Raw genomic sequence first — 121896 nt, forward strand, 5'->3', positions numbered from 1 at the left:
CCTTCACCTAGATTTGAAAATTTACACTTTGTATATTTGCTACATTTTTCTATAAAATATAATTTTTGCTGTACCATTTAAGAGTAAATTGTAAACATTATATCACTTTGTATCCTAGAAGTTAGAATAATACATTACCAAAATATAATCACAACTTAAAAATTAATTCTATACAACATTCTAATATTCAGTCCATATTTAATTTTCCCTAATATTCTCAAGAATATCTTTTAACAAGGATTCTCTCTCCAGGCTCATACATGTTAGTGGTTATGTCACTTTTAAACTGAACAGCACTCCCCCATCTTTGTTTCATGGTTCTGTGTTTTTGAAGAGTCCATCACAGTTGTCTTAGAATGTCTTGAGTTCTTGGTTTGTCAAATTTATTTCCTCATAATGTTGTTCATCTTGTTACACTGTTTCTAAATTGGAACTTAAGTAGAAGCTTGATTTGCCTCTTGTTAAACATTTTTAGCAAGAACACTTCACAGGTATTTGTGAATGCCAGATCTCTCATTATAAAACTATCTTATTTTTTTGCAATTAGTAAGTAATTGGGTAATAATTTGCACCTCCTCTTGGAAATGTATAATAATCTATATGTATAAAACAAGTAATAGATTAAACTAAAAGTCAAAATTTAAATTATAAGCCATTCAGAAAGGACTGGTACTGAAATGTCTGTATTTCAAAATTTGTGAGATGTAGCCAAACCTCTACTCAGTGTGAAATTAACATCCTTTGATGCATACAGGAAACTAAAATTAAGGGATGGGACTTTTTGTTATCTCCCACCTCAGCACCTATTCCAATGTCTTTCTCATATATTTATTAGGCACTTGATAAAACTTGAAAAAAATAAGCATTCAAGTGAAAAAGTTAAAAAATAACAAAATGAAACGAATGCTAACAGAAGGAAGTGGTTAATGCGATTTAAATTAGAAATTAATTTTAAAAAACACTCGTTGACTTACCCAATTTTTCCAAATTTGCTAAAAGGAAAGAAAAGAAAAATGACACAATAATAGCATCATGAATAACAATAGGGATATTATTAACACAGATACTGATGTTGTTCTTTGTGAGGAAATATTATGTAAATTTATTTCAATATATACAAAATTCCAGTTAATGAATTATTTTCTAGAAAGTGAACTTTATTGAAATTGATAAAACATAATCAAGCCTGAAGAGACCATTAATGACTGGGAAAGTTAAATTTAGCCAAAAAGCTCCTTTTTTTAAGCCAGCAGATAATCCTTAACAGAATTTTCCCAGTTCATGCTGCATGACTGATGTAATCCAAATGACAAAACTAGAGAATAGTTATTAAAAGGCAAAATCTAGATGAGTTCTAATTAAATAGAAAAGGCAAAAAGCTAAATAGAATATTTGTCAGCAAAATGATATAAAAGCATTATGCAGTAAATTCTCATTTATTTGAAATAAACCAGCATTGGAAATTTCTAATTATGTACATATCTAGCTTAAATGATTGAAAAAAGAGAATTGATCAAGTTCTTCTAGATTCATTCTCTTAGCCTTACTATCACTGATATTGTGCTGATTTCTCAAAACGAAAAAGTGCTCTCTCATTTTAACATTTTGAAGATGATGATACAATTTAACAGTCAGTGGCATCCTATAATTACTTTCAAGTAAATACCAACCAAGATTTTTATGTGTATGAAAAGCTTTCATTGGTATTTTCTGGTAAGATCAACAGTGTTCCAGTATCAAAACATTTTATATTTGATGGAATATATTGTATGTATATACACATGCCTATATACACTCTAGACATAAGGATTTAAATTTAATTCTTTATAAGAATTTCTTGAAAACAACTGTCAAAACAAAGGCACTTCAATGTTTTTGTTTAGATTTTAATAAATGGTGCTGGGACTATTATACATATAATACATACCACATATAGGCAGCTCCTGAAAAATCTAAATAACTTCTGGTGAATATCAGAGAATACCTGAAGTACTTGGCATTAGATCATCTAAGGAAACCAGATGATCTAAGACCAGAACACGAGAGAATATACACCACAATTTAAAAAGTAAGTGTGGCATAACGTGATCTATGTCTAGGGTTTGTCACAAGGAGCACGAGTGGAGACAGTGGCAACAGTGAGATTGTTTGCTGGGAGAAGTAATTTCACCTAGCATATCAATCACCCTTTCTTAAACTAGTTAGCAAGTACTATTGTTTGCCTCTGGGAGAATGTGAGAGGCTACTGATTGATATTATTCTGGAAAAAATAGGAGCATCCCTACACCTAGGACTAGCTGGCAAGGAATTTTGTACCACAACAGACCTCCTGCTAGCCTGTCTCTGTCTAAAAACAAATCAGAGTACAAATCAAGGCAGCACATCCTAGTCCTGCCCTGAAGCAGATTACATCAAAAGGATCCTCAAGTGTAAAACTGAGTATATGTCAGAATTACCAAACAAACATTTGATAAAAGTTGATTCTCATATAATAGAGAAACAAAGCTAACCAACTGGAAATACTACCAGTAGGATAAACAGAATAAGACTTTAAAGTATGAATAGCATCCTCAAAATGATGTGAACATATATACTATATCCCCAAAACAGAATCTACTAGAGATTACACAAGTTATTTAAATGTTTTTGTGAAAATAACTCAGTAGAGGGACTTCTGTTTCTAAAAAGATGGAATACATGTCCTTTTCCCTGTTCTTCCTGCTAAACTCTGGACATTATATATAAAACATACAAGATGACTCTCAAAGATGAAGAGAAGCTAGGGACCACAGAACCTAAGGAGCAACATGGGGTGAGTTCCACATGTTTCACTTATATCCCAAACTTGGAGCTAAAGAAGCTGGTAATTGTAATGCTATTGTGCAGAGACTGAAAAAAAGTCTCAAGAAAAACCTATTCTCTCCAACCAGAGAAACAGGAAAGGACAGCCTAACAAGACATGAAACTTTTAAACAACTGCTCTACTTCAGGCAAACACCACCAAAAAAATCTGTGGCCCTATCCCCACCACTGACACCAGGGGCCAAATGGAGACTCTAGCCCTCTGACCTTTATCAGGTTGTAAAACAGTATCCCCAATGTCCCCACCAGATTGTGTCAGAAAAAGTCGAGTATGAAGTCCAGCCTTTAATGGGCCCCTCCACTACCAGTACAATGTCAATGGTGCCTAAATGGGGAGTCTGACCTTCCATAACCAATGAAAATATTGTTCAGGAAATGAGAAATCAAGAACAGCCTCAGATGAAAATGATTTTTAACAACAGGCATACCCTCAAAGAATTACTTCCAGGATTTGTGGCCAACAAAACTACCCCCAAAGAATGCCTAAAGAAATACCTGTAAACAAAAATGAAACATTAAAGAATCATGAAAAACAAGGAAGGTAGAAAGAACACCATAAGAGCAAAACTGGGGGTACAATAGACTTTCCTTTTCTTTCCTTAATTATGTTTGACAGTTGAAACAAAAATCATAACACTGTCTAATGTGGTCTTCAAGAAATATTCAAGTCAATTAGAAATGAGAGAGAAGAAAGGAAAGTAAGGTTTCTACACTTACAGTGGATAAATGTTGAACCATTGTACTTCAGTATGTACAGTTGGCCCTCTATGTCTGTGGGTTACACATCCACAGTTGAAAATATTTGAAAAAAAATTCCAGAAAGTTCCAAAAAGCTAAACTTAAATTTGCCACAAGCTGGCAACTATTTACATAGCACTTATATTGTATTCCCAACTATTTACATAACATTTATATTTTATTAAGTATTATAAGTAGTCTAGAGATAATTTATAGTATACAAGCATGTGTGTAGGTTATATGCAAGTACTACACCATTTTATGTAAGTAGGGAATTGAGCATCTGTGGATTTTGGTATATGCAGTGGGTCCAGGCATTAATACACTGTACCAGGGGACAACTGTATATATTATGTCATGCCTAGATCAACTCTTAAAAATATATAAGACCCACAAATAATCTGAACAGAAAAACAGCAGAGTAGGAAACTACAGCAGTCCATCCAACCACAAAAGTAATTAATAGACTGGCAAAAACAGAATCAACTTTTTCAAAAATCTGGAAACTAATCAAAAGTGTACAGCATTCAGAGAACTGCTGAATCAAGAAAAAAACAAGTGTTATCATACTAAGTGAAGTAAGAAAGACAAATACCATATGATATCACTTATATGTGGAGTCTAAAATATAACACAAATAAACTTATCTATGAAACAGAAACAGACTCAAAGATATAGAGAAAAGACTTATGGTTGCCAAGGGGGTGGGGTGGGGGAGGGATGATTGAGAGTTTGGGATTAGCACATGCAAACTATTATATATAGAATGTATAAACAACAAGTTCCTACTGTATAGCACAGAGAACTATATTCAATATCCTGTAATAAACCATAATGGAAAAGAAAAAATAACCAAGTGAATCTCAGAACTTTGTGGTATTTTAATTTACCCTGGTCCCATGCCTCATTCCCCAGTTCAGCAGCAGTCTTGACTACAACAGCCCACACTCCCAATACTGCTACATAGAATCTATAGGAAAGGGGAAATCACAATAGGAAAGGCAAATATATATTAAGGATTGAAGATTACTTAAATAACCCAGTATGTAGATTAAAAATAAATTTTTAAAATTATAAAAGTGATAACTACAATAAACAGTAAAAGGATAAACATGAAGATATAAAAGAGGACATCAAAATAAAGTCTGCGAGGAGGGAAATATAAAAATATACATCTTTTAGAACATGATTTAACTTGAATGATTATCAGTTTAAAGCAAGTAGATGTAGTTATGGGTCAGCATACTTGAACTCCACGGTAACTACAAAGCAAAAACATACAATAGATTCACAAAATATAAAATAAAATAAAAAGAAAGGAACTCAAGCATATCACAAAAGAAAATCATCAGAAAAAAAAAAGGACTGCAAAAACAACTGCAAAACAAGGATTAAATGGCAATAAATATACACCTATCAATAATTACTTTAAACATCATTGGACTAAATGCTCCAATCAAAAGACATAGAGTGGCAGATTGGGGGAAAAAGAAGAAGAACCTGCAATATGCTGCCTACAAGACACTCACTTCAGGGCAAAAGACACACAGACTGAAAGTAAGGGGATGCATAAAGATATGTCATGCAAATAGAAAAGAAAAACGGGGTAGCAATACCCATATCAAACAAAACAAAGGCCATAAAGAAAGACAAAGGCATTACATAATGATATAGGGATAAATACAAGAGGAGGATATTACATTTGTTAACATGTACACACCCAAAACAGGAGCACCTAAATACATACAGCAAATACTAACAGACATAGAGGGAGAAATTGACAATGCAATAATATTAGGAGACTTTAACACCCCACCAACATCAATGGACGGATCATACAGATAGAAAATAAATAAGGCAAGAGAGATCCTAAATGACACAATAAACCAGTTGTACTTCATTGCTAACTACAGGACACTACATCCAAAACAAACAAAAACAAACAGAATACACATTCTTCTCAAGCACCCATGGAATGTTTTCTAGGATAGACCACATACTAGGTCACAAAAGCCTTAGCAAAGAAGAGGATAGAAATTATTTCAAGCATCTTTTCTGACCACAACGTTTGAAACTAGAAATCAACGACAGAAAGAAAACAGGAAAAGAAGGAAAACAGAGAGACTAAACAACATGCTACTTTAAAACCAATGGATCAATGATGAAATCAAAGAAATCAGAAAACTACTTGTGGCAAAAGAAAATGAAAACACATTACCAAATCTATGATGCACCAAAAACAGTTCTAGGAGGGAAGTTCATAATGATACAGGCCTTCCTCAAGAAGTAAGAAAAAAATCTAAAAAAAAAAAAAAAAACAACCTAGGGACTTCCCTAGTGGTCCAGTGGTAATGAATCTGCCTTACAGTGCAGGGGACACGGGTTCGATCCCTGGTCAGGGAACTAAGATCCCACATGCCGTGGGGCAACTAAGCTCGCACGCCACAACTACTGAGCTTGCATGCTTCAACTACAGAGGCTGCATGCTGCAAACTACAGAGCCCACGCACCCTGGAGCCTGCGCACCACAACTAGAGAGAGAAAACCCACATGCCACAACTAGAGTGAAGCCCGCACACTGCAACAAAAGATCCCACAGGCCTCGACAAAGATCCTACGTGCCTCAACTAAGACCCGACACAGCCAAAAATAAATAAAATAAATAATAAATAAATCTTCAAAAAAAAAAAAACCCAACCTAAACTACCACCTAAAACAATTAGAAAAAGAACAAACAATGCCCAAAGTCAGCAGAAGAAAGAAAGTAATAAAGATCAGAGAGGAAATAAATAAAATAGAGATTTTTAAAAAACAAGAGGGCTTCCCTGGTGGCACAGTGGTTAAGAATCTGCCTGCCAATGCAGGGGACACGGGTTCGAGCCCTGGTCTGGGAAGATCCCACATGCCGTGGAGCAACTAAGCCCGTGAGCCACAACTACTGAGCCTGTGCTCTAGAGCCCGTGAGCCACAACTACTGAGCCCATGTGCTATAACTACTGAAGCCCACGTGCCTAGAGCCTGTGCTCTGCAACAAGAGAAGCCACCGCAGTGAGAAGCCCACGCACCGCAACGAAGAGTAGCCCTCACTCGCCGCAACTAGAGGAAGCCTGCACACAGCAACTAAGACCCAATGCAGCCAAAAATAAATAAATAAAATAAATTTTTTAAAAAATAGAAAAGATCAATAAAACCAATAATGAGTTCTGTGAAAAGTTTTAAAAAATGGACAAACCTTTAGCCACACTCACCAAAAAGAAGAGAGACAGGATCCAAATAAAATAAGAAATGAAAGAGGAGAAATAACCAATACCACAGAAATACAAGAAATCATGAAAGAATACTATGAACAGTTATATGCCAACAAATTGGACAAGCTAGAAGAAAGGGACAAGTTTCTAGAAACAGCCTGCCAAGACTGAGTCAATAAGAAACAGATAATTTGAAGAAACTGATCACTAGAAGTGAGATAGAATCTGTAATTTTAAAAACTCCATACAAACAGAAGTCCAGGACTGGCCGACTTCACTGGGGAATTCTACGAAACATATAAAGAAAATTTAATACCTATCCTCAAACTATTCCAAAAAATTTAAGAGGAAGGAACACTCCCAAATTCATTTTTACAAGGCCACCATTACCCTGATACCAAAACCAGACAAAGACACTACAAAAAAAGAAATTACAGGTCAATATATTTGATGAATATAGATGCAAAAATCCTAAACGTATTAGCAAACCAAATCCAACAATACATAAAAAGGATCATACACTATGATCAAGTTGGATTTATTCCAGGGTCACAGGGATGGTTCAACATTAGCAAATCAATCAATATGATACACCACATTAACAAAAGGAAGAATAAAAATCACATGATCATCTCAATAGACACAGAAAATCCATTTGACAGCATTCAACATCCATTCATGATAAAAATTCCTATCAAAGTATGAGAGTGTACATGGAACATATCTCAGTAAAATGAAGGCCATTTATGACAAACCTACAATTAACATAATACTCAATGTGAAAAGCTGAAAGCCTTTCCTCTGAATATTCAGAAACAAGTAAAGGATACCTGCTCTTGCCACTTCTATTTAATACAGTGTTGGAAATCTTAGCCACTGCAATCAGATAAGAAAAAGAACTAAAATGTATCCAAATTGGAAAGGAACAGATAAAACTCACTATTTGCAAAAGACATGTTAACCTATATAGAAAACGCCAAAGTGCCCACCCCAAAAATATAAGAAGTAATAAATGAATTCAGCAAAGCTGCAGGATACAAGATTAATATACAGAAATCTATGGTGTTTATTTACACTAATGAAATATAAGAAAAAGTGGGAAAAAATCCCATTTAAAAGTGTCAAAAACAATAAAATAACTAGGAATAACCTTAACCAACGAGGTGAAAGACCAATACACTGAAAACTATAAAACACTGATGAAGGAATTTGAAGACGATCCAAAGAAATGGAAAGATACCACACAGTCTTGGAAGAATTAATATTGTTAAAATGGCCATACTTCCCAAAGCAATCTACAGATTCAATGCAGTCCCTATCAAAATACCCATGACATTTTTCACAGAATTAGGACAAATAATCCTAAAATTCAAATGGAACCACAAAAGACCCAGAATTGCCTAAGCAATCCTGAGAAAAAAGAACAAAGCTGGACGTGTCACCTTCCTTGACTTCAGACTATACTACAAAACTCCAGTAATAAAAACAGCATGATAAACTTCACTGCAGCACTATTTACAATAGCCAAGACATGGAAGCAACCTAAATGTCCATCAAGAGATGAATGGAGGGGGCATCCCTGGTGGCGCAGTGGTTAGGAATCCATCTGCCAATGCAGGGGACACGGGTCCAAGCCCTGGTCCAGGAAGATCCCACATGATGCGGAGCAACTAAGCCTGTGTGCCACAACTAATAAGCCTGTGCTCTAGAGCCCGTGAGCCACAACTACTGAGCCTGCATGCCACAACTACTGAAACCTGCGCACCGCACCTAGAGCCCGTGCTCTGCAACAAGAGAAGCCACCACAATGAGAAGCCTGCATAATGCAACAAAGAGTAGCCTCCGCTTGCCGCAGCTAGAGAAAGCCTGCGCACAGCAACGAAGACCCAATGCAGCCAAAAATAAATAAATTAAAAAAAGAGAGAGATGAATGGATAAAGAAGATATGGTATATATATACGATGGAATATTATTCAGCCATAAAGAATGAAATAATGCTGTTTGCTGCAACATGGATGGACCTCGAGATTATCATACTAAATAAAAGTAAGCCAGACAGAAAAAGTAAGCCAGACAGAAAAAGTCCAGACAGAAAAAGGCAAGTATCATATGCTATCACTTATATGTGGAATATTAAAAAAATGATGCAGGGACTTCCCTGGTGGTCCAGTGGTTAAGACTCCATGCTCCCAGTGAAGGGATTACAGGTTCAATTACTGCTCAGGGAACTAGACCCCGCATGCTGCAAATAAAAGATCCCACATGCTGCAATGAAGACCCTGCATGCAGCAACGAATATGCTGCACACCGCAACTAAGACCCAGGGCAGCCAATGAATAAATAGATAAATATTGTTTTAAAAAGATACAAATGAACTTATTTACAAAACAGAAGTAGACCCACAGATACAGAAAACAAACTTATGGTTACCGAAGGGGAAGTGGGGGAGAGATAAATTAGGAGTTTCGGATTAACATGTACACACTACTATATATAAAACAGATAACCAACACGGATCTACTGTATAGCACAGGGAACTATACCTAATATTTTGTAATAACCTATAAGGGAAAAGAATCTGAAAGATGTTATATGTATAACTGAATCACTTTGCTCTACACCTGGAACTAACAACATTGTAAATCAACTATTCGTCAGTAAAAAAAAGAGAAACAACAACAACAACAAAAAACCCAGCATGGTATTGGCACAAAAATAGTCATGCAGGTCAATGGAGCAGAAGAGAGTCCAGAAATAAACCTATGCATCTATGGTCAATTAATCTATGACAAAGGAGGCAAGAATATACAATGGAGAAAAGACATTCTCTTCAACCAGTGGTGCTGGGAAAACTGGACAGCTAAATGTAAGACAATGAGATTAGAACATTTACCTCACAACATATACAAAATAAACTCAAAATGGATCAAAAACCTAAATGTAAGACTGGAAACCATAAACTCCTAGAAGAGAACCTAGGTGAAACATGTTTTGACATAAATCGTCACAATATTTTCTTAGATCAGTCTCCCAAGGCAAAAGAAATAAAAGCAAAAATAAACAAATGGGACCTAGTTAAACTTAAAAGCTTTTGTACAGCAAAGGAAACTTTCAAAAAGACAAAAGGACAACCTACAGAGTGGGTGAAAATATTTGCAAGCAATTCAACCAACAAGGGGTTAATATTCCAAAATATACAAACAGCTCATATAAATCAATATGTAAAAACAAACAACCCAATCAAAACATGGGCAGAAGACCTAAATAGACATTTCTCCCAAGAAGACATACAGATGGCCAACAGGCACATGAAAAGATGCTCAACATCACTAATTCTTAGAGAAATGCCAATAAAAACAACAATGAGATATCACCTTACAATGGTCAGAATAGTTATCATCCAAAAGTCTACAAATAAATGCTGGAGAGAGTGTGGAGAGAAGGGAACCCTCCTACAGTGCTGGTTGGAATGTAAATTTGTACAGCTACTGTGGAGAACAGTATGGAGGTTCCTCAAAAAGCTAAAAATAGACTACCATCTGATCCAGCAATTCTATCCCTGTTATATATTTGGAAAAAACTAAAAACACTAATCAGAAAAGATACATGCACCCCAATGTTCATAGCAGCACTATTTACAACAGCCAAGCTATAGAAACAACCCAATTGCCCATCAACAGATGAATGGATAAAGAAGTTATGGTAGAAAACAAATGCTGGAGAGGGTGTGGAGAAAAGGGAACCCTCTTGCACTGTTGGTGGGAATGTAAATTGGTACAGCCACTATGGAGAACAGTATGGAGGTTCCTTAAAAAACTAAAAATAGAACTACCATATGACCCAGCAATCCCACTACTGGGCATATACCCTGAGAAAACCATAATTCAAAAACAGACATGTACCACAATGTTCATTGCAGCACTATTTACAATAGCCAGGACGTGGAAGCAACCTAAGTGTCCATCAACAGATGAATGGATAAAGAAGTTGCAGCGCATATATACAATGGAATATTAGTCAGTCATCCATAAAAAGAAACGAAACTGAGTTATCTGTAGTGAGGTGGATGGACCTAGAGCCTGTCATACAGAGTGAAGTAAGTCAGAAAGAGAAAAACAAATACCGTGTGCTAACACATATATAAGGAATCTAAAAAACAAAAATGGTTCTGATGAACTGAGGGGCACGACAGGAATAAAGACACAGACGTAGAGAATGGACTTGAGGACATGGGGAGGGGGAAGGGTAAGCTGGGATGAAGTAAGAGAGTAGCACTGATATATATACATTACCAAATGTACAATAGATAGCTAGTGGGAAGCAGCTGCATGGCACAGGGAGATTAGCTCGGTGCTTTGCCACCACCTAGAGGGGTGGGATAAGGAGGGTGGGAGGGAGACACAAGAGGGAGAGGATATGGGGATATACATATGCATATAGCGGATTCACTTTGTTATACAGCAGAAACTAACACAACACTGTAAAGCAATTATACTCCAATAAAGATGTTTAAAAAAAAAAGTTATGGTAGAGATTGGTTCAAGATGGTGGAGTAGAAGGACGTGTGCTCACTCCCTCTTGCAAGAGAGCTGGAATCACAACTAACTGCTGAACAGTTATCAACAGAAAAACACTGGAACTCACCAAAAAAGATACCCCACATCCAAAGACAAAGGAGAAGCCGCAATGAGATGGTACGAGGGGCGCAATCACAATAAAATCAAATCCCATAACTGCTGGGTGGGTAACTCACAAACTGGAGAACAATTATACCACGGAAGTCCACCCACTGGAGTGAAGGTTCTGAGCCCTACGGAGGGTTTCCCAACCTGGGGATCTGGAAATGGGAGGAGGAATCCCCAGAAATCAGACTCTGAAGGCCAGCGGAATTTGATGGCAGGACTTCGACAGGACTGGGGGAAACAGAGACTCCACTCTTGGAGGGCACACACAAAGTAGGACCCAGGGGGAAGGAGCAGTGACCCTATAGGAGACTGAACCAGACCTACGTGCTAGTGTTGGAAGGTCTCCTGCAGAGGCGGGGGGTAGCTGTGGCTCACCGCAGGGACAAGGACACTGGCAGCAGAAGTTCTGGGAAGTACTCATTGGCGGGAGCCCTCCCGGAGTGGAGTCCACACACCATTAGCCCCACCAAACAGCCTGTAGGTTCCAGTGCTGGATTGCCTCAGGCCAAACAACCAAAACGGAGGGAACTCAGCCCCACCCATCAGCAGAGAAGTGGCTTAAAGTTTTACTGAGCTCTGCCCACCAGAGCAACACCCAGGTCTACACACCAACAGTCCCTCCCATCAGGAAGCTTGCACAAGCCTCTTAGCCTCATCCACCAGAAGGCAGACAGGAGAAACAAGAAGAACTACAATCCTGCAGCCTGCAGAACGAAAACCATAATCACAGAAAGAAAGACAAAATGAAAAGGCAGAGGACTATGTCCCAGATGAAGGAACAAGATAAAACCCCAGAAAACAACTAAATGAAGTGGAGATAGGCAACCTTCCAGAAAAAAAATTCAGAATAATGATAGTGAAGATGATCCAGGAACTCAGAAAAAGAATGCAGGCAAAGATCGAGAAGATGTAAGAAATGTTTCACAAAGACCTAGAAGAATTAAAGAACAAACAAACAAAGATGAACAATACAATAAGTGAAATGAAAAATACACTAGAAGGAATCAATAGAATAACTGAGGCAGAAGAAAGGATAAGTGACCTGGAAGATAAAATAGTGGAAATAACTACTGCAGAGCAGAATAAAGAAAAAAGAATGAAAAGAATTGAGGACAGTCTTAGAGACCTCTGGGACAACATTAAACGCACCAACATTCGAATTATAGGGGTCCCAGAAGAAGAAGAGAAAAAGAAAGGGACTGAGAAAATATTTGAAGAGATTATAGTTGAAAACTTACCTAATATGGGAAAGGAAATAGTTAATAGGTCCAGGAAGCAGACAGAGAGTCCCATACAGGATAAATCCAAGGAGAAACACACCAAGACACATATTAATCAACTATCAAAAATTAAATACAAAGAAAAAATATTAAAAGCAGCACGGGAAAAACAACAAATAACACACAAGGGAATCCCCATAAGGTTCACAGCTGACCTTTCAGCAGAAACTCTGCAAGCCAGAAGGGAGTGGCAGGACATATTTAAAGTGATGAAGGAGAAAAACCTACAACCAAGATTACTCTACCCAGCAAGGATCTCATTCAGATTTGATGGAGAAATTAAAACCTTTACATACAAGCAGAAGCTAAGAGAATTCAGCACCACCAAACCAGCTTTACAACAAATGCTAAAGGAACTTCTCTAGGCAGGAAACACAAGAGAAGGAAAAGACCTACAATAACAAACCCAAAACAATTAAGAGAATGGTAATAGGAACATACATATCGATAATTACCTTAAATGTAAATGGATTAAACGCTCCAACCAAAAGACACAGACTTGCTGAATGGATACAAAAACAAGACCTGTATATATGCTGTCTACAAGAGACCCACTTCAGACCTAGAGACACATACAGACTGAAAGTGAGGGGATGGAAAAAGATATTCCATGCAAATGGAAATCAAAAGAAAGCTGGAGTAGCAATACTCATATCAGATAAAATAGACTTTAAAATAAAGAATGTTACAAAAGACAAGAAAGGACACTACATAATGATCAAGGGATCAATCCAAGAAGAAGATATAACAATTATAAATATATATGCATCCAACATAGGAGCACCTCAATACATAAGGCAAATGCTAACAGCTATAAAAGACAAAATCAACAGTAATACAATAATAGTGGGGGACTTTAACCCTCACTTACACCAATGGGCAGGTCATCCAGACAGAAAATTAATAAGGAAACACAAACTTTAAATGACACAACAGACCAGATAGATTTAGTTGATATTTATGGGACATTCTATCTGAAAACAGCAGATTACACTTTCTTCTCAAGTGCACATGGAACATTCTCCAGGATAAATCACATCTTGGGTCACAAATCAAGCCTCAGTAAATTTAAGAAAATTGAAATTGTATCAAGCATCTTTTCTGACCACAATGCTATGAGATTAGAAATAAATTACAGGGGAAAAAAAAGTAAAAACACAAACACATGCAGGCTAAACAATACGCTACTAAATATCCAAGAGATCACTGAAGAAATCAAAGAGGAAATTAAAAAATACCTAGAGACAAATGACAATGAAAACACGACGATCCAAAACCTATGGGATGCAGCAAAAGCAGTTCTAAGAGGAAAGTTTACAGCAATACAATCCTACCTCAAGAAACAAGAAACGTCTCAAATAAACAATCTAACCTTACACCTAAAGGAACTAGAGAAAGAAAAACAAACAAAACCCAAAGTTAGTCGAAGGAAAGAAATCATAAAGATCAGAGCAGAAATAAATGAAATAGAAACAAAACAATAGCAATATCAATAAAACTAAAAGCTGGTTCTTTGAGAAGATAAACAAAATTGATAAACCTTTAGCCAGACTCATCCAGAAAAAGAGGGAGAGGAGTCAAATCAACAAAATTAGAGGGCTTCCCTGGTGGCGCAGTGGTTGAGAATCTGCCTGCCAATGCAGGGGACACGGGTTCAAGCCCTGGTCTGGGAAGATCCCACATGCCGCGGAGCAACTAGGCCCGTGAGCCACAACTACTGAGCCTGCGCATCTGGAGCCTGTGCTCCGCAACAAGAGAGGCCACGATAGTGAGAGGCCTGCGCACCGCGATGAAGAGTGGCCCCCGCTTGCCGCAACTGGAGAAAGCCCTCGCACAGAAACGAAGACCCAACACAGCCATAAATAAATAAATAAATAATTTTAAAAAAATTAGAAATGAATAAGGGGAAGTTACAACGGACACCGCAGAAATACAAAGCATCCTAAGAGACTACTACAAGCAACTCTATGCCAATAAAATGGACAACCTGGGAGAAATGGACAAATTCTTAGAAAGGTATAACCTTCCAAGACTGAACCAGGAAGAAATAGAAAATATGAACAGACCAATCACAAGGAATGAAATTGAAACTGTGATTTTAAATCTTCCAACAAACAAAAGTCCAGGACCAGATGGCTTCACAGGTGAATTCTATAACACATTTAGAGAAGAGCTAACATCCATCCTTCTCAAACTCTTCCAAAAAAGTGCAGAGGAAGGAACACTCCCAAACTCATTCTATGAGGCTACCATCACCCTGATACCAAAACCAGACAAAGACACTACAAAAAAAGAAAATTACAGACCAATATCACTGATGAATATAGATGCAAAAATCCTCAACAAAATACTAGCAAACAGAATTCAACAACACATTAAAAGGATCGTACACCATGATCAAGTGGGATTTATCCCAGGGATGCAAGGATTCTTCAATATACACAAATCAATCAATGTGATACACCATATTAACAAACTGAAGAATAAAAACCATATGATCATCTCAATAGATGCAGAAAAAGCTTTTCACAAAATTCAACACACGTTTATGATAAAAACTCTCTAGAGGGACTTCACTGGTGGTGCAGTGGTTAAGAATCTGCCTGCCAATGAAGGGGACATGGGTTCGAGCCCCGGTCCGGGAAGATCCTACATGCCATGGAGCAACTAAGCTCATGCGCCACAACTACTGAGCCTGTGCTCTACAGCCCACAAGCCACAACTACTGAGCCTGAGTGCCACAACTACTGAAGCCTATGTGCTTAGAGCCTGTGCTCTGCAACAAGAGAAGCCACTGCAATGAGAAGCCCGCGAACCACAGCGAAGAGTAGCCCCTGCTTGCCGCAGCTAGAGAAAGCCCGCACGCAGCAATGAAGACCCAATGCAGCCATAAATAAATAAATAAATAAGCAAATAATTTAATTAATTAATTAATTTATTTATATATATAAAAAAAACTCTCCAGAAATTGGGCATAGAGGGAACCCACCTCAACATAATAAAGGCCATATACGACAAACCCACAGTAAACATCATTCTCTATGGTAAAAAACTGAAAGCATTTCCTCTAAGATCAGGAATAAGACAAGGATATCCACTCTCACCACTATTATTCAGCATAGTTTTGGAAGTCCTAGCCATAGCAATCAGAAAAGAAAATGAAATAAAAGGAATCCAAATCAGAAAAGAAGAAGTAAAACTGTCACTGTTTGCAGATGACATGATACTATACATAGAGAATCCTAAAGATGCCACCAGAAAACTACTAGAGGTAATCAATGAATTTAGTAAAGTTGCAGGATACAAAATTAATGCACAGAAATCGCCTGCATTCCTATACACTAACAATAAAAGATCAGAAAGAGAAGTTAAGGAAACAATCCCATTCACCATTGCAAGAAAAAGAATAAAATACCTAGGAATAAACCTACCTAAGGAGGTAAAAGACCTGTACTCAGAAAACTATAAGACACTGATGAAAGAAATCAGAGATGATACAAACAGATGGAGAGATATACCATGTTCTTGGATTGGAAGAATCAATATTGTGAAAATGACTATACTACCCAAAGCAATCTACAGATTCAATGCAATCCCTATCAAATTACCAATGGTATTTTTCACAGAACTACAACAAAAACATCTTAAAATTTGTATGGCGACACAAAAGACCCCAAACAGCCAAAGCAATCTTGAGAAAAAAAAAAAAATCCAAGCTGGAGGAATCAGGCTCCCCCACTTCAGACTATACTACAAAGCTACAATAATCAAGACAGTATGGTACTGGCACAAAAACAGAAATACAGATCAATGGAACAGGATAGAAATCCCAGAGATAAACCCACGTACCTATGGTCAACTAATCTATGACAAACGAGGCAATGATATACAATGGAGAAAAGACAGTCTCTTCCATAAGTGGTGCTGGGAAAACTGGACAGCTATGTGTAAAAGAATGAAATTAGAACACTCCCTACACCATACACACAAAGAAAACCTCAAAATGGATTAAAGACCTAAATGTAAGACCGGACACTATAAAACTCTTAGAGGAAAACATAGGAAGAACACTCTTTGATATAAATCACAGCAAGATCTGTTTTGACCCACCTCCTAGAATAATGGAAATAAAAAACAAAAATAAACAAATGGGACCTAATGAAACTTAAAAGCTTTTGCACAGCAAAGGAAACTATAAACAAGATGAAAAAACAACCCTCAGAAAGGGAGACAATATTTGCAAATGAATCAACGGATAAAGGATTAACCTCCAAAATATATAAACAGCTCATGCAGCTCAATATCAAAAAAACAACCCAGTCAAAAAATGGGCAGAAGACCTAAATAGACATTTCTCCAAAGAAGACATACAGATGGCCAACAAACACATGAAAAAATGCTCACCATCACCGATTATTAGAGAAGAGCAAATCAAAACTACAATGAGGTATCACCTCACACCGGTTTAGAATGGGCATCATCAGAAAATCTACAAACAATAAATGCTGGAGAGGGTGTGGAGAAAAGGCAACCCTCTTGCATTGTTGGTGGGAATGTAAATTGATACAGCCACTATGGAGAACAGTATAGAGGTTCCTTAAAAAACTAAAAATAGAACTACCATACGACCCAGCAATTGCACAACTGGGGATATATCCAGAGAAAACCATAATTCAAAAATGCACATGCACCCCAATATTTATTGCAGCACTATTTACGATACCCAGGACATGGAAACAACCAAGATGTCCATCAACAGAGGAATGGATAAAGAAGATGTGGTACATATATACAGCGGAATATTACTCAGCCATACAAAGGAATGAAATTGGGTCATTTGTAGAGATGTGGATGGACTTGGAGACTGTCATACAGAGTGAAGTAAGTCAGAAAGAGAAAAACAAATATTGTATATTAACACATATATGTGAAATCTAGAAAAATGGTACAGATGAACCGGTTTGCAAGGCAAAAATAGAGACACAGATGTAGAGAACAAATGTATGAACACCAAGGGGGAAGGGTTGGGGGGAGATGAATTGGGAGATTGGGATTGACATATATACACTAATATGTATAAAATAGGTAACTCATAAGAACCTACTCTATAGAAAAGTAAATAAAACAAAATTCAAAAATTCAAAAACAAAAAAAAAGAACCTGCTGTATAGCACAAGGAACTCCACTTCGCTGTACAGTAGAAACTAACACAACATTGTAAAACAACTATACCCTAATAAAAAAAAAGTTATGCTGTATATACACAATAGAATATTATTTAGCCATAAAAATGAATGAAATTCTGCCATTTGCAGCAACATGGATGGATCTAGGGAATATTATGCTTAGTGAAATAAGTCAGAGAGTGAAAGACAATTACTATATGATATCACTTATATGTGGAATCTAAAAAAAAAAAGACAAACTAAAGTATATGTAAAACAGAGACTGACTCACAGATAAAGCAAAAAAAACTAGAGGGTACCAAAGGGGAGAGGAAAGAGGGAGGGGCAAATTAGGAGTATGGGATTAAGAGATACAAACTACTATGTATAAAATAGATAAGCAATAAGGATATATTGTATAGCACAGGGGATTATAGCCATTATCTTGTAATAAACTTTAATGGAGTATAATCTGTAAAAATACTGCAGCACTATGCTGTACACCTGAAACGAGTATGATATTGTGAATGAATTATACAAATAAATAAATAATAAGGCATGATAAATAAAACAATAAATGAATCATATTACCTGGATCAATTTAATGAAAAACAAACTATTACTAATCATTATGAAATAGATAATTTGAATAGCCCTATATAACTATTAAGGAAATTGAATTCATAATTTAAAATCTCCCCCTGGGCTTCCCTGGTGGTGCAGTGGTTGAGAATCTGCCTGCCAATGCAGGGGACACGGGTTCGAGCCCTGGTCTGGGAAGATCCCACATGCTGCGGAGCAGCTGGGCCCATGAGCCACAATTACTGAGCCTGCGCGTCTGGAGCCTGTGCTCCGCAACAAGAGAGGCCGCGATAGTGAGAGGCCCGCGCACCGCGATGAAGAGTGGCCCCCGCTTGCCGCAACTAGAAAAAGCCCTCGCACAGAAACGAAGACCCAACACAGCCATAAATAAATAAATAAACAAACAAACAAATTAAGCAATGTGAATACCATAAAAAAAAAAATCTCCCCCAAAATACAATCTCTAGGCTCAGATAATTTTGGTAGAGAATTCTACCAAACTTTTTTTTCCCTTTCTTTTTAGCTTTCCACAGGATCAGTTGAACTGCCAAACATTTAAAGAACCAACTCCAATTCCAGACAATCTCTTCGAGAAGCATAGGATCACTTATGGAGCCAGTACGAACTTTATACGAAATGCCAGTATTCATTCTATGAAGCCAGTATTGACTTGACACCAAAACCAGACAGTCCAAAAAAGAAAACTACCAACAAATATTTCTCATGAATATAGCTGCAAACTCCTTAGCAAAATACTAATAGAATTTAGCAGCATATAAAGAATTACTATTAATCATGCCAAGTAGGGTTCATTCAATACATGCAAGGCTGGTTCAATATTTGAAAATCAATGTAATCTGCCATATTAACAGACTAGAAAATTACTTGATCATATCAATTGATGTAGAAAATGTATTTGACAAAATTCATAACCCATTCATGATTTAAAAAAAAAAACTTTCAGAAACTAGGAAAGATTGGGTAGCTTCTTCAACTTGATAAAGAGTATCTACAACAAATCTACAGTTATCATCATATGTAATGGTGAATGACTGAATGCTTTACCTGTAAGACTGGGAACAAGGCAAAGACGTTCACTCTCACCACTGCTACTCAACATAACTCTATAAGTTCTACGCAGTGAAATAAGGCACAATAGGGATTTAAACATTTACAGCTCAGAAAGGAGTGCCTAAAACTGTCCCTTTTTGCAGATGATGTGATGGTTTACGTAGAAAATCCCACGGAATCTACTACAGACGAACTTCTAGAAATAAGTGATTTTGGCAATGTCATAAGATACTAGATCAACTTGCAAAATCAGTTGTATTTCTGTTACTAGCAATGAACATGTGGAAACAAAAATACAATACCATTTACAACTGTGTCGAGAATTAAATACTTAGGTGCAAATCAAACAAAACAAGTACAGGACTTATAAGCAGATAAGTACAAAACACTGATAAGAAATTTAAGATCTAAATAAGGGCTTCCCTGGTGGCGCAGTGGTTGAGAATCTGCCTGCCGATGCAGGGGACACGGGTTCGAGCCCTGGTCTGGGAAGATCCCACATACCGCGGAGCGACTAGGCCCGTGAGCCACAATTGCTGAGCCTGCGCGTCTGGAGCCTGTGCTCCGCAACAAGGGAGGCCGCGATAGTGAGAGGCCCGTGCACCGCGACGAAGAGTGGCCCCCACTTGCCGCAACTACAGAAAGCCCTCGCACAGAAACGAAGACCCAACACAGCCATAAATAAATAAATAAAAATTAAAAAAAAGAAGACATACGATAAAACATAATTTAAAAAAAAAAATCTAAATAAATAGGTATTCCTTGTTAAGAGATTGGAAATTCAACATAGTAAAATGTCAGTTCTCCCCTAACTGATATACAGGTTTAATGCAATTCCTATCAAAATCTCAGCAAGATTTTTAATACAATATTCTAAAATTTATGTGGAGAGACAAACTGCAGTAGCTAATACAATTCTGAAAAAGAAGAATAAAGTGGTAAGACTCCCTCTACCTAGTTTTAAGGCTAATTACATAGCTATAGTACTCTACTGTATGATATTGGCAGGGGTTGGGTATAAAGTCAATGGAACAGAACAGAGGATAAAGAAATAGCCCTACACAAGTATGGAAAATGGATTTTTGACAAAGATGTAACTCAGTACAATGGAAGATGGATAGTCTTTTCAACAAATGGTGCTGGAGCAATTGAATATCCATAGGCAAAATAATCTACCTAAAAATTACACCACATACAAAATTTAGCTTACAACAGATAATAAATTGTAAAAGTATAAAACTTTTAGAAGATAAAACAGAAAATATTTCTGACCGAATTATTGGTGGTGACACATGACACCAAAAGCATGATCATGAAAGAAATATGGGATAAATTAGACTTTATCAAAATATAAAACTTTTGCTCTGCTAAAACCTTGTTAAGCAGATGAAAAGACAGGCTACAGACTGGAAGAAAATATTTGCATACCCAACCAGAAATCCAACAAATCCCAATAATCTAACAGAGAACTCATAAATAGAATATATAAAGCGCCCAAAACTCAGCAGTTAAAAACAACAACAACTACGTTATATTTAGAAAATGGGCAAAAGGCATGAAGAGATATTTCACCAAAGAGAATTTATGGATGGCAAATGAGTACATGAAATGATATTTGGTGTCACCAGCCATTAGCTAAAAGCAAAATTAAAACCACAATGAGAAACCACCACATGCCTATTAGAAAATCTAAAATTGAAAATAGCAACAATACTATAAATTCTGGCAAGGATGCTGAGAAACGGATCTCTTACATATTCCTGGTGGGAATGTAATATGGTATAGCCACTCTGGAAAAATAGTTTGGCAATTCTTTAAAAAATAAATGGCGGGGGTGGGGAGTAAATTAGGAGTTTGGGATTAACAAATACACACTATATGAAATAGACAAACAAGGACCTACTGTATAGCACAGGGAACTATATTCAGTATCTTGTACTAACCCATAGTGGAGAGGAATCTGAAAGAGAATATATATATATACACACACAAACTGAATCACTTTGGTGTACACCTGAAACTAACACAACATTGTAAATCAACTATACTTCATTTTAAAATACATATATATATAAACTTACCATATAACTCAGCAGTTGTACTCCTGGACATTTATCCCAGAGAAATGAAAGAATTTGCCCACATAGCATTGTGTGCCTGATTGTTCATAGCAGCTTTATCTGTAGTAGCCTAAAATGGAAACAACAAAAATGGTTCTCCATACCATGTAATACTACTTAGCATTAAAAAGGAATAAACTATTGATACATGTAACAATTTAGATAGATCTCAAGAACATTATGTTTAGTTCTGGAAGCCAATCTCAAAGGGTCATGTACTACACAATTCCATTTATATAACATCCTTGAAATGATGAAATTATAGAGATGTGAAACAGATTAATGGTTTCTAGGGGTTAGGGATGGTGGGGTGGGGTGGGGTGCAGGTGTGATTTATAAAGGGGTAGAGTGAGAAACATCCTTGTGGGGGTGGAATAGTTCTGTATGTTGATTGCAGTGGTGATTACATGAATCTATGGACATGATAAAATGACATAACTATATAAACACATTGTACCAATGTCTAATTCTGGGCTTTGATATTGTACTCTAATTATGTAAGCTGTAACCATTGGTAAAAACTGCGTGAAGTATAATCAGGACTATCTTTGCACTATCTTTGCAACTCCCTGTGTATCTATAATTATTTCAAAGTTTAAAAGTTAAAAAAAAAACTTTCAATAAATGGGCTGAAAAGCAGAATGCACACAGCTGAATTGTGAATTAGGAAGCCAGGAATTAAATTGCCAAACAGCCCAGAAAAAACCAAATGTAACAAAGAGATGCAATGTATGGAACAAAATGACATTAAAGATAGAAACTGATTTTCCACCAACCATTTAATATAAGTCCCAGAAGACAATAGAGCTAATTGAGGAGAGATAGTAGTAATCAATGAAAATTACCTCAAAATAAAGAAGGATGTAAGTCCTTAATTTGAGAGAGGCCTACCAAGTTAATAAAATTCTATTTAATAATTAATTCTGACATATTTTTCATTTTAACATCTATGAAACTGAAATGCATCTTTATATCAGAGACATGTCATAGTTTAATTCAATGTTTTCTTTCCTTTTCAATGGTACATAAAATAACTGCGGTCCTAAACGTGACATCTTTGAAAAAATTAAGTAAAAAATAAGTACCTACATCTAGGCACATTTTAGCAAAATTTCCAAAGAGAAATAAAAGGATAAAATACTGGAAGCTTCAAGAAAGATTTTTAAAGTTTACTTTCATAGGAATAAGAAATCAGTTTGGGACAGAAATCTGTTTGCAGCTGAACTTGGTCCTCTCCCTCTCAGACTGCAGTCAAGGTGTCAGCTGGGGCAGCAGTCACCTCAAGGCTCAAACTGGGAAGGATCTGCTTCAAAACTCACTCATATAGTTGCTGATAGAATTTGGAGTGTGCTTGGTTCCTCACTGGCTGTTGGCCAGAGATCATCCTTAGATCACAGCATGGAAACTTGCTTCATCAGAGAAAGCAAGAAAAACCAGAGTGTTGTGAGCAAGACAAAGTTACAGACTTTTATAACCTAATCTCAACAGTGAGATCCCATCACTTTTGCCATATTTTATTCATTAGAAGCAAGTCACTAAATCTAACCCACACTAAAGCAAAGGAGATTACAGAAGGATGTGAATACCAGGAAGCAGGGATCACTGGGAGCCATTTTAGAAGCATCCTATCTATTGTATCTTATTACTTGCTACTTCATCTCCCATCCCTCCCTAGACAATTTTCTCATTTCTGAGCCAGAGAATACTGTTATAGGTTAATCCAGAGTCACACATATATCACCTGAAATCAGTACATGCTCTTCAGATACAAAATGGACCCTACTATAGGTTTTCACCTCTCAGGAATTCCCAGCATGGATCTGTAAGCGGGCTCTAATCATTTCCTTGCCCACCCCTAAAGGCCTCACAAAGCCTGGGATTTCACCACAGTCTTTTTTTGTTTTGTTTTGTTTTAGAGAGTTCAGCTTTTTATTGAACATGTAACAAAAGAGGTTTAGTCAAAAAGATCAAAGCCCATGTCAACATCAGACTCCTCAAATTCTTCTTTCTTTGCTTCCACTTTCTTCTTCTCAGCTGGGGCAGAAGTGGTGGAGGGGGGAGGACGGCTGGTGCAGGATCAGCTGCTGGGGCAGGTCCCTGAGCCCTTATATTGCAGATGAGGCTCCCAATGCCAGAGCCTTTGCAAACAAGCCTGGCCAGAAAGGTTCAACATTTACACTGGCTGCTATAATTAGGGCATTGATCTTATCCTCCATGACGGTAACCTCATCATCGTGCAGGATGAAGGCCCAGTAGATGCAGGTGAGCTCTGAGATGGAGGCCATGGTGTGGGCGAGTGCTAAGCGGGGACTGCTGGGCGCAGTGCTAGCCTCAGGATGAAGTGAGGGCCTAAGCCTAAAGAAGCCTGCAGCTTCCTCAGAAGGACTGAGCACCTTAGCAGCAGCTGAGGCCAATCAACACTAAATCTTATTTTATCTACAGACATGGGTCTATGGAAAAGTTCAGAACTTTCCCATGTGCAAATGAAATCATTCTTTATCATCAAATTGCAGAACTGACAAGAGATGGTCAAGTATCTCTCTGAAGGGACTTTGTTTTTGCTTCACCTCTGGTCTAGACAGAAGACTGAGTACCTAGGAGATGCTGATTTCTCCAGTACACATATGAACAGTGGTTTGAGAAGACTGGGGCACAGAGGAGGGACCTGGAGTGCATTCCTCCAAGAATGGGAGGAACTGGGGAAGTTTCAGAATAAAAAATTAAAGTCTTCACATAACCTAAAAAATGACAGAATTTAACACTGAAAACCAACTTACATGACCCATGGGTTTAGAATTGCAAGAATTAGACAGTCTTCCTTGGAATTCATCTATTCAAGAATCCTAGAATCCAGGGAAGTCTAATCTGGGAGGAGGAAAAAAATGAGGCAATGAGACCAGATTTGCCATGGAGTTCACAAAATGTCAAGTTTTTTCTCCTCCACTGTTTTCTTCCAAACCACCCTCCCCCCATATATACATTGGGAAGATAAGGTGGAGTCTAGGGACCTCTATGCTTTCTGCAAACCCCAGGGAACCCTGATGTAAACAGACGGACTCCTAGCAGATGTTCTTCTGCATTAAAACAGAAGTGTGGGCACTTTAACAGGATTTCCACCAGTACTGCATTCTGGGATGCTGAGCTACACTTGTGACTAGGCTGTTCAAACTTGCTCTTCCAGGCCAGAGGAGGGGCCATATCATCCATATAGAACCTCCTTTAAGGTTTCTGGAACCTGGTTGATCTTCCACATCTGAAGTGAGAAAACTGCACAGACCATGCATTCTTCTAAGCCTACATTACAACTCTCAGATTCTCACGGCTCATCACTCTCATTTAGTATCCAGACTGGGAAGGATGAAATCATGCCCACTTATCCAGCCAAAAATGAATAAATTTTTGTCTTTTTTTCTCTTTAGTCCTAATCATCAGACCTTGCTATGAGATTAAGAACCATCAATTAGCAGGCTTTGTTGAAGGGCCAGGTGTCCACGAGCCACACACATTAATCTACACTAGGGAGACATCAAGAGTCTATTATTAAATGGTCCCATCCTTCTTCCCCTTGATTATTTAAATTGAAGTATAATACACATAAAGTATGTAAAAGACATTGATCTTAAGTATACAACTTGATTATTTTATGTGTACTGGAGGGTGACTACCACCCAGATTGAGATACAGAGTTTTTCTAACATACAAGTTTCAGTCATGCCCCTTCCCGGTCTATACCCCCTGGGTGACCAATATTCTGACTTCTATCGTAATTGTTTAGTTTTACCTACTTTTGAACTTCACATAAATGAAATCATACAGTACATACTCTTTTGTGACTGACTTCTTTCACTCAGCATAATACCTTTAAGACTCATCTATGTAAATGTACCAGTACTTTCTTTTTTCATATTGTTATGTAGTACAATTTTCTTAGGCATCCTGCTAGGGCATTTTGGTTGGTAACATTTTTGGGTTAAAATAAACAAAGCTGCTATTAACATCCTTACCCATATAATTTTGTGGATAAACGTAATCATTTCTCTTGAATATATACTTAGAAGTGGCATTGGGACTTCCCTGGTGGCACAGTGGTTAAGAATCTGCCTGCCAATGCAGGGGACACAGGTTCGATCCCTGGTCTGGGAAGATCCCACATGCTGCGGAGCAACTAAGCCCATGCGCCACAACTACTGAGCCTGCGTGCCACAACTACTGAAGCCCACGTTCCTAGAGCCTATGCTCTGCAACAAGAGAAGCCACCGCAATAAGAAGCCCGTGCACCACAATGAAGAATAGCCCCTGCTTGCCGCAACTAGAGAAAGCCGGCGCACAGCAATGAAGACCCAATGCAGCCAAAAATAAATAAATAAATTAATTAATTAAATGTATAAAAAAAGAAGTGGCATTGAGGGTCATAGGATAGTATATCTTTCTCTTGATTTCATAAAAAAGTTAAAGATACTCTTATAAGAGCTAGTGTATTTATGCTGAATGACTTTTCTTTACCCCTTCGTATTCCAAATACATATCTGAACAAATCTATGTTTTCTAAGTATAACTATGTTGGATTACTGGGTAGAAAAGTATGGCTAGAAGTTCCTGAGTAATGAATGTATTGATTAAGTCTCATTGCTGTTTTTCTTCATATCTTCCTGACCTTCTAGCCATAATGTTGCATCTAACATCAGTGTAATAAAAAATGTAAAAGACATAACATCAGTATAATAAAAAATGTAAAAGACATGTAGCTTGCTGCATGAATCCATTCATTTCCAGAGATTCCATGAATTCAAAATAATTTTCAGCTTGCTAGAATGTCTTCCATCTATATCTTCAGAGGTATATCATCTTAATTTAGTCTAGAGGCCTTTATCACCCCCTACTTTAGATTTATTCCTGTAAGGATTACATTTTTCTTGCTCAATTATAAAGATCTGAAGGATAGCAACTACACTTTTAATGCTAATCTTCAAACACTAGCCCAGGGCCTGCCATATTGTTAGCAATTACTAAATATCTGATAATCATTCAGAAATATAACTTCTAGGAAATTGTCATTGGGAAAGAGGTATAAAATGCACAGTGATACATGCACAAGGATGTGTATCAAAGAATGATGTACAATAAGCACAAGTTAGAAATGTAAATACCTAATAAAAGATTAAATAAATTATGATCACCAATAAGGTGATATATTATGCCATCAATAGTGATGGCATATTCCACAGATCTGTTAATTCATCATATTCCTGATGAAGTACTGAGATGGAAGGCATTAAAAAATGCATGACATTGAGAGGTGATATTCAATCATAATTTTTTTTAATGGGCTTTGTCAAACTTCTCAGATGTGAATCTCAGCTATCACAATAACTAACCATGTGCTCTTGGACAATTTAGTTTTGGGGGCCAATTTCATCATCTTAGTTTAAAATGGAGATAATAAATTAGGGCTAAGTAAAATACAATGAACAGGTTTTAAACACACACAATTGAAGACCCAGAGGGAGAAAAGGGGCAGAAGAATATTTGAAAAAATATTAGCTGAAAAATGTCCCAAACTAAATCCATTTACTGGATTTAGTAAAAACTCTGTTGAAAAACCAAAGAAAAAGGAAATTATAAAAAGAAAACTCTGTTGAAAAACCAAAGAAAAAGGAAATTATAAAAAGTAGTGAATGGGGCTTCCCTGGTGGTGCAGTGGCTAAGAATCCACCTGCCAATGCAGGGGACACGGGTTCAAGCCCTGATCCGGGAAGATCCCACATGCCATGGAGCAACTAAGCCCCTGCGCCACAACTACTGAGCCTGCGCTCTAGAGCCGGTGAGCCACAACTACTGAAGCCCGCGCGCCTAGAGCCCGTGCTCCACAACAAGAGAAGCCACTGCAGTGAGAAGCCCGCGCACCCCAACGAAGAGTAGCCCCCACTCGCTGCAACTACAGAAAGCCCGCACGCAGCAACGAAGACCCAACGCAGCCAAAAATAAAATAAATTAAAAAAAAAAAGTAGTAAGGAATCACTAAGCCGCTGCCATGGACTCAGCAGCCTCCCCCTCGAGCCCCCTCGCTTCCCGATGCTCGGTCCTCGGCACCCGCCTTCTCCAGCCGCAGCCTTCCGCAGGCCATTTCCACAGAGGAAAAGAAATTGTATGTCTGCTATCCAGAACCTCCACTCTTTCGACCCCTTTGCTGATGCAACAAGTAAGGGAGATGATCTGCTTCCTGCCAGCACTAAGGATTATATTGATAAAAGAATTCAACGGAGAAACGGCAGGAAGACCCTTACTGCAGTCCAAGGGATCGCTGATGATTACGATAAAAAGAAACCAGTGAAGGCATTTAAGAAGAAATTTGGCTGAAATGGTACTGTAATTGAGCATCCAGAATATAGAGAAGTAATTCAGCTACAGGGTGAACAGCGCAAGAACATATGCCAGTTCCTCGTAGAGACTGGACTGGCTAAGGACGACCAGTTCATGGGTTTTAAGTGCGTTTGGCTCACTGAAGCTTAAGTGAGGATTTCCTTGCAATGAGTAGAATTTCCCTTCTGGCCCTTGTCACATGTTTAAAAACCTCACAGCTTGTATAATGTAACCATCTGGGGTCTGCTTTTAACTTGGACTAGTGTAACTCCTTCATGCAATAAACTGAAAAGAGCCAAAAAAAAGTAGTGAGAAGTAACAGTAAGACTGAGAACTGACTTCTCCAAAACAACAAAACTAAAGTCATAACAATTAAGTAATCTGGGACTTCCCTGGCAGTCCAGTGGTTAAGACTGCACTTCCACTGCAGGGGGCACAGGTTTGATCCCTGGTAGGGGAAATAAGATTCCACATGCCACGGGGTGTGGACCAAAAAAAAACCCAAAACAAAACAAAACAAAAAAACAATTAGGGCTTCCCTGGTGGCGCAGTGGTTGAGAATCTGCCTGCCAATGCAGGGGACACGGGTTCGAGCCCTGGTCTGGGAAGATCCCACATGCCGCGGAGCAACTAGGCCCGTGAGCCACAACTACTGAGCCTGCGCGTCTGGAGCCTGTGCTCCGCAACAAGAGAGGCCGCGACAGTGAGAGGCCCGCGCACCGCGATGAAGAGTGGCCCCCGCTTGCCGCAACTAGAGAAAGCCCTCGCACAGAAACGAAGACCCAACACAGCCAAAAATAAATAAATTAAAAAAAAAAAAAAACAATTAAGTGATCTCTTCAATATGCTGATATAAATGTCAAACCAGAATTCTATACTACATAAAAACACCTTCAAAGAAGTAGACTGGGCACTTATTCTTGAAATAGGTTTGCCTTATCTCACTTATAATTCCACAAAACTGAATGTATTGTTCATCATATTATCCCACTCAACACTGATTTTGACGATGGAACTTACTGTACAGCAAAAGAAGTGAATCAATGAGCTAAAATCCATGGATTCACTAGGTTTAGGTATACATCTCCTGAATTAACTGATATTATACAATGGTGGAAAGAACTACTAAAGAGTCAATTATGTTGTCAGCTAAGAGGAATACCATGTGATGTTGGGGCACTATCCTGTAAAATGTATTTACTTGAACCAGAGATCAGTACATGGTACTATTTCTCCAATAAACTTTTTTACATGGATAGGTTCAGGAACCAAGGGTAGAAGGAAGTCAGACTAGATATTCTGTGGCTCACCACAAATTCTGGTTCCCATCAATATTGGGTTATGCTAATTTAGAGATTTTAGTGGTATTCTGATAAAACTGAAATTCTCACTTTCCATTCCTAGCCAGAAAGAATCACAATATACAAGATAAAGACCTTTTGTACTTTTTGATATAAGCAGATGCTACCATTAGTGGAAGATGTGCCAGATAGCTAAAACTGTCACCATCCTGTGCCAGCAATAATGAGGCAGCTCCATGACACAGTCTATGGAAATCTGCTAAAGCTGTGAGTTTTGAGCAGAATCCTGACTGCCAATCTGTCCCAGGAACAACCTGCCTATGTCTTCCTCCCAGCTGGTGGACAACTTCAAATGCTGTGTGTACATGGAGCCTGTCTACTACCATGACCTTGCAGTAACTAGGAACTTGATTTAAGTGTGAAAGAGACATAAAATAAAACCCCAAATATCCAGGATACAATTACACACACACACACACACACACACACACACACGTGCATATCAAGAACTAGGGAAAATCTCAAAGTGGATGACAAAACATAATCAACAGATATCAACAGGAAGTTAACACAGATATTGGAATTATCTGACATGGATTTTAAACTATGAAAACTCATCCAAGATGAATAGTCTGATAACTATTAATTAAATCCATAATTTACAATCTTCAGAAGAAGAAACCTCCAGGCATGTATTAGGGTTCTTCAGAGAAACAGTACCAATATGATATCAAAGGAGATTCATTTTAAGGAATTTGCTTATATGATTATGGAGGCTGAGAAATCCCATGATCTGCCATCTGCAAAATGGAGACCCAGAAAAGCCAGTGGTATAATTCAGTCAACAGTCCAAAGGCCTGAGAATGAGAGGAGCCAATGATGTAAATAAATCCCAGTCTGAGGGCAGAAGATGAGGTGAGATGTCTCAGCTCAGAAAATAGGGGAGGGGAGAATTCTTCTTTCCTCTGCATTTTTGTTCTATTCAGGCCCTCAATGGATTGAATAATGCCCACCCACATAGAAGAGGGCAAACTCACTTTACCAAACTCACTGATTCAGATGATGATCTCATTCGGAAACATCCTCACAGACACACCTAGAAATGTTTAGCTAGGTATCTGGGCATCCTCTGATCCAGTCAAGCTGACACATAAATTTAACTATTACAAATTCACACTGTCAAATTGGCACTCATACTGCTCTCCTTAAACCATACTTAATCTCCAAATAAAAACAATAACAAGGTCATAATTTCATCTAACATGATACAGCTATTCTGGGTCCAACTGAAAACTCAGTAAATTTTTCCCAGAAGAGGATGCAAAGTCCTTGGGTGATCTTCACCCTTCTTCTAGGTACCCTGTAATTTAAATATGATGATGTAAAATTAACAATATTAAATACTATGATATAAAGTCAATACTTGAATACTATGATGTAAAGTTACAAGGTACAGGATCAAGAAAGAAAAGAATATAGGCATAAACTAAACACACAGGTTCATAACAAAACAAGGAGGAATACTCATGACAATTACAGTCCTCATTTCTGTAACTAGTCACATGATCATGCTTCTTTACCTGGTGGAGTGACACAAATTTTCATTCCTGAAGGGTCTGGATCATTAGTAGTCCCGCCTGGATTGGGTTGTTGTTTTCCACTGACCTTAGTCACAGGGCCATGGTGATAAGAGATGCCCTAAGTGATCTCTTGTATTTCAGATGTACTCTTCCTTACCTCAATCGTGGGATAGTAGTCCAATTTCCCCTCGGTAGTCAGGATTGATCATCCTAGCCAACACTGTAACTCTCCTTTGCCTGTTGATTCAGAGGTATGAGACCAAGGTGGCCAGGTAGCAGTCTGAACTTCCAATTCACTGGAATCATTATTGTGCCACCTGGTGGAAGCAGCCTTCCCTCTGGAACTAAAACCTCTAACCCAGAAGGGCATAAAGTCATGGGAATGGGAAGCAAAAATTTTGATAGTGGGTCACTAGGGGTAATAGTTTTACCACTCCCATTTCCACCTGTAAAGGAAAACCTACAGTTCTTCCCTGTGTTTTTTCCCTGTGCGTCTTTACTATTCACACAGAACACTTCACTTCTGGTCACCAAATGTCAGAGGTGGGGCCGCAGTGCATGGCGGTGGGGGGGGGGGTTCAGCTGGGTGTCCTACAATTTAGTGTCAGACACACAGGTTAAGGGCTTAGTCCCACAAGGCTGCTCACCACTTCAGATGCCAATTGCAAGTAGTAGGTCCCCATGTTACAACTTCTGTCTGATTTGGCTACAAATTCAAGGTTCCCACGACCCCCTCCTCAGGTTCAAGTAATTTGCTAGAGCAGCTCATGAACTCAAGAAAACACTTACATTTACCAGTTTACTGAAGGATGTGATAAAAGGATACAGATGAATGGCCAGATGAAGAGAAACACAGGGTAAGGTATGGGAGGTCCCAAGCACAGGAGCTTCTGTCCTTGTGGAATTTGGGTGTCACCCTCCCAGTGTGGATGTGGTCACCAACCTGGAAGTTCTTCGAACCCTGTATTTTGGGGATTTTTATGGAGGTCTCATCATGGAGGCATGATGGATCATTAACCCCATTTCCAGCTCTTCTCCCTTCTCAAGAGAAAGGTGAGCAGGGTTGAAAATTCCAACGTTCTAATCATGCCTTAGTCTTTCTGGAGACCAGCCCTCATCCAAGAACCATCAAGGAGCCCACCCAGAGTTGCCTCATTAGAACAGAAGATACTCCTATCACCTAGGAGATTACAAGGGTTTCACCAGCCCTTTGTCAGGAGCCAGGTCAAAGACCAAATATTAGAGTAAGAGATGCTCCTAGTGTTCTTATCACTTAGGAAATTACAAGAGTTTTAGGAGCTCTGGGCCAGGAACTAGAGGCAGAGACCAACATATATACAGTTGACCCTTGAATGGGTTTGAACTGTGAGGGTCCACTTATACATGGATTTTTTTCAATAAATACCACAGTACTACACAGTCCAAGGTTGGTTGAATCCACGGATGCAGAAACACAAATACAGAGGGCCGACTATAAAGCAGTATGCAGATTTTTGACGGCATGGGGTATCGGCACCCCTAAACCCTGGGTTGTTCAAAGGTCAACTGAATTTTGTTATCTCACTCTATTCCTTGACTCCTGTATCCATGAATCCTGGCTACTAGAGAAACTACCACATATTGGATGCTGATTCAGAGCATATACAGCCTTCTGGAGAACCCAGACTCAGCCTGCAAGGAACTGCCACCAGCTGGATCTATAACTGAGTCTTCAAAAGGCCATGCCACCATTCTATCAAGCCAGCTGCTTCAGGAGGGTGGAGAACATGATAAGACCAGTGAATTGCATGAGCATGGACCCATTGCTGCAGTTATTTTACTGTGAAAGGAGTTCCTTGATCAGAGGTGATGCTGTGTGGAATACCATGACAGTGGATAAGGCATTGTATGTATATAAGTCCATGGATGGCAGTTTTGGCAGAAGCACTGCATGCAGGGATGGCAAATCTGTATCCAGAGTAAGTCTCTATTCTAGTAAGGACAAAGCGCTGCCCCTTCCACAATGTAAGTGATACAATGTACTCAACCTGCCACCAGGTAGCTGGTTGAACACCTCTCAGGGAATGCTGCTATATTAGGGATTCAGTGCTTGTCTCTGCTGGCAGAATGTGCACCCAGCAGTGGCCACAGTCAGGTGGACCCTGGTGGGTGGAAGTCCATGTTTCTGAGCCCATGCATAATGTCCATCCCTGCCACCACTATGTTCCTAAGCCCACTGGATGATAATGGGGGTAGCTGGGAAAAGAAACTGTTATCCACAGAACAGGCCATCCTATCCACTTGATTATTAAAGTCCTCTGCTGAGGCCACCCTTTAGTGGGTATTTATACAGGACACAAATATCTTCAAATGTTTTGCCCAGAGAGGCCTATCCACACATCTCTTTCCCAGATTTCACTGTCACCAAATTTCCAATCATGTTCCTTCCACCATTATTCCACATCCTTAGTATCCATTCCCATACTTGTTCCCTGGATTTGCCTGTAAAAATTAGGAAACTCAAGTAATTCTTTTGGAGTGTAGCACACCTCCTCCTGGGTCACACTTTGTACTTCACCTTTAGGAGTCTGCTGGGACTTGAGTCTAGTGAGAGGCCCAGAAACAAAGAGGGGTGGTGGGGGTGGTTTCTGAGGATAATCAGCCTCATCTTGCATGGCCACTGCCTCAGGGGAGGTCATGGTTTCTTCAGGCAATGCAGGGTTAATCCCCTCAAATGGAGGTGGAAATGCCATTGCCACTGTGGGTGGGGGTGCCACTTCCATTAGTAAAGCAGACTCTAAACTCAGGTGCTCAATGTCCCCAGCTTCATCCCACATGTCTCCCAACCAACTTATAGGATGCTATTCTTTCCCAATCTATGCCCTCACTTTAACACTATTTATTCAGCTAAGAATTTTCCAAATCTTTACATTCTGCTTCAAAAACTCCATCTTTAAGTCATTTCTCTCTTCTTGCACTTCATTATAATCAGCCAGGAGGAGCAAAGCCACACATTAAATTTCATTGCTCAGAAGATCTACTTTCCACAAAATACTAGAACACAAACACAATTTAGCCGTGTTCTTTGCCACTATAAAAAGAATGACCTTTCCTCCAGTTTCCAATAATAAGTTCCTCATTTCCATCTAAGACTGCAGCAGAACGGTCTTTACTGTCCATATTTCTACCAACATTTTGTTCATGATTATTATTTCCTAAGACTGAGGTTTTCTCTTCAGCTCTCCTCTTTTCTGAGATCTCACCAGAATCACCCTTAACATCCGTTATTTTTTGCATGCACGTCAAAACTCTTTTCAGCCTTTATCCATTCACTATTCAGTTCCAAAGCCACTTCCATGTCTTTTACATTAGTACCCACTTCTGGTGCAAATTTGTCTTATTCAGCTTGGGCTGCTATAACATGGTATCACAGACTGGGTAGCTTGTAAACAAATTTATTTCTCACAAGTTTGGAGGCTGGAAGTCTGACATTACGGTGCTAGCACAGTTAGTTTTGGTGAGAAACATCTTCCAGATTGAAAACTGTCATCTTCTTGTTGTATCCTCCTCACATGGCAGGAGAGGGTGAGAGAACTCTCTGGGGTCACTTTTATAAGGCTACTAATCTCATTCAGAAGGGCTCCACCCTCATGACCTAATTATCTCTTGAGAGGCCCCACCTCCTAATACCATCACGTTGGGGGTTAGGATGTCATCACATTTTAAGGAGACACATTCAGTCCATTGCAAGGCCCAAATGGTTTCACTGGAATATTCTACCATTCAAAGAATAATTAACACCAATTCTACACTACCTCTTCCAGAAATTAAAAGGAGGCAACATTTCCAAACTCACGTTATGAGGACACCATCAACCTGATACCAAAAGAGACAAAAATAGAACAAAACTATAGACCAGTATCCTTCATGAATATAGATGCAAAAATCCTCAACAAAACATTAGTAAATTATAGCAATCACAGCAAGTACAGCAATATATATATATATATTTAAAGTACACACTACAGACAAACGGAGTTTACTCCAGTGATATAAGGCTTAATCAATATTTGAAAATCCATGAAGGTAATCCATCATATTAACAGAGTTAAAAAAAAAAATCATTCTATTCATTTTATCAACTGGTGCATATTTCAAGTAGAATTTCAAGGAAATAGAGGGTTCATGACAGTGTTTACAGGTAGCAAAGGGTTCTCAAAGTTATAATGGGCCTGAGAGGGGAGGAAAACTCAAATATGTGGTGCTGTCCTGAAAATGTCACCCCAGGGTAAAGATAAAGCCAACTTTCATCCTTTCTGTGAAACAGCGTGGCTTCTAAGAATTTCAAAGTCGTTTTTCCACAGTAGCCTCACAGGGAACCCAATACAGAGGAGAGCCTGTTGATCTTTTGTCTAATTGAATGAACCCTAATGAAAATCATAGAAAACAGTCTTAAAGAGAATTGTACTACTTGAAGCACTGCAAGCTTGAACTTAGTGGGAAACAGTATAAAGTAAAAAAGGGCCTTTGGATGCCGAAACATCTACAGGCTAAAAACAGTCTGAGAAAACTACTCAGCTGTAAACACAGGCAACGTTTTATGAAGAGAAGAAAAAAAAAATTCAGCATGACTCAGGGTAGAACCAAAGAGACCTCAGTGTGTAAACATGCTGCTACTTGGGAGCAGAGACATACTTAAACTGGGTTCTGTATTATGCAGTAATGCAATCCACTGAATATCACAGCTTCCCAACAACAGCAGAGAAATGCTGTGAGAAACTGACCTGTTAGATATTTTTTTAGAACTAAGGATTCAAAACCTTGTGTGTTTTTTACATTTAACACCATCTTAATTTGTACTAACCACAATTCAGGCTCTCAATAGCTCAACATGTTGCTAGCAGCTACCTTATCAGATAATACAGTTCTATTCCATTAATTTCCACAAGTAGTTGTAATTGCTCTTTTTACTCACTCTTGAAATATACGAAGTACTATGGGACAGGCACTACAACAGATGTAGCATTAGGTGAACTAGATAAAATCTGGATCCTCAATCTTAATTTCCCAAATACATTACAGCACATTTAATATCCCTGTCTGTAAAACTTTAGCAACATCCGTTAAGTTCTGATATGTAGCCATTTACAAACATCATTCACTTTAAGTGGGTTATAATTTCACAGATATTTTATCTTTAAAAAAAATTACGGAAAATTTAAAATACATGAAAATAGAGAAAAGAGCAAAAACAAAATGAGCAAAAACCACGCACCTGACTCATCTTACCATGATTTTGACAAACAAGTTATCCATCTTCACTTTTCTTTTGCGTGAGCATTTTAAAGGTAATTCTAGGCATATCATTTTATGTGTATAAACTTGCTAATTTATCTCTAAGACACTTTTACATAAACACAATGCTATTTGCACATCTAACAAGAACATAATTCTTAATATTATCTAATACTGTCAATAGTCCCATTTCCCCAACTGTCATAAAAATGTTTTTACACTTGTTCAACTTGTGATCTAAATGAGAACCACTCATTCATTGCATTTGATTGATACATCTCTTAAGACTCTTTTAATATCTAAGAGTTCCACCTCCCTTTTTTCAATCCATTTTATTGGTTGAGAAGCTGTCATTACTCTTGTAGAATAACCCACATTTTAGATTTGTCTGCTTCTTGTTGTATCATGTAATTTGTTCTTGTTTCCTGAATTTTCTCTAAACTGGGAGTTAGATCTTGATGCTTTAATTAGATTCAGGTTCAATATTTTTTGGCAATGGTATGTCTTATTGTATCATATCAGGAGGCACAAAATGTTTTGTCCTATTTGATGAGATTAAAATTGATCAGTGGGTTCAGATGTTGTCAACCTCATCTATTCACTATGAAGTTGACATCAACCATTCACATAATGGTCTTAACACCTCTACTGAGAATTGTGCCTAGATCCATTATTTCATTATGTCCTGTAAAAATCTCTAACAAAGAACTTTACCTCATCAACTTCTAGTTGCCTTGAAATATAGTTTATACAGGAAATGCAGGCTAAATCACAGTTCCTTCCTTTTATTTATCAATTTCCAGAATGAGTTGGTGCCCTGGCAATTTCCACAGGTATACTGTACAGATGAAAGAATAGAGGTGATAACAGGTAAGATCAAAAGCTTTTCCACATTCACTCCTTTAAGAGAGTTTCTTTCTAGAAAGAATTTCCTAAAGTTTAACATGGTTTGAATGGTGATGAAATATTTCTATGTATTCATTAAATTAACTTATTCTTTTAAAACCTCTTATTTTAATTTTGAGCATGAAGCAAAAGGGATTCCTACATTCAAACACTTTTCCTCCAGAATTTATTTTATACTGCTCCTTCACACAAAATTCACAATGGATGGCTTTCTAATAATTATTTAGTGACCTTATGAACTCGCTGATGGTAAGTAAGATGTGAATGTTGTCTAAATGCCTTCTTACATTCCTTACATTTGTATGGTTTCTCACCAGAATGAATTCTCTGATGTTGAATAAGTGATGAATGGAGTCTAAAGGCCTTTCCACATTCCTTACAGTCATAGGGTTTCTCACCAGTATGAATACTCTGATGCTGAGTAAGTTGGGAGAGCAGTCTAAAAGTCTTCTCACATTCCTTACATTTATAAGGTTTCTCACCAAAATGAATACTCTGATGTTGAGTAAGTTGTGAGAACAGTCTGAAGGCCTTCCCACATTCCTTACAATCATAGGGTTTCTCTCCAATATGAATACCCTGATGTGAAATAAGTTCTGAGTAACGACGAAAGAACTTCTGACATTCCTTACATTCATAAGGTTTCTCACCAGTATGAATTCTCTGATGGAGAGTTAGATGATAGGCACGACTAAAGGTCTTCCCACATTCCTTACAATCATAGGGTTTCTCGCCAGTATGAATTCTCTGATGGAGAGTAAGTTGTTGCCGCACTCTAAAGGCCTTCCCACACTCCTTACAGTCATAGGGTTTCTCACCAGTATGAAGTTTGTGATGTACTCTAAGGCCTGTACTACACAGAAAAGCCTGCCCACATTCCCTACATTCATAGCATTTCTCAGCAATATTAAGTCTTTGATGTCGAGTAAGGTGTGCATATTGTCTAAAGGTTTTCCCACATTCCTTACATTCATAGGGTTTCTCACCAGTATGAATCCTTTGATGGAGATTAAGTTGTCCTCGCACTCTAAAGGCCTTCCCACATTCCTTACAGTCATAGGGCTTCTCACCAACATGAATTCTCTGATGTACACGAAGATCTGCACCACATGTAAAGATTTTTCCACATCTTTTACATTCAAGGAGTTTGTCAGAAGCATGAATTCTCTGATGTCGACTAAGGTGGGCACACTGTCTAAAGGCTTTTCCACATTCTTTACATTCATAGGGTTTCTCACCAGTATGAATTCTCTGATGGAAAGTGAGTTGCTGGCGTACTCTAAAAGCCTTCCCACAATCCCCACATTCATAGGGTTTCTCTCTATTGTGAATTCTCTGATACAGAGTAAGAGATGTGCGTTTTTTGTTCTTGGGCATTTTTTCATAGGTGGTTTTTTTCACTTGCCTGAAATACGCCTCCTGAGGACCCTCCTGTCCCTCAAACTTTTTATATTCACAATCTTTCCTGAAAAAGGAATCTTCAAGGCCACAACTTCTAATTCTTTCCATTATCTCCCACTGAGATACATTCATTTCACAAACATCCTTTACTTCAAATAACTTTTTAGTGTCATATCTGGATTCCAAATCTGAAAGAAAATAAGATAAACACATGCTATTTTATTATTCTAGAAAAAGTAAACAAATAAGCAAATAAAAATTTTATAATAGGAAAGAAAAGAAAGTCCAGTTGAAGAAAATGTGCTTAAAAACTCTTTAAAAATCATGTAGCTTGAATAAAGCTAAGAGGAATAAAGAAAATGAGTTAAGACCAGATAATTCAGAAGCAAATCAAAGTCTGAGATCTCTACCTAAACTTTTTAATGATTTCTCTTTTAAATAAGAATACAGTAGAAACACTTTATTATGAATAACATGGCCTTTGTTTACCAAAAGATGTCATCTCAAGCTACTGCCCCCTTTGCACCCTACATCTGTCACACTTACCTCCTTTCAGTTGCTAAAATATGTTACAATCTTTCCATTTCTTAGAGCTTTTTACTGGCTATTAAATCTCCCAGGAATGCTGGCGGGCTCTCCACATGGTTGGGTTCCTTTCACCCTTTAGGTATCATGATAAAAGTCAGAAAAACTACCTGTGCTGACTTCATCTAATTTATATCCTTTATTTTCTATCCCAATAACTTGTTCCTTGCTTCTTAACACTTTTTTCAATTCTGCTGTGATATATTCATTAACTTTTTCAGTTTTTATTCTATTTTTTTACCTTATGATTCCCCAAGGGCAGAAACAATCTTTCACTTATCACTGAATAACAAACCCATAGCACATAGTAACTATTATTAAATTTCCATAATTAGTTAATAGTAAAAATGTATATTTTGCCTTGCCTCCAATCTTACACCTTCTTTTTTATCACTTCCTATAGAGATGGGAAACAAAAGCACATCTAAGCTATCTCAATCAAATACATACATGGAAAAATTTCTTTACACCTGATCATCCTTCCAATGGCCTCTCCACTTTCACTTGCAGATATCTCCACTTCAGTTCATTTTCTACTTTGCATAGTTGTGAGTGAACCTCACTTTCACGATCAAGGTAATGAAAGGTTCTACTTATTTATCTTCATTTGAGTTTATTAACTATACACACTATGTTACAAATACTCAACCTGTTTTGTTCCTTCATACCCTTTCCTATATTCTCCCTGAAGTCTTCATAGCCAATGCCATTTAGGTACTGCCTAAAAATATATTTGTGATTTTTCAGTCACAGCAACAGGTTTATAAAAGTGTAACATGCTAATGAAATTCTGAGCAGAGAGGTATTTTTCTCAAAATTTTTGAAATAAGATTTCAATACTTTCCAAAAAGAAAAAGTTATTTTTAAAATGTCTACAATACAGCAATATTATTTTTAATATGCCCAAACTGGAAAGAATCCAAGTGTTCATCAACAGAAGAATGACAAAGAAAATTAAGATATGTGGATACAATGCAATAAGAGCAACGAGATGAATTGTAACAGCAATGAGAATGAATAATCTACAAGTACACACAACAACATGGATCATTCTCACAAACATAATGGTGAGTAAACAAAGCCAGGCATAAAAGAATTTATACTATTCCATTTTTATAAAACTTGAAAACAGTAAAACTAATCTACGGACTTGTTAAAAGTCAGGCTAGTAGTTAACTTTGGTAGGGAGGAATGACTGGAGAAAGTTAGGAGGGAGCTTCTGATATACTAGTAAAGCTCTATTTCTGAATCAATGTGTAATTACTTTGTGAAAATTCAGTGAGCCACATATTATAATTCTGTATTTTTTATATCTATTTATATTTCAATAAGTTTACTTTAAAAAGGATATACTAAAAAGATGTTAAAAGGCAACAATGATTTAAATAGTGTAGATAATTTGTGAGCAGAGACAAAAAAATGAATGGCACAGAAAATACTCCTATGAAATCTGAGTGTCTTTCTCCGTGCTTCCCTCTCCCTTCCCTCTCTCCTGTTCTCCTTCCTTTACTCCTCTCTTTCTCTTTCTCCCCCTCCCTCTCTCTCCTCCTGTCTGTCTGTCTCTATCTCCCCATTCAAGAAAGCAATACAAAACTATGACAATTTTGTAGAAATTTTTGGGAAAAAAACAATTTAAGTTCTCATTAAGACAAATAAGATATAAATGATATATAAAATGAACAGTAATTAGCTAGTCATAACAGTAGTAAATAAGCAGGCAGGTACAAAAGTATGACAGTTGTTATTAAGATGGTGATTTCAAAGGATTTACTTGCAAATTAAAAATTAAAAACCAGTGATCTAAAGGAAAGTCACAGTCAAAATCAAAAGTGAAGGCCCAAACATTTGTAAGAAAAATGAGAAAGTGTATACAGCAGAAAAGCCCATATAAACTGTATAAGAAACATTAAACAATGGAAAAAGTAATGGAATAAAGGAAGTGAGTAGAAAATGCACAAAATAAAAGTATAAACAAACTTAGGGCAAAATGTCCATATTCACTCATAAAAAACAAAGTAGAAGTTATAAAACTTATCCTATAGAATTTGAACGTTTTAATTTAAAGAACAAACAAAACATTCCCAGTGTGGATATAGTGAACCTGAGACTCTTATATGGCTTCCCCACCTAAATGACGTGTCAGATTAAGACCTTGGCACGCTGAACATTCTCATCTAGGAGACTATACTACAGTTGACCTTTGAACATAGGGGTTAGAGGGGACAATACCACCCCCTCCTCCACCCCCCACTGAAAATCTGTGTGTAACTTAACAGTTGGACCTCCATATCCGCAGTTCTGCATCCACAGATTCAACCAGCCTCAGGTCATGCAGTACTGTAGTACACATTTATTTTTTAAAACCCATGTATAAATGGACCCACGCAGTTTAAACCCATGTTGTTCAAGGGTCAACTGTATAAACAGCTGAAGTGTAATCTTAAGATTTCTGTAAAAAGTCAGCCATAATTTTTCCCAAATTTGTTTATGCTAGTTCTTTCCCCTTCAAGAAACTGAAAGACAACCACTTCTATCTATGAAAACTAGGTTCAGTGCTTTGCAAGTTCTGGCTAGGGATGCACATTGCATTGTTCTCAAGCTAGGCATGAGTGAGAAAATAGTAAAGATTGATGGGAAATGTAAAAAGTCATGAAAGATTCTGCACACAGTTTGCTTTACAAGTATCTTTAGATTCTTGTTCTACTTTAAATAAATTGAAACTGGAAATAATAGCCTATGCATTATATGTGTGATTTAATCAAGAAAAAATTGACTGGACCAACTCTAAAAGGCCAAACTAAACATCAAAAGACATATATAAAATATTTAACTACTCAAAATTAGTAAACCATATATTAGTTTGTATTCTACTGAATCAAAGGACTTTATTCTAGTAAATAATGCTAATGTGAAAGCAAAATATTAACCCATCTTAAAGCAATGTAAAAGGAGAAATATTATTTCCATTTGCAGGATACTAGCTTTAATTTAAAAGAAAATATGAAGTAAATTACCTGTTCATAGAGTTAGTTTCCTGAGATATGATGTCTTCAATAACTTTTGCTGATACAAGATGACACGGATACAGAATATTTATGACAGAGGCAGTTTTAGGCACATTAACACCAGGGTAAATGTATCCAGAGATCTGTAAATGTTAAAACCCTATAACCACAGAACTGTACTTCTGAAAATCAAAACTGATCAAATATGGGGTTGGCCTAAAGGTTCATTCCGGTTTTTCCATAAGATGTTATGGAAAAACCCAAATGAACTTTTTGGCCAACTCAATATTAAATAATCCATACTGAATTCCAAATAACCTTCACATTCTGCTGATAATTTTACTACTAATTTCATCAAGGAATCAGAAGCAATTTAGAGAAAAATGTTATTCTCCCCTTCACCACGTTATCCAACCAACCTGTGTCCATATTCTTATCATATGCATTGGTTTTCCTTCATAAATTGACTCCTACTCCTACCCATTTACTGAAAGTCATTGCTTACAGAATTCCCTCCTTCTCTACTCCATCAATTTTCCTCTTTGAAATCATTCCCTTCAGCCTATATACATGTTCTAATACCTCCTCACATCTTAAGATACTTTCCCTGTACCCCACGTGTCTGCTTTTATGGCAAAATTCCTCCAAGAGTTCTATATATTTATTTTCATCACTGCCTCACTTCTCACTTTCTTTTCCTTTTATCTCCCAATAACGTTAAAAGAAACAAAATTTTATTACAGAGCATATCTGACATACACAAAAGGAGAACAGTAAATATAAATGTCCATGTATCTATGGACCAGCCTCAGCAACCACCAACCAAGCCCAGTACTGGCCTATGCAGACCCTAATCCACTTTCCTCACATTTTCTGAAGCAAATCCCATAATCTAATGTTTTTTGTAATCACTTCAGGATGTATCTCTAAAAGGATTAAAAAAAATAATCATAATACCATTATCCAAACCTGAAAAAATGAACAGTAATTCTTTAAGAACATCAAAAATCAGTGTTCACACTTCTAATTATCTCATACATAAAATTTTAAACAATTTAAAAATAACTGATCGAAAGACCATAATGTACAATGGTTGACATGTCTTCTACATGTCTAAAACCTACAGACTGTCCTACTATCTTTTAAAAATATTTATTTATTTATTTATTTATGGCTGTGTTGGGTCTTCGTTGCTGCACGCAGGCTTTCTCTAGTTGCAGCAAGCAGGTACTACTCTTCGTTGTGGTGCACGGGTTTCTCATTTCGGTGGCTTCTCTTGCCGCGGAGCATGGGCTGTAGGCGTGCAGGCTCAGTAATTGTGGCAAACGGGCTTAGTTGCTCCGCGGCATGTGGGATCTTCCCAGACCAGGGATCAAACCCGTGTCCCCCGCATTGGCAGGCAGATTCTTAACCACTGTGCTGCCAGGGAAGTCCCTGTCCTACTATCTTTTGATTTCCCTTACAATTTATTTGTTGAAGAACTGTTTTTGACCCTATAGCATTTCTCATATTCTGAATTTTGCTGACTATATTCCCAAGGTGTAATAGAACATGCTCCTCTATCGTCCTCCAATAAATTGGTGGTTGGCTTTAGAAGCTCCATTAGACTTAGGCACACTTCATAGGTCATACTGTATCCTTTCATTCACCCCTTCATTCATTGTCTCTATTTCTGTGATGCTATCAGCACTGATGTTCAGTGCCTAGATCCAATAGCTCACTATGGGTTCCAAAATGATAATATTCTATCATTCTTCATTTATTCACTGAATACTTTTATTAAGAAAAACATCCCTCCATCTATTACCTATTGGTACAGTTCTTACAAGGAAGACAGGATAAACGCTTCTTTTTTCCTTTAAATTTATGCTTTCCAAATAAGTTAGTTCTCTAGTAGTTTCCAGTGGTGAACAATCTGCTGTTAGTATCATTAAGAATTTATGGAATTAAGCATGCGGTATTTTATGTGGTTGCAATACATTGCAGTTATGTATACAGATGCTCAAATGATTCCATCTTTGACAAGTTGAAGAGCCTCTGCCAACTGGTTCCTCTTCCCTGACCACCCTATCTAAAATTACCCCATTAACCCATCATAATTCTCCATATTCTTATCCTACTCCCTTTTCTTTATAATACTTAATCACTTCATGATATTTAGTAATCCACTTGTTTATTGTATGATTACCCTACTACAACGTAAACTCCATGAAAAGAAGACAATGAAGAAATACATACATAAAAGCCAAATACAAAAGATGAGCTAGAAAGAAATTAGATGCGAAATACAGGTAAAATGGTGGTCATTGGTGAAGAAAGCTTTCCCCCATTGAAATGAGAAAGAAACATGACAGTGAAGAAAGAGGTAAATGGAAGTAAAGATGAAATTTCTTTGGTGATTCAGGCTGAAATCTAAGTTTTCTTCCCAGGTTTCAGGTCTCTCCTTCATAATCAACATCTAAGTGGTGTGTTTCCTTCTCAACCAGCAGGAATATGCCATGCCACAATAGCTTACCTTTCCTTATTAGCACTTACTCACCTAGGCTCCATCTTCTTTTCTCATCCCTCACAACCATCCAGGGTTCTTTCCCTTGCTCTAACAGAGTAATTACATCTGGTTTAGAAATGGAACATCCTCCTTGAAAAAACATAATACAGAAAGGATATACTTGACTAAGCCTTCAGAACAAAGAAGAGTAAATGAACAGAAAAACACTGATATTAGAGTTACTTCAGGATCACAAGAACAGAGAGATAGGAATAGTGCCTTATCTTAATTGCCAATTCATACAGCCTCTGTCTCTTGAGGAAGTAATCATTGAGAGCACTGGTTTCAAATCCTGCCTCTGTCACCTGAACAACTTACAGCCTCAGTTTTCTCAGTTGGAAAAATAATATATACCCATACGTAAATAATATATAATAATATATAAAATAATACATAAAAATATATAAAATAATAATGTATACCCATTATTATAATAATGTATAGGATTGTGTGAGGTTTGACTTAATAAACAAAGTGCTTGGATGAGTGCCTAGTACATAGTAAGCACTATACATGTTTATTAGGTACTATTTTTGCTTTTCTTTAAATACTTTGCTAAGAGGAAAATAGTTTCTTGTCAGTATATTCATCCAATGTTAAATGCAAAGTTCATATATTTTAAACTTTTAATCATAAATCAGTTAAAAGATAATGTTTGTTGTGATAAATTGAATGTGTCCACTTGAGTTTTAACAAACTACTAATTTAACCCAGTATCATATACATTGTATAAGCTTTTTCAATAGGTATGTTGAGCCAGACACCTCTGTCTTCCTACTCACATTGCAGGTAAGTTAATAGATAATAGACCATCTACAGCAGTATGAAACCAGATTTCTCTGAAAATGGTTTTGCTCTGAGTGTCTAAGAATTTATATCAAACTGCCATTCAAGAGAAGCAATTATGGAAAAGGCAAAGGAAAATGTAAACGTCACTGATTTATGGGGAAGCTAAAGGTGCTATTTAATAGTTTAACAGCTGAAGGTGCCTATTCCCAAACTACAAAGCAGATATTTGGCTAGTTTTTAGAAGGATAGCCCTGAAATTCAGTCATGTGAATTTCTACATTACTCGACACAGATAAACTTACCCAGTGACACCAGGTTGCTATAGTTCTCTAATATCACATCTCTGTACAAATTCCTCTGATTTGAGTTCAGACATTCCCACTCTTCCTGAGAAAAGTCTACAGTTACATCTCTGAACATCACCAAATCCTGAAATGACAAACCCATGTTTTATTTGTAAAATTATTTATTTCTGTATACGGCCACATGCCACATATTATCACTATTTGTATATCCTTCCCCTTTCCCTACTTTTTAAAAACAATTCTTTCAAAAAGTAATTAACTCATAGATTGTACAAAAACAGGCCATGGGTTGAATCTGGCTCACAAGCTGTAGTTTGCCTACTACTGCTACAGATGAAGCTTCCTATATAACTGTGGGATACCTAATTTTACTTATTTCCATATATGTTCAGGTAATTAATCAGAGTTTCACTAAATTGTAGCAATATTTTCTTAGATCAGTCTCCAACAGCAAAAGAAATAAAAGCAAAAACAAACAAATGGGACCTAATCAAACTTAAAAGCTTTTGCACAGTAAAGGAAACCATCAATCTTCTGTTGATGGGCACAAAAGGAAACAAGACAAAAAGACAGCCTACCAAATGGGAGAAAATATTTGAAAACGAAGTGATCGACAAGGGGTTGATATACAAAAAATACAAACAGCTCATACAACTCAGTACCAAAAAAACAAACAACCCAATCAAAAATGAGCCGAAGACCTAAATAGACGTTTCTCCAAAGAAGACATCCAGATGGCCAATAGGCACATGAAAAGATGCTCAACATCACCAATTATTAGAGAAATGCAAATCAAAACCACAATGAGGTATATCGCCTCACACCAGTCAGAATGATTATCATCCAAAAGTCTACAAATAATAAATGCTAGAGAGAGTGTGGAGAAAAGGGAACCCTCCTACACTGTTGGTGGGAATGTAAATTGGTGCAGCCACTATGGAGAACAGAATGGAGGTTCCTTAAAAAACTAAAAATAGAGCTACCATATGATCCAGCAATCCCACTCCTGGGTATATATCTGGAGAAAACAAAGACTCGAAAATACAAAAATTTGAAAAGATACATGAACCCCAATGTTCATAGCAGCACTATTTACAATAGACAAAACATGGAAACAACTCAAGTGCCGATCAACAGAAGACTGGCTTAAGATGTACAACTGAATGCTAGCCATAAAAAAGACTGAAATTTTGTCATTTGCAGCAACATGGATGAACCTAGATAATATCATACTAAGTGAAATAAGTTAGACAGAGAAAGACAAATACTATATGATATCACTAATATGTGTAATCTAAAAAAATAATACAAATGAATTACATACAAAACAGAAACAAACTTATGGTTACCAAAGGGGAGGGAGAGGGAGGGAGGGATAAATTAGGAGTACTAACAGGTACAAACTACTATATATACATAAAATAGATAAGCAACAGGATTTACTGTATAGCACAGGGAATTATATTCATTATCTTGTAATAACCTATAATAGAATATAACCTGAAAAAAAAATAATTGAATCACTTTGTTGTACACCTGAAACTAACACAATATTGTAAATAAAAAAGAAAAGAATTTCACAATTAATTGAAATAATGTCCATAAAAATACTGCTAGCAACGGGCCTAAAAAAAATAAATGTGATTTACTCTAGGGACTTCCCTGGCGGTCCAGTGGTTAAAACTCCACACTCCCACTGCAGGGGGCACGGGTTCGAAACCTGGTTGGGGAGGTAGGATCCCACATGCTGCAAGGTGCGGCCAAAAACAGAAATGTGATTTACTCTAACCTCTTTCCCTTTAAGGGTTAGAAAAAAATAATCGATGGAATTATTCCCCCCAGATGAACCATAAAATCTCTATTTTTAAAAAGTAGAGTTTGCACAAAATTAAAGAATTTCTTCCAGACCCAATTTTATCACTATATGTATCATTAGCACTTTCCCTTATTATAACAAATCTTTTACTGAATATTTTAAACTTATTATAAAATACTCCATTTAATAGATATGTTGGACTTAATAATGATTCTATTTAGATTATTTCTATACTCTTAAACATATTAAATTATATTTACAATTTAGGTTACACAAAATTTCTAAAGCTACAATGTCCAATATGCTACCTTAGACACGTGGTTACTCAGCACTTGAACTGTAGCTAGTACAAATTTAGATGTGCTGTAACTATAAAATATACACCAGATATTGAAGACTTTAGAGAAAAAAAAAAGAATGTAAAATATCTCAATAATTTTTATATTGATTACATTTTGAAATGATAATATTTTGCTATATTGGGTTAAATAAAGCATTAAAATTAACTGCACATTTCTTTTTAAAATGTGTCGCTAGAGACTTCCCTGGTGGCACACTGGTTAAGAATCCGCCTGCCAATGCAGGGGACACCGGTTGCAGCCGTGGTCTGGGAAGATCCCACATGCCGCGGAGTAACTAAGCCCATGTGCCACAACTACTGAGCCTGCGCTCTAGAACCCTCAAGCCACAACTACTGAGCCCATGTGCAGCAACTACTGAAGCCCACGCGCCTAGAGCCCGTGCTCCGCAACAAGAGAAACCACCTCAATGAGAAGCCTACGCACCACAACGAAGAGTAGCCTCCGCTCGCCAAAAACCTAGAGAAAGGCCCGCGCGCAGCAACAAAGACCCAAGGCAGCAAAATAAAATAAAATAAAATAAATTAATTAAAAAAAATTTTTTTAATAATAAATAAAATGTGACACAAAAGATTACATATGTGCCTTGCATATTATTCTCTACTTATTATGAGACTGACATGAGGCCTACTGTGCTAATAAGGCACTAATTTTGTATTTTTAATATTGGACAGTGCTGCTCTAAAGTGTTCTCCAGTCCTGAGTCTCCTATCAGTTGTCTCCCTCTAGCGACTTCATTTCTGCTTTATCTCTGCTCTAGACAAAGACTGAACACACAGGAGACCTTGAGTAATTTGGTCAATTCACACAGAGAGGGGCACACAGGAGGGGCCAGGCTGTCTGGCTCCATCCTTCACTAGAGTGAGAGCAACTAGGGAAAAGCTGTTGGATGGGGCTCTGTTAGGAAGTTTTGGGATAACTAATGAAAATGTTTACATAACCTGAAAAAAATTACAGCATTTCAAATAGAGAGAAATATCAACTTACATGAGCCATGATTTCAGATTTGCAAGAAACTGGTTAGTTTTTCTCAAGGGTCATTTGCTGGAGAAGCAGAGTCCACAGAAGCTAAGAGCTGGGGGAAGAATATGAAGCCATAAGAACAAAATTGCCTCACAGCTCCCAAATTTTAAAAACTCACACCACTTTCCCATTCCTACATGCAACACCCCTCTACCCGCCCCTCCCAACACACAAACAAGTGATGAAAGGTAAGAGGTAAGTTAGACAAATACATGCCCTCCCCAAAATGACAGGAAAATAGTATTGTGTGTGATTCTATTTTTGGCAAGAAAACTATATACATATGCATACATGTATTATGCGTGTGCATGAAAGTCTGTGGATGGGCTTGGAATAAAATTTTATCATGTTACCTCTACTGGATGGTATCCCAGGTGATCTTTATTTCGTTCTCCTCTGGAGTCTCTTAATTTTTTAATCAAAAAATTTTAAATTTGTATCACTTGTACCTGGACATAAATTTAAAACAGCCCTACAAGGAATATCACAAAAAGCCCCAACAGTTCCATCCCTGCTACTCTTTCTCCCATCTTCCAAATCTAGAGGCTACAATTTTCACCTCTTTTAACTTTTTCTTTTGTTACTTAAACACCATATATTCAAATAACATGCTAATATTGCCACTTCTGAATTTTCAGTTTTAACCAATATCTACTGACTTCCTACTATGGAAAGCATAGTTCCGGCTGTCTTTTATCCACCCATCTCCCACTGCACGTATGCGTAGCTCCATCTCCCTATCCTTCCAGTATGGTTTTGTTCTATTACAGGGTAAATGGATATTCAGTTTCCATTATTATGACTATGTAAATACCATTTCCAACTGAGCTATACAGTATAATTAGATTATTTCGCCTTCCTTTCCCAAGTCGTCTTCTCTGAGGTTAAAATAATTTTGGTTTTTGTAAAATTATCATTAATTCGTTTCTCAAACTCTCACTCAAATGAAGGATCAGGAGGATGAAGCTTCTGGCATAAAATAGCAGAAGTGTCCATTTCATATTCTAAGACTCTTTCAGAAATTCAGCCAAATACTTCAGAGTTATCACCTGTACCCCAACTTGGCAAAAGTCAATGCCAAATTCCTAAATGTTCCTACCTCTGAAATCCCACGTGACCTTGAAGTGAAAAACTGATTAAGTAATAGGACCTAAGAAAGGCTGTTTAAGGAATTGCTTAGGCCGTTTTGAACATCACTTCCCAACAACTGATTTCTTAAATAATTTATAAAACATCCACAAAATAGAATAATAAAGTAATCATTAAATGCTAAGTTTTAGAAAACTGTTGAAGAATGGAAAATATCCAAGAAACACATAAAAAAAAATCAGTTTAAAAAAATATATAAAATATGATTAGATTTTTTAACCTATTAAAGTGAAACAGATATCAATAGATGGAGAAAATCTCAGTATTTCAATTCTGAGATTTTAAAATTAATTTTAAATTTTAATTAAGTCTCTCAATTTAATTGCCATCTCTATCTTAAGAGTTATAAATACTTATAAGATTTCTCAAATCAAAAGGGGATCACTGGGCTTTCACCTTTCTCCATAGATCCATGAAGGTATTACAAAATCAATGAGTACTGAATTCCTCTCTTAAATGAAGAACTAGAGATCTTGATTTCTTTCAAATTTTCAATTAATGTTATGCTATTCAGAAATAAAACCATATACAAAACCACAATGCTTGTAGAAATATTTTTGGGAAAATATGCTCTAAATATTAATAGTGATTATTTCTGGATGTTGGGACTATAGATAATTTTAATTTTCTTCTCTTTTAGGTTTCTTAGTTACTAAATATTTCACAAGCCTGCATTAAGTACATTATCAGAAATTTTTTTTAAAAAAAGCTATTCCCATTAAAAATAATTTTTTAATGATTTGGGAAGGTGGGTACCTTATAGTCATTAAAAAAACTGATTAAATAGGCCTGCATAAGTGGTAACAACAGGGAAATCAATGTCACTGAAAAAATAATTCTTACCAGTTCTTCAATGTTGTATTTCATTAACACCCAGAGATCCTTCTGTGAAGGATCACAAAGCTGGTTCGTGACATTTCCAAAGATTAAGAGACAGTATGCACAGCAGACAGAGAAAAATGCTTATTTCACAGCAGCTCCTCAATCATTTGAGTTAACCCCTCCTGCGTGCCAACGAATAACCAATTATTAAATCCTTGCAAAAGATCTTGTTAATCCTTACCTTAGCGTTCAGGACACATATGTAACTTAACAATTTCTTAAAAATTTTTTATTCAGAACAATAAGTACTTCCCAATATTACATTATATGGTTTTTTCTTATGACTTTATAAACATAATCTTTATTATCGCATAACATTCCATCACATGTATGGACTGTGAGTTACTTAACCATATTGCTAGATACTAATTTTTTAAGACTATCTCAAAAGTCATTCCTAGTTATCCCAGACTTTGATTCTAGACCAGTGAGAATCAATCTTGTTGGGTCTTATACAACTCTGATAATATGAAATGATAGACTTCCTCCCCCAAATTACCCATTGACAAATATATACAATATTTCTGTATATATCTTAGATTTTTCTTGTCCTGAAAACTCATAAACAGAGTCCAAAGACTTCATATTAAGAATCCCTGTTCTGGTCCACTTGAGCGGGATTCGTTTTCCTGCTTGCAAGTATTCATCCTAATTAACTTCACGTTTCCATTATTCTTGGGAATACAGAAAGTTGATAGGGAAAGACAGAATCATCACTAACAGCAACAGCTAATATTAATTAAGCACTCTTCTAATGTGCCAGGTAATCTTCTAAGAGCTTTAACGGATATTAATTCAGGTAATCTTCAAAACAACCCTGTGAGGTATATAATAATTCCGATTTTACATATTAAGAAACTGCAACACAGAAAGACTGCCCAAACTCACTCAGATTTAAGTGGTTGTCAGGATTAAAACCCTCTAGGTTCAAAATTTTCAACCACTGCACACACCTCTCTTCCTCTATCCAAAGACATACCCAAAACAAACTACAAACTTTCAGTTATAAGATAAATAAGTTCTGAAGACCTAATGCACAGCATAGATAATAATAATAATGTATTATATACTAGACATTTGTCAAGAGAGTACATCTTAAGTATTCTTGTCACACACACACAAAAAAGGTAACTATGAGAGGTAATGGATATGTTAATTAGTCGGTGTGGTTAGCATTCCATTCCACAATGTGTACATATATCAAAACATCATGTTGTACACCTTAAATATATACAATTTTTCATTTGTCAAAAATAAATAAAGCAAACTCATGCTACCAAACCTCTAACTACATCAGGCTGGTACCAAAAATTTCCACTCATGGATTCCCTTGGGGAAAAAAAAAAATCCCCACTGCTACTCCGTAATAATTACAGATGTCTAAAGCCCTAAACTACTCCTTAACAAAGCACAGTCAAAAAGAAAACATAAACGTTAACTTCCAATAGGGCTATTTCCATCATTAGAATCCTTGGAAAAGCTGTGCTCACAGAGCAACTGAATTTATAGCACATGGTTAACTAACCGCAGAACTGAATTAAGTGGGCACTAGAATAGGGAATCTATAAATTAGGTCCCTGCCCTTAATGAGGTAGGGAAATCCTCAGGCCCAAATCAATAAGTAGATCATTCTTAAGCAGGACATTCCAAGGGAAGGAAATTAAAAAATCCCGTGTCCTGAAAACCAAATGCATTTCACGGAAACAAAGAAGCAGCACAAACTCACAAAGAACCTGGCTTTTAGAGCTGCAGCAGCGATTCGGTTCACTTCACAGGCCTCCTCTGGAGACTGACGGGCTGGGGAAGCAAACAGGGTTCATTACACCGCAGGCGTTTCTTGTCTCGGTCAACAAACGTCCACGCCCCCTTGACCCTCGCTACCCACCACCTGCATACACAATGGAAACAGGGAGACGGAAGAAGGTCCTTGGTCACCCGTGTCCGGGTTCGCGGCTCTGGGTCCGCTGTAGTTCCGACACCACAACCGCCCACGCCCGGGGCGGCCCACCGCGTCTTTACAGGGCACTTTCACCCAGAGGCTCCACCTCCCACTTCCCTCCCAGACCTTTCCTCTACGCCGGGCCTGGGTAGGTGAGGCGAGGAAAGTGAAGCGCAGGACCTCCGGGTCGCGCATTACAGAATAGGCCGGGGAGGCGCCCGATTACCGCTGCCAGAGCTTAACCCCGCGGCGCCCGGTCTCAGAACTACAAGCCCTCACTCCGGAGGAAACGCACAGTGGCCTGAGGCCCTCGATCTGGTCCGCAGAACCTGGCCTGTCCCGCGCTCGTTTCCTTCAGAAGAGAAGCGGCCGCCTCCGAGCCTGCCTCACCGCCCTCAGGCCTCGCCTGCCTCGGAGGACAGCCCACCGCTCAAGTCTGCGGCGCCGGAACTCCGGGGAGTTCCTCCTCAGTCCCGGGTGCGCAGGCGCGCAGGGGGCGGGGGCAAGTCCCCAGGCTCCTCACTTAGCGCTTGGAGAGACAGATGGGGCCAGATCCCCGTGGGGCGGGGAGGGCAGAGAAACAGGGTTTCCTAATAGGCCGGCTCCCCGCCTGTAAAGGTGACCTTGTGAGTGACCCATGCTATCGAGCTGACCTGCTCCCCTATTGGAACTGTAGTCCGAAATCAGAGCAACTGCATATTCCGCCTTTTCTCACTTGGTTTTTGGCTCTACAACGGGCGCAGGTCCGGAGCTCCGCCCCCACCCACGAGAGTCCTGTGCTCAGGCTCCTGGGAGGTGCTGTTTCTGTCCCGCGTGCGCAAGCGCGCGGGTGGACCCGTTCGAACCTGGGGTTCTCCATGAGGCTGAGGATGCCCTTGCGGCGACGCACGTTGAGGGCTGGAGGGTGGGATGAGTAAGGGGGGCCGGTATGAAGAGGTTGGGGCCAGGATTCCAAGTTGCTCTAGGGTGTCCAGATCTTTAGGCTTTTAAGAGTGATTGTGATATCCCAATGCCCCAAGCATGGTCCCTGTGATATTTGCCAAGGGACTGGCGTTGGCGTGGTGTCCCGTGCGCCTGAGTGTGTGATCATGGATGGGGTTGTGTTTTCATGCATGGAGTTGTTTACTGAGTGTGTGCCACTCATTGAATGCTGGACTGAAATGGTGCCACAGAGAAATGAAACTAAGCAGGACCCTGGGGGGCCCTTCTGGCTGCAAAACCCTTTCAGTTTCAGCCTCCTACAACTTTCCAGAGTACCAAAGGGCAGATTGAAACAGTTGCTAATCAGAAAAGTGAGGCAATGCAGAAACAAAGGAAACGGAATCAAGAAATGACAGTGCAGGGACTTCCCTGGTGGCGCTGTGGTTAAGAATACACCTGCCAATGCAGGGGACACGGGTTTGAGCCCTGGTCTGGGAAGATCCCACATGCCGCAGAGCAGCTAAGCCCGTGTGCCACAACTACTGAAGCCGGCGTGCCTAGAGCCCGTGCTCCACAATAAGAGAAGCCGCCACAATGAGAAACCCGCACACCACAACAAAGAGCAGCCCCCGCTCGCTGCAACTAGAGAAAGCTGCATGCAGCAACTAAGACCCAATGCGATGAAAACTAAATAAATTTAAAAATTAAAAAAAAAATGACAGTGCAGCAGTAAAACAGAGTGCTAGTCCTTCCTCGAGGAATATACATAATAATATATCTTTGAGTTCTTCTGCAGGAACTAAGACCCCCCCCCCCCCACCCAGTTGGAGGATGGCAACTTCAGGCTGAGCACAAACGTCCTGGAACACTGTCCTGTTCTCTCACCACCAACCGATCAGAAGAAAGTCACACACCATGCAGCCCTCACCCCAAATTTTGCCTATAAAAAATTCTCCCAGAAAACCATTAGGGAGTTTGGGGTTTCTGAGCACGAGCCACCTGTTCTACTTGCTTGTCCCTGCAATAAACCTTTCTCTGTTCCAACGTTTCAGTTTGGCCTCACTGTGCTTTGGGCACACAAACTTGTGTTGGACGACAGAAGGTTGCATGCTATTACGCTGGACTGTGACGCCAGGTTTAGGGGTGTCTGGTGGTGTCGAGGAGGAGGACATTTTCCTCCAAGCTTCCAAGTTCCGTCTGGTCTTGTTACCTGAAAACTGGGTTCGCCTCTTGGTGGGTGTCGAGCCAAAAGACACAACCAAGCCAAAGATCGGGAGAAGGAAGGAATTATTACTTGCAGCATGTAAGGAGAACACTGGGATCTTTCCCAAAGTAGTGTCTCCCTAAACAGCAAAATTGGGGAAGTTTTAAGTTAAGGGTACATGCATATTCATGAAGGGGCTTGAGCAGAGGAGAATTCAACATAGAATTGGGGCAAAGATCAACAGAGTCCAAGCTTTAGTTGACTGGTCAACATCGTCATTCTGTCCTCCACCTCAGGTGGTGGAGCCTTAATTCCTGCAGAACTCAAAGATATGTTATTATGTATATCTGAGGCAGGAGATAGATGGGCTTCAGGCTAGGCATTTACAACTGACCTCCTGTTTACATTTCTTGGGGCCGAAAAAGATGCCTTCAGGCTGGACACTTACAACTAGCCTCCTGTTTGCATTTCCTGAGACAGGAGATAGGTGGGCTCCAGGTTAGATATTTACACCCAGCCTCCTGTTTGTACTTCGAAATAGAAACAACAACAGAAACAGGGTAAATAGCCAGGCTTTGTCTCCTGAGGACACTTGAAGATAACAGTCATGGCAGGAACAGAGAGGGGCTAAACACCGTTTGAGTAAAGGATCAAGAGGTCATAGATTTCCCATCCTTGGGGCAACAGAGACATTGCACATACATAGAAAGGCTCCTCAGGGTCAAAAAGGAGCGGTCACCACCCCAGAATAAGGTGATGCCCACAGGCCTCTGGGCTGGAATCCATCTTGGAAAAAAGTTGCACACATATGTTGGGGAGGGTCCTAGGGCAGGTCAGGTGCGGAAAAAGAAACCAGATAATTTGCCAAAGGTAAACAAGGACCCAGAAGAAGTGCCATATATAAATGATTTAACTGCCTCTTTACTGCACTCCTCATCAGAGAGGATGACCACATCCTTTCTCTCTGGGTGTGTATCTCTGCCCTGCTTCTGTCTTAACTAAACAAACTGTTTCTCTGTGTGCTCTCCCACTTGTTGTGCTGTGTCTCTAATAATAAACTTTGTACCTGTTTTTACAGTTTTTGCCTCCTTGAGAAATGCATTTTTCAATGGAGGCAAGAGCCAGGGAAAATTTGCTTCTAGCCTCTAGCCGTTGCTGGTCTAGTGGCTAGGATTCCTGGTTTTCATCCAGGCTACCCAGGTTCAATTCCTGGGCAGGGAACTAAGATCTCGCTTCACGCCACCGCTCACTGCTGCTGCCTCTCCAATATCATATCCCTTGAGGAGGAACTAGGACTCTGTTTTATCACTACACTATTGTTTGACTGCCTTTTCTCTGTTCCTACATTCCTTTGTTCCCTTAAGATCATTTATTACTTAGCCTGTTCAAGAGCAAGTATTGTGGCCAGGCTCAGATCACAAAATGGCTTAGGCCAAAACTGCATATCTTATGTCAAGAAAGCCATTCCTGGTTCTCCTTCTCCAGGGACCCCCTACCCTATCTGCTTACAGTCTAAGAGTTAAGTTGACATGAGACAGGTTAACAGAATAAAATCAAACAAAATTTTAATAACATGTATACTTGGGAGAGATCCAGGAAAACTAAGTAACTTGCCAAAATAGCTGAAGCCCTTCAGCTAAAGACAAAAGAGGATGTTGGGGGTAGTGGTTTGGGACTTCAAAGGGAAAGAAGGCAATTCACACAGAGATGGAAAAGCAAATATTTGGTAAGCAAATGTTTGCTGAGCTACTCAGAAACAATGGGACTTGTAGTGGACTCATCTCCAGCCCCTGCCAAGAGTTTCCCCACCACACTTAGCCCCTGTTCTTTGCAGATATCTCTGGTGAGATATCGGCTCTATTCTGGGAACAGCCCTTTATCTAAACTCTTTAGGCAGCTCAGGGGGAGGTTAAAAGAAAAACTTCCTGAGTCTTCTGTCTCTTAAAAATAATCTGCCTAAATTAATCCTCATGCCAAAGAGACACATTTTGGGGTGGCAAAATTTGCTCCCCTACAGTTGCCTCCTTGTGAAGTTCCTGAGATTATGTGTATCTGTGAAGACTGTGTCCTGAAGGAAACCACAGTATGTCACCCCAACATATGCCTCTTTGACATAAAAACAGTTTTGAGGGCTTCCCTGGTGGCGCAATGGTTAAGGATCTGCCTGCCAATGTAGGAGACAAGGGTTCGAGCCCTGGTCCAGGAAGATCCCACATGCCGCGGAGCAACTAAGCCCATGCGCCACAACTGCTGAGCCTGCGCTCTAGAGCCCGCGAGCCACAACTACTGAAGCCCGTGTGCCTAGAGCCCGTGCTCCGCAACAAGAGAAGCCACCACAATGAGAAGCCCACACACCACAACGAAGAGTAGCCCCCGCTCACCTCAACTAGAGAAAGCCCACACGCAGTAATGAAGACCAAACGCAGCCAAAAATAAAAATAAATAAATAAATAAAAATTTAAAAAAACACAACAGTTTTGAGCCGAGGGCAATTTAGAAGCATCAAATGCAGGAAAAGCTCTCTCTACCCTCCCCCATTTCTGCCTAAAGGCAGGATATACATTCTCCTTTACTGGAGACAACTCTAGATTCTTAGCCCATAGATGGCACCAAAGGAATTTGCAAATAAACTTTACTCCATTAGTTTCCTCCCACAGTTTGCCACCCTTGGAAGTCGAAAACTGCTTTTCTTTATCCTGCCATTTCTCTATAAATTTATGTTCTTTGTTGAAGATGCTATAAAAGATGGAGTTCTAAGCCATACTTTGAATTGCTCTTAAGGTTTTCCCATATGACATGTGCAGACAAATTAATAAATTGTTTTTCTCCTGTTAATCTTTTTTAAAGAGCCCCCGCTGAGAACCTAAGATGGCTAGAGGTAAGATTTTTCTTCTCTTATAGCCCTATTGTGTGTTATTTCTGGGATGGTTTTGATAGGCCAGCACTTCTGGTTCTTGCTTTCCATGGGCACTGTGTTGGAGGGTCACTGTGTTACTGCGTGTTAGGTTTTTGATGATCAGTGTCTTAAGTGTACCCTCAGGAATGTGGTGCTATGGCAGTTGGATGAGTAATTACAAGCACAGGCAACATTGGAAAAGAAGAAGCAAGGTTATCATTATTGCTGAGACCTAGAATTGTAGGAGTATACTGATGAAAGAGATTTTCCCATATTGAGGTATGGGGAAATCATTCTGGCTTATACATGATTTAACTCAAATTTTATGCTAACTAAAACAGGCTGTTTGTGGCCTATCAAACATGCATTGTACATCTGCTTCAGTTATTAAAGAAAAAGGCGCAATGATCAGAAGTAAAGAATGTCTGTTTTAAAGATAAAGATTAAATGCCTCCCTTCCTGAGACGCCAATGTTGGTACTCCTTCGACGACAGGACTCGCTTCCTTGGTGCCAAGGCCATACTGACTCACTGTGTACATGCTGATCTGTTTTTGTTTTGTTTTGTTTTTTTGAAACCTTGAAGGAATGTATCCCTGACTTGTTTGGTGTTCTTTGTTCTGACAAGATATAAAACTGTGCTGAAAACCACGCTTCTCCAGAGCAGTTCCTCCAAGTTATTTGAGAGGCTGTCTTCCAGAATATAGTCCTCAGTTTGGCTCAAATAAGATTCTTTTCTATTCCTGTTATAGTTTATTCATCGTTTTTGTGGCCAATTAATCAGAAAGTAAAGTTGAAATTAATAGGACTTCATAAAACAAAAGAGAGGGGCACTTTATTTTCTCTCATAATTGCACTTGCAATATTCCTCTGTGGTTGAGGGGTATTTTTCCCCCTGCTCCTAGATGAAATCTTGGATGAATTCAATGTCTTCATTGGATAATAAAAGTTTATTTGAACAGTTTTAAGTTAAAAGATCAGTCTCATTTTAGTAGTTAAAAATATCCTTAGTGTCAACTGAAAAAAATATGTACAACCTAAATGTTGAGAATTTTATTCAGGACATTACGGAGGAAGATAGCCTGGGATATAGCCTCTCAGGTAGCTCTGAGGAATTGTCCCAAAGAGGTGAGGGAGGAGCCAGGAGGTATAAGAGTTTTTTGCTGAAAAAACAAAAAACAACAACAATAAAAGGAGTCAAACATCAAAATATTACTGCTTATCACAAAAACCATATATCTCAAGTTAATGATTTTAGTGCTTTTCTGTGTATGGGAAGATGCAAGAGTCTGGGTTCATTGAGATTATTCCTTTGATATGCATCTTAACTATCTAGGGCCAGTATCCTGTTTTTTTCCATCCTGAATTCTCCACAGGTCTCACCTTCAGGGGTGGCTACAATGGCAGATGGCTTGATGGTGGGCAATATTTTCTGTTTACTGAAATGGCAGGCAACATTTTTTTGTCCACCTTAGCAATAAAAATGTACAGTGTAACAATCAGTACTTCATTTAAAGCAAAACAACTTCTACCTTCTTGTTTCTCCTTGACCACTTTCAAATATGGTTATATCTCAATTATTGGTTATGTCAATATACTAATTATGTAAATTACTTTTAATTCAAAACCAAGTATATTTTTTCATAGATACATTTTTGTTTATTAAGGATTTAGTTAGCTTTCTTTGTACCTGTTGCTAGTTTTTAGAGATGTTCCAGTGGATGTATTAAGTGTCCACTGATTTTTTTTTTTCAGTTGTTCAAATATCCAATTAGAATCTCTCAGGCTTCCATTCTGTGGCTCTCATTTCAAGACTGTACACTTATCATGAAACTTACTTCCACTGTCTTCCTGAATTGGATTGCTGTTTCCTGGAATTAAGTTAATTTTTGCTAATTTTTCATTTCTGCTCAAGTTCTTTTTCCAACAGCTTCCTTAAGATGCATGTGTTAGAGGGAATTCTCTGGCGGTCCAGTGGTTAATACTCTGCGCTTCCGAGGGCCCGAGTTTCAATCCATGGTCGGGACACTAAGATCCCACAAGCCGCGCTGCCAAAAAAAAAAAGATGCATGTGTTAGAGATAAATTTTTGAGTCTTTCGTGTTTGAAATTATCTTTATTCTACCTCACACTTTGCCAGTATTCAGAATTTGGAAACATTACTTCAAAGTTTTCTGGTAGCTCATGTTGTCAAGTCTAATGCCAATTGTTTTCTCTTCCTTTGTATGTAATCTTATGACTCCTTCTCGTTCACCTCCCAATACTTACTGCTATTTATATCCCCAATGTACTGAAATTTCATTATTTATGTTGTGGATTTTTTAACATTTTTTATGCTAGGTATAAGTGAGCACTTTCAGTCTATAGGATCTAGTTCTGCGGATGTTTCTTGTATTTTTGTTTTTTGACAGTCTTCTCTATTTCAGGTTTTTTGTTCTCTTCCTGGAATTAGTATTTGATAGAAGAATTTTTCATGAGTTGTGTCTAATTCTTCCTTCTTCATAGCTTTCTATTCTCATTTACAGAAGCAACGTAATCTCTGATCTCTCAGAGAGTAATTATACTTGTTTAAAGTTTCATTGTCCATTTTTGCCTTTTATGTCCAAATCAAAAAAAATTTAATTTTTTGAATTGTTCTCTCCCTTTTACATTGAATACTTTCCTGAAATGTGTAGCAATTCTTGCCTCCAGTAAGGAGGTAAAACTTCTCAACTGGTAGACTTCAGAGCCAGCCTTTTCATTGGGATACTGCCAGAGCTCTGTTCTCTGTTTTTTAGTTTAGAGCAGAGAACAGTTCCACTCTCCTAAGTTACTGGTGTTTGGGGCCAGGATGGGGAAGGTCCTGAGAGGCCCAAAGTCCCACATATGGTTTTTCACTCTGTCTGTCTATCCCTCAGTACTATCTTTCTTTGTGCAGGTATACGTCATCTCCAGGTCAATACATCCAGAGATCAAACCTCCCGTTTAGTGTATTTGATTACATAAGACAAGAAAGTAAAGCAGGAGAGCAACCAGTTGTGTACAAATTGTCAACCACTCTCCTGTTTTCAGATCCAATATCTCTACAGGGTCATCAACTTCCGTACCTGAGCCTTCAGAGGTGTTATACAGTTAATTGCCTCACAAATAGATGTCTAACTGTGTAGGGCCTTTGATATCAGAGTTCTTGAACAGTTCCCATTTGCTGTCATCCTCATTTTCTTTGGTTCTCACATGTTAATACATTTTGTATTTATCAACTAAATGAACTCACTTTAATCTTTTTTTTTTTTTTTGGCAAAGGAAAAATGGGAAATAAATGCATCCACTTGTTCTGTTTACGGAGAAGCCTCTCTTACTCTTCTTAAATAATAAGATTTTGCTATTTTACTAGAAATTTTTTCTCTTATGCCACATTTGTTCTTTCAGCTACTGCTTTTCTTATCCATTTCATTAATTTCCACTTACATCTCTATAAATTTCATCTGACCACTCTCTCAGGGTATATTTTGTCGATGAAAAATCAATTAATACTCAATCTAAGAAAGAAATAGAGGGACGTCCCTGGTGGCGCACTTGTTAAGAATCCGCCTGCCAATGCAGGAGAAACGGATACGAACCCTAGTCTGGGAAGATCTCACATGCAGTGGAACAACAAAACCCGTATGACACAAATACTGAGACTGCGCTCTAGAGCCCTGGAAGCCACAAATACTGAACCCGCGAACCTAGAGTCCATGCTCCGCAACAAGAGAAGCCAGCGCAATGAGAAACCCCTGCACCACAAAGAAGAGTACCCCAGCTTGATGCAACCAGAGAGACACCCTCGCAGTAAGAAGAACAAACAGAGCCATAAATAAATAAGTAAATGAATGAATGATTACATGAATGAAGCATTCATTATAAGCCCTATTGACAAAGGAAGGTACCAGGAAAATAGTGTGCTCCACTTTGGCTCCAACCAAATGAGTTTAGCTCCAATAACTCTGTTTTTTTTCCTATAATGGATTGTTTCTTGATGACTATCCTCATCAGATGGATGTATGGTTCAAAAAGCAAGAAGGACTGACGGATGAGTAGATGGACGGATTGTTGGGGCTCCCAAGAGTGGAGGAAAGGCCGGCCCGGGCCAGCCCAGGCTTACCAAGCAGGATGGAGTGGGAGGGGGGGCGGGTGAGGGGTGGGGGGAGAAGTTGGGGGCTAGTTGGGAAGAACTGCGCGGAGTAGGGCCTTGCAATCACATCCCTGCGAGGCACTGGGAGAGGCAGAGGCAGGGACCCCCGTCTCACCCGCCACCCGAAACCAGTGTGGCACCAGGGCATGGGCCTCCTCTGCCCACGTCTAGGGGAGCTACCACTTTCGGGGTCAGTGGATTTTCTGGTGACACGACCACAGTTCACAGTTCGAGCCGGGACTCTGCGATGTTCCTCGCCCCCGCCTCACCAGATGGCATCCCACACCCTCCTCCCATTTGACACCATTCCCACCCATGCCGATCCAGATTTGGATCCACAGAGGTACCCGGCGTGCCTTGGTCTGGCCACCAGCTTCGGCAGCCACTGGCGGAGACGGTGGCACAGACCCAGAGATCTAGGATGTCCAGAACCTGGGGACCGGAGGGCTGGCGCACCCTCCCTACATCCCTCGCTGCCCTCCGTCCTCCTCTCTCCCCTCCCTGGGCTCTGACAGCCAGCCTTCTACTGGTGGAAGCCTGCCCTCCGACCAGGCGGGCGCGGACAATCGCCTTGGTTGCCCCGGGTTTCCCGTTTGTTGCCCTGGCGGGTTACTCAGCAAACGGGGGCGGGGCTCTCCGTGACGCGGGCGCGCCCTCTGGCGGCTGGCCGGGCTAGGGGCAGGCGCCGCCGGCGGCCCCCGTGCCTTTGGAAGAAGCCCGGGCCCCCATCCTCCAGTGCGTCCAGCACATGGATGGAAGCAAGGATAAATGAGCGGATGGAAGGACGCAAGGAAGGGAGGGAGGAAGAAAGGGAGGGAGGAAGGAAGAAGGAAGGCTACATAAATGGATAGTTGCGGAGTGCAGAGTGGAATAAGGCCAGGCCGGGCCAGGCTGACCAAGCAGGATCAGGAGCCTAGTGGTGGTATCCCTTGCTCAGGTCAATCCTCAGTGTGTGCCTGGGACTGTCCCGGAAGGGGGACTGCCCTGTGAGCTGGACAGGGGACTGACTGTGGGCTTCTGGGGGGCTTTGCTCCCTCGTGGGCTTCAGCGCCTGCAGCCAGAGCCAGAGCCAGAGCCAGAGCCAGAGCCAGAGCCAGAGCCAGAGCCCGAGCCAGAGCCCGAGCCTGAGCCCAGGCCCAAGGAACTGCCGTGCCCGTGGAGGGATGGGGCTTGTCTGAGGAGCCCGGGACTCCCTGCAGTCCCCATTTCCCCCCCACTCACCACCACCCCACCCCACCCCACCCCCTCCGTGACAAGGTGGCTCCGTGGCTCTGTCTGGCTGTGTGGCTCAGTGGGATTCTTGTTTCCTTCCTTATCGCTTTTCCTGGCTTTTCTTCAAATGTGCCTGACTTGCCATGTCCTGGGAACAGCACGTGGAAGGAAGCCCCTCTGCATCCTGAGAGGCACCCTTCCACACCCAAAAACACAAGGAATCTCTATGAGGAACTCATGATACACTTGCAGGAAAGATGCCGAAAGTCATGCTCATGATGCGAATGCCCCAAATCCCACCCCCACCCGAGCCCCTTTCCCCCAGCGCTCAACTCACCTAACCCGACCACAGCGCCATGATCTGGAAGAGGAAAGTCCCTTGGGCAAGGCATGATCCACTCGACTACAACCTTCTGGAAAATTCACCACCACCGATCCACTTCCAGTTGAGCTGTGTGTTTTGGCCTACCAGCACTTCATTTGCTAGCTTCCAGTCTTCTTGCTGGGATGTAGGGACCCCGGGATGGGATGGGGGCGGTGGGGCTATCCTCTGCTGTTGGAAAGTGCTCTCTCTGGGTGTTTGGGGTCGGCTCACCCTGACTGCAAGCTTCTGAGAGCATGGGTTGGGGCTCAGCACATCTCCTCCTGTGGTCCTGGATAGGAACTTCTTCATCGTGACCCCCCCTGGGGGTTCTCCCTGTGGTCCAAAGCACGGCTTGGGGTCATTATCAGCCCTGAAATCTCCAAACACCGCCTCAGAGGTGCACCCTCTGCCTCCCTCCTTCCTGGCCGCATCCCGATTCCACACCTGTCTGACTCGCTCTCTCTCTTCTCTGTGCTTGTGTGTGCTCTTCCGTCTTCTCCATGATTCTCTCCTCCTCCTCCTCTGCAGTACACGCGTTCCATGGCACTGGGTTCGCTTTTCCTTCTTAAACCCCTTTTGGCTCCGGTCAGTGCTTCTGTTCTTGGGAAGTCTTGGCCATCCCCTATTTCCATTGCTTTGCTTTGTTCTGTTTTTCACCTCATCAAGGACCTTCCATTCCCGGTCCGGACTGGGCATTTCCCTTCTGTGTCTTTCACCTAGGATGGAACGTCTGTTCCTATTTCTTTCAGCATGATCTGCATCCCAGGAAATGCACCACACTCCCCTTTGTTTTCTGATGAGTTTTGGCAGACTCGCCTGGAACTGGGTTGCTGCCACCACCAGAACCTTGAGCGCTGGAGGGCGCGGAACGAGAAAGCCTTTGAAAAAACGGAGAATGAAAATCACTGGGGCCTGGAAAAAATGGCTGTCGTTCCACTGTGGTTCTTTTGAGAAGAGCTAGAGCCCTGTCGTGATGATCACCACGATGGGGGTGGCAATGGACTGACACGGAGATTTGCAGTGAGTGCCCGCCTCCCTCCCTCACCCCACCCATGCCCACCGGGGTATGTGCCTGGGTTGGGACTCAAACACAGCTGCCGTCAAGGTCCAGACCCCAGGTACCCCACCCCCAAGTTCTCCTGGCCCTTTGCCCTAAGACACACACCGACACACAGACACAGAGACAGACAGACAGACACACACACACACACACACACACACACACACACACACACACACACACAGGGCGCCTTGCCCAGAATCAAACTCGGACAGGCATACCTGCCAACACACCTGGCTCTTACTACACTGTTAGAAGCCTGTCTCTTCTAGCTTCTCTAACATCTGCTAGCTGCCACAAGTGTGGTCTCAAAAGTTCCCCTCTTGCACCTCTGTAGTCATTTTGGACCCCAACCAAGCCTTGCTTCACAAGCACCCTTACTTTGGAGCAGTTCCAATCCGAATTCTTGACGCACAACTCATGGAACTAACTATGGCCTGGGAGGTTTTGCCTTCAGAACCTTCCTCCGTTTTGTAGTGCAGCAGAACATCATTCAAGTGCCTCCTGAATCTGCGTCTCCCAGGCTAGGCTGCGGTCCTAAGAAGCCCCAGTGGAATGCCTCTGCCTCAATCGGGTCTTCTTCTCTGTACCTCTGTTTCACCGTAGGCTTTGCCTGGTTTCTTCAAGAGAGGCACACAGGGGACAGAAATCTGTCAGCGGAGCCCCTACTGAGGAAAGGGCACTGGGTCCTGGGACGCCTCTGAGATGCATTCCTGATCGCCCCTGTTGCAGGAGGAAGGTGTCAGGCAACCGGTGTGCCTGAAAGAGAGCTAGGGTCCTTGGGGAGGGAGCACCCTCCTCAGCCTAGCCCAGGTACTTGAGGGAGGGTGGTGGTTTGGGGGGGGGTGGTGGTGGTGGTGGTCGTGGTGGTGGGGTGTGTGTGTGGAAGAGATGGGTTAGGGGTGCTGGGGAGCGGAAACGGCAGGGAGAAGGGGCTTCCGACACATTCCTGGAGAGCCCTGGAAGAGGCAGGGGCCCCGCCTAGTGCAGGCCCAGGGCATGGGCCTCCTCTGCCCAAGTCTAAGGGAGGGACCACCCTCAGGGGCCAGTGGATTTTTGGCAACAGACCATCCCTTGGAGCGGGACTCGGGGATCTTCATCGCGCCCCACCTCGCCGCATTTCACTCTGCACCCCTCTCTCACTGGCTGCAATTTCCACTCACCCCGAACCAGATCTGGGTCCACAGACGTCCCCGCTGTATCTATCTGCGCCTCACCACCAGGTCCAGCTGCTGCTGCCGAGAACGCGACATAGGCCCAGATATCTGGGCTGTGGGTAACCTAAGGAAAGAGGGTGCTGGCGCACCCTCCCTACTGTCCCCCAGGTGGTTGCCCCAGAACAATACCCCGGCCCGTCCCTCCAAGGGAAACCACCTGCCCCAGCCTTCAGTTGCAGAACCAAACCTCAGAAGGAGAGAACCCAAGAGAAATATCAACATGTGACTGGAATTGATGAAATCACCCTCTTGACCTCTCCTGAACCCGAGCCTCATTATACGCTCACTGGACTCCAGTTAGCCTGATGGGAAACACCTGACCACAGGGAAGGAAGGAAAAGAAGAAGATGGGACCACGGTTCCAGGGAGAAGAACCCCGCCTCTTCCCAGAAAACCAATACCCATGCCTCCGCCTCACGAACGAACCCTACCTTTAAACTTCCTGCCTTGTGAGCCCCCAGAGGAGAAGTTGATTGGTGAGCCAAGCCCTCGACTCGGGCGTGTGCTGTTAGTATCTCAGCCTGCGTTTCCTTGATGGCAGTGGGAATCCAACAGGGAAAGAAACTTCCCCGCTGAGGCCGGGAGCTTCGGTTGGGCTGGGACCTAAGGGGAGGCGTCCATACGACCAACTCGGGAAGGCCGCCTCTCACCGTGGCCGCTCGGCCCTCCTGTCGTCCTTCTGGCTGGTGGAGCTGAAGCCGGTCCTCCAGGCGCGCATGCGCAGGCGACCAGGCCGCGAGGCCTGGCTGCGCCTCGGGCACGGTTGCTAAGCGACTTGTCTCTGAGGGGTGGGCGACACGTTGGCTGGCTGGCTGGCTGGCGGGCTGGCGGGCGGGCGCAGGCGCGGGCCGTGTCCGGTGCTCTAGGAAGGGCCTGGGGCCTAGGTCTTCCAGTGGTCCGGCAGACCGACAGACGGAAGGAAGGGTGGGCGGATCCACGGCTCGATGGAAGGTTGGAGGAATATACGGACGGACTGTTGGGGCCCCGCAGAGTGGAGGAAAGCCCTGCCGAGGGGCGGCAAGCGGAGGGGAGGGGAGGGTAGGGGCGGTGAAGGGCGGGGAGGGGAGGGGAGAAGGAGGCGGGGAGAGGTTGCGAGCCTAGCGTGGAAGAATGGCGGAAAGAAGCGGTTTTCCACAGTTTCCTGCAAAGCAATGGAAGCGGCAGAGAACCCGCCCAGTGTGACGCCAGGGCACGGGCGGCCTCTGCCCATGTCTAGGGGAGGTACCGCTCTCTCTCCGGGTCAGTGGGTTTCTCGGCGACGTGACCGTCATTTTGAGCGGGGACATGGGGACCTTCATGCCGCTCGCCGCCTCACCAGGCACCAGATTCCAAACCACGCCCCCTTTCTCCATACAGTGGACTCCATCACCTCCCACCTAGATCCGGATTTGGGTCCACTTGGCGTCTCGCCACCAGTTCCAGCCATCAGTGTGGGGGCAGTGGTTCGAAGATGTCGACAGACACAGACTCTGAGATCCGGGACGTCAGTAACGTGAGGAGAGGAAGGCTGGCGCACCCTCCGTACTTCCCGCCATCTCCCTCTGTTCTCTCTCTCCTTCCCCGTCCCTACCCAGCTCACTCACCGGAGTTGAAGCCAGCCCTCCAACTGCGTGAGCGTGAGCGCGCGGGGCACGGGCTGGGGGTGGGGTTGGGGGGGTGGAGTGGGAGGCTGACCTCACAATGACTAGCAGGTTTGCTAAGGGTTGGGTCTGTTAGGCTCTAGGGATCCGGAGCGCCCTTTGTCGCTTGGCAGGTACAGGTGAAAGCTGTGTCCGGTGCTCTCTGAAGGGCCTGGGGCCTGTGACTTCCAGTGGTCCAGTGGATGGATGGATGGATGGATGGATGGATGCATGCACGGAAGGACGGATGGATGGGATGAAAGCAGTGTTCCCATGTTGGGGTACAGGGAAGTCATGCTGGCTCTCACATGATTTCTATGCTAACTGCAACAGCCTGTTTTGTGGCCTCTTAAACATACATTGTACATGTGCTTTCATCGTTACAGAAAAGCGTGCACTGTCCAGAAATAAAGACGTCCTTTTTCAAGATACACATAAAATGCCTCCCTTACCTGGACGCCAGTGCTACTAGTCGTCCGATGAGAAGGCTCCTTTGGCAGGCGCCAAGGCCATGCTGATTCGCGGTCTATGTGCTCATCTGTCTCTTTTGGAAACAAGAAGACAAGGAATGGACCCCTGACGCGATAGAGGTTCTCTGCCCTCACATATAAAACTAGGCTGAAAGTCATGCTTCTCCAGAGCAGTTCCTCCGAGCCCTGTGAGAGGCTGTCTCCCGCGCTCGAGTCCTCCGTTTGGCTCCAATAACTCTTTTCTTTTCCTATAATGGATTGTTTCTTGATGACTATCCTCATCAGATGGATGTATGGTTCAAAAAGCAAGAAGGACTGACGGATGAGTAGATGGACGGATTGTTGGGGCTCCCAAGAGTGGAGGAAAGGCCGGCCCGGGCCAGCCCAGGCTTACCAAGCAGGATGGAGTGGGAGGGGGGGCGGGTGAGGGGTGGGGGGAGAAGTTGGGGGCTAGTTGGGAAGAACTGCGCGGAGTAGGGCCTTGCAATCACATCCCTGCGAGGCACTGGGAGAGGCAGAGGCAGGGACCCCCGTCTCACCCGCCACCCGAAACCAGTGTGGCACCAGGGCATGGGCCTCCTCTGCCCACGTCTAGGGGAGCTACCACTTTCGGGGTCAGTGGATTTTCTGGTGACACGACCACAGTTCACAGTTCGAGCCGGGACTCTGCGATGTTCCTCGCCCCCGCCTCACCAGATGGCATCCCACACCCTCCTCCCATTTGACACCATTCCCACCCATGCCGATCCAGATTTGGATCCACAGAGGTACCCGGCGTGCCTTGGTCTGGCCACCAGCTTCGGCAGCCACTGGCGGAGACGGTGGCACAGACCCAGAGATCTAGGATGTCCAGAACCTGGGGACCGGAGGGCTGGCGCACCCTCCCTACATCCCTCGCTGCCCTCCGTCCTCCTCTCTCCCCTCCCTGGGCTCTGACAGCCAGCCTTCTACTGGTGGAAGCCTGCCCTCCGACCAGGCGGGCGCGGACAATCGCCTTGGTTGCCCCGGGTTTCCCGTTTGTTGCCCTGGCGGGTTACTCAGCAAACGGGGGCGGGGCTCTCCGTGACGCGGGCGCGCCCTCTGGCGGCTGGCCGGGCTAGGGGCAGGCGCCGCCGGCGGCCCCCGTGCCTTTGGAAGAAGCCCGGGCCCCCATCCTCCAGTGCGTCCAGCACATGGATGGAAGCAAGGATAAATGAGCGGATGGAAGGACGCAAGGAAGGGAGGGAGGAAGAAAGGGAGGGAGGAAGGAAGAAGGAAGGCTACATAAATGGATAGTTGCGGAGTGCAGAGTGGAATAAGGCCAGGCCGGGCCAGGCTGACCAAGCAGGATCAGGAGCCTAGTGGTGGTATCCCTTGCTCAGGTCAATCCTCAGTGTGTGCCTGGGACTGTCCCGGAAGGGGGACTGCCCTGTGAGCTGGACAGGGGACTGACTGTGGGCTTCTGGGGGGCTTTGCTCCCTCGTGGGCTTCAGCGCCTGCAGCCAGAGCCAGAGCCAGAGCCAGAGCCAGAGCCAGAGCCAGAGCCAGAGCCCGAGCCAGAGCCCGAGCCTGAGCCCAGGCCCAAGGAACTGCCGTGCCCGTGGAGGGATGGGGCTTGTCTGAGGAGCCCGGGACTCCCTGCAGTCCCCATTTCCCCCCCACTCACCACCACCCCACCCCACCCCACCCCCTCCGTGACAAGGTGGCTCCGTGGCTCTGTCTGGCTGTGTGGCTCAGTGGGATTCTTGTTTCCTTCCTTATCGCTTTTCCTGGCTTTTCTTCAAATGTGCCTGACTTGCCATGTCCTGGGAACAGCACGTGGAAGGAAGCCCCTCTGCATCCTGAGAGGCACCCTTCCACACCCAAAAACACAAGGAATCTCTATGAGGAACTCATGATACACTTGCAGGAAAGATGCCGAAAGTCATGCTCATGATGCGAATGCCCCAAATCCCACCCCCACCCGAGCCCCTTTCCCCCAGCGCTCAACTCACCTAACCCGACCACAGCGCCATGATCTGGAAGAGGAAAGTCCCTTGGGCAAGGCATGATCCACTCGACTACAACCTTCTGGAAAATTCACCACCACCGATCCACTTCCAGTTGAGCTGTGTGTTTTGGCCTACCAGCACTTCATTTGCTAGCTTCCAGTCTTCTTGCTGGGATGTAGGGACCCCGGGATGGGATGGGGGCGGTGGGGCTATCCTCTGCTGTTGGAAAGTGCTCTCTCTGGGTGTTTGGGGTCGGCTCACCCTGACTGCAAGCTTCTGAGAGCATGGGTTGGGGCTCAGCACATCTCCTCCTGTGGTCCTGGATAGGAACTTCTTCATCGTGACCCCCCCTGGGGGTTCTCCCTGTGGTCCAAAGCACGGCTTGGGGTCATTATCAGCCCTGAAATCTCCAAACACCGCCTCAGAGGTGCACCCTCTGCCTCCCTCCTTCCTGGCCGCATCCCGATTCCACACCTGTCTGACTCGCTCTCTCTCTTCTCTGTGCTTGTGTGTGCTCTTCCGTCTTCTCCATGATTCTCTCCTCCTCCTCCTCTGCAGTACACGCGTTCCATGGCACTGGGTTCGCTTTTCCTTCTTAAACCCCTTTTGGCTCCGGTCAGTGCTTCTGTTCTTGGGAAGTCTTGGCCATCCCCTATTTCCATTGCTTTGCTTTGTTCTGTTTTTCACCTCATCAAGGACCTTCCATTCCCGGTCCGGACTGGGCATTTCCCTTCTGTGTCTTTCACCTAGGATGGAACGTCTGTTCCTATTTCTTTCAGCATGATCTGCATCCCAGGAAATGCACCACACTCCCCTTTGTTTTCTGATGAGTTTTGGCAGACTCGCCTGGAACTGGGTTGCTGCCACCACCAGAACCTTGAGCGCTGGAGGGCGCGGAACGAGAAAGCCTTTGAAAAAACGGAGAATGAAAATCACTGGGGCCTGGAAAAAATGGCTGTCGTTCCACTGTGGTTCTTTTGAGAAGAGCTAGAGCCCTGTCGTGATGATCACCACGATGGGGGTGGCAATGGACTGACACGGAGATTTGCAGTGAGTGCCCGCCTCCCTCCCTCACCCCACCCATGCCCACCGGGGTATGTGCCTGGGTTGGGACTCAAACACAGCTGCCGTCAAGGTCCAGACCCCAGGTACCCCACCCCCAAGTTCTCCTGGCCCTTTGCCCTAAGACACACACCGACACACAGACACAGAGACAGACAGACAGACACACACACACACACACACACACACACACACACACACACACACACACACACAGGGCGCCTTGCCCAGAATCAAACTCGGACAGGCATACCTGCCAACACACCTGGCTCTTACTACACTGTTAGAAGCCTGTCTCTTCTAGCTTCTCTAACATCTGCTAGCTGCCACAAGTGTGGTCTCAAAAGTTCCCCTCTTGCACCTCTGTAGTCATTTTGGACCCCAACCAAGCCTTGCTTCACAAGCACCCTTACTTTGGAGCAGTTCCAATCCGAATTCTTGACGCACAACTCATGGAACTAACTATGGCCTGGGAGGTTTTGCCTTCAGAACCTTCCTCCGTTTTGTAGTGCAGCAGAACATCATTCAAGTGCCTCCTGAATCTGCGTCTCCCAGGCTAGGCTGCGGTCCTAAGAAGCCCCAGTGGAATGCCTCTGCCTCAATCGGGTCTTCTTCTCTGTACCTCTGTTTCACCGTAGGCTTTGCCTGGTTTCTTCAAGAGAGGCACACAGGGGACAGAAATCTGTCAGCGGAGCCCCTACTGAGGAAAGGGCACTGGGTCCTGGGACGCCTCTGAGATGCATTCCTGATCGCCCCTGTTGCAGGAGGAAGGTGTCAGGCAACCGGTGTGCCTGAAAGAGAGCTAGGGTCCTTGGGGAGGGAGCACCCTCCTCAGCCTAGCCCAGGTACTTGAGGGAGGGTGGTGGTTTGGGGGGGGGTGGTGGTGGTGGTGGTCGTGGTGGTGGGGTGTGTGTGTGGAAGAGATGGGTTAGGGGTGCTGGGGAGCGGAAACGGCAGGGAGAAGGGGCTTCCGACACATTCCTGGAGAGCCCTGGAAGAGGCAGGGGCCCCGCCTAGTGCAGGCCCAGGGCATGGGCCTCCTCTGCCCAAGTCTAAGGGAGGGACCACCCTCAGGGGCCAGTGGATTTTTGGCAACAGACCATCCCTTGGAGCGGGACTCGGGGATCTTCATCGCGCCCCACCTCGCCGCATTTCACTCTGCACCCCTCTCTCACTGGCTGCAATTTCCACTCACCCCGAACCAGATCTGGGTCCACAGACGTCCCCGCTGTATCTATCTGCGCCTCACCACCAGGTCCAGCTGCTGCTGCCGAGAACGCGACATAGGCCCAGATATCTGGGCTGTGGGTAACCTAAGGAAAGAGGGTGCTGGCGCACCCTCCCTACTGTCCCCCAGGTGGTTGCCCCAGAACAATACCCCGGCCCGTCCCTCCAAGGGAAACCACCTGCCCCAGCCTTCAGTTGCAGAACCAAACCTCAGAAGGAGAGAACCCAAGAGAAATATCAACATGTGACTGGAATTGATGAAATCACCCTCTTGACCTCTCCTGAACCCGAGCCTCATTATACGCTCACTGGACTCCAGTTAGCCTGATGGGAAACACCTGACCACAGGGAAGGAAGGAAAAGAAGAAGATGGGACCACGGTTCCAGGGAGAAGAACCCCGCCTCTTCCCAGAAAACCAATACCCATGCCTCCGCCTCACGAACGAACCCTACCTTTAAACTTCCTGCCTTGTGAGCCCCCAGAGGAGAAGTTGATTGGTGAGCCAAGCCCTCGACTCGGGCGTGTGCTGTTAGTATCTCAGCCTGCGTTTCCTTGATGGCAGTGGGAATCCAACAGGGAAAGAAACTTCCCCGCTGAGGCCGGGAGCTTCGGTTGGGCTGGGACCTAAGGGGAGGCGTCCATACGACCAACTCGGGAAGGCCGCCTCTCACCGTGGCCGCTCGGCCCTCCTGTCGTCCTTCTGGCTGGTGGAGCTGAAGCCGGTCCTCCAGGCGCGCATGCGCAGGCGACCAGGCCGCGAGGCCTGGCTGCGCCTCGGGCACGGTTGCTAAGCGACTTGTCTCTGAGGGGTGGGCGACACGTTGGCTGGCTGGCTGGCTGGCGGGCTGGCGGGCGGGCGCAGGCGCGGGCCGTGTCCGGTGCTCTAGGAAGGGCCTGGGGCCTAGGTCTTCCAGTGGTCCGGCAGACCGACAGACGGAAGGAAGGGTGGGCGGATCCACGGCTCGATGGAAGGTTGGAGGAATATACGGACGGACTGTTGGGGCCCCGCAGAGTGGAGGAAAGCCCTGCCGAGGGGCGGCAAGCGGAGGGGAGGGGAGGGTAGGGGCGGTGAAGGGCGGGGAGGGGAGGGGAGAAGGAGGCGGGGAGAGGTTGCGAGCCTAGCGTGGAAGAATGGCGGAAAGAAGCGGTTTTCCACAGTTTCCTGCAAAGCAATGGAAGCGGCAGAGAACCCGCCCAGTGTGACGCCAGGGCACGGGCGGCCTCTGCCCATGTCTAGGGGAGGTACCGCTCTCTCTCCGGGTCAGTGGGTTTCTCGGCGACGTGACCGTCATTTTGAGCGGGGACATGGGGACCTTCATGCCGCTCGCCGCCTCACCAGGCACCAGATTCCAAACCACGCCCCCTTTCTCCATACAGTGGACTCCATCACCTCCCACCTAGATCCGGATTTGGGTCCACTTGGCGTCTCGCCACCAGTTCCAGCCATCAGTGTGGGGGCAGTGGTTCGAAGATGTCGACAGACACAGACTCTGAGATCCGGGACGTCAGTAACGTGAGGAGAGGAAGGCTGGCGCACCCTCCGTACTTCCCGCCATCTCCCTCTGTTCTCTCTCTCCTTCCCCGTCCCTACCCAGCTCACTCACCGGAGTTGAAGCCAGCCCTCCAACTGCGTGAGCGTGAGCGCGCGGGGCACGGGCTGGGGGTGGGGTTGGGGGGGTGGAGTGGGAGGCTGACCTCACAATGACTAGCAGGTTTGCTAAGGGTTGGGTCTGTTAGGCTCTAGGGATCCGGAGCGCCCTTTGTCGCTTGGCAGGTACAGGTGAAAGCTGTGTCCGGTGCTCTCTGAAGGGCCTGGGGCCTGTGACTTCCAGTGGTCCAGTGGATGGATGGATGGATGGATGGATGGATGCATGCACGGAAGGACGGATGGATGGGATGAAAGCAGTGTTCCCATGTTGGGGTACAGGGAAGTCATGCTGGCTCTCACATGATTTCTATGCTAACTGCAACAGCCTGTTTTGTGGCCTCTTAAACATACATTGTACATGTGCTTTCATCGTTACAGAAAAGCGTGCACTGTCCAGAAATAAAGACGTCCTTTTTCAAGATACACATAAAATGCCTCCCTTACCTGGACGCCAGTGCTACTAGTCGTCCGATGAGAAGGCTCCTTTGGCAGGCGCCAAGGCCATGCTGATTCGCGGTCTATGTGCTCATCTGTCTCTTTTGGAAACAAGAAGACAAGGAATGGACCCCTGACGCGATAGAGGTTCTCTGCCCTCACATATAAAACTAGGCTGAAAGTCATGCTTCTCCAGAGCAGTTCCTCCGAGCCCTGTGAGAGGCTGTCTCCCGCGCTCGAGTCCTCCGTTTGGCTCCAATAACTCTTTTCTTTTCCTATTATGGATTCTTTGTTGATGACTATCCTCATCAGATGGATGTATGGTTCAAAAAGCAAGAAGGACTGACGGATGAGTAGATGGACGGATTGTTGGGGCTCCCAAGAGTGGAGGAAAGGCCGGCCCGGGCCAGCCCAGGCTTACCAAGCAGGATGGAGTGGGAGGGGGGGCGGGTGAGGGGTGGGGGGAGAAGTTGGGGGCTAGTTGGGAAGAACTGCGCGGAGTAGGGCCTTGCAATCACATCCCTGCGAGGCACTGGGAGAGGCAGAGGCAGGGACCCCCGTCTCACCCGCCACCCGAAACCAGTGTGGCACCAGGGCATGGGCCTCCTCTGCCCACGTCTAGGGGAGCTACCACTTTCGGGGTCAGTGGATTTTCTGGTGACACGACCACAGTTCACAGTTCGAGCCGGGACTCTGCGATGTTCCTCGCCCCCGCCTCACCAGATGGCATCCCACACCCTCCTCCCATTTGACACCATTCCCACCCATGCCGATCCAGATTTGGATCCACAGAGGTACCCGGCGTGCCTTGGTCTGGCCACCAGCTTCGGCAGCCACTGGCGGAGACGGTGGCACAGACCCAGAGATCTAGGATGTCCAGAACCTGGGGACCGGAGGGCTGGCGCACCCTCCCTACATCCCTCGCTGCCCTCCGTCCTCCTCTCTCCCCTCCCTGGGCTCTGACAGCCAGCCTTCTACTGGTGGAAGCCTGCCCTCCGACCAGGCGGGCGCGGACAATCGCCTTGGTTGCCCCGGGTTTCCCGTTTGTTGCCCTGGCGGGTTACTCAGCAAACGGGGGCGGGGCTCTCCGTGACGCGGGCGCGCCCTCTGGCGGCTGGCCGGGCTAGGGGCAGGCGCCGCCGGCGGCCCCCGTGCCTTTGGAAGAAGCCCGGGCCCCCATCCTCCAGTGCGTCCAGCACATGGATGGAAGCAAGGATAAATGAGCGGATGGAAGGACGCAAGGAAGGGAGGGAGGAAGAAAGGGAGGGAGGAAGGAAGAAGGAAGGCTACATAAATGGATAGTTGCGGAGTGCAGAGTGGAATAAGGCCAGGCCGGGCCAGGCTGACCAAGCAGGATCAGGAGCCTAGTGGTGGTATCCCTTGCTCAGGTCAATCCTCAGTGTGTGCCTGGGACTGTCCCGGAAGGGGGACTGCCCTGTGAGCTGGACAGGGGACTGACTGTGGGCTTCTGGGGGGCTTTGCTCCCTCGTGGGCTTCAGCGCCTGCAGCCAGAGCCAGAGCCAGAGCCAGAGCCAGAGCCAGAGCCAGAGCCAGAGCCCGAGCCAGAGCCCGAGCCTGAGCCCAGGCCCAAGGAACTGCCGTGCCCGTGGAGGGATGGGGCTTGTCTGAGGAGCCCGGGACTCCCTGCAGTCCCCATTTCCCCCCCACTCACCACCACCCCACCCCACCCCACCCCCTCCGTGACAAGGTGGCTCCGTGGCTCTGTCTGGCTGTGTGGCTCAGTGGGATTCTTGTTTCCTTCCTTATCGCTTTTCCTGGCTTTTCTTCAAATGTGCCTGACTTGCCATGTCCTGGGAACAGCACGTGGAAGGAAGCCCCTCTGCATCCTGAGAGGCACCCTTCCACACCCAAAAACACAAGGAATCTCTATGAGGAACTCATGATACACTTGCAGGAAAGATGCCGAAAGTCATGCTCATGATGCGAATGCCCCAAATCCCACCCCCACCCGAGCCCCTTTCCCCCAGCGCTCAACTCACCTAACCCGACCACAGCGCCATGATCTGGAAGAGGAAAGTCCCTTGGGCAAGGCATGATCCACTCGACTACAACCTTCTGGAAAATTCACCACCACCGATCCACTTCCAGTTGAGCTGTGTGTTTTGGCCTACCAGCACTTCATTTGCTAGCTTCCAGTCTTCTTGCTGGGATGTAGGGACCCCGGGATGGGATGGGGGCGGTGGGGCTATCCTCTGCTGTTGGAAAGTGCTCTCTCTGGGTGTTTGGGGTCGGCTCACCCTGACTGCAAGCTTCTGAGAGCATGGGTTGGGGCTCAGCACATCTCCTCCTGTGGTCCTGGATAGGAACTTCTTCATCGTGACCCCCCCTGGGGGTTCTCCCTGTGGTCCAAAGCACGGCTTGGGGTCATTATCAGCCCTGAAATCTCCAAACACCGCCTCAGAGGTGCACCCTCTGCCTCCCTCCTTCCTGGCCGCATCCCGATTCCACACCTGTCTGACTCGCTCTCTCTCTTCTCTGTGCTTGTGTGTGCTCTTCCGTCTTCTCCATGATTCTCTCCTCCTCCTCCTCTGCAGTACACGCGTTCCATGGCACTGGGTTCGCTTTTCCTTCTTAAACCCCTTTTGGCTCCGGTCAGTGCTTCTGTTCTTGGGAAGTCTTGGCCATCCCCTATTTCCATTGCTTTGCTTTGTTCTGTTTTTCACCTCATCAAGGACCTTCCATTCCCGGTCCGGACTGGGCATTTCCCTTCTGTGTCTTTCACCTAGGATGGAACGTCTGTTCCTATTTCTTTCAGCATGATCTGCATCCCAGGAAATGCACCACACTCCCCTTTGTTTTCTGATGAGTTTTGGCAGACTCGCCTGGAACTGGGTTGCTGCCACCACCAGAACCTTGAGCGCTGGAGGGCGCGGAACGAGAAAGCCTTTGAAAAAACGGAGAATGAAAATCACTGGGGCCTGGAAAAAATGGCTGTCGTTCCACTGTGGTTCTTTTGAGAAGAGCTAGAGCCCTGTCGTGATGATCACCACGATGGGGGTGGCAATGGACTGACACGGAGATTTGCAGTGAGTGCCCGCCTCCCTCCCTCACCCCACCCATGCCCACCGGGGTATGTGCCTGGGTTGGGACTCAAACACAGCTGCCGTCAAGGTCCAGACCCCAGGTACCCCACCCCCAAGTTCTCCTGGCCCTTTGCCCTAAGACACACACCGACACACAGACACAGAGACAGACAGACAGACACACACACACACACACACACACACACACACACACACACACACACACACAGGGCGCCTTGCCCAGAATCAAACTCGGACAGGCATACCTGCCAACACACCTGGCTCTTACTACACTGTTAGAAGCCTGTCTCTTCTAGCTTCTCTAACATCTGCTAGCTGCCACAAGTGTGGTCTCAAAAGTTCCCCTCTTGCACCTCTGTAGTCATTTTGGACCCCAACCAAGCCTTGCTTCACAAGCACCCTTACTTTGGAGCAGTTCCAATCCGAATTCTTGACGCACAACTCATGGAACTAACTATGGCCTGGGAGGTTTTGCCTTCAGAACCTTCCTCCGTTTTGTAGTGCAGCAGAACATCATTCAAGTGCCTCCTGAATCTGCGTCTCCCAGGCTAGGCTGCGGTCCTAAGAAGCCCCAGTGGAATGCCTCTGCCTCAATCGGGTCTTCTTCTCTGTACCTCTGTTTCACCGTAGGCTTTGCCTGGTTTCTTCAAGAGAGGCACACAGGGGACAGAAATCTGTCAGCGGAGCCCCTACTGAGGAAAGGGCACTGGGTCCTGGGACGCCTCTGAGATGCATTCCTGATCGCCCCTGTTGCAGGAGGAAGGTGTCAGGCAACCGGTGTGCCTGAAAGAGAGCTAGGGTCCTTGGGGAGGGAGCACCCTCCTCAGCCTAGCCCAGGTACTTGAGGGAGGGTGGTGGTTTGGGGGGGGGTGGTGGTGGTGGTGGTCGTGGTGGTGGGGTGTGTGTGTGGAAGAGATGGGTTAGGGGTGCTGGGGAGCGGAAACGGCAGGGAGAAGGGGCTTCCGACACATTCCTGGAGAGCCCTGGAAGAGGCAGGGGCCCCGCCTAGTGCAGGCCCAGGGCATGGGCCTCCTCTGCCCAAGTCTAAGGGAGGGACCACCCTCAGGGGCCAGTGGATTTTTGGCAACAGACCATCCCTTGGAGCGGGACTCGGGGATCTTCATCGCGCCCCACCTCGCCGCATTTCACTCTGCACCCCTCTCTCACTGGCTGCAATTTCCACTCACCCCGAACCAGATCTGGGTCCACAGACGTCCCCGCTGTATCTATCTGCGCCTCACCACCAGGTCCAGCTGCTGCTGCCGAGAACGCGACATAGGCCCAGATATCTGGGCTGTGGGTAACCTAAGGAAAGAGGGTGCTGGCGCACCCTCCCTACTGTCCCCCAGGTGGTTGCCCCAGAACAATACCCCGGCCCGTCCCTCCAAGGGAAACCACCTGCCCCAGCCTTCAGTTGCAGAACCAAACCTCAGAAGGAGAGAACCCAAGAGAAATATCAACATGTGACTGGAATTGATGAAATCACCCTCTTGACCTCTCCTGAACCCGAGCCTCATTATACGCTCACTGGACTCCAGTTAGCCTGATGGGAAACACCTGACCACAGGGAAGGAAGGAAAAGAAGAAGATGGGACCACGGTTCCAGGGAGAAGAACCCCGCCTCTTCCCAGAAAACCAATACCCATGCCTCCGCCTCACGAACGAACCCTACCTTTAAACTTCCTGCCTTGTGAGCCCCCAGAGGAGAAGTTGATTGGTGAGCCAAGCCCTCGACTCGGGCGTGTGCTGTTAGTATCTCAGCCTGCGTTTCCTTGATGGCAGTGGGAATCCAACAGGGAAAGAAACTTCCCCGCTGAGGCCGGGAGCTTCGGTTGGGCTGGGACCTAAGGGGAGGCGTCCATACGACCAACTCGGGAAGGCCGCCTCTCACCGTGGCCGCTCGGCCCTCCTGTCGTCCTTCTGGCTGGTGGAGCTGAAGCCGGTCCTCCAGGCGCGCATGCGCAGGCGACCAGGCCGCGAGGCCTGGCTGCGCCTCGGGCACGGTTGCTAAGCGACTTGTCTCTGAGGGGTGGGCGACACGTTGGCTGGCTGGCTGGCTGGCGGGCTGGCGGGCGGGCGCAGGCGCGGGCCGTGTCCGGTGCTCTAGGAAGGGCCTGGGGCCTAGGTCTTCCAGTGGTCCGGCAGACCGACAGACGGAAGGAAGGGTGGGCGGATCCACGGCTCGATGGAAGGTTGGAGGAATATACGGACGGACTGTTGGGGCCCCGCAGAGTGGAGGAAAGCCCTGCCGAGGGGCGGCAAGCGGAGGGGAGGGGAGGGTAGGGGCGGTGAAGGGCGGGGAGGGGAGGGGAGAAGGAGGCGGGGAGAGGTTGCGAGCCTAGCGTGGAAGAATGGCGGAAAGAAGCGGTTTTCCACAGTTTCCTGCAAAGCAATGGAAGCGGCAGAGAACCCGCCCAGTGTGACGCCAGGGCACGGGCGGCCTCTGCCCATGTCTAGGGGAGGTACCGCTCTCTCTCCGGGTCAGTGGGTTTCTCGGCGACGTGACCGTCATTTTGAGCGGGGACATGGGGACCTTCATGCCGCTCGCCGCCTCACCAGGCACCAGATTCCAAACCACGCCCCCTTTCTCCATACAGTGGACTCCATCACCTCCCACCTAGATCCGGATTTGGGTCCACTTGGCGTCTCGCCACCAGTTCCAGCCATCAGTGTGGGGGCAGTGGTTCGAAGATGTCGACAGACACAGACTCTGAGATCCGGGACGTCAGTAACGTGAGGAGAGGAAGGCTGGCGCACCCTCCGTACTTCCCGCCATCTCCCTCTGTTCTCTCTCTCCTTCCCCGTCCCTACCCAGCTCACTCACCGGAGTTGAAGCCAGCCCTCCAACTGCGTGAGCGTGAGCGCGCGGGGCACGGGCTGGGGGTGGGGTTGGGGGGGTGGAGTGGGAGGCTGACCTCACAATGACTAGCAGGTTTGCTAAGGGTTGGGTCTGTTAGGCTCTAGGGATCCGGAGCGCCCTTTGTCGCTTGGCAGGTACAGGTGAAAGCTGTGTCCGGTGCTCTCTGAAGGGCCTGGGGCCTGTGACTTCCAGTGGTCCAGTGGATGGATGGATGGATGGATGGATGGATGCATGCACGGAAGGACGGATGGATGGGATGAAAGCAGTGTTCCCATGTTGGGGTACAGGGAAGTCATGCTGGCTCTCACATGATTTCTATGCTAACTGCAACAGCCTGTTTTGTGGCCTCTTAAACATACATTGTACATGTGCTTTCATCGTTACAGAAAAGCGTGCACTGTCCAGAAATAAAGACGTCCTTTTTCAAGATACACATAAAATGCCTCCCTTACCTGGACGCCAGTGCTACTAGTCGTCCGATGAGAAGGCTCCTTTGGCAGGCGCCAAGGCCATGCTGATTCGCGGTCTATGTGCTCATCTGTCTCTTTTGGAAACAAGAAGACAAGGAATGGACCCCTGACGCGATAGAGGTTCTCTGCCCTCACATATAAAACTAGGCTGAAAGTCATGCTTCTCCAGAGCAGTTCCTCCGAGCCCTGTGAGAGGCTGTCTCCCGCGCTCGAGTCCTCCGTTTGGCTCCAATAACTCTTTTCTTTTCCTATTATGGATTCTTTGTTGATGACTATCCTCATCAGATGGATGTATGGTTCAAAAAGCAAGAAGGACTGACGGATGAGTAGATGGACGGATTGTTGGGGCTCCCAAGAGTGGAGGAAAGGCCGGCCCGGGCCAGCCCAGGCTTACCAAGCAGGATGGAGTGGGAGGGGGGGCGGGTGAGGGGTGGGGGGAGAAGTTGGGGGCTAGTTGGGAAGAACTGCGCGGAGTAGGGCCTTGCAATCACATCCCTGCGAGGCACTGGGAGAGGCAGAGGCAGGGACCCCCGTCTCACCCGCCACCCGAAACCAGTGTGGCACCAGGGCATGGGCCTCCTCTGCCCACGTCTAGGGGAGCTACCACTTTCGGGGTCAGTGGATTTTCTGGTGACACGACCACAGTTCACAGTTCGAGCCGGGACTCTGCGATGTTCCTCGCCCCCGCCTCACCAGATGGCATCCCACACCCTCCTCCCATTTGACACCATTCCCACCCATGCCGATCCAGATTTGGATCCACAGAGGTACCCGGCGTGCCTTGGTCTGGCCACCAGCTTCGGCAGCCACTGGCGGAGACGGTGGCACAGACCCAGAGATCTAGGATGTCCAGAACCTGGGGACCGGAGGGCTGGCGCACCCTCCCTACATCCCTCGCTGCCCTCCGTCCTCCTCTCTCCCCTCCCTGGGCTCTGACAGCCAGCCTTCTACTGGTGGAAGCCTGCCCTCCGACCAGGCGGGCGCGGACAATCGCCTTGGTTGCCCCGGGTTTCCCGTTTGTTGCCCTGGCGGGTTACTCAGCAAACGGGGGCGGGGCTCTCCGTGACGCGGGCGCGCCCTCTGGCGGCTGGCCGGGCTAGGGGCAGGCGCCGCCGGCGGCCCCCGTGCCTTTGGAAGAAGCCCGGGCCCCCATCCTCCAGTGCGTCCAGCACATGGATGGAAGCAAGGATAAATGAGCGGATGGAAGGACGCAAGGAAGGGAGGGAGGAAGAAAGGGAGGGAGGAAGGAAGAAGGAAGGCTACATAAATGGATAGTTGCGGAGTGCAGAGTGGAATAAGGCCAGGCCGGGCCAGGCTGACCAAGCAGGATCAGGAGCCTAGTGGTGGTATCCCTTGCTCAGGTCAATCCTCAGTGTGTGCCTGGGACTGTCCCGGAAGGGGGACTGCCCTGTGAGCTGGACAGGGGACTGACTGTGGGCTTCTGGGGGGCTTTGCTCCCTCGTGGGCTTCAGCGCCTGCAGCCAGAGCCAGAGCCAGAGCCAGAGCCAGAGCCAGAGCCAGAGCCAGAGCCCGAGCCAGAGCCCGAGCCTGAGCCCAGGCCCAAGGAACTGCCGTGCCCGTGGAGGGATGGGGCTTGTCTGAGGAGCCCGGGACTCCCTGCAGTCCCCATTTCCCCCCCACTCACCACCACCCCACCCCACCCCACCCCCTCCGTGACAAGGTGGCTCCGTGGCTCTGTCTGGCTGTGTGGCTCAGTGGGATTCTTGTTTCCTTCCTTATCGCTTTTCCTGGCTTTTCTTCAAATGTGCCTGACTTGCCATGTCCTGGGAACAGCACGTGGAAGGAAGCCCCTCTGCATCCTGAGAGGCACCCTTCCACACCCAAAAACACAAGGAATCTCTATGAGGAACTCATGATACACTTGCAGGAAAGATGCCGAAAGTCATGCTCATGATGCGAATGCCCCAAATCCCACCCCCACCCGAGCCCCTTTCCCCCAGCGCTCAACTCACCTAACCCGACCACAGCGCCATGATCTGGAAGAGGAAAGTCCCTTGGGCAAGGCATGATCCACTCGACTACAACCTTCTGGAAAATTCACCACCACCGATCCACTTCCAGTTGAGCTGTGTGTTTTGGCCTACCAGCACTTCATTTGCTAGCTTCCAGTCTTCTTGCTGGGATGTAGGGACCCCGGGATGGGATGGGGGCGGTGGGGCTATCCTCTGCTGTTGGAAAGTGCTCTCTCTGGGTGTTTGGGGTCGGCTCACCCTGACTGCAAGCTTCTGAGAGCATGGGTTGGGGCTCAGCACATCTCCTCCTGTGGTCCTGGATAGGAACTTCTTCATCGTGACCCCCCCTGGGGGTTCTCCCTGTGGTCCAAAGCACGGCTTGGGGTCATTATCAGCCCTGAAATCTCCAAACACCGCCTCAGAGGTGCACCCTCTGCCTCCCTCCTTCCTGGCCGCATCCCGATTCCACACCTGTCTGACTCGCTCTCTCTCTTCTCTGTGCTTGTGTGTGCTCTTCCGTCTTCTCCATGATTCTCTCCTCCTCCTCCTCTGCAGTACACGCGTTCCATGGCACTGGGTTCGCTTTTCCTTCTTAAACCCCTTTTGGCTCCGGTCAGTGCTTCTGTTCTTGGGAAGTCTTGGCCATCCCCTATTTCCATTGCTTTGCTTTGTTCTGTTTTTCACCTCATCAAGGACCTTCCATTCCCGGTCCGGACTGGGCATTTCCCTTCTGTGTCTTTCACCTAGGATGGAACGTCTGTTCCTATTTCTTTCAGCATGATCTGCATCCCAGGAAATGCACCACACTCCCCTTTGTTTTCTGATGAGTTTTGGCAGACTCGCCTGGAACTGGGTTGCTGCCACCACCAGAACCTTGAGCGCTGGAGGGCGCGGAACGAGAAAGCCTTTGAAAAAACGGAGAATGAAAATCACTGGGGCCTGGAAAAAATGGCTGTCGTTCCACTGTGGTTCTTTTGAGAAGAGCTAGAGCCCTGTCGTGATGATCACCACGATGGGGGTGGCAATGGACTGACACGGAGATTTGCAGTGAGTGCCCGCCTCCCTCCCTCACCCCACCCATGCCCACCGGGGTATGTGCCTGGGTTGGGACTCAAACACAGCTGCCGTCAAGGTCCAGACCCCAGGTACCCCACCCCCAAGTTCTCCTGGCCCTTTGCCCTAAGACACACACCGACACACAGACACAGAGACAGACAGACAGACACACACACACACACACACACACACACACACACAGGGCGCCTTGCCCAGAATCAAACTCGGACAGGCATACCTGCCAACACACCTGGCTCTTACTACACTGTTAGAAGCCTATCTCTTCTAGCTTCTCTAACATCTGCTAGCTGCCACAAGTGTGGTCTCAAAAGTTCCCCTCTTGCACCTCTGTAGTCATTTTGGACCCCAACCAAGCCTTGCTTCACAAGCACCCTTACTTTGGAGCAGTTCCAATCCGAATTCTTGACGCACAACTCATGGAACTAACTATGGCCTGGGAGGTTTTGCCTTCAGAACCTTCCTCCGTTTTGTAGTGCAGCAGAACATCATTCAAGTGCCTCCTGAATCTGCGTCTCCCAGGCTAGGCTGCGGTCCTAAGAAGCCCCAGTGGAATGCCTCTGCCTCAATCGGGTCTTCTTCTCTGTACCTCTGTTTCACCGTAGGCTTTGCCTGGTTTCTTCAAGAGAGGCACACAGGGGACAGAAATCTGTCAGCGGAGCCCCTACTGAGGAAAGGGCACTGGGTCCTGGGACGCCTCTGAGATGCATTCCTGATCGCCCCTGTTGCAGGAGGAAGGTGTCAGGCAACCGGTGTGCCTGAAAGAGAGCTAGGGTCCTTGGGGAGGGAGCACCCTCCTCAGCCTAGCCCAGGTACTTGAGGGAGGGTGGTGGTTTGGGGGGGGGTGGTGGTGGTGGTGGTCGTGGTGGTGGGGTGTGTGTGTGGAAGAGATGGGTTAGGGGTGCTGGGGAGCGGAAACGGCAGGGAGAAGGGGCTTCCGACACATTCCTGGAGAGCCCTGGAAGAGGCAGGGGCCCCGCCTAGTGCAGGCCCAGGGCATGGGCCTCCTCTGCCCAAGTCTAAGGGAGGGACCACCCTCAGGGGCCAGTGGATTTTTGGCAACAGACCATCCCTTGGAGCGGGACTCGGGGATCTTCATCGCGCCCCACCTCGCCGCATTTCACTCTGCACCCCTCTCTCACTGGCTGCAATTTCCACTCACCCCGAACCAGATCTGGGTCCACAGACGTCCCCGCTGTATCTATCTGCGCCTCACCACCAGGTCCAGCTGCTGCTGCCGAGAACGCGACATAGGCCCAGATATCTGGGCTGTGGGTAACCTAAGGAAAGAGGGTGCTGGCGCACCCTCCCTACTGTCCCCCAGGTGGTTGCCCCAGAACAATACCCCGGCCCGTCCCTCCAAGGGAAACCACCTGCCCCAGCCTTCAGTTGCAGAACCAAACCTCAGAAGGAGAGAACCCAAGAGAAATATCAACATGTGACTGGAATTGATGAAATCACCCTCTTGACCTCTCCTGAACCCGAGCCTCATTATACGCTCACTGGACTCCAGTTAGCCTGATGGGAAACACCTGACCACAGGGAAGGAAGGAAAAGAAGAAGATGGGACCACGGTTCCAGGGAGAAGAACCCCGCCTCTTCCCAGAAAACCAATACCCATGCCTCCGCCTCACGAACGAACCCTACCTTTAAACTTCCTGCCTTGTGAGCCCCCAGAGGAGAAGTTGATTGGTGAGCCAAGCCCTCGACTCGGGCGTGTGCTGTTAGTATCTCAGCCTGCGTTTCCTTGATGGCAGTGGGAATCCAACAGGGAAAGAAACTTCCCCGCTGAGGCCGGGAGCTTCGGTTGGGCTGGGACCTAAGGGGAGGCGTCCATACGACCAACTCGGGAAGGCCGCCTCTCACCGTGGCCGCTCGGCCCTCCTGTCGTCCTTCTGGCTGGTGGAGCTGAAGCCGGTCCTCCAGGCGCGCATGCGCAGGCGACCAGGCCGCGAGGCCTGGCTGCGCCTCGGGCACGGTTGCTAAGCGACTTGTCTCTGAGGGGTGGGCGACACGTTGGCTGGCTGGCTGGCTGGCGGGCTGGCGGGCGGGCGCAGGCGCGGGCCGTGTCCGGTGCTCTAGGAAGGGCCTGGGGCCTAGGTCTTCCAGTGGTCCGGCAGACCGACAGACGGAAGGAAGGGTGGGCGGATCCACGGCTCGATGGAAGGTTGGAGGAATATACGGACGGACTGTTGGGGCCCCGCAGAGTGGAGGAAAGCCCTGCCGAGGGGCGGCAAGCGGAGGGGAGGGGAGGGTAGGGGCGGTGAAGGGCGGGGAGGGGAGGGGAGAAGGAGGCGGGGAGAGGTTGCGAGCCTAGCGTGGAAGAATGGCGGAAAGAAGCGGTTTTCCACAGTTTCCTGCAAAGCAATGGAAGCGGCAGAGAACCCGCCCAGTGTGACGCCAGGGCACGGGCGGCCTCTGCCCATGTCTAGGGGAGGTACCGCTCTCTCTCCGGGTCAGTGGGTTTCTCGGCGACGTGACCGTCATTTTGAGCGGGGACATGGGGACCTTCATGCCGCTCGCCGCCTCACCAGGCACCAGATTCCAAACCACGCCCCCTTTCTCCATACAGTGGACTCCATCACCTCCCACCTAGATCCGGATTTGGGTCCACTTGGCGTCTCGCCACCAGTTCCAGCCATCAGTGTGGGGGCAGTGGTTCGAAGATGTCGACAGACACAGACTCTGAGATCCGGGACGTCAGTAACGTGAGGAGAGGAAGGCTGGCGCACCCTCCGTACTTCCCGCCATCTCCCTCTGTTCTCTCTCTCCTTCCCCGTCCCTACCCAGCTCACTCACCGGAGTTGAAGCCAGCCCTCCAACTGCGTGAGCGTGAGCGCGCGGGGCACGGGCTGGGGGTGGGGTTGGGGGGGTGGAGTGGGAGGCTGACCTCACAATGACTAGCAGGTTTGCTAAGGGTTGGGTCTGTTAGGCTCTAGGGATCCGGAGCGCCCTTTGTCGCTTGGCAGGTACAGGTGAAAGCTGTGTCCGGTGCTCTCTGAAGGGCCTGGGGCCTGTGACTTCCAGTGGTCCAGTGGATGGATGGATGGATGGATGGATGCATGCATGCACGGAAGGACGGATGGATGGGATGAAAGCAGTGTTCCCATGTTGGGGTACAGGGAAGTCATGCTGGCTCTCACATGATTTCTATGCTAACTGCAACAGCCTGTTTTGTGGCCTCTTAAACATACATTGTACATGTGCTTTCATCGTTACAGAAAAGCGTGCACTGTCCAGAAATAAAGACGTCCTTTTTCAAGATACACATAAAATGCCTCCCTTACCTGGACGCCAGTGCTACTAGTCGTCCGATGAGAAGGCTCCTTTGGCAGGCGCCAAGGCCATGCTGATTCGCGGTCTATGTGCTCATCTGTCTCTTTTGGAAACAAGAAGACAAGGAATGGACCCCTGACGCGATAGAGGTTCTCTGCCCTCACATATAAAACTAGGCTGAAAGTCATGCTTCTCCAGAGCAGTTCCTCCGAGCCCTGTGAGAGGCTGTCTCCCGCGCTCGAGTCCTCCGTTTGGCTCCAATAACTCTTTTCTTTTCCTATTATGGATTCTTTGTTGATGACTATCCTCATCAGATGGATGTATGGTTCAAAAAGCAAGAAGGACTGACGGATGAGTAGATGGACGGATTGTTGGGGCTCCCAAGAGTGGAGGAAAGGCCGGCCCGGGCCAGCCCAGGCTTACCAAGCAGGATGGAGTGGGAGGGGGGGCGGGTGAGGGGTGGGGGGAGAAGTTGGGGGCTAGTTGGGAAGAACTGCGCGGAGTAGGGCCTTGCAATCACATCCCTGCGAGGCACTGGGAGAGGCAGAGGCAGGGACCCCCGTCTCACCCGCCACCCGAAACCAGTGTGGCACCAGGGCATGGGCCTCCTCTGCCCACGTCTAGGGGAGCTACCACTTTCGGGGTCAGTGGATTTTCTGGTGACACGACCACAGTTCACAGTTCGAGCCGGGACTCTGCGATGTTCCTCGCCCCCGCCTCACCAGATGGCATCCCACACCCTCCTCCCATTTGACACCATTCCCACCCATGCCGATCCAGATTTGGATCCACAGAGGTACCCGGCGTGCCTTGGTCTGGCCACCAGCTTCGGCAGCCACTGGCGGAGACGGTGGCACAGACCCAGAGATCTAGGATGTCCAGAACCTGGGGACCGGAGGGCTGGCGCACCCTCCCTACATCCCTCGCTGCCCTCCGTCCTCCTCTCTCCCCTCCCTGGGCTCTGACAGCCAGCCTTCTACTGGTGGAAGCCTGCCCTCCGACCAGGCGGGCGCGGACAATCGCCTTGGTTGCCCCGGGTTTCCCGTTTGTTGCCCTGGCGGGTTACTCAGCAAACGGGGGCGGGGCTCTCCGTGACGCGGGCGCGCCCTCTGGCGGCTGGCCGGGCTAGGGGCAGGCGCCGCCGGCGGCCCCCGTGCCTTTGGAAGAAGCCCGGGCCCCCATCCTCCAGTGCGTCCAGCACATGGATGGAAGCAAGGATAAATGAGCGGATGGAAGGACGCAAGGAAGGGAGGGAGGAAGAAAGGGAGGGAGGAAGGAAGAAGGAAGGCTACATAAATGGATAGTTGCGGAGTGCAGAGTGGAATAAGGCCAGGCCGGGCCAGGCTGACCAAGCAGGATCAGGAGCCTAGTGGTGGTATCCCTTGCTCAGGTCAATCCTCAGTGTGTGCCTGGGACTGTCCCGGAAGGGGGACTGCCCTGTGAGCTGGACAGGGGACTGACTGTGGGCTTCTGGGGGGCTTTGCTCCCTCGTGGGCTTCAGCGCCTGCAGCCAGAGCCAGAGCCAGAGCCAGAGCCAGAGCCAGAGCCAGAGCCAGAGCCCGAGCCAGAGCCCGAGCCTGAGCCCAGGCCCAAGGAACTGCCGTGCCCGTGGAGGGATGGGGCTTGTCTGAGGAGCCCGGGACTCCCTGCAGTCCCCATTTCCCCCCCACTCACCACCACCCCACCCCACCCCACCCCCTCCGTGACAAGGTGGCTCCGTGGCTCTGTCTGGCTGTGTGGCTCAGTGGGATTCTTGTTTCCTTCCTTATCGCTTTTCCTGGCTTTTCTTCAAATGTGCCTGACTTGCCATGTCCTGGGAACAGCACGTGGAAGGAAGCCCCTCTGCATCCTGAGAGGCACCCTTCCACACCCAAAAACACAAGGAATCTCTATGAGGAACTCATGATACACTTGCAGGAAAGATGCCGAAAGTCATGCTCATGATGCGAATGCCCCAAATCCCACCCCCACCCGAGCCCCTTTCCCCCAGCGCTCAACTCACCTAACCCGACCACAGCGCCATGATCTGGAAGAGGAAAGTCCCTTGGGCAAGGCATGATCCACTCGACTACAACCTTCTGGAAAATTCACCACCACCGATCCACTTCCAGTTGAGCTGTGTGTTTTGGCCTACCAGCACTTCATTTGCTAGCTTCCAGTCTTCTTGCTGGGATGTAGGGACCCCGGGATGGGATGGGGGCGGTGGGGCTATCCTCTGCTGTTGGAAAGTGCTCTCTCTGGGTGTTTGGGGTCGGCTCACCCTGACTGCAAGCTTCTGAGAGCATGGGTTGGGGCTCAGCACATCTCCTCCTGTGGTCCTGGATAGGAACTTCTTCATCGTGACCCCCCCTGGGGGTTCTCCCTGTGGTCCAAAGCACGGCTTGGGGTCATTATCAGCCCTGAAATCTCCAAACACCGCCTCAGAGGTGCACCCTCTGCCTCCCTCCTTCCTGGCCGCATCCCGATTCCACACCTGTCTGACTCGCTCTCTCTCTTCTCTGTGCTTGTGTGTGCTCTTCCGTCTTCTCCATGATTCTCTCCTCCTCCTCCTCTGCAGTACACGCGTTCCATGGCACTGGGTTCGCTTTTCCTTCTTAAACCCCTTTTGGCTCCGGTCAGTGCTTCTGTTCTTGGGAAGTCTTGGCCATCCCCTATTTCCATTGCTTTGCTTTGTTCTGTTTTTCACCTCATCAAGGACCTTCCATTCCCGGTCCGGACTGGGCATTTCCCTTCTGTGTCTTTCACCTAGGATGGAACGTCTGTTCCTATTTCTTTCAGCATGATCTGCATCCCAGGAAATGCACCACACTCCCCTTTGTTTTCTGATGAGTTTTGGCAGACTCGCCTGGAACTGGGTTGCTGCCACCACCAGAACCTTGAGCGCTGGAGGGCGCGGAACGAGAAAGCCTTTGAAAAAACGGAGAATGAAAATCACTGGGGCCTGGAAAAAATGGCTGTCGTTCCACTGTGGTTCTTTTGAGAAGAGCTAGAGCCCTGTCGTGATGATCACCACGATGGGGGTGGCAATGGACTGACACGGAGATTTGCAGTGAGTGCCCGCCTCCCTCCCTCACCCCACCCATGCCCACCGGGGTATGTGCCTGGGTTGGGACTCAAACACAGCTGCCGTCAAGGTCCAGACCCCAGGTACCCCACCCCCAAGTTCTCCTGGCCCTTTGCCCTAAGACACACACCGACACACAGACACAGAGACAGACAGACAGACACACACACACACACACACACACACACACACACACACACACACACACACAGGGCGCCTTGCCCAGAATCAAACTCGGACAGGCATACCTGCCAACACACCTGGCTCTTACTACACTGTTAGAAGCCTGTCTCTTCTAGCTTCTCTAACATCTGCTAGCTGCCACAAGTGTGGTCTCAAAAGTTCCCCTCTTGCACCTCTGTAGTCATTTTGGACCCCAACCAAGCCTTGCTTCACAAGCACCCTTACTTTGGAGCAGTTCCAATCCGAATTCTTGACGCACAACTCATGGAACTAACTATGGCCTGGGAGGTTTTGCCTTCAGAACCTTCCTCCGTTTTGTAGTGCAGCAGAACATCATTCAAGTGCCTCCTGAATCTGCGTCTCCCAGGCTAGGCTGCGGTCCTAAGAAGCCCCAGTGGAATGCCTCTGCCTCAATCGGGTCTTCTTCTCTGTACCTCTGTTTCACCGTAGGCTTTGCCTGGTTTCTTCAAGAGAGGCACACAGGGGACAGAAATCTGTCAGCGGAGCCCCTACTGAGGAAAGGGCACTGGGTCCTGGGACGCCTCTGAGATGCATTCCTGATCGCCCCTGTTGCAGGAGGAAGGTGTCAGGCAACCGGTGTGCCTGAAAGAGAGCTAGGGTCCTTGGGGAGGGAGCACCCTCCTCAGCCTAGCCCAGGTACTTGAGGGAGGGTGGTGGTTTGGGGGGGGGTGGTGGTGGTGGTGGTCGTGGTGGTGGGGTGTGTGTGTGGAAGAGATGGGTTAGGGGTGCTGGGGAGCGGAAACGGCAGGGAGAAGGGGCTTCCGACACATTCCTGGAGAGCCCTGGAAGAGGCAGGGGCCCCGCCTAGTGCAGGCCCAGGGCATGGGCCTCCTCTGCCCAAGTCTAAGGGAGGGACCACCCTCAGGGGCCAGTGGATTTTTGGCAACAGACCATCCCTTGGAGCGGGACTCGGGGATCTTCATCGCGCCCCACCTCGCCGCATTTCACTCTGCACCCCTCTCTCACTGGCTGCAATTTCCACTCACCCCGAACCAGATCTGGGTCCACAGACGTCCCCGCTGTATCTATCTGCGCCTCACCACCAGGTCCAGCTGCTGCTGCCGAGAACGCGACATAGGCCCAGATATCTGGGCTGTGGGTAACCTAAGGAAAGAGGGTGCTGGCGCACCCTCCCTACTGTCCCCCAGGTGGTTGCCCCAGAACAATACCCCGGCCCGTCCCTCCAAGGGAAACCACCTGCCCCAGCCTTCAGTTGCAGAACCAAACCTCAGAAGGAGAGAACCCAAGAGAAATATCAACATGTGACTGGAATTGATGAAATCACCCTCTTGACCTCTCCTGAACCCGAGCCTCATTATACGCTCACTGGACTCCAGTTAGCCTGATGGGAAACACCTGACCACAGGGAAGGAAGGAAAAGAAGAAGATGGGACCACGGTTCCAGGGAGAAGAACCCCGCCTCTTCCCAGAAAACCAATACCCATGCCTCCGCCTCACGAACGAACCCTACCTTTAAACTTCCTGCCTTGTGAGCCCCCAGAGGAGAAGTTGATTGGTGAGCCAAGCCCTCGACTCGGGCGTGTGCTGTTAGTATCTCAGCCTGCGTTTCCTTGATGGCAGTGGGAATCCAACAGGGAAAGAAACTTCCCCGCTGAGGCCGGGAGCTTCGGTTGGGCTGGGACCTAAGGGGAGGCGTCCATACGACCAACTCGGGAAGGCCGCCTCTCACCGTGGCCGCTCGGCCCTCCTGTCGTCCTTCTGGCTGGTGGAGCTGAAGCCGGTCCTCCAGGCGCGCATGCGCAGGCGACCAGGCCGCGAGGCCTGGCTGCGCCTCGGGCACGGTTGCTAAGCGACTTGTCTCTGAGGGGTGGGCGACACGTTGGCTGGCTGGCTGGCTGGCGGGCTGGCGGGCGGGCGCAGGCGCGGGCCGTGTCCGGTGCTCTAGGAAGGGCCTGGGGCCTAGGTCTTCCAGTGGTCCGGCAGACCGACAGACGGAAGGAAGGGTGGGCGGATCCACGGCTCGATGGAAGGTTGGAGGAATATACGGACGGACTGTTGGGGCCCCGCAGAGTGGAGGAAAGCCCTGCCGAGGGGCGGCAAGCGGAGGGGAGGGGAGGGTAGGGGCGGTGAAGGGCGGGGAGGGGAGGGGAGAAGGAGGCGGGGAGAGGTTGCGAGCCTAGCGTGGAAGAATGGCGGAAAGAAGCGGTTTTCCACAGTTTCCTGCAAAGCAATGGAAGCGGCAGAGAACCCGCCCAGTGTGACGCCAGGGCACGGGCGGCCTCTGCCCATGTCTAGGGGAGGTACCGCTCTCTCTCCGGGTCAGTGGGTTTCTCGGCGACGTGACCGTCATTTTGAGCGGGGACATGGGGACCTTCATGCCGCTCGCCGCCTCACCAGGCACCAGATTCCAAACCACGCCCCCTTTCTCCATACAGTGGACTCCATCACCTCCCACCTAGATCCGGATTTGGGTCCACTTGGCGTCTCGCCACCAGTTCCAGCCATCAGTGTGGGGGCAGTGGTTCGAAGATGTCGACAGACACAGACTCTGAGATCCGGGACGTCAGTAACGTGAGGAGAGGAAGGCTGGCGCACCCTCCGTACTTCCCGCCATCTCCCTCTGTTCTCTCTCTCCTTCCCCGTCCCTACCCAGCTCACTCACCGGAGTTGAAGCCAGCCCTCCAACTGCGTGAGCGTGAGCGCGCGGGGCACGGGCTGGGGGTGGGGTTGGGGGGGTGGAGTGGGAGGCTGACCTCACAATGACTAGCAGGTTTGCTAAGGGTTGGGTCTGTTAGGCTCTAGGGATCCGGAGCGCCCTTTGTCGCTTGGCAGGTACAGGTGAAAGCTGTGTCCGGTGCTCTCTGAAGGGCCTGGGGCCTGTGACTTCCAGTGGTCCAGTGGATGGATGGATGGATGGATGGATGGATGCATGCACGGAAGGACGGATGGATGGGATGAAAGCAGTGTTCCCATGTTGGGGTACAGGGAAGTCATGCTGGCTCTCACATGATTTCTATGCTAACTGCAACAGCCTGTTTTGTGGCCTCTTAAACATACATTGTACATGTGCTTTCATCGTTACAGAAAAGCGTGCACTGTCCAGAAATAAAGACGTCCTTTTTCAAGATACACATAAAATGCCTCCCTTACCTGGACGCCAGTGCTACTAGTCGTCCGATGAGAAGGCTCCTTTGGCAGGCGCCAAGGCCATGCTGATTCGCGGTCTATGTGCTCATCTGTCTCTTTTGGAAACAAGAAGACAAGGAATGGACCCCTGACGCGATAGAGGTTCTCTGCCCTCACATATAAAACTAGGCTGAAAGTCATGCTTCTCCAGAGCAGTTCCTCCGAGCCCTGTGAGAGGCTGTCTCCCGCGCTCGAGTCCTCCGTTTGGCTCCAATAACTCTTTTCTTTTCCTATTATGGATTCTTTGTTGATGACTATCCTCATCAGATGGATGTATGGTTCAAAAAGCAAGAAGGACTGACGGATGAGTAGATGGACGGATTGTTGGGGCTCCCAAGAGTGGAGGAAAGGCCGGCCCGGGCCAGCCCAGGCTTACCAAGCAGGATGGAGTGGGAGGGGGGGCGGGTGAGGGGTGGGGGGAGAAGTTGGGGGCTAGTTGGGAAGAACTGCGCGGAGTAGGGCCTTGCAATCACATCCCTGCGAGGCACTGGGAGAGGCAGAGGCAGGGACCCCCGTCTCACCCGCCACCCGAAACCAGTGTGGCACCAGGGCATGGGCCTCCTCTGCCCACGTCTAGGGGAGCTACCACTTTCGGGGTCAGTGGATTTTCTGGTGACACGACCACAGTTCACAGTTCGAGCCGGGACTCTGCGATGTTCCTCGCCCCCGCCTCACCAGATGGCATCCCACACCCTCCTCCCATTTGACACCATTCCCACCCATGCCGATCCAGATTTGGATCCACAGAGGTACCCGGCGTGCCTTGGTCTGGCCACCAGCTTCGGCAGCCACTGGCGGAGACGGTGGCACAGACCCAGAGATCTAGGATGTCCAGAACCTGGGGACCGGAGGGCTGGCGCACCCTCCCTACATCCCTCGCTGCCCTCCGTCCTCCTCTCTCCCCTCCCTGGGCTCTGACAGCCAGCCTTCTACTGGTGGAAGCCTGCCCTCCGACCAGGCGGGCGCGGACAATCGCCTTGGTTGCCCCGGGTTTCCCGTTTGTTGCCCTGGCGGGTTACTCAGCAAACGGGGGCGGGGCTCTCCGTGACGCGGGCGCGCCCTCTGGCGGCTGGCCGGGCTAGGGGCAGGCGCCGCCGGCGGCCCCCGTGCCTTTGGAAGAAGCCCGGGCCCCCATCCTCCAGTGCGTCCAGCACATGGATGGAAGCAAGGATAAATGAGCGGATGGAAGGACGCAAGGAAGGGAGGGAGGAAGAAAGGGAGGGAGGAAGGAAGAAGGAAGGCTACATAAATGGATAGTTGCGGAGTGCAGAGTGGAATAAGGCCAGGCCGGGCCAGGCTGACCAAGCAGGATCAGGAGCCTAGTGGTGGTATCCCTTGCTCAGGTCAATCCTCAGTGTGTGCCTGGGACTGTCCCGGAAGGGGGACTGCCCTGTGAGCTGGACAGGGGACTGACTGTGGGCTTCTGGGGGGCTTTGCTCCCTCGTGGGCTTCAGCGCCTGCAGCCAGAGCCAGAGCCAGAGCCAGAGCCAGAGCCAGAGCCAGAGCCAGAGCCCGAGCCAGAGCCCGAGCCTGAGCCCAGGCCCAAGGAACTGCCGTGCCCGTGGAGGGATGGGGCTTGTCTGAGGAGCCCGGGACTCCCTGCAGTCCCCATTTCCCCCCCACTCACCACCACCCCACCCCACCCCACCCCCTCCGTGACAAGGTGGCTCCGTGGCTCTGTCTGGCTGTGTGGCTCAGTGGGATTCTTGTTTCCTTCCTTATCGCTTTTCCTGGCTTTTCTTCAAATGTGCCTGACTTGCCATGTCCTGGGAACAGCACGTGGAAGGAAGCCCCTCTGCATCCTGAGAGGCACCCTTCCACACCCAAAAACACAAGGAATCTCTATGAGGAACTCATGATACACTTGCAGGAAAGATGCCGAAAGTCATGCTCATGATGCGAATGCCCCAAATCCCACCCCCACCCGAGCCCCTTTCCCCCAGCGCTCAACTCACCTAACCCGACCACAGCGCCATGATCTGGAAGAGGAAAGTCCCTTGGGCAAGGCATGATCCACTCGACTACAACCTTCTGGAAAATTCACCACCACCGATCCACTTCCAGTTGAGCTGTGTGTTTTGGCCTACCAGCACTTCATTTGCTAGCTTCCAGTCTTCTTGCTGGGATGTAGGGACCCCGGGATGGGATGGGGGCGGTGGGGCTATCCTCTGCTGTTGGAAAGTGCTCTCTCTGGGTGTTTGGGGTCGGCTCACCCTGACTGCAAGCTTCTGAGAGCATGGGTTGGGGCTCAGCACATCTCCTCCTGTGGTCCTGGATAGGAACTTCTTCATCGTGACCCCCCCTGGGGGTTCTCCCTGTGGTCCAAAGCACGGCTTGGGGTCATTATCAGCCCTGAAATCTCCAAACACCGCCTCAGAGGTGCACCCTCTGCCTCCCTCCTTCCTGGCCGCATCCCGATTCCACACCTGTCTGACTCGCTCTCTCTCTTCTCTGTGCTTGTGTGTGCTCTTCCGTCTTCTCCATGATTCTCTCCTCCTCCTCCTCTGCAGTACACGCGTTCCATGGCACTGGGTTCGCTTTTCCTTCTTAAACCCCTTTTGGCTCCGGTCAGTGCTTCTGTTCTTGGGAAGTCTTGGCCATCCCCTATTTCCATTGCTTTGCTTTGTTCTGTTTTTCACCTCATCAAGGACCTTCCATTCCCGGTCCGGACTGGGCATTTCCCTTCTGTGTCTTTCACCTAGGATGGAACGTCTGTTCCTATTTCTTTCAGCATGATCTGCATCCCAGGAAATGCACCACACTCCCCTTTGTTTTCTGATGAGTTTTGGCAGACTCGCCTGGAACTGGGTTGCTGCCACCACCAGAACCTTGAGCGCTGGAGGGCGCGGAACGAGAAAGCCTTTGAAAAAACGGAGAATGAAAATCACTGGGGCCTGGAAAAAATGGCTGTCGTTCCACTGTGGTTCTTTTGAGAAGAGCTAGAGCCCTGTCGTGATGATCACCACGATGGGGGTGGCAATGGACTGACACGGAGATTTGCAGTGAGTGCCCGCCTCCCTCCCTCACCCCACCCATGCCCACCGGGGTATGTGCCTGGGTTGGGACTCAAACACAGCTGCCGTCAAGGTCCAGACCCCAGGTACCCCACCCCCAAGTTCTCCTGGCCCTTTGCCCTAAGACACACACCGACACACAGACACAGAGACAGACAGACAGACACACACACACACACACACACACACACACACACACACACACACACACACAGGGCGCCTTGCCCAGAATCAAACTCGGACAGGCATACCTGCCAACACACCTGGCTCTTACTACACTGTTAGAAGCCTGTCTCTTCTAGCTTCTCTAACATCTGCTAGCTGCCACAAGTGTGGTCTCAAAAGTTCCCCTCTTGCACCTCTGTAGTCATTTTGGACCCCAACCAAGCCTTGCTTCACAAGCACCCTTACTTTGGAGCAGTTCCAATCCGAATTCTTGACGCACAACTCATGGAACTAACTATGGCCTGGGAGGTTTTGCCTTCAGAACCTTCCTCCGTTTTGTAGTGCAGCAGAACATCATTCAAGTGCCTCCTGAATCTGCGTCTCCCAGGCTAGGCTGCGGTCCTAAGAAGCCCCAGAGTGGAATGCCTCTGCCTCAATCGGGTCTTCTTCTCTGTACCTCTGTTTCACCGTAGGCTTTGCCTGGTTTCTTCAAGAGAGGCACACAGGGGACAGAAATCTGTCAGCGGAGCCCCTACTGAGGAAAGGGCACTGGGTCCTGGGACGCCTCTGAGATGCATTCCTGATCGCCCCTGTTGCAGGAGGAAGGTGTCAGGCAACCGGTGTGCCTGAAAGAGAGCTAGGGTCCTTGGGGAGGGAGCACCCTCCTCAGCCTAGCCCAGGTACTTGAGGGAGGGTGGTGGTTTGGGGGGGGGTGGTGGTGGTGGTGGTCGTGGTGGTGGGGTGTGTGTGTGGAAGAGATGGGTTAGGGGTGCTGGGGAGCGGAAACGGCAGGGAGAAGGGGCTTCCGACACATTCCTGGAGAGCCCTGGAAGAGGCAGGGGCCCCGCCTAGTGCAGGCCCAGGGCATGGGCCTCCTCTGCCCAAGTCTAAGGGAGGGACCACCCTCAGGGGCCAGTGGATTTTTGGCAACAGACCATCCCTTGGAGCGGGACTCGGGGATCTTCATCGCGCCCCACCTCGCCGCATTTCACTCTGCACCCCTCTCTCACTGGCTGCAATTTCCACTCACCCCGAACCAGATCTGGGTCCACAGACGTCCCCGCTGTATCTATCTGCGCCTCACCACCAGGTCCAGCTGCTGCTGCCGAGAACGCGACATAGGCCCAGATATCTGGGCTGTGGGTAACCTAAGGAAAGAGGGTGCTGGCGCACCCTCCCTACTGTCCCCCAGGTGGTTGCCCCAGAACAATACCCCGGCCCGTCCCTCCAAGGGAAACCACCTGCCCCAGCCTTCAGTTGCAGAACCAAACCTCAGAAGGAGAGAACCCAAGAGAAATATCAACATGTGACTGGAATTGATGAAATCACCCTCTTGACCTCTCCTGAACCCGAGCCTCATTATACGCTCACTGGACTCCAGTTAGCCTGATGGGAAACACCTGACCACAGGGAAGGAAGGAAAAGAAGAAGATGGGACCACGGTTCCAGGGAGAAGAACCCCGCCTCTTCCCAGAAAACCAATACCCATGCCTCCGCCTCACGAACGAACCCTACCTTTAAACTTCCTGCCTTGTGAGCCCCCAGAGGAGAAGTTGATTGGTGAGCCAAGCCCTCGACTCGGGCGTGTGCTGTTAGTATCTCAGCCTGCGTTTCCTTGATGGCAGTGGGAATCCAACAGGGAAAGAAACTTCCCCGCTGAGGCCGGGAGCTTCGGTTGGGCTGGGACCTAAGGGGAGGCGTCCATACGACCAACTCGGGAAGGCCGCCTCTCACCGTGGCCGCTCGGCCCTCCTGTCGTCCTTCTGGCTGGTGGAGCTGAAGCCGGTCCTCCAGGCGCGCATGCGCAGGCGACCAGGCCGCGAGGCCTGGCTGCGCCTCGGGCACGGTTGCTAAGCGACTTGTCTCTGAGGGGTGGGCGACACGTTGGCTGGCTGGCTGGCTGGCGGGCTGGCGGGCGGGCGCAGGCGCGGGCCGTGTCCGGTGCTCTAGGAAGGGCCTGGGGCCTAGGTCTTCCAGTGGTCCGGCAGACCGACAGACGGAAGGAAGGGTGGGCGGATCCACGGCTCGATGGAAGGTTGGAGGAATATACGGACGGACTGTTGGGGCCCCGCAGAGTGGAGGAAAGCCCTGCCGAGGGGCGGCAAGCGGAGGGGAGGGGAGGGTAGGGGCGGTGAAGGGCGGGGAGGGGAGGGGAGAAGGAGGCGGGGAGAGGTTGCGAGCCTAGCGTGGAAGAATGGCGGAAAGAAGCGGTTTTCCACAGTTTCCTGCAAAGCAATGGAAGCGGCAGAGAACCCGCCCAGTGTGACGCCAGGGCACGGGCGGCCTCTGCCCATGTCTAGGGGAGGTACCGCTCTCTCTCCGGGTCAGTGGGTTTCTCGGCGACGTGACCGTCATTTTGAGCGGGGACATGGGGACCTTCATGCCGCTCGCCGCCTCACCAGGCACCAGATTCCAAACCACGCCCCCTTTCTCCATACAGTGGACTCCATCACCTCCCACCTAGATCCGGATTTGGGTCCACTTGGCGTCTCGCCACCAGTTCCAGCCATCAGTGTGGGGGCAGTGGTTCGAAGATGTCGACAGACACAGACTCTGAGATCCGGGACGTCAGTAACGTGAGGAGAGGAAGGCTGGCGCACCCTCCGTACTTCCCGCCATCTCCCTCTGTTCTCTCTCTCCTTCCCCGTCCCTACCCAGCTCACTCACCGGAGTTGAAGCCAGCCCTCCAACTGCGTGAGCGTGAGCGCGCGGGGCACGGGCTGGGGGTGGGGTTGGGGGGGTGGAGTGGGAGGCTGACCTCACAATGACTAGCAGGTTTGCTAAGGGTTGGGTCTGTTAGGCTCTAGGGATCCGGAGCGCCCTTTGTCGCTTGGCAGGTACAGGTGAAAGCTGTGTCCGGTGCTCTCTGAAGGGCCTGGGGCCTGTGACTTCCAGTGGTCCAGTGGATGGATGGATGGATGGATGGATGCATGCATGCACGGAAGGACGGATGGATGGGATGAAAGCAGTGTTCCCATGTTGGGGTACAGGGAAGTCATGCTGGCTCTCACATGATTTCTATGCTAACTGCAACAGCCTGTTTTGTGGCCTCTTAAACATACATTGTACATGTGCTTTCATCGTTACAGAAAAGCGTGCACTGTCCAGAAATAAAGACGTCCTTTTTCAAGATACACATAAAATGCCTCCCTTACCTGGACGCCAGTGCTACTAGTCGTCCGATGAGAAGGCTCCTTTGGCAGGCGCCAAGGCCATGCTGATTCGCGGTCTATGTGCTCATCTGTCTCTTTTGGAAACAAGAAGACAAGGAATGGACCCCTGACGCGATAGAGGTTCTCTGCCCTCACATATAAAACTAGGCTGAAAGTCATGCTTCTCCAGAGCAGTTCCTCCGAGCCCTGTGAGAGGCTGTCTCCCGCGCTCGAGTCCTCCGTTTGGCTCCAATAACTCTTTTCTTTTCCTATTATGGATTCTTTGTTGATGACTATCCTCATCAGATGGATGTATGGTTCAAAAAGCAAGAAGGACTGACGGATGAGTAGATGGACGGATTGTTGGGGCTCCCAAGAGTGGAGGAAAGGCCGGCCCGGGCCAGCCCAGGCTTACCAAGCAGGATGGAGTGGGAGGGGGGGCGGGTGAGGGGTGGGGGGAGAAGTTGGGGGCTAGTTGGGAAGAACTGCGCGGAGTAGGGCCTTGCAATCACATCCCTGCGAGGCACTGGGAGAGGCAGAGGCAGGGACCCCCGTCTCACCCGCCACCCGAAACCAGTGTGGCACCAGGGCATGGGCCTCCTCTGCCCACGTCTAGGGGAGCTACCACTTTCGGGGTCAGTGGATTTTCTGGTGACACGACCACAGTTCACAGTTCGAGCCGGGACTCTGCGATGTTCCTCGCCCCCGCCTCACCAGATGGCATCCCACACCCTCCTCCCATTTGACACCATTCCCACCCATGCCGATCCAGATTTGGATCCACAGAGGTACCCGGCGTGCCTTGGTCTGGCCACCAGCTTCGGCAGCCACTGGCGGAGACGGTGGCACAGACCCAGAGATCTAGGATGTCCAGAACCTGGGGACCGGAGGGCTGGCGCACCCTCCCTACATCCCTCGCTGCCCTCCGTCCTCCTCTCTCCCCTCCCTGGGCTCTGACAGCCAGCCTTCTACTGGTGGAAGCCTGCCCTCCGACCAGGCGGGCGCGGACAATCGCCTTGGTTGCCCCGGGTTTCCCGTTTGTTGCCCTGGCGGGTTACTCAGCAAACGGGGGCGGGGCTCTCCGTGACGCGGGCGCGCCCTCTGGCGGCTGGCCGGGCTAGGGGCAGGCGCCGCCGGCGGCCCCCGTGCCTTTGGAAGAAGCCCGGGCCCCCATCCTCCAGTGCGTCCAGCACATGGATGGAAGCAAGGATAAATGAGCGGATGGAAGGACGCAAGGAAGGGAGGGAGGAAGAAAGGGAGGGAGGAAGGAAGAAGGAAGGCTACATAAATGGATAGTTGCGGAGTGCAGAGTGGAATAAGGCCAGGCCGGGCCAGGCTGACCAAGCAGGATCAGGAGCCTAGTGGTGGTATCCCTTGCTCAGGTCAATCCTCAGTGTGTGCCTGGGACTGTCCCGGAAGGGGGACTGCCCTGTGAGCTGGACAGGGGACTGACTGTGGGCTTCTGGGGGGCTTTGCTCCCTCGTGGGCTTCAGCGCCTGCAGCCAGAGCCAGAGCCAGAGCCAGAGCCAGAGCCAGAGCCAGAGCCAGAGCCCGAGCCAGAGCCCGAGCCTGAGCCCAGGCCCAAGGAACTGCCGTGCCCGTGGAGGGATGGGGCTTGTCTGAGGAGCCCGGGACTCCCTGCAGTCCCCATTTCCCCCCCACTCACCACCACCCCACCCCACCCCACCCCCTCCGTGACAAGGTGGCTCCGTGGCTCTGTCTGGCTGTGTGGCTCAGTGGGATTCTTGTTTCCTTCCTTATCGCTTTTCCTGGCTTTTCTTCAAATGTGCCTGACTTGCCATGTCCTGGGAACAGCACGTGGAAGGAAGCCCCTCTGCATCCTGAGAGGCACCCTTCCACACCCAAAAACACAAGGAATCTCTATGAGGAACTCATGATACACTTGCAGGAAAGATGCCGAAAGTCATGCTCATGATGCGAATGCCCCAAATCCCACCCCCACCCGAGCCCCTTTCCCCCAGCGCTCAACTCACCTAACCCGACCACAGCGCCATGATCTGGAAGAGGAAAGTCCCTTGGGCAAGGCATGATCCACTCGACTACAACCTTCTGGAAAATTCACCACCACCGATCCACTTCCAGTTGAGCTGTGTGTTTTGGCCTACCAGCACTTCATTTGCTAGCTTCCAGTCTTCTTGCTGGGATGTAGGGACCCCGGGATGGGATGGGGGCGGTGGGGCTATCCTCTGCTGTTGGAAAGTGCTCTCTCTGGGTGTTTGGGGTCGGCTCACCCTGACTGCAAGCTTCTGAGAGCATGGGTTGGGGCTCAGCACATCTCCTCCTGTGGTCCTGGATAGGAACTTCTTCATCGTGACCCCCCCTGGGGGTTCTCCCTGTGGTCCAAAGCACGGCTTGGGGTCATTATCAGCCCTGAAATCTCCAAACACCGCCTCAGAGGTGCACCCTCTGCCTCCCTCCTTCCTGGCCGCATCCCGATTCCACACCTGTCTGACTCGCTCTCTCTCTTCTCTGTGCTTGTGTGTGCTCTTCCGTCTTCTCCATGATTCTCTCCTCCTCCTCCTCTGCAGTACACGCGTTCCATGGCACTGGGTTCGCTTTTCCTTCTTAAACCCCTTTTGGCTCCGGTCAGTGCTTCTGTTCTTGGGAAGTCTTGGCCATCCCCTATTTCCATTGCTTTGCTTTGTTCTGTTTTTCACCTCATCAAGGACCTTCCATTCCCGGTCCGGACTGGGCATTTCCCTTCTGTGTCTTTCACCTAGGATGGAACGTCTGTTCCTATTTCTTTCAGCATGATCTGCATCCCAGGAAATGCACCACACTCCCCTTTGTTTTCTGATGAGTTTTGGCAGACTCGCCTGGAACTGGGTTGCTGCCACCACCAGAACCTTGAGCGCTGGAGGGCGCGGAACGAGAAAGCCTTTGAAAAAACGGAGAATGAAAATCACTGGGGCCTGGAAAAAATGGCTGTCGTTCCACTGTGGTTCTTTTGAGAAGAGCTAGAGCCCTGTCGTGATGATCACCACGATGGGGGTGGCAATGGACTGACACGGAGATTTGCAGTGAGTGCCCGCCTCCCTCCCTCACCCCACCCATGCCCACCGGGGTATGTGCCTGGGTTGGGACTCAAACACAGCTGCCGTCAAGGTCCAGACCCCAGGTACCCCACCCCCAAGTTCTCCTGGCCCTTTGCCCTAAGACACACACCGACACACAGACACAGAGACAGACAGACAGACACACACACACACACACACACACACACACACACACACACACACAGGGCGCCTTGCCCAGAATCAAACTCGGACAGGCATACCTGCCAACACACCTGGCTCTTACTACACTGTTAGAAGCCTGTCTCTTCTAGCTTCTCTAACATCTGCTAGCTGCCACAAGTGTGGTCTCAAAAGTTCCCCTCTTGCACCTCTGTAGTCATTTTGGACCCCAACCAAGCCTTGCTTCACAAGCACCCTTACTTTGGAGCAGTTCCAATCCGAATTCTTGACGCACAACTCATGGAACTAACTATGGCCTGGGAGGTTTTGCCTTCAGAACCTTCCTCCGTTTTGTAGTGCAGCAGAACATCATTCAAGTGCCTCCTGAATCTGCGTCTCCCAGGCTAGGCTGCGGTCCTAAGAAGCCCCAGTGGAATGCCTCTGCCTCAATCGGGTCTTCTTCTCTGTACCTCTGTTTCACCGTAGGCTTTGCCTGGTTTCTTCAAGAGAGGCACACAGGGGACAGAAATCTGTCAGCGGAGCCCCTACTGAGGAAAGGGCACTGGGTCCTGGGACGCCTCTGAGATGCATTCCTGATCGCCCCTGTTGCAGGAGGAAGGTGTCAGGCAACCGGTGTGCCTGAAAGAGAGCTAGGGTCCTTGGGGAGGGAGCACCCTCCTCAGCCTAGCCCAGGTACTTGAGGGAGGGTGGTGGTTTGGGGGGGGGTGGTGGTGGTGGTGGTCGTGGTGGTGGGGTGTGTGTGTGGAAGAGATGGGTTAGGGGTGCTGGGGAGCGGAAACGGCAGGGAGAAGGGGCTTCCGACACATTCCTGGAGAGCCCTGGAAGAGGCAGGGGCCCCGCCTAGTGCAGGCCCAGGGCATGGGCCTCCTCTGCCCAAGTCTAAGGGAGGGACCACCCTCAGGGGCCAGTGGATTTTTGGCAACAGACCATCCCTTGGAGCGGGACTCGGGGATCTTCATCGCGCCCCACCTCGCCGCATTTCACTCTGCACCCCTCTCTCACTGGCTGCAATTTCCACTCACCCCGAACCAGATCTGGGTCCACAGACGTCCCCGCTGTATCTATCTGCGCCTCACCACCAGGTCCAGCTGCTGCTGCCGAGAACGCGACATAGGCCCAGATATCTGGGCTGTGGGTAACCTAAGGAAAGAGGGTGCTGGCGCACCCTCCCTACTGTCCCCCAGGTGGTTGCCCCAGAACAATACCCCGGCCCGTCCCTCCAAGGGAAACCACCTGCCCCAGCCTTCAGTTGCAGAACCAAACCTCAGAAGGAGAGAACCCAAGAGAAATATCAACATGTGACTGGAATTGATGAAATCACCCTCTTGACCTCTCCTGAACCCGAGCCTCATTATACGCTCACTGGACTCCAGTTAGCCTGATGGGAAACACCTGACCACAGGGAAGGAAGGAAAAGAAGAAGATGGGACCACGGTTCCAGGGAGAAGAACCCCGCCTCTTCCCAGAAAACCAATACCCATGCCTCCGCCTCACGAACGAACCCTACCTTTAAACTTCCTGCCTTGTGAGCCCCCAGAGGAGAAGTTGATTGGTGAGCCAAGCCCTCGACTCGGGCGTGTGCTGTTAGTATCTCAGCCTGCGTTTCCTTGATGGCAGTGGGAATCCAACAGGGAAAGAAACTTCCCCGCTGAGGCCGGGAGCTTCGGTTGGGCTGGGACCTAAGGGGAGGCGTCCATACGACCAACTCGGGAAGGCCGCCTCTCACCGTGGCCGCTCGGCCCTCCTGTCGTCCTTCTGGCTGGTGGAGCTGAAGCCGGTCCTCCAGGCGCGCATGCGCAGGCGACCAGGCCGCGAGGCCTGGCTGCGCCTCGGGCACGGTTGCTAAGCGACTTGTCTCTGAGGGGTGGGCGACACGTTGGCTGGCTGGCTGGCTGGCGGGCTGGCGGGCGGGCGCAGGCGCGGGCCGTGTCCGGTGCTCTAGGAAGGGCCTGGGGCCTAGGTCTTCCAGTGGTCCGGCAGACCGACAGACGGAAGGAAGGGTGGGCGGATCCACGGCTCGATGGAAGGTTGGAGGAATATACGGACGGACTGTTGGGGCCCCGCAGAGTGGAGGAAAGCCCTGCCGAGGGGCGGCAAGCGGAGGGGAGGGGAGGGTAGGGGCGGTGAAGGGCGGGGAGGGGAGGGGAGAAGGAGGCGGGGAGAGGTTGCGAGCCTAGCGTGGAAGAATGGCGGAAAGAAGCGGTTTTCCACAGTTTCCTGCAAAGCAATGGAAGCGGCAGAGAACCCGCCCAGTGTGACGCCAGGGCACGGGCGGCCTCTGCCCATGTCTAGGGGAGGTACCGCTCTCTCTCCGGGTCAGTGGATTTCTCGGCGACGTGACCGTCATTTTGAGCGGGGACATGGGGACCTTCATGCCGCTCGCCGCCTCACCAGGCACCAGATTCCAAACCACGCCCCCTTTCTCCATACAGTGGACTCCATCACCTCCCACCTAGATCCGGATTTGGGTCCACTTGGCGTCTCGCCACCAGTTCCAGCCATCAGTGTGGGGGCAGTGGTTCGAAGATGTCGACAGACACAGACTCTGAGATCCGGGACGTCAGTAACGTGAGGAGAGGAAGGCTGGCGCACCCTCCGTACTTCCCGCCATCTCCCTCTGTTCTCTCTCTCCTTCCCCGTCCCTACCCAGCTCACTCACCGGAGTTGAAGCCAGCCCTCCAACTGCGTGAGCGTGAGCGCGCGGGGCACGGGCTGGGGGTGGGGTTGGGGGGGTGGAGTGGGAGGCTGACCTCACAATGACTAGCAGGTTTGCTAAGGGTTGGGTCTGTTAGGCTCTAGGGATCCGGAGCGCCCTTTGTCGCTTGGCAGGTACAGGTGAAAGCTGTGTCCGGTGCTCTCTGAAGGGCCTGGGGCCTGTGACTTCCAGTGGTCCAGTGGATGGATGGATGGATGGATGGATGGATGCATGCACGGAAGGACGGATGGATGGGATGAAAGCAGTGTTCCCATGTTGGGGTACAGGGAAGTCATGCTGGCTCTCACATGATTTCTATGCTAACTGCAACAGCCTGTTTTGTGGCCTCTTAAACATACATTGTACATGTGCTTTCATCGTTACAGAAAAGCGTGCACTGTCCAGAAATAAAGACGTCCTTTTTCAAGATACACATAAAATGCCTCCCTTACCTGGACGCCAGTGCTACTAGTCGTCCGATGAGAAGGCTCCTTTGGCAGGCGCCAAGGCCATGCTGATTCGCGGTCTATGTGCTCATCTGTCTCTTTTGGAAACAAGAAGACAAGGAATGGACCCCTGACGCGATAGAGGTTCTCTGCCCTCACATATAAAACTAGGCTGAAAGTCATGCTTCTCCAGAGCAGTTCCTCCGAGCCCTGTGAGAGGCTGTCTCCCGCGCTCGAGTCCTCCGTTTGGCTCCAATAACTCTTTTCTTTTCCTATTATGGATTCTTTGTTGATGACTATCCTCATCAGATGGATGTATGGTTCAAAAAGCAAGAAGGACTGACGGATGAGTAGATGGACGGATTGTTGGGGCTCCCAAGAGTGGAGGAAAGGCCGGCCCGGGCCAGCCCAGGCTTACCAAGCAGGATGGAGTGGGAGGGGGGGCGGGTGAGGGGTGGGGGGAGAAGTTGGGGGCTAGTTGGGAAGAACTGCGCGGAGTAGGGCCTTGCAATCACATCCCTGCGAGGCACTGGGAGAGGCAGAGGCAGGGACCCCCGTCTCACCCGCCACCCGAAACCAGTGTGGCACCAGGGCATGGGCCTCCTCTGCCCACGTCTAGGGGAGCTACCACTTTCGGGGTCAGTGGATTTTCTGGTGACACGACCACAGTTCACAGTTCGAGCCGGGACTCTGCGATGTTCCTCGCCCCCGCCTCACCAGATGGCATCCCACACCCTCCTCCCATTTGACACCATTCCCACCCATGCCGATCCAGATTTGGATCCACAGAGGTACCCGGCGTGCCTTGGTCTGGCCACCAGCTTCGGCAGCCACTGGCGGAGACGGTGGCACAGACCCAGAGATCTAGGATGTCCAGAACCTGGGGACCGGAGGGCTGGCGCACCCTCCCTACATCCCTCGCTGCCCTCCGTCCTCCTCTCTCCCCTCCCTGGGCTCTGACAGCCAGCCTTCTACTGGTGGAAGCCTGCCCTCCGACCAGGCGGGCGCGGACAATCGCCTTGGTTGCCCCGGGTTTCCCGTTTGTTGCCCTGGCGGGTTACTCAGCAAACGGGGGCGGGGCTCTCCGTGACGCGGGCGCGCCCTCTGGCGGCTGGCCGGGCTAGGGGCAGGCGCCGCCGGCGGCCCCCGTGCCTTTGGAAGAAGCCCGGGCCCCCATCCTCCAGTGCGTCCAGCACATGGATGGAAGCAAGGATAAATGAGCGGATGGAAGGACGCAAGGAAGGGAGGGAGGAAGAAAGGGAGGGAGGAAGGAAGAAGGAAGGCTACATAAATGGATAGTTGCGGAGTGCAGAGTGGAATAAGGCCAGGCCGGGCCAGGCTGACCAAGCAGGATCAGGAGCCTAGTGGTGGTATCCCTTGCTCAGGTCAATCCTCAGTGTGTGCCTGGGACTGTCCCGGAAGGGGGACTGCCCTGTGAGCTGGACAGGGGACTGACTGTGGGCTTCTGGGGGGCTTTGCTCCCTCGTGGGCTTCAGCGCCTGCAGCCAGAGCCAGAGCCAGAGCCAGAGCCAGAGCCAGAGCCCGAGCCAGAGCCCGAGCCAGAGCCCGAGCCTGAGCCCAGGCCCAAGGAACTGCCGTGCCCGTGGAGGGATGGGGCTTGTCTGAGGAGCCCGGGACTCCCTGCAGTCCCCATTTCCCCCCCACTCACCACCACCCCACCCCACCCCACCCCCTCCGTGACAAGGTGGCTCCGTGGCTCTGTCTGGCTGTGTGGCTCAGTGGGATTCTTGTTTCCTTCCTTATCGCTTTTCCTGGCTTTTCTTCAAATGTGCCTGACTTGCCATGTCCTGGGAACAGCACGTGGAAGGAAGCCCCTCTGCATCCTGAGAGGCACCCTTCCACACCCAAAAACACAAGGAATCTCTATGAGGAACTCATGATACACTTGCAGGAAAGATGCCGAAAGTCATGCTCATGATGCGAATGCCCCAAATCCCACCCCCACCCGAGCCCCTTTCCCCCAGCGCTCAACTCACCTAACCCGACCACAGCGCCATGATCTGGAAGAGGAAAGTCCCTTGGGCAAGGCATGATCCACTCGACTACAACCTTCTGGAAAATTCACCACCACCGATCCACTTCCAGTTGAGCTGTGTGTTTTGGCCTACCAGCACTTCATTTGCTAGCTTCCAGTCTTCTTGCTGGGATGTAGGGACCCCGGGATGGGATGGGGGCGGTGGGGCTATCCTCTGCTGTTGGAAAGTGCTCTCTCTGGGTGTTTGGGGTCGGCTCACCCTGACTGCAAGCTTCTGAGAGCATGGGTTGGGGCTCAGCACATCTCCTCCTGTGGTCCTGGATAGGAACTTCTTCATCGTGACCCCCCCTGGGGGTTCTCCCTGTGGTCCAAAGCACGGCTTGGGGTCATTATCAGCCCTGAAATCTCCAAACACCGCCTCAGAGGTGCACCCTCTGCCTCCCTCCTTCCTGGCCGCATCCCGATTCCACACCTGTCTGACTCGCTCTCTCTCTTCTCTGTGCTTGTGTGTGTTCTTCCGTCTTCTCCATGATTCTCTCCTCCTCCTCCTCTGCAGTACACGCGTTCCATGGCACTGGGTTCGCTTTTCCTTCTTAAACCCCTTTTGGCTCCGGTCAGTGCTTCTGTTCTTGGGAAGTCTTGGCCATCCCCTATTTCCATTGCTTTGCTTTGTTCTGTTTTTCACCTCATCAAGGACCTTCCATTCCCGGTCCGGACTGGGCATTTCCCTTCTGTGTCTTTCACCTAGGATGGAACGTCTGTTCCTATTTCTTTCAGCATGATCTGCATCCCAGGAAATGCACCACACTCCCCTTTGTTTTCTGATGAGTTTTGGCAGACTCGCCTGGAACTGGGTTGCTGCCACCACCAGAACCTTGAGCGCTGGAGGGCGCGGAACGAGAAAGCCTTTGAAAAAACGGAGAATGAAAATCACTGGGGCCTGGAAAAAATGGCTGTCGTTCCACTGTGGTTCTTTTGAGAAGAGCTAGAGCCCTGTCGTGATGATCACCACGATGGGGGTGGCAATGGACTGACACGGAGATTTGCAGTGAGTGCCCGCCTCCCTCCCTCACCCCACCCATGCCCACCGGGGTATGTGCCTGGGTTGGGACTCAAACACAGCTGCCGTCAAGGTCCAGACCCCAGGTACCCCACCCCCAAGTTCTCCTGGCCCTTTGCCCTAAGACACACACCGACACACAGACACAGAGACAGACAGACAGACACACACACACACACACACACACACACACACACACACACACACACACACACAGGGCGCCTTGCCCAGAATCAAACTCGGACAGGCATACCTGCCAACACACCTGGCTCTTACTACACTGTTAGAAGCCTGTCTCTTCTAGCTTCTCTAACATCTGCTAGCTGCCACAAGTGTGGTCTCAAAAGTTCCCCTCTTGCACCTCTGTAGTCATTTTGGACCCCAACCAAGCCTTGCTTCACAAGCACCCTTACTTTGGAGCAGTTCCAATCCGAATTCTTGACGCACAACTCATGGAACTAACTATGGCCTGGGAGGTTTTGCCTTCAGAACCTTCCTCCGTTTTGTAGTGCAGCAGAACATCATTCAAGTGCCTCCTGAATCTGCGTCTCCCAGGCTAGGCTGCGGTCCTAAGAAGCCCCAGTGGAATGCCTCTGCCTCAATCGGGTCTTCTTCTCTGTACCTCTGTTTCACCGTAGGCTTTGCCTGGTTTCTTCAAGAGAGGCACACAGGGGACAGAAATCTGTCAGCGGAGCCCCTACTGAGGAAAGGGCACTGGGTCCTGGGACGCCTCTGAGATGCATTCCTGATCGCCCCTGTTGCAGGAGGAAGGTGTCAGGCAACCGGTGTGCCTGAAAGAGAGCTAGGGTCCTTGGGGAGGGAGCACCCTCCTCAGCCTAGCCCAGGTACTTGAGGGAGGGTGGTGGTTTGGGGGGGGGTGGTGGTGGTGGTGGTCGTGGTGGTGGGGTGTGTGTGTGGAAGAGATGGGTTAGGGGTGCTGGGGAGCGGAAACGGCAGGGAGAAGGGGCTTCCGACACATTCCTGGAGAGCCCTGGAAGAGGCAGGGGCCCCGCCTAGTGCAGGCCCAGGGCATGGGCCTCCTCTGCCCAAGTCTAAGGGAGGGACCACCCTCAGGGGCCAGTGGATTTTTGGCAACAGACCATCCCTTGGAGCGGGACTCGGGGATCTTCATCGCGCCCCACCTCGCCGCATTTCACTCTGCACCCCTCTCTCACTGGCTGCAATTTCCACTCACCCCGAACCAGATCTGGGTCCACAGACGTCCCCGCTGTATCTATCTGCGCCTCACCACCAGGTCCAGCTGCTGCTGCCGAGAACGCGACATAGGCCCAGATATCTGGGCTGTGGGTAACCTAAGGAAAGAGGGTGCTGGCGCACCCTCCCTACTGTCCCCCAGGTGGTTGCCCCAGAACAATACCCCGGCCCGTCCCTCCAAGGGAAACCACCTGCCCCAGCCTTCAGTTGCAGAACCAAACCTCAGAAGGAGAGAACCCAAGAGAAATATCAACATGTGACTGGAATTGATGAAATCACCCTCTTGACCTCTCCTGAACCCGAGCCTCATTATACGCTCACTGGACTCCAGTTAGCCTGATGGGAAACACCTGACCACAGGGAAGGAAGGAAAAGAAGAAGATGGGACCACGGTTCCAGGGAGAAGAACCCCGCCTCTTCCCAGAAAACCAATACCCATGCCTCCGCCTCACGAACGAACCCTACCTTTAAACTTCCTGCCTTGTGAGCCCCCAGAGGAGAAGTTGATTGGTGAGCCAAGCCCTCGACTCGGGCGTGTGCTGTTAGTATCTCAGCCTGCGTTTCCTTGATGGCAGTGGGAATCCAACAGGGAAAGAAACTTCCCCGCTGAGGCCGGGAGCTTCGGTTGGGCTGGGACCTAAGGGGAGGCGTCCATACGACCAGCTCGGGAAGGCCGCCTCTCACCGTGGCCGCTCGGCCCTCCTGTCGTCCTTCTGGCTGGTGGAGCTGTAGCCGGTCCTCCAGGCGCGCATGCGCAGGCGACCAGGCCGCGAGGCCTGGCTGCGCCTCGGGCACGGTTGCTAAGCGACTTGTCTCTGAGGGGTGGGCGACACGTTGGCTGGCTGGCTGGCTGCCGGGCTGGCGGGCTGGCGGGCGGGCGGGCGCAGGCGCGGGCCGTGTCCGGTGCTCTAGGAAGGGCCTGGGGCCTAGGTCTTCCAGTGGTCCGGCAGACCGACAGACGGAAGGAAGGGTGGGCGGATCCACGGCTCGATGGAAGGTTGGAGGAATATACGGACGGACTGTTGGGGCCCCGCAGAGTGGAGGAAAGCCCTGCCGAGGGGCGGCAAGCGGAGGGGAGGGGAGGGTAGGGGCGGTGAAGGGCGGGGAGGGGAGGGGAGAAGGAGGCGGGGAGAGGTTGCGAGCCTAGCGTGGAAGAATGGCGGAAAGAAGCGGTTTTCCACAGTTTCCTGCAAAGCAATGGAAGCGGCAGAGAACCCGCCCAGTGTGACGCCAGGGCACGGGCGGCCTCTGCCCATGTCTAGGGGAGGTACCGCTCTCTCTCCGGGTCAGTGGGTTTCTCGGCGACGTGACCGTCATTTTGAGCGGGGACATGGGGACCTTCATGCCGCTCGCCGCCTCACCAGGCACCAGATTCCAAACCACGCCCCCTTTCTCCATACAGTGGACTCCATCACCTCCCACCTAGATCCGGATTTGGGTCCACTTGGCGTCTCGCCACCAGTTCCAGCCATCAGTGTGGGGGCAGTGGTTCGAAGATGTCGACAGACACAGACTCTGAGATCCGGGACGTCAGTAACGTGAGAAGAGGAAGGCTGGCGCACCCTCCGTACTTCCCGCCATCTCCCTCTGTTCTCTCTCTCCTTCCCCGTCCCTACCCAGCTCACTCACCGGAGTTGAAGCCAGCCCTCCAACTGCGTGAGCGTGAGCGCGCGGGGCACGGGCTGGGGGTGGGGTTGGGGGGGTGGAGTGGGAGGCTGACCTCACAATGACTAGCAGGTTTGCTAAGGGTTGGGTCTGTTAGGCTCTAGGGATCCGGAGCGCCCTTTGTCGCTTGGCAGGTACAGGTGAAAGCTGTGTCCGGTGCTCTCTGAAGGGCCTGGGGCCTGTGACTTCCAGTGGTCCAGTGGATGGATGGATGGATGGATGGATGCATGCACGGAAGGACGGATGGATGGGATGAAAGCAGTGTTCCCATGTTGGGGTACAGGGAAGTCATGCTGGCTCTCACATGATTTCTATGCTAACTACAACAGCCTGTTTTGTGGCCTCTTAAACATACATTGTACATGTGCTTTCATCGTTACAGAAAAGCGTGCACTGTCCAGAAATAAAGACGTCCTTTTTCAAGATACACATAAAATGCCTCCCTTACCTGGACGCCAGTGCTACTAGTCGTCCGATGAGAAGGCTCCTTTGGCAGGCGCCAAGGCCATGCTGATTCGCGGTCTATGTGCTCATCTGTCTCTTTTGGAAACAAGAAGACAAGGAATGGACCCCTGACGCGATAGAGGTTCTCTGCCCTCACATATAAAACTAGGCTGAAAGTCATGCTTCTCCAGAGCAGTTCCTCCGAGCCCTGTGAGAGGCTGTCTCCCGCGCTCGAGTCCTCCGTTTGGCTCCAATAACTCTTTTCTTTTCCTATTATGGATTCTTTGTTGATGACTATCCTCATCAGATGGATGTATGGTTCAAAAAGCAAGAAGGACTGACGGATGAGTAGATGGACGGATTGTTGGGGCTCCCAAGAGTGGAGGAAAGGCCGGCCCGGGCCAGCCCAGGCTTACCAAGCAGGATGGAGTGGGAGGGGGGGCGGGTGAGGGGTGGGGGGAGAAGTTGGGGGCTAGTTGGGAAGAACTGCGCGGAGTAGGGCCTTGCAATCACATCCCTGCGAGGCACTGGGAGAGGCAGAGGCAGGGACCCCCGTCTCACCCGCCACCCGAAACCAGTGTGGCACCAGGGCATGGGCCTCCTCTGCCCACGTCTAGGGGAGCTACCACTTTCGGGGTCAGTGGATTTTCTGGTGACACGACCACAGTTCACAGTTCGAGCCGGGACTCTGCGATGTTCCTCGCCCCCGCCTCACCAGATGGCATCCCACACCCTCCTCCCATTTGACACCATTCCCACCCATGCCGATCCAGATTTGGATCCACAGAGGTACCCGGCGTGCCTTGGTCTGGCCACCAGCTTCGGCAGCCACTGGCGGAGACGGTGGCACAGACCCAGAGATCTAGGATGTCCAGAACCTGGGGACCGGAGGGCTGGCGCACCCTCCCTACATCCCTCGCTGCCCTCCGTCCTCCTCTCTCCCCTCCCTGGGCTCTGACAGCCAGCCTTCTACTGGTGGAAGCCTGCCCTCCGACCAGGCGGGCGCGGACAATCGCCTTGGTTGCCCCGGGTTTCCCGTTTGTTGCCCTGGCGGGTTACTCAGCAAACGGGGGCGGGGCTCTCCGTGACGCGGGCGCGCCCTCTGGCGGCTGGCCGGGCTAGGGGCAGGCGCCGCCGGCGGCCCCCGTGCCTTTGGAAGAAGCCCGGGCCCCCATCCTCCAGTGCGTCCAGCACATGGATGGAAGCAAGGATAAATGAGCGGATGGAAGGACGCAAGGAAGGGAGGGAGGAAGAAAGGGAGGGAGGAAGGAAGAAGGAAGGCTACATAAATGGATAGTTGCGGAGTGCAGAGTGGAATAAGGCCAGGCCGGGCCAGGCTGACCAAGCAGGATCAGGAGCCTAGTGGTGGTATCCCTTGCTCAGGTCAATCCTCAGTGTGTGCCTGGGACTGTCCCGGAAGGGGGGCTGCCCTGTGAGCTGGACAGGGGACTGACTGTGGGCTTCTGGGGGGCTTTGCTCCCTCGTGGGCTTCAGCGCCTGCAGCCAGAGCCAGAGCCAGAGCCAGAGCCAGAGCCAGAGCCAGAGCCAGAGCCCGAGCCAGAGCCCGAGCCTGAGCCCAGGCCCAAGGAACTGCCGTGCCCGTGGAGGGATGGGGCTTGTCTGAGGAGCCCGGGACTCCCTGCAGTCCCCATTTCCCCCCCACTCACCACCACCCCACCCCACCCCACCCCCTCCGTGACAAGGTGGCTCCGTGGCTCTGTCTGGCTGTGTGGCTCAGTGGGATTCTTGTTTCCTTCCTTATCGCTTTTCCTGGCTTTTCTTCAAATGTGCCTGACTTGCCATGTCCTGGGAACAGCACGTGGAAGGAAGCCCCTCTGCATCCTGAGAGGCACCCTTCCACACCCAAAAACACAAGGAATCTCTATGAGGAACTCATGATACACTTGCAGGAAAGATGCCGAAAGTCATGCTCATGATGCGAATGCCCCAAATCCCACCCCCACCCGAGCCCCTTTCCCCCAGCGCTCAACTCACCTAACCCGACCACAGCGCCATGATCTGGAAGAGGAAAGTCCCTTGGGCAAGGCATGATCCACTCGACTACAACCTTCTGGAAAATTCACCACCACCGATCCACTTCCAGTTGAGCTGTGTGTTTTGGCCTACCAGCACTTCATTTGCTAGCTTCCAGTCTTCTTGCTGGGATGTAGGGACCCCGGGATGGGATGGGGGCGGTGGGGCTATCCTCTGCTGTTGGAAAGTGCTCTCTCTGGGTGTTTGGGGTCGGCTCACCCTGACTGCAAGCTTCTGAGAGCATGGGTTGGGGCTCAGCACATCTCCTCCTGTGGTCCTGGATAGGAACTTCTTCATCGTGACCCCCCCTGGGGGTTCTCCCTGTGGTCCAAAGCACGGCTTGGGGTCATTATCAGCCCTGAAATCTCCAAACACCGCCTCAGAGGTGCACCCTCTGCCTCCCTCCTTCCTGGCCGCATCCCGATTCCACACCTGTCTGACTCGCTCTCTCTCTTCTCTGTGCTTGTGTGTGCTCTTCCGTCTTCTCCATGATTCTCTCCTCCTCCTCCTCTGCAGTACACGCGTTCCATGGCACTGGGTTCGCTTTTCCTTCTTAAACCCCTTTTGGCTCCGGTCAGTGCTTCTGTTCTTGGGAAGTCTTGGCCATCCCCTATTTCCATTGCTTTGCTTTGTTCTGTTTTTCACCTCATCAAGGACCTTCCATTCCCGGTCCGGACTGGGCATTTCCCTTCTGTGTCTTTCACCTAGGATGGAACGTCTGTTCCTATTTCTTTCAGCATGATCTGCATCCCAGGAAATGCACCACACTCCCCTTTGTTTTCTGATGAGTTTTGGCAGACTCGCCTGGAACTGGGTTGCTGCCACCACCAGAACCTTGAGCGCTGGAGGGCGCGGAACGAGAAAGCCTTTGAAAAAACGGAGAATGAAAATCACTGGGGCCTGGAAAAAATGGCTGTCGTTCCACTGTGGTTCTTTTGAGAAGAGCTAGAGCCCTGTCGTGATGATCACCACGATGGGGGTGGCAATGGACTGACACGGAGATTTGCAGTGAGTGCCCGCCTCCCTCCCTCACCCCACCCATGCCCACCGGGGTATGTGCCTGGGTTGGGACTCAAACACAGCTGCCGTCAAGGTCCAGACCCCAGGTACCCCACCCCCAAGTTCTCCTGGCCCTTTGCCCTAAGACACACACCGACACACAGACACAGAGACAGACAGACAGACAGACAGACACACACACACACACACACACACACACACACACACACACAGGGCGCCTTGCCCAGAATCAAACTCGGACAGGCATACCTGCCAACACACCTGGCTCTTACTACACTGTTAGAAGCCTGTCTCTTCTAGCTTCTCTAACATCTGCTAGCTGCCACAAGTGTGGTCTCAAAAGTTCCCCTCTTGCACCTCTGTAGTCATTTTGGACCCCAACCAAGCCTTGCTTCACAAGCACCCTTACTTTGGAGCAGTTCCAATCCGAATTCTTGACGCACAACTCATGGAACTAACTATGGCCTGGGAGGTTTTGCCTTCAGAACCTTCCTCCGTTTTGTAGTGCAGCAGAACATCATTCAAGTGCCTCCTGAATCTGCGTCTCCCAGGCTAGGCTGCGGTCCTAAGAAGCCCCAGTGGAATGCCTCTGCCTCAATCGGGTCTTCTTCTCTGTACCTCTGTTTCACCGTAGGCTTTGCCTGGTTTCTTCAAGAGAGGCACACAGGGGACAGAAATCTGTCAGCGGAGCCCCTACTGAGGAAAGGGCACTGGGTCCTGGGACGCCTCTGAGATGCATTCCTGATCGCCCCTGTTGCAGGAGGAAGGTGTCAGGCAACCGGTGTGCCTGAAAGAGAGCTAGGGTCCTTGGGGAGGGAGCACCCTCCTCAGCCTAGCCCAGGTACTTGAGGGAGGGTGGTGGTTTGGGGGGGGGTGGTGGTGGTGGTGGTCGTGGTGGTGGGGTGTGTGTGTGGAAGAGATGGGTTAGGGGTGCTGGGGAGCGGAAACGGCAGGGAGAAGGGGCTTCCGACACATTCCTGGAGAGCCCTGGAAGAGGCAGGGGCCCCGCCTAGTGCAGGCCCAGGGCATGGGCCTCCTCTGCCCAAGTCTAAGGGAGGGACCACCCTCAGGGGCCAGTGGATTTTTGGCAACAGACCATCCCTTGGAGCGGGACTCGGGGATCTTCATCGCGCCCCACCTCGCCGCATTTCACTCTGCACCCCTCTCTCACTGGCTGCAATTTCCACTCACCCCGAACCAGATCTGGGTCCACAGACGTCCCCGCTGTATCTATCTGCGCCTCACCACCAGGTCCAGCTGCTGCTGCCGAGAACGCGACATAGGCCCAGATATCTGGGCTGTGGGTAACCTAAGGAAAGAGGGTGCTGGCGCACCCTCCCTACTGTCCCCCAGGTGGTTGCCCCAGAACAATACCCCGGCCCGTCCCTCCAAGGGAAACCACCTGCCCCAGCCTTCAGTTGCAGAACCAAACCTCAGAAGGAGAGAACCCAAGAGAAATATCAACATGTGACTGGAATTGATGAAATCACCCTCTTGACCTCTCCTGAACCCGAGCCTCATTATACGCTCACTGGACTCCAGTTAGCCTGATGGGAAACACCTGACCACAGGGAAGGAAGGAAAAGAAGAAGATGGGACCACGGTTCCAGGGAGAAGAACCCCGCCTCTTCCCAGAAAACCAATACCCATGCCTCCGCCTCACGAACGAACCCTACCTTTAAACTTCCTGCCTTGTGAGCCCCCAGAGGAGAAGTTGATTGGTGAGCCAAGCCCTCGACTCGGGCGTGTGCTGTTAGTATCTCAGCCTGCGTTTCCTTGATGGCAGTGGGAATCCAACAGGGAAAGAAACTTCCCCGCTGAGGCAGGGAGCTTCGGTTGGGCTGGGACCTAAGGGGAGGCGTCCATACGACCAACTCGGGAAGGCCGCCTCTCACCGTGGCCGCTCGGCCCTCCTGTCGTCCTTCTGGCTGGTGGAGCTGAAGCCGGTCCTCCAGGCGCGCATGCGCAGGCGACCAGGCCGCGAGGCCTGGCTGCGCCTCGGGCACGGTTGCTAAGCGACTTGTCTCTGAGGGGTGGGCGACACGTTGGCTGGCTGGCTGGCTGGCGGGCTGGCGGGCGGGCGCAGGCGCGGGCCGTGTCCGGTGCTCTAGGAAGGGCCTGGGGCCTAGGTCTTCCAGTGGTCCGGCAGACCGACAGACGGAAGGAAGGGTGGGCGGATCCACGGCTCGATGGAAGGTTGGAGGAATATACGGACGGACTGTTGGGGCCCCGCAGAGTGGAGGAAAGCCCTGCCGAGGGGCGGCAAGCGGAGGGGAGGGGAGGGTAGGGGCGGTGAAGGGCGGGGAGGGGAGGGGAGAAGGAGGTGGGGAGAGGTTGCGAGCCTAGCGTGGAAGAATGGCGGAAAGAAGGGGTTTTCCACAGTTTCCTGCAAAGCAATGGAAGCGGCAGAGAACCCGCCCAGTGTGACGCCAGGGCACGGGCGGCCTCTGCCCATGTCTAGGGGAGGTACCGCTCTCTCTCCGGGTCAGTGGGTTTCTCGGCGACGTGACCGTCATTTTGAGCGGGGACATGGGGACCTTCATGCCGCTCGCCGCCTCACCAGGCACCAGATTCCAAACCACGCCCCCTTTCTCCATACAGTGGACTCCATCACCTCCCACCTAGATCCGGATTTGGGTCCACTTGGCGTCTCGCCACCAGTTCCAGCCATCAGTGTGGGGGCAGTGGTTCGAAGATGTCGACAGACACAGACTCTGAGATCCGGGACGTCAGTAACGTGAGGAGAGGAAGGCTGGCGCACCCTCCGTACTTCCCGCCATCTCCCTCTGTTCTCTCTCTCCTTCCCCGTCCCTACCCAGCTCACTCACCGGAGTTGAAGCCAGCCCTCCAACTGCGTGAGCGTGAGCGCGCGGGGCACGGGCTGGGGGTGGGGTTGGGGGGGTGGAGTGGGAGGCTGACCTCACAATGACTAGCAGGTTTGCTAAGGGTTGGGTCTGTTAGGCTCTAGGGATCCGGAGCGCCCTTTGTCGCTTGGCAGGTACAGGTGAAAGCTGTGTCCGGTGCTCTCTGAAGGGCCTGGGGCCTGTGACTTCCAGTGGTCCAGTGGATGGATGGATGGATGGATGGATGCATGCACGGAAGGATGGATGGATGGGATGAAAGCAGTGTTCCCATGTTGGGGTACAGGGAAGTCATGCTGGCTCTCACATGATTTCTATGCTAACTACAACAGCCTGTTTTGTGGCCTCTTAAACATACATTGTACATGTGCTTTCATCGTTACAGAAAAGCGTGCACTGTCCAGAAATAAAGACGTCCTTTTTCAAGATACACATAAAATGCCTCCCTTACCTGGACGCCAGTGCTACTAGTCGTCCGATGAGAAGGCTCCTTTGGCAGGCGCCAAGGCCATGCTGATTCGCGGTCTATGTGCTCATCTGTCTCTTTTGGAAACAAGAAGACAAGGAATGGACCCCTGACGCGATAGAGGTTCTCTGCCCTCACATATAAAACTAGGCTGAAAGTCATGCTTCTCCAGAGCAGTTCCTCCGAGCCCTGTGAGAGGCTGTCTCCCGCGCTCGAGTCCTCCGTTTGGCTCCAATAACTCTTTTCTTTTCCTATTATGGATTCTTTGTTGATGACTATCCTCATCAGATGGATGTATGGTTCAAAAAGCAAGAAGGACTGACGGATGAGTAGATGGACGGATTGTTGGGGCTCCCAAGAGTGGAGGAAAGGCCGGCCCGGGCCAGCCCAGGCTTACCAAGCAGGATGGAGTGGGAGGGGGGGCGGGTGAGGGGTGGGGGGAGAAGTTGGGGGCTAGTTGGGAAGAACTGCGCGGAGTAGGGCCTTGCAATCACATCCCTGCGAGGCACTGGGAGAGGCAGAGGCAGGGACCCCCGTCTCACCCGCCACCCGAAACCAGTGTGGCACCAGGGCATGGGCCTCCTCTGCCCACGTCTAGGGGAGCTACCACTTTCGGGGTCAGTGGATTTTCTGGTGACACGACCACAGTTCACAGTTCGAGCCGGGACTCTGCGATGTTCCTCGCCCCCGCCTCACCAGATGGCATCCCACACCCTCCTCCCATTTGACACCATTCCCACCCATGCCGATCCAGATTTGGATCCACAGAGGTACCCGGCGTGCCTTGGTCTGGCCACCAGCTTCGGCAGCCACTGGCGGAGACGGTGGCACAGACCCAGAGATCTAGGATGTCCAGAACCTGGGGACCGGAGGGCTGGCGCACCCTCCCTACATCCCTCGCTGCCCTCCGTCCTCCTCTCTCCCCTCCCTGGGCTCTGACAGCCAGCCTTCTACTGGTGGAAGCCTGCCCTCCGACCAGGCGGGCGCGGACAATCGCCTTGGTTGCCCCGGGTTTCCCGTTTGTTGCCCTGGCGGGTTACTCAGCAAACGGGGGCGGGGCTCTCCGTGACGCGGGCGCGCCCTCTGGCGGCTGGCCGGGCTAGGGGCAGGCGCCGCCGGCGGCCCCCGTGCCTTTGGAAGAAGCCCGGGCCCCCATCCTCCAGTGCGTCCAGCACATGGATGGAAGCAAGGATAAATGAGCGGATGGAAGGACGCAAGGAAGGGAGGGAGGAAGAAAGGGAGGGAAGAAGGAAGAAGGAAGGCTACATAAATGGATAGTTGCGGAGTGCAGAGTGGAATAAGGCCAGGCCGGGCCAGGCTGACCAAGCAGGATCAGGAGCCTAGTGGTGGTATCCCTTGCTCAGGTCAATCCTCAGTGTGTGCCTGGGACTGTCCCGGAAGGGGGACTGCCCTGTGAGCTGGACAGGGGACTGACTGTGGGCTTCTGGGGGGCTTTGCTCCCTCGTGGGCTTCAGCGCCTGCAGCCAGAGCCAGAGCCAGAGCCAGAGCCAGAGCCAGAGCCAGAGCCAGAGCCAGAGCCCGAGCCCGAGCCAGAGCCCGAGCCTTAGCCCAGGCCCAAGGAACTGCCGTGCCCGTGGAGGGATGGGGCTTGTCTGAGGAGCCCGGGACTCCCTGCAGTCCCCATTTCCCCCCCACTCACCACCACCCCACCCCACCCCACCCCCTCCGTGACAAGGTGGCTCCGTGGCTCTGTCTGGCTGTGTGGCTCAGTGGGATTCTTGTTTCCTTCCTTATCGCTTTTCCTGGCTTTTCTTCAAATGTGCCTGACTTGCCATGTCCTGGGAACAGCACGTGGAAGGAAGCCCCTCTGCATCCTGAGAGGCACCCTTCCACACCCAAAAACACAAGGAATCTCTATGAGGAACTCATGATACACTTGCAGGAAAGATGCCGAAAGTCATGCTCATGATGCGAATGCCCCAAATCCCACCCCCACCCGAGCCCCTTTCCCCCAGCGCTCAACTCACCTAACCCGACCACAGCGCCATGATCTGGAAGAGGAAAGTCCCTTGGGCAAGGCATGATCCACTCGACTACAACCTTCTGGAAAATTCACCACCACCGATCCACTTCCAGTTGAGCTGTGTGTTTTGGCCTACCAGCACTTCATTTGCTAGCTTCCAGTCTTCTTGCTGGGATGTAGGGACCCCGGGATGGGATGGGGGCGGTGGGGCTATCCTCTGCTGTTGGAAAGTGCTCTCTCTGGGTGTTTGGGGTCGGCTCACCCTGACTGCAAGCTTCTGAGAGCATGGGTTGGGGCTCAGCACATCTCCTCCTGTGGTCCTGGATAGGAACTTCTTCATCGTGACCCCCCCTGGGGGTTCTCCCTGTGGTCCAAAGCACGGCTTGGGGTCATTATCAGCCCTGAAATCTCCAAACACCGCCTCAGAGGTGCACCCTCTGCCTCCCTCCTTCCTGGCCGCATCCCGATTCCACACCTGTCTGACTCGCTCTCTCTCTTCTCTGTGCTTGTGTGTGCTCTTCCGTCTTCTCCATGATTCTCTCCTCCTCCTCCTCTGCAGTACACGCGTTCCATGGCACTGGGTTCGCTTTTCCTTCTTAAACCCCTTTTGGCTCCGGTCAGTGCTTCTGTTCTTGGGAAGTCTTGGCCATCCCCTATTTCCATTGCTTTGCTTTGTTCTGTTTTTCACCTCATCAAGGACCTTCCATTCCCGGTCCGGACTGGGCATTTCCCTTCTGTGTCTTTCACCTAGGATGGAACGTCTGTTCCTATTTCTTTCAGCATGATCTGCATCCCAGGAAATGCACCACACTCCCCTTTGTTTTCTGATGAGTTTTGGCAGACTCGCCTGGAACTGGGTTGCTGCCACCACCAGAACCTTGAGCGCTGGAGGGCGCGGA

The 121896-nt window shown here is 48.4% G+C and overlaps 9 protein-coding genes, 1 long non-coding RNA gene and 2 pseudogenes across 16 annotated transcripts; 3 read left to right on the top strand and 9 right to left on the bottom strand.

Annotated features, from left to right (window-relative positions):
* Positions 1 to 23705: 23705 nt before the first annotated feature.
* Positions 23706 to 24106, bottom strand: LOC133078968 (large ribosomal subunit protein P1-like; annotated as a pseudogene).
* Positions 24107 to 27898: 3792 nt separating this feature from the next.
* Positions 27899 to 31998, top strand: LOC133077665 (eukaryotic translation initiation factor 1-like; annotated as a pseudogene).
* A 5317-nt stretch (positions 31999 to 37315) lies between these two features.
* On the bottom strand, positions 37316 to 67164 carry ZFP30 (ZFP30 zinc finger protein). 7 transcript variants are annotated; one of them, XM_061174125.1, is made up of 12 exons: positions 65944 to 66072; positions 65162 to 65503; positions 64165 to 64598; positions 63694 to 64053; positions 59831 to 60040; positions 52761 to 52831; positions 50996 to 51156; positions 49357 to 49408; positions 48968 to 49055; positions 45803 to 45929; positions 44703 to 44801; positions 37316 to 38761 (listed from the first exon to the last, which is right to left on the bottom strand). In XM_061174125.1, exons 9-12 carry the CDS (start codon positions 48974 to 48976, stop codon positions 37392 to 37394), a joined length of 1605 nt encoding a protein of 534 aa, XP_061030108.1. In that variant the 5' UTR covers positions 48977 to 49055; positions 49357 to 49408; positions 50996 to 51156; positions 52761 to 52831; positions 59831 to 60040; positions 63694 to 64053; positions 64165 to 64598; positions 65162 to 65503; positions 65944 to 66072; the 3' UTR covers positions 37316 to 37391. The 7 variants fall into 7 exon arrangements, with proteins under 7 accessions (XP_061030108.1, XP_061030110.1, XP_061030109.1 ...); XM_061174127.1 differs by having other exon boundaries at positions 63694 to 64598; positions 65162 to 65400; XM_061174126.1 differs by lacking the exon at positions 49357 to 49408 and having other exon boundaries at positions 63694 to 64598.
* LOC133077666 (uncharacterized) lies at positions 66311 to 69282 on the top strand. Its single transcript, XM_061172450.1, has 6 exons — positions 66311 to 66504; positions 67354 to 67613; positions 68003 to 68008; positions 68838 to 68907; positions 69026 to 69101; positions 69187 to 69282. Exons 1-6 carry the CDS (start codon positions 66401 to 66403, stop codon positions 69280 to 69282), a joined length of 612 nt encoding a protein of 203 aa, XP_061028433.1. The 5' UTR covers positions 66311 to 66400.
* A 783-nt stretch (positions 69283 to 70065) lies between these two features.
* On the bottom strand, positions 70066 to 76765 carry LOC133077667 (uncharacterized). The gene is made up of 10 exons (XM_061172451.1): positions 76688 to 76765; positions 75837 to 75931; positions 75503 to 75584; positions 75228 to 75312; positions 74851 to 74961; positions 74439 to 74530; positions 73951 to 74003; positions 73683 to 73743; positions 72799 to 73464; positions 70066 to 70964 (listed from the first exon to the last, which is right to left on the bottom strand). Exons 1-10 carry the CDS (start codon positions 76763 to 76765, stop codon positions 70803 to 70805), a joined length of 1485 nt encoding a protein of 494 aa, XP_061028434.1. The 3' UTR covers positions 70066 to 70802.
* Positions 76436 to 83133, bottom strand: LOC133077668 (uncharacterized). Its single transcript, XM_061172452.1, has 10 exons — positions 83056 to 83133; positions 82205 to 82299; positions 81871 to 81952; positions 81596 to 81680; positions 81219 to 81329; positions 80807 to 80898; positions 80319 to 80371; positions 80051 to 80111; positions 79167 to 79832; positions 76436 to 77334 (listed from the first exon to the last, which is right to left on the bottom strand). Exons 1-10 carry the CDS (start codon positions 83131 to 83133, stop codon positions 77173 to 77175), a joined length of 1485 nt encoding a protein of 494 aa, XP_061028435.1. The 3' UTR covers positions 76436 to 77172.
* Positions 82804 to 89485, bottom strand: LOC133077670 (uncharacterized). The gene is made up of 10 exons (XM_061172453.1): positions 89408 to 89485; positions 88557 to 88651; positions 88223 to 88304; positions 87948 to 88032; positions 87571 to 87681; positions 87159 to 87250; positions 86671 to 86723; positions 86403 to 86463; positions 85519 to 86184; positions 82804 to 83702 (listed from the first exon to the last, which is right to left on the bottom strand). Exons 1-10 carry the CDS (start codon positions 89483 to 89485, stop codon positions 83541 to 83543), a joined length of 1485 nt encoding a protein of 494 aa, XP_061028436.1. The 3' UTR covers positions 82804 to 83540.
* Positions 89156 to 95853, bottom strand: LOC133077671 (uncharacterized). Its single transcript, XM_061172454.1, has 10 exons — positions 95776 to 95853; positions 94925 to 95019; positions 94591 to 94672; positions 94316 to 94400; positions 93939 to 94049; positions 93527 to 93618; positions 93039 to 93091; positions 92771 to 92831; positions 91887 to 92552; positions 89156 to 90054 (listed from the first exon to the last, which is right to left on the bottom strand). The coding sequence occupies exons 1-10, from the start codon at positions 95851 to 95853 to the stop codon at positions 89893 to 89895; spliced, it is 1485 nt and encodes a 494-aa protein (XP_061028437.1). The 3' UTR covers positions 89156 to 89892.
* On the bottom strand, positions 95524 to 102223 carry LOC133077672 (uncharacterized). The gene is made up of 10 exons (XM_061172455.1): positions 102146 to 102223; positions 101295 to 101389; positions 100961 to 101042; positions 100686 to 100770; positions 100309 to 100419; positions 99897 to 99988; positions 99409 to 99461; positions 99141 to 99201; positions 98257 to 98922; positions 95524 to 96422 (listed from the first exon to the last, which is right to left on the bottom strand). The coding sequence occupies exons 1-10, from the start codon at positions 102221 to 102223 to the stop codon at positions 96261 to 96263; spliced, it is 1485 nt and encodes a 494-aa protein (XP_061028438.1). The 3' UTR covers positions 95524 to 96260.
* Positions 101894 to 105485, bottom strand: LOC133077673 (uncharacterized). Its single transcript, XM_061172456.1, has 3 exons — positions 105381 to 105485; positions 104619 to 105284; positions 101894 to 102792 (listed from the first exon to the last, which is right to left on the bottom strand). The coding sequence occupies exons 1-3, from the start codon at positions 105483 to 105485 to the stop codon at positions 102631 to 102633; spliced, it is 933 nt and encodes a 310-aa protein (XP_061028439.1). The 3' UTR covers positions 101894 to 102630.
* A 3293-nt stretch (positions 105486 to 108778) lies between these two features.
* Positions 108779 to 110632, bottom strand: LOC133078995 (uncharacterized). Its single transcript, XR_009698002.1, has 3 exons — positions 110504 to 110632; positions 109722 to 109960; positions 108779 to 109154 (listed from the first exon to the last, which is right to left on the bottom strand). It is a non-coding gene; the product is annotated as an uncharacterized LOC133078995 (long non-coding RNA).
* Positions 110633 to 117244: 6612 nt separating this feature from the next.
* On the top strand, positions 117245 to 120212 carry LOC133077674 (uncharacterized). Its single transcript, XM_061172457.1, has 6 exons — positions 117245 to 117438; positions 118288 to 118547; positions 118933 to 118938; positions 119768 to 119837; positions 119956 to 120031; positions 120117 to 120212. Exons 1-6 carry the CDS (start codon positions 117335 to 117337, stop codon positions 120210 to 120212), a joined length of 612 nt encoding a protein of 203 aa, XP_061028440.1. The 5' UTR covers positions 117245 to 117334.
* Positions 120213 to 121896: the final 1684 nt, after the last annotated feature.

This window comes from Eubalaena glacialis, chromosome 18, assembly GCF_028564815.1.
Source record: "Eubalaena glacialis isolate mEubGla1 chromosome 18, mEubGla1.1.hap2.+ XY, whole genome shotgun sequence".
NCBI lineage: Eukaryota > Metazoa > Chordata > Mammalia > Artiodactyla > Balaenidae > Eubalaena > Eubalaena glacialis.

What these genes read in the sequence shown, in the direction of transcription:
- ZFP30 (XM_061174124.1), bottom strand. Translation starts at nt 45,947, where the DNA reads ATGGGTTTGTCATTTCAGGATTTGGTGATGTTCAGAGATGTAACTGTA. An exon ending in TAGCAACCTGGTGTCACTGG is followed by an intron (nt 44,802 to 45,802) that starts GTAAGTTTATCT and finishes TGTTTTTTCAAG; the next exon opens with GAGGATGTTCCATTTCTAAA. An exon ending in GAAAAGAAGATGGAGCCTAG is followed by an intron (nt 38,762 to 44,702) that starts GTGAGTAAGTGC and finishes ATTTTCTTTCAG; the next exon opens with ATTTGGAATCCAGATATGAC.
- LOC133077666 (XM_061172450.1), top strand. Translation starts at nt 66,401, where the DNA reads ATGCCTCCGCCTCACGAACGAACCCTACCTTTAAACTTCCTGCCTTGT. An exon ending in GGCAGCCACTGGCGGAGACG is followed by an intron (nt 68,908 to 69,025) that starts GTGGCACAGACC and finishes GGGCTCTGACAG; the next exon opens with CCAGCCTTCTACTGGTGGAA. An exon ending in TTGGTTGCCCCGGGTTTCCC is followed by an intron (nt 69,102 to 69,186) that starts GTTTGTTGCCCT and finishes TGGCCGGGCTAG; the next exon opens with GGGCAGGCGCCGCCGGCGGC.
- LOC133077667 (XM_061172451.1), bottom strand. Translation starts at nt 76,765, where the DNA reads ATGAAGAAGTTCCTATCCAGGACCACAGGAGGAGATGTGCTGAGCCCC. An exon ending in CTCAGAAGCTTGCAGTCAGG is followed by an intron (nt 75,932 to 76,687) that starts GTGAGCCGACCC and finishes CTCTGGCTGCAG; the next exon opens with GCGCTGAAGCCCACGAGGGA. An exon ending in CCCTTCCGGGACAGTCCCAG is followed by an intron (nt 75,585 to 75,836) that starts GCACACACTGAG and finishes CTTCTTCCAAAG; the next exon opens with GCACGGGGGCCGCCGGCGGC.
- LOC133077668 (XM_061172452.1), bottom strand. Translation starts at nt 83,133, where the DNA reads ATGAAGAAGTTCCTATCCAGGACCACAGGAGGAGATGTGCTGAGCCCC. An exon ending in CTCAGAAGCTTGCAGTCAGG is followed by an intron (nt 82,300 to 83,055) that starts GTGAGCCGACCC and finishes CTCTGGCTGCAG; the next exon opens with GCGCTGAAGCCCACGAGGGA. An exon ending in CCCTTCCGGGACAGTCCCAG is followed by an intron (nt 81,953 to 82,204) that starts GCACACACTGAG and finishes CTTCTTCCAAAG; the next exon opens with GCACGGGGGCCGCCGGCGGC.
- LOC133077670 (XM_061172453.1), bottom strand. Translation starts at nt 89,485, where the DNA reads ATGAAGAAGTTCCTATCCAGGACCACAGGAGGAGATGTGCTGAGCCCC. An exon ending in CTCAGAAGCTTGCAGTCAGG is followed by an intron (nt 88,652 to 89,407) that starts GTGAGCCGACCC and finishes CTCTGGCTGCAG; the next exon opens with GCGCTGAAGCCCACGAGGGA. An exon ending in GAGGGCTGGCTTCAACTCCG is followed by an intron (nt 86,464 to 86,670) that starts GTGAGTGAGCTG and finishes ATCCGGATCTAG; the next exon opens with GTGGGAGGTGATGGAGTCCA.
- LOC133077671 (XM_061172454.1), bottom strand. Translation starts at nt 95,853, where the DNA reads ATGAAGAAGTTCCTATCCAGGACCACAGGAGGAGATGTGCTGAGCCCC. An exon ending in CTCCCACTCCATCCTGCTTG is followed by an intron (nt 93,619 to 93,938) that starts GTAAGCCTGGGC and finishes TGTTTCCAAAAG; the next exon opens with AGACAGATGAGCACATAGAC. An exon ending in GAGGGCTGGCTTCAACTCCG is followed by an intron (nt 92,832 to 93,038) that starts GTGAGTGAGCTG and finishes ATCCGGATCTAG; the next exon opens with GTGGGAGGTGATGGAGTCCA.
- LOC133077672 (XM_061172455.1), bottom strand. Translation starts at nt 102,223, where the DNA reads ATGAAGAAGTTCCTATCCAGGACCACAGGAGGAGATGTGCTGAGCCCC. An exon ending in CTCAGAAGCTTGCAGTCAGG is followed by an intron (nt 101,390 to 102,145) that starts GTGAGCCGACCC and finishes CTCTGGCTGCAG; the next exon opens with GCGCTGAAGCCCACGAGGGA. An exon ending in CCCTTCCGGGACAGTCCCAG is followed by an intron (nt 101,043 to 101,294) that starts GCACACACTGAG and finishes CTTCTTCCAAAG; the next exon opens with GCACGGGGGCCGCCGGCGGC.
- LOC133077673 (XM_061172456.1), bottom strand. Translation starts at nt 105,485, where the DNA reads ATGAAGGTCCCCATGTCCCCGCTCAAAATGACGGTCACGTCGCCGAGA. An exon ending in GACATGGGCAGAGGCCGCCC is followed by an intron (nt 105,285 to 105,380) that starts GTGCCCTGGCGT and finishes CTTCCACGCTAG; the next exon opens with GCTCGCAACCTCTCCCCGCC. An exon ending in ACAAGGCAGGAAGTTTAAAG is followed by an intron (nt 102,793 to 104,618) that starts GTAGGGTTCGTT and finishes GTTTTTTCAAAG; the next exon opens with GCTTTCTCGTTCCGCGCCCT.
- LOC133077674 (XM_061172457.1), top strand. Translation starts at nt 117,335, where the DNA reads ATGCCTCCGCCTCACGAACGAACCCTACCTTTAAACTTCCTGCCTTGT. An exon ending in CCTCGACTCGGGCGTGTGCT is followed by an intron (nt 117,439 to 118,287) that starts GTTAGTATCTCA and finishes TTCTCCATACAG; the next exon opens with TGGACTCCATCACCTCCCAC. An exon ending in TTGGTTGCCCCGGGTTTCCC is followed by an intron (nt 120,032 to 120,116) that starts GTTTGTTGCCCT and finishes TGGCCGGGCTAG; the next exon opens with GGGCAGGCGCCGCCGGCGGC.